The sequence below is a fragment of the Schistocerca cancellata genome, chromosome 9 (assembly GCF_023864275.1).
Source record: "Schistocerca cancellata isolate TAMUIC-IGC-003103 chromosome 9, iqSchCanc2.1, whole genome shotgun sequence".
NCBI lineage: Eukaryota > Metazoa > Arthropoda > Insecta > Orthoptera > Acrididae > Schistocerca > Schistocerca cancellata.
Genome location: NC_064634.1, coordinates 34,647,613 through 34,791,791, shown reverse-complemented (window position 1 = coordinate 34,791,791; position 144,179 = coordinate 34,647,613).

The following is a 144,179-nucleotide window of genomic DNA, read 5'->3' as shown; positions in this document are numbered from 1 at the left end:
TTCCTTCAGTTTAGAAATCAAGTTGAAATCACGAGGACTTAAGTCAGTGGAGTGCAGTAGGTGGTACAACACTTAGCAGCCCCATCACTCAAACAAATCAGTAACAGGAAACTTCCTGGCAGATTAAAACTGTGTGCCGTACCGAAACTCGAACTCGGGACCATTGCCTTTCGCAGGCAAGTGCTCTATCAACTGAGCTACCCAAGCACGTCTCACGCCTCGTCCTCACAGCTTTACTTCTGCCAGTACCTCGTCTCCTACCTTCCAAACTTTACAGAAGCTCTCCTACGAACCTTGCAGAACTAGCACTCCAGAATGAAAGGATATTGCGGAGACATGGGTTAGCCACAGCCTCGGGGATGTTTTCAGAATGAGATTTTCACTCTGCAGCGAAGTGTGCGCTGATATGAAACTTCTTTTTAATCTTCCAGGAAGTTTCATATCAGCGCACACTCCGCTGCAGAGTGAAAATCTCATTCTGGAAATCAGTAGCAGCTTGCACTGTACGTACTTGAGCACTGTCCTGCAAAATGATGGTCAGGTCCTGCAGAAAGTGTCATCACTTCTGTCTCTATGCTGTTAATTTTTGGAACACAATCTACGACCAGCTTAGAGACAGAAGTGGTGACACTTTCTGCAGTACCTGACCATCAGTTTGCAGGACAATGCTCAAGCAAATACAATGCAAGCTGTTACTGATTTGTTTGAGTGATGGGGCTGCTAAGTGCTATACCACCTACTGCACTCCACTGACTTAAGCCCTCGTGAGTTCAGTTCGATTTGTAAACTGAAGGAAACAATTCGTGGCATTCGCTTCAGAACCGCTACAAATTCGTCGGGCAATAGACCTCGTCGCTCGAACTGTCAACACAACTGGCACTGCTAGGAGTATCTTACGACTTTCACATCGCTGGGAATGGGTTACACGCAATGTTGGTGACTACTTTGAAGCTCAGTAAAACTCTGAAATACGTATCTATTTTGTTCTCGTAAGACCTGTTTTCTCCAGTTCCAGTCAGGAATCCATCGCTGGTGATTGTCGATTGTATTAATGTTCACCCCGTATAAGAATGTCCATTTTAATTTCACCTTTAAAAAGTTTTAAAGTTGTTATAATTATCTCATCTTTCTATTTATTATTCTTTCATCTCACATGAAATTTCTTGTCAGTTGGCTGAAGAACGGGTTGATTGTACCACTGAGAGCTCCCACTCCCCTGCCTCCAATGCGGGTCAAGACAGTATGAAATAATTATTAAAAAGGAAGACGCTAGTATCCCACTTCCAGATGGGGTTCCAGATCGAGTACAGTGCAGTGCAATCGCCGAGACAAGCCAGGATACTTCGCTTTGCTTCGCACCGTCGTCTTGCCTACGCTACTCCATTCTGTGAGGTGCCTCATACTGGATGACACTTTGCTCGGATCCCTTCTCAACCCAGTAAATTTTGTCTTCGTTATTTCTAGGGATCACGAACGATCTTTCAGTTGTTGTTATCAAGATACGGAATGGCCCAAATGGCTCTGAGCACTATGGGACTTAACTTGTGTGGTCATCAGTCCCCTAGAACTTAGAACTACTTAAACCTAACTAACCTAAGGACATCACGCACACCCATGCCCGAGGCCGGATTTGAACCTGCGACCGTAGCGGCCGCGCGGTTCCAGACTGTAGCGCCAAGAACATCTCGGCCACCGCGGCTGGCTCAAGATACGACATTGTGAACTTGTGCATTTCATGAAGTGTTCAGGATTGCAAGTCGAGAATCGTGTTTGATCGTCTTGTCTCCCAGTGGGATAAATGTCCTAACGCGTGTTGTGATTACTTTTGAATCGAAGCATTCCATGCTTGCCTTGTGGCGAATGTTCGGTTTCCATTTGACTGACCCATATACGTGCATACTGAGGAGTTGTGTGAGCGATTCACTTGTCAGAGTCTTCACCGATAAGACGCACTCAGCAGGCCTGCTGTGAGTCCTGTGTTTTGAGTTTACAGACGGAAATAACGCTGCGTTTCGAGAGGAACAGTGTTTGTCAACATTTATTCTACGATTCAGTCATGCCCCGCCGACGAATACGTACTCCTGTTGAACAACTTCAGCCATATGGTCGGAGTCGCATTGTTAGCCTGCACCGTGCGTAAGGGTAATGCTGTTGACTTTGTGGCCTAGTTTACATCAAGCTGATTTTTGTGCCTATTTTTTGACCATGACATTTTGGCGTAATTGTATTAGTTGGTCATCGCTGACTGAAAACGTTGGTATCGGGACCAAAATACTTTGTGATCTTACGACATTGCATTGCATGTGCGAAGGAACATGGCATCGCATTTCTTATAAACACAGGTAATGTAATATTGTATTTATCCTCCGGTACCTGTCTAGCAACTTCCAATTAAATATCATCCCTCTTTGGGAATTACAGTAAGCGTACGAGTACAGATTAATGACATGGTTTTCTTTGGAAATTTGTACTAACTTACTGTGTGACCAAACTGCTGAGATCATAGGTCCTTAGGCTTGCACACTACTTAATATACGTTTCACTTACGCTAATAACAACACACACACTCATGGCCCAGGGAGGAATCGAACCCCCGACGGATGGAGCCGCGCAAACATGGCAAGGCGCCTCAGACCGCGTGGCCAGCCCCGCGCGGCTAATGACATGGTGACAGCATATAGAAGTTTGGTTCTGGCAGTGAAGCATGCACCGATAGCCGAAATGGTTAAGGCGGCCGTCGTGACCAGCGAGAAATCTATGTTCTATTTCCCGTCTGGCACAAACTTTCGATATCGTCATTCAATTCTACAGTTGGAAGTTTCCCGTATTCGCAGCTGCGAACACATTTCCTGTATTTGTGATCATAGACGGAAATAACATTTCTTATACTTCATTATCTGCTATAACACTCATTACTCATTACGTTCCGCAGAATATTTTATGCAGGAAAGGCACCTACTGCCTTGCCTGCAACTCCGCTTAATATCAAGGTGATCCAATTCCCTTCTGAAGAACTAGAATAATACGATACAACACTTGTGTGGAATCCATTAATTAACAAACTTTTGCTAGGCTTTACTGAACTTTTCCACAAATTACGATTTCAGTTCTAGGGTTTCTGCCGTACTTGAAGTGAAAGACGCAGATGAAACAAAATTGAGTACGACTGACATAGAACTGAAAGCAATTAGTTTTTTAATACAGCGATGAGCAACTTTTTCTGGTTTCGTCTCGAATTAAATGCTGTTAAACTAAACCACCATCGCAAAGTTTTAAGAATGGCTGCACGTTCAGAGACTGTTTCTAGGTTACAATTGCAAGAATGAGTCCGTTGCATTCCGTGGCCGTACATGTATGAGCAGCCCATAGTGGCTCGCCTTCACTTATTCCATCTTAAATATTTTGTGATTAAAGCCCTTTTGGCGTGTTAATTATTTTATATGTGACATGTAAGTACTGCCTCTGTCTTTTACTGTTATTCAGTACTTACACTCTTTATATAAAAATATCTTACCCTATAACCCTGTGACTATGTTATAGGCCACTTTAATTGTTTTTAATTCTGATGAAGGCACTCCTAGTAGTGTCGAAACCAGGTTAATTAAGTCTGAAAATAGTGACCGATGGCTTATTTCTTGCAGTTGTAAACCACCATCGTTATACCATTACGTGACGCTTTCATGCAAGCAACTTCCGCACAGCATAAGGGTTTACATTTGACTAGAGAACAGTTCCTCGTTCCTCCTGGATGCCCCAGTACGTTGGCACGCCACCTGCGGTATTTGGGGAGGAGCATGAGATATTCTCAGTGTGGCAACAATGCAATCTCCTATGGAGCATTTCCTTCACTAATTCTTCTGGGCAATCATATCTTACGTGACTTGGATGCAAAATTAAAGTTCGTTGCCTTATTTCTAAGGACTGCGCATAATTACATATATTATGTGATCAAAAGTATTCGGACACACCAAAAAACATACGTTTTTCATGCAGGTGCACTGTGCTGCCACCTACTGCCAGGTAATCCATCTCAGCGATATCAGTAGTCATTAGAAATCGTGATACAGCAGAATGGGGCACTCAGAGGATCTCATGGACCTTGTGGTCGGGTGATTGGATGTCACTTGTGTCATACGTCTGTAAGCGAGATTTCCACATCGTAAACATGCCCAAGTCCACTGTTTCCGATGCGGTAGTGAAGTGGAAACGTGAAGGGACACCTACAGCACAAAAGCGTACAGGCCGACCACGTCTGTTGACTGACAGAGACCGCATACAGTTGAAGAGCGTCGTAATATGTAATAGGCAGACATCCATGCAGACCATCACACAGGAATTCCAAACTGCATCAGGATCCACTGCAAGTATTGTGACAACTAGGCGGGAGGTGAGAGAACTTGGATTTCATGGTCGAGCGACTGCTCATAATCCACACATCACGCCGGTAAATGCCAAAAGACGCCTCGCTTTGTGTATGGAGCGTAAACATTGGACGATTGAGCAGTGGAAAAACGTTGTGTGAAGTGACGAATGACGGTACACAATGTGGCGATCCGACGGCAGGATGTGGGTATCGCGAATGCCCGGTGAACGTCACCTGCCAGTGTGTGTAGTGCGAACAGTAAAATTCTGAGGCGGTTGTGTTATGATGTGGTCGCGTTTTTCACTGCGGGAGTGCTTTTACCCCTTGTTTTGCATGGCACTATCACAGCATAGGGATACATCGATGTTCTAAGCACGTTTTTCCTTCCCACTACTGAAGAGCAATTCGGGAATGGTGATTCCATCTTTCAACAAGATCGAGCACCTGTTCATAATGCACAGCCTGTGTGGGAGTGGTTACACGACGATTTCGTCCCTGTAATAGACTGGCTTGCACGGAGTCTTTACCTGAATCCTGTAGTAGTTGTTGTGGTCTTCAGTCCTGAGACTGGTTTGATGCAGCTCTCCATGCTACTCCATCATTGTGCAAGCTTCTTCATCTCCAAGTTTCTACTGCAACCTAATTCCTTCTGAATCTGCTTATTGAATTCATCCCTTGGTGTCCCACTACGATTTTTACCCTCCACGCTGCCCTCCAATACTAAATTGGTGATCCCTTGTTGCCTCAGAACATGTCATACGAACCGATCGCTTCTTCTGGTCACGTTGTTCTACAAATTTCTCTTCTCCCCAATTCTATTCAATTCCTCCTCATTGATTATGTGATCTACACATCTTATCTTCAACATTCTTCTGTAGCTTCGCATTTCGAAAATTTCTATTCTCTTCATGTTCTTCTATTTATCGTCCAAGTTTCACTTCCATAAATGGTTACACTCCATACAAGTACTTTCAGATACGGTTTGCTAATATTTGAATCTATAATCGATGTTAACAAATTTCTCTTCTTCAGAAACGCTTTCCTTGTCATTGCCAGTCTATATTTTATATCCACTCTACTTCGATCATTATCAGTTATTTTGCTCCGCAAATAGCAAAACTCATCTACTACTTTACGTGTCTCATTTCCTAATGTAATTCCCTCAGCATCACCCGACTTAATTCGACTACATTGCATTATCCTTGTTTTGCTTTTGTTCATGTTCATCTTATATCAGCTTTTAAGACACTGTCCACTAAGTTCAACTGCTCTTCCATGTCCTTTCCTGTCTCTGACAGAATACAATATCATCGGCGAATCTTAAAGTTCTTATTTCTTCTCCATGGATTTTAATACCTACTCCGAATTTTTCATTTGTTTCCTTTACTGCTTGCTGAATGTACAGATTAAATAACATTGGGGATAGGCTACAACACTGTCTCACTCCCTTCCCAACCACTGCTTCCCTTTCATGCCCCTCGACTCTTATAACTGCCATCTGGTTACTGTAAAAATTGTAAATAACCTTTCGCTCCTTGAATTGTACCCCTGTCACCTTCAGAATTTGAAACAGAGTATTCCAGTCAACATTGTCAAACGCTCTCTCTAAGTCTACAAATGCTAGAAACGTAGGTTTGCCTTTATTTAATCTATCTTCTAAGGCAAGTCGTAGGTACAGTATTGCCTCATGTGTTCCAACATTTCTACGGAATCCTAACTGATCTTCCCCGAGGTCGGTTTCTACCAGTTTTTCCATTCGTCTGTCTAGAATTCGCGTTAGTATTTTGCAGCCGTGGGTTATCATACTGATAGTTCGGTAATTTTCACATCTGTCAGCATGTGCATTCTTTGGGATTGGAATTATTATATTCTTTTTGAAGTATCATGGTATTTCTCCTGTCTCATACATCTAGCTCTCCAGATACCAGAGTTTTGTTAGGGCTGGCTCTAATGGAATGGTGTCTACTCCCGGGGCTTTGTTTCGACTTAGGTCTTTGTGTGCTCTGTCAAAATCTTCACGCAGTATCATATCTCCCATTTCATCTTCATCTACATCCTTTTCCATTTCCATAATATTGTCCTCAAGTACACCGCCCTTGTATAGACCCTCTATGTACTCCTTCCACCTTTCTGCTTTCCCTTCTTTGTTTAGGACTGGATTTCCATCTGAGCTCTTTATATTCATACAAGTGGTTCTCATTTCTGCAAAGGTCTCTTTGAATTTCCTGTAGTCAGTATCTATCTTACGCCTAGTGAGATAAGCTTCTATACCCGTACATTTGTCCCATAGCCATGCCTGCTTAGAAATTTTGCACTTCCTGTCGATCTCATTTTTGAGACGTTTGTATTCCTTTCTGGCTGATTCATTTACTGCATTTTTATATTTTCTCGTTTCATCAATTAAATTCAATATTTCTTCTGTTACCCAAGGATTTCTACTAGTCCTCGTCTTTTTACCTATTAGATCCTCTGCTGCCTTCGCTATTTCATCCCTCAAAGCTACCCATCCTTCTTCTACTATGTTTCTTTCCCCCATTCCTGTCAATTGTTCCCTTACGCTATCCCTGAAACTCTGTACAACCTCTGGTTTAGTCAGTTTATCCAGGTCCCATCTCCTTAAATTCCCACCTCTTTGCAGTTTCTTCAGTTTGAATATACAGGTCATAACCAATAGATAGTGGTCAGAGTCCACATCTACCCCTGGAAATGTCTTACAATTTAAAACCTGGTTCCTGAATCTCTGTCTTACCACTATATAATCTATCTGAAACATTCCAGTATCTCCAGGCCTCCTCCACATATACAGCCATCTTTCATAATTCTTGAACCAAGTGTTAGCCATGATTAAGTTAGCTCTGTGCAAAATTCTGCCAGGCGGCTTCCTCTTGCATTTCTTACCTCCATTCCATATTCACCTACTACGTATCATTCTCTTTCTTTTCCTACTGTCGAATTGCAGTCATCCATGACTATTAAATATTCGTCTCCCTTCACTATCTGAATAATTTCTTTTATCTCATCATACATTTCATCAATCTCTTCGTCATGTGCGGAGGTAGTTGGCATGTAAACTTGTGCTACTGTGGTAGGCGTGGGCTTCGTGTTTATCTTGGCCACAGTACTGCGTTCGCTATTCTGTTTGTTGTAGTTTACCCGCAGTCCTATTTTTTATTCATTATTAAACCCACTTTGCATTTTTTTTATTTTGTGTTTATAACCCTATAATCACCTGACCAGAAGTCTTGTTCCTCCTGCCAGTGAACTTCAGTAATTCCCCTGTATCTAACTTTAACACACCCATTTCCCTTTTTAAATTTTCTAACCTACTTGCCCGATCAAGGGGTCTGACATTCGACGCTCCGATCCGTAAAACGCCAGTTTTCTTTCTCCTGATAACGACGTCCCCCACCCGGAGATACGAATAGGGGACTATTTTGCCTCCGGAATATTTTACTCAAGAGGACGCCATCGTCATTTAACCATACCGTAAAGCTGCATGTCCTCGGGAAAAATTACAGCTACAGTTTCCTCTTGCTTTCAACCGTTCGCAATACCAGCGCAGCTGTCATCAAGGCTAAGGGTGGGCCAACACCGTTGAATTCCAGCATTACCAATAGAGGGCATCACGAACTTGTAAGTCATTTCCAGACAGGTGTCGGCATCGTTTTGATCACATAGCGTATATAAATTGGAAGATTGGTAATATCATTATAAAACAAGCTATTTTCTGCTCTAGAAGTCGAATTGTGTGCACTGAATTATCTTTAAAATATAATTATGTGTGCTGTATCAGGTTTCCTGTATCAGTTTATTTCGATTACTGTCGCCGACTAAGAAATACTCTTAACACAATCGACCTAAAAACAAGGTTGTTTTGAAGCCAGAGTTCGCAATGTTACATGTTCTAGAACACTGTCAGACTGTTGTTTACACGGAGTTTACGATTACTTTTTGTTCGTAATTTCTGGCGTATGGACGCTACAGTTGTAGTAAGTATGAGGGCTATTAGGAAAGCCAGTTCCGATCGGTTGCGAAATTGAAACCACCGTGAAATTCAAAAATGTTTTATCTGCAACAGTTAGCTACTTCTCTGCAGTCACCGCTCCGACTTGGACACTTGTCGCAGTGTTGTGCCAACTTTCCAATACTCTCGGCGTAGAAGGCCGCCGCCTGTGCCTTCCTCCAATAATCTATGCTGGTCTACAGCTCGTTAACTGTGCCAGAATTTTGTCTTCAAAGCCAAGGGTTCATATGAGCAGAGATCAAACACAGGCACAGCCAGTTATAGGCTGTGTTGTCGGTGATCGAACAGTCCCATCATAACGCTGCTTCATTGCCCCTTCAGAGTGCGGCAAAGAATTGTCATAGAGATGGGATCACATGACGGTTGTGTTATGTGGGCTGCACATAGGGCGAAATCTCTCACCAGACCCTCATACTTGGAGAGAGACGCTATTCTCTTGGCATCCTTACGTGCTCACTATGCCCTCAGAACCGAATAGAGCGACGTGACGCGGTCGATGGGCATACTAGAGACACTGCCAAAAACATGTGTGCAAAGCTTCATCGGATTTTCACAATAGTTCCCATTTCGTTACCGATCGGAACTTAGTTTTCGAATAGCTCTAGTATTACAGTGCTTAGGCTAATAGCTTTTCTCAGGTAGACATTTTCAAACATTTTTCTAGTCTTTAATGTGTATTACATATAGCAACACGAAGCATTATCCCCCATGAATGTAATTTTCTCTTTGTTTATACATTTCAAATAACCGAGAACAGCAAAACGCGATGTGAAACGGATGCTTTCGTAACCCATTAAAATCCTCTTTTGCGTCGATTCTTGATGATGCTAGAATTCCGGAAATAATGCTTTTTTCTAGCTGATACTGATTCTTACTCGTTATATTTTTAACTTAAAATCGTAAGTAACACATGTTTAATTTTCATGTTCGCAAAAAAATTATCTATATTTTCATTGTTAGCCCATAAAAGTATGGAATGATGGAAGAAGTAAGCAAGACATGACGACTTGTGGATGTCAACAAACTGGAAGATTCTTGAAATAACGAAGGACTGGAACTACGGAGAAGTACAGCTGCATGCAAAACTTAATTCTTGTTTTATTAGACTGCCACTACGTCATTGTCATTATGGTTTAACGTCTTCTCACTTCGAAAGCTTACCTATGAAATGTCATTCAGTGTGTGGTCAACAGTAGCGAAAAACGATAAATTCACTTCAGAAAGCATGTTCCAGCTATTTGCGATTCAATAGATGTCAGATGGAGGCAGTTCTGGTGGTATTAATGAGCATTTAAATTTGAACCTCCTATATTAGTTGGTGCAAAAGACCGCACTGTGTACGAAGGAATGATCTCAATAGCCTGGATCCTGTAAAATGTACATTTTTGTTCAACAAATATGTAACTAATTTTTCTACTAATTATAGCCTAATATCTTTAACACACACTTGATTCTGAGACAGGTGTTTCATATATACACTCCTGGAAATGGAAAAAAGAACACATTGACACCGGTGTGTCAGACCCACCATACTTGCTCCGGACACTGCGAGAGGGCTGTACAAGCAATGATCACACGCACGGCACAGGGGACACACCAGAAACCGCGGTGTTGGCCGTCGAGTGGCGCTAGCTGCGCAGCATTTGTGCACCGCCGCCGTCAGTATCAGCCAGTTTGCCGTGGCATACGGGGCTCCATCGCAGTCTTTAACACTGGTAGCATGCCGCGACAGCGTGGACGTGAACCGTATGTGCAGTTGACGGACTTTGAGCGAGGGCGTATAGTGGGCATGCGAGAGGCCGGGTGGACGTACCGCCGAATTGCTCAACACGTGGGGCGTGAGGTCTCCACAGTACATCGATGTTGTCGCCAGTGGTCGGCGGAAGGTGCACGTGCCCGTCGACCTGGGACCGGACCGCAGCGACGCACGGATGCACGCCAAGACCGTAGGATCCTACGCAGTGCCGTAGGGGACCGCACCGCCACTTCCCAGCAAATTAGGGACACTGTTGCTCCTGGGGTATCGGCGAGGACCATTCGCAACCGTCTCCATGAAGCTGGGCTACGGTCCCGCACACCGTTAGGCCGTCTTCCGCTCACGCCCAACATCGTGCAGCCCGCCTCCAGTGGTGTCGCGACAGGCGTGAATGGAGGGACGAATGGAGACGTGTCGTCTTCAGCGATGAGAGTCGTTTCTGCCTTGGTGCCAATGATGGTCGTATGCGTGTTTGGCGCCGTGCAGGTGAGCGCCACAATCAGGACTGCATACGACCGAGGCACACAGGGCCAACACCCGGCATCATGGTGTGGGGAGCGATCTCCTACACTGGCCGTACGCCACTGGTGATCGTCGAGGGGACACTGAATAGTGCACGGTACATCCAAACCGTCATCGAACCCATCGTTCTACCATTCCTAGACCGGCAAGGGAACTTGCTGTTCCAACAAGACAATGCACGTCCGCATGTATCCTGTGCCACCCGACGTGCTCTAGAAGGTGTAAGTCAACTACCCTGGCCAGCAAGATCTCCGGATCTGTCCCCCATTGAGCATGTTTGGGACTGGATGAAGCGTCGTCTCACGCGGTCTGCACGTCCAGCACGAACGCTGGTCCAACTGAGGCGCCAGGTGGAAATGGCATGGCAAGCCGTTCCACAGGACTACATCCAGCATCTCTATGATCGTCTCCATGGGAGAATAGCAGCCTGCATTGCTGCGAAAGGTGGATATACACTGTACTAGTGCCGACATTGTGCATGCTCTGTTGCCTGAGTCTATGTGCCTGTGGTTCTGTCAGTGTGATCATGTGATGTATCTGACCCCAGGAATGTGTCAATAAAGTTTCCCCTTCCTGGGACAATGAATTCACGGTGTTCTTATTTCAATTTCCAGGAGTGTATTTTAATATACATCTAATTAATATCATGTAGATCCACAGTTTGTTTTCACAGTAAATTATTGTATCTTTTCGGCAGCAGCCTATTTTCTTCCCTTCCCAAAATATTTCTTGTCAGGACTTCTCATTATTAGTTTTCTTAGGAATAACGTGCTTGATTTTACTTCTTAATTTGATTTTGAGGTTCTCAAAGTACGTAAGTCTAAACCAAGCTTTGTGATAAGCCACTAATAACAAACAGGGTTCCATGCAGCTACCTCTTTTAATGATTCATTCATCCATGATACAGGAGATCACGTCTGGTTCAATGTACTTGTTAAATACGATCATCATTAATGTAAGTGTGCATAATAAGTAACTTACCAATGGTACACAGGGATAATGTTCAAGGTCCTTAAATTTTAAAGTTTGGTTTATCATGCCATTTTATAGAGGAGTAAAGGTACTGTAATGCGACAAGGTTTTTTTTCATAAAAAGGTGAAAGTGCTCGAAAATTTGTGCTTAAGTTATTATGTACTTGAAAACCAGCCAAGATTCACTGGGTGCTGAGGAGGATAGACCAATATCCAAATTCTACTTAGAGGTTGTTTCCTCTCCTTCTCCGTTTCACCTTCTAATGGCATAGCTCCAAGTTGCTGGCTCTCCAGCAGTAGTTGCTATACACTCACACATTGTTCAGTAATGTAGCAAGTACCAATATACAATTGCGGCACGTTGCTCACCATGAATAGTCTGAACAGGAGATTTCTCGGTAAGTTGAGATTAACAGCGATGAGTTGCTGTTAAAGGTATTGTGCGTAAACATTTTTCTATGTGAAATGAAAGCTTCAGAAACGTCAAAGACTGAGTCTTCAAGAAGATGACACGTCATAAGTCATAGGCAGTAGGGAAAAGCTGGCGTAACCCCATGCGGAATTGTTACCAGATTTATTCAATATGGCGGATCCAAGATGGCAGCCATAGATGCGGCAGAGTCACACTGACGTCATGGTGGGAAGCTCAAATTCTGGCAGGAAACAAGGCCAATTGACCTACCTCCACTAATCTAACTCCCCCCCCCCCCCCCCCGGTTCCACCACCATCTGGACGAAGGACTCAGTCTGTGGTGGGCTGCTGGACAGAACTGACATAGGTCGTAATGCATTGCAGTATATGTTTATTTAAATAATTTGTCATTGAGCGAGCACTAGACAGCAGCTCCATGAAGTGTGTTCACCTTGAGGTCCGGAGTCTAACTAGCCAAGTTCACAACATTACTACCAGAGAGAATTGGTTCTAAATCGTTCAAATGGCTTTGAGCACTATGGGACTTAACATCTGAGGTCATCAGTCCCCTAGAACTTAGAACTACTTAAACCTAACTAACCTATCGACATCACACACATCCATGCCCGAGGAAGGATTCGAACCTGCGACCGTAGCGGTCTAGAAGCGCCTAGAACCGCTCGGCCACACTGACCGTCCAGAGATAATTGTTGGCCTCCTCCCCTCCCCCTCCAATGACGTAATCCAAGACGGCGGTCCAAGGGAAGAATGACATGAAACTCACTCAGTGTCTATCTGCAGGACTGAGAGGATCTCACAACGGTAGGTTAATATAACGAGCACAAAGTATTGTTTAAACAATTTGTTTTAGAATATTTTTTATTTACTTCAGAAACCACAACACACCTCGAAACTGATGTTAGTGTTTTAACAATACAGACAATGTTAAACAACTGCAACGATTTTTCATGCTGATCACATGAGAAACTACATGGATATACTGTCACACATCGCTGAAACGTATCTGGAAAACTTACTCTTGTCTCGCCACCCACACAGGCTGCCCAGGGTACACCGCAGGGACTTGCAATCGCCGGTTCCCATGCCAGCCACAGGAAGAACCCATGTGCCGGGCTTACAACGCTGGCTTGTTGCATCTGAAGGGCGGACACATGAAAAGCACTTCCTGCCGTGCTCGAAATACCCACAGCCTGAAACCTCACCCATAGCACACGGATGCCCTTTCTCATTGAACACGAACTGCCTCCAGAGTTATTAAACCTGGTGTCTAACTGTTGTGCAGAATATTGTCACAGACATATCTTCAAGATATCACAGGAACTGCACAAAGAGATAGATAGAGAGAGAGAGAAGAGGGAGGGAGACAGAGTGAGAGGGAGAGAAAGAGAAATAGAGAGACAGCTTTGCAGATGATGCAAGAATATTTGCACAATTTACGATTTAATTACACATTTTATTCTGAGGAATAACACCACCACACTTGAACACGGACTCTAAAAAATGAGCGAGGCACACTTGTGAAACCTCCGTGAGACAGTCAGTGCACTTTTCTGGGAAATATCACACTCTTCTATTGCCCCTGAGGACGTGCTGATTCAGAAGTTACGAAATCCAATAGGATATGTCGTTAAATACACTTTCGAAAAAGGTCACTGCACAGTAGTTTGCTTCGGTTTTGAGATGTATCCAGCCACACTTGGACACAGACTCTGAAAATATGACGGTGGGTTCTGGGACACACTTCTTAAACCTCTCAGTCTTCCTCGCTGAGACACCTCGAACGCTTTTGTGGCAAATGGAGCCTGAAACCGATATCTGATACTACACCCGATTTTACACGCCAAAACGACGGTATTTGGAGGTCGAAATAAACATCTCTGTAACTCCAAACAGGACGCTCCCACTTTTTGAGTTTTAGCTGAATTTGAAGACAGTGCCAGAGAGATAAAATTTCTGAGTCCTATAGCTGCTGTGGTGTTCATCACTTTTCGGAAACGCTGAGTGGCTTAGTTCGTATTTGCTGCTGGAGTCAGTGGAGTTAAGGCTCTTACATTTTATTTTCCTCACTTCTCGAAGCAGACTGCCGTCTAAACTCAGACGCGAAAGTGAGAACAATTACAGATCTAAAAGTTCAGGACAAATTTCGAATCACACAACAGATCGTGAAAGAAAACCCCAAACAGAATTCGAAGCACTGTCCAACAGGCGAGGAAAACTGGTGGAACTCCCTATGAATTTTCGATGTGCTGCAACTGCTGGTCTGGAGATGTTCTAAAGCCACAATGGCAGGTAGGCGACAGAACTTTCCTGTCCGAAACAGAGTAAGCCAATTTTCTTGGTATTGCCCCTTTAATACCCGAACAAAGATGACATCATGTGGCTCTCACACGTCACAGAACATTACGCACATACCTTGCGCGTGTGTTGTTTGAACCAGTCTGTAGAGGCTCCTACTCCCTGGACAAGGGATATCTAGCGACTTTCTAACGTCATGGAACTTTCTGTGAATGGAGCATTCTGATTGGCTGTCACTCAGTATACATGCCAAACAATTGTCACCGGTGTGGGAGCACTGTCCAGCACTATTTGCAGATGGACGAATTACTAGAATTGCATCGTCAAACCATTTTGTACAGATCGAAAAACGTACAGCAGTCAACTGCAATAACACTATATTCCTGCCAAAGTGATCTATAGCTCGGGAAATATGGAAACTACTGCCAAAGACACGTCATCAATTAAAGCGCTTTGCTACTGTCGAGGAAAGCTTGAATTTTTCGTCGTGAAAACGATATTCAACCAGGCTGTATGATCACATCGATGTAGCGAAACACAGTTCGTATCCTGCACCATACAAAATCATCATCTCTACATCCTGCGTATAGCTATCGACCGCAAGACATACATACAGATACCACGAAGACAGACGGAGCCGAAAACAACTAAGCACGTGCTCTGTATATAGTGGCAGCAGTAGATATTTCCTGCGATGTTGATTGGTTGTCCACTGCGGCCCTCGAACGGTGGCCTCACGCGCGGTCACAGGCTCTACGCAGGAGAGCGGCCACTCTCCGAACACGTGTAATGAAGCTGGGCTCACTCCCCGGCACAAAGGCGACCACTGATGGCACTGTTTCCTATCTGACGCGCTTGCTGCCGTGGTTCCTGTGACGAGTCGCGGCTATCTCCAAACACTGGGATTACAACTACATATGTATTATTAAAAATGCAGTAAATGAAGCAGGCAAAAAGCAATACAAACGTCTCCAAAATGAGATCGACAGGAAGTGCAAAATGGCTAAGCAGGGATGGCTAGAGGACAAGTGTAAGGATGTAAAGGCTTATCTCACTAGGGGTAAGATAGATACTGCCTACAGGAAAATTAAAGAGACCTTTGGAGATAAGAGAGCCACTTGTATGAACATCAAGAGCTCAGATGGGAACCCAGTTCTAAGGAACGAAGGGAAAGCAGAAAGGTGGAAGGAGTATACAAGGGTCTATACAAGGGCGATGTACTTGAGGGCAATATTATGGAAATGGAAGAGGATGTAGATGAAGATGAAATGGGATATACGATACTGCGTGAAGAGTTTTACAGAGCGCTGAAAGACCTGAGTCGATACAAGGCCGCGGGAGTACACAGCATTCCATTGGAACTACTGACGGCCTTGGGAGAGCCAGTCCTGACAATACTCAACCATCTGGTGAGCAAGATTTATGAAACAGGCGAAATACCCTCAGACTTCAAGAAGAATATAATAATTCCAATCCCAAAGAAAGCAGGTGTTGACAGATGTGAAAATTACCGAACAATCAGTGTAATAAGCCACAGCTGCAAAATACTAACACGAATTCTTTACAGATTAATGGGAAAACTAGTAGAAGCCGACCTCGTGGAAGATCAGTTTGGATTCCGTAGAAATACTGGAACACGTGAGACAATACTGACATTACGACTTATCTTAGAAGAAAGATTAAGGAGAGGCAAACCTACGTTTCTAGCATTTGTAGACTTAGAGAAAGCTTTTGACAATGTTGACTGGAATACTCTCTTTCAAATTCTAAAGGTGGCAGGGGTAAAATACAGGGAGCGAAAGGCTATTTACAATTCGTACAGAAACCAGATGGCAGTTATAAGAGTCGAGGGACATGAAAGGGAAGCAGTGATTGGGAAGGGAGTGAGACAGTGTTGTAGCCTCTCCCCGATGTTATTCAATCTGTATACTGAGCAAGCAGTAAAGGAAACAAAAGAAAAATTCGGGGTAGGTATTAAAATCCTTGGAGAAAAAATAAAAACTTTGAGGTTCGCCGATGACATTGTAATTCTGTCAGAGACAGCAAAGGACTTGGAAGAGCAGTTGAACGGAATGGATGGTGTCTCGAAGGGAGGGTATAAGATGAACATCAACAAAAGCAAAACGAGGATAATGGAATGTAGTCGAATTAAGTCGGGTGATGTTGAGGGTATTAGATTAGGATTGGTTGGTTGTTCTGGGGAAGCAGACCAGACAGCGAGGTCATCGGTCTAATCGGATTATGGAAGGACAGGGAAGGAAGTCGGCCGTGCCCTTTGAAAGGAACCATCCCGGCATTTGCCTGGAGCGATTTAGGGAAATCACGGATAAACTAAATCAGGATGGCCTGACGCGGGATTGAACCGTCGTCCTCCCGAATACGAGTCCAGTTATTAGATTAGGAAAATGAGGCACTTAAAGTAGTAAAGGAGTTTTGCTATTTGGGGAGCAAAATAACTGATGATGGTCGAAGTAGAGAGGATATAAAATGTAGACTGGCAATGGCAAGGAAAGCGTTTCTGAAGAAGAGGAATTTGTTAATATCGAGTATAGATTTAAGTGTCAGGAAGTCATTTGTGAAAGTATTTGTATGGAGTGTAGCCATGTATGGAAGTGAAACATTGACGGTAAATAGTTTGGACAAGAAGAGAATAGAAGCTTTTGAAATGTGGTGCTACAGAAGAATGCTGAAGATTGGATGGGTAGATCACATAACTAATGAGGAAGTATTGAATAGGATTGGGGAGAAGAGAAGTTTGTGGCACAACTTGACCAGAAGAAGGGATCGGTTGGTAGGACTTGTTCTGAGGCATCAAGAGATCACCAATTTAGTATTGGAGGGCAGAGTGGAGGGTAAAAATCGTAGGGGGAGACCAAGAGATGAATATACTAAGCAGATTCAGAAGGATGTAGGTTGCAGTAGGTACTGGGAGATGAAGAAGCTTGCACAGGATAGAGTAGCATGGAGAGCTGCATCAAACCAGTCTCAGGACTGAAGACCACAACAACAACAACAAGTATTTTCACATGGTTTTGCCAGAATATCTTATCATTTACGAGGTAGTTCTCGATATCCCAAGTGAAGTTTTAATACCTATAATTGTATGGGTTTCCTAACTCCAGAGAATCAGCAAAGGTCTCTTCCCCCTAACTCCTGAGGCTTTCCCAGTGATATGCCGCGGAGGATTAGCCGAGCGGTCTGAGGCGCTGCAGTCATGGACTGGGCGGTTGGTCCCGGCGGAGGTTCGAGTCCTCCCTCGGGCATGGGTGTGTGTGTTTGTCCTTAGGATAATTTAGCTTAAGTGGTGTGTAAGCTTAGGGACCGATGACCTTAGCAGTTAAGTCCCATAAGATTTCACACACATTTGAACATTTTTTTCCCCAGTGATGTAATGACATCTTGTGCTGTTGGGTGTTCTGCCGGATATCAGCGTCGTACTTGCACGATATTTCGATAACGTTCCTCGTAACCGTCAACACGTGCGACCAGAGACTGCTCGTCGAGTGTATCTGGTCCAGTATTTACAGGGCTATTACAAATGATTGAAGCGATTTCATAAATTCACTGTAGCTCCTTTCATTGACATATGGTCACGACACACTACAGATACGTAGAAATACTCATAAAGTTTTGTTCGGCTGAAGCCGCACTTCAGGTTTCTGCCGCCGGAGCGCTCGAGAGCGCAGTGAGACAAAATGGCGACAGGAGCCGAGAAAGCGTATGTCGTGCTTGAAATGCACTCACATCAGTCAGTCATAACAGTGCAACGACACTTTAGGACGATGTTCAACAAAGATCCACCAACTGCTAACTCCATTCGGCGATGGTATGCGCAGTTTAAAGCTTCTGGATGCCTCTGTAAGGGGAAATCAACGGGTCGGCCTGCAGTGAGCGAAGAAACGGTTGAACGCGTGCGGGCAAGTTTCACGCGTAGCCCGCGGAAGTCGACGAATAAAGCAAGCAGGGAGCTAAACGTACCACAGCCGACGGTTTGGAAAATCTTACGGAAAAGGCTAAGGCAGAAGCCTTACCGTTTACAATTGCTACAAGCCCTGACAACCGATGACAAGGTCAAACGCTTCGAATTTTCGGCGCGGTTGCAACAGCTCATGGAAGAGGATGCGTTCAGTGCGAAACTTGTTTTCAGTGATGAAGCAACATTTTTACTTAACGGTGAAGTGAACAGATACAATGTGCGAATCTGGGCGGTAGAGAATCCTCACGCATTCGTGCAGCAAACTCGCAATTCACCAAAAGTTAACGTGTTTTGTGCAATCTCACGGTTCAAAGTTTACGGCCCCTTTTTCTTCTGCGAAAAAAACGTTACAGGACACGTGTATCTGGACATGCTGGAAAATTGGCTCATGCCACAACTGGAGACCGGCAGCGCCGACTTCATCTTTCAACAGGATGGTGCTCCACCGCACTTCCATCATGATGTTCGTCATTTCTTAAACAGGAGATTGGAAAACCGATGGATCGGTCGTGGTGGAGATCACGATCAGCAATTCATGTCATGGCCTCCACGCTCTCCCGACTTAACCCCATGCGATTTCTTTCTGTGGGGTTATGTGAAAGATTCAGTGTTTAAATCTCCTCTACCAAGAAACGTGCCAGAACTGCGAGCTCGCATCACCGATGCTTTCGAACTCATTGATGGGGACATGCTGCGCCGAGTGTGGGAGGAACTTGTTTATCGGCTTGATGTCTGCCAAATCAGTAAAGGGGCACATATCGAACATTTATGAATGCCTAAAAAAACTTTTCGAGGTTTTGTATGTGTGTGCAAAGCATTGTGAAAATATCTCAAATAATAAAGTTATTGTAGAGCTGTGAAATCGCTTCAGTCATTTGTAATAACCCTGTATATCTGTCGCCTTCCCCCTCCTCTTGCGGTTGCAGACATTCCCTCTGCGGTCCTCGCGCTATCACTGCGTTCCGTTTTAAGTCCGCTGAGGTTCTGACTGTTCCCTCTGCGGTCCGCACCCGTCGTTTTCCATCCGCAGCGGTTCTGGGTGTACAGTCAGCGAACATCGGATCCGCTCCTGGACGTTCCATCTTCGGTTCTCTGCGCCTGATACTCGGTCTAGTGTTCGTTTTACACATCCATGCCTTCCGTTCTTCTATTCGTGGAGCGCTGCAGCCGTTCCCATTGCTCCTCTAACAATTCCAGAACAGGATTCCTGGCTATACTTAACTGGTACCCCATGTCGCGGTTCATGAGACTGTCAGTCACTCTCAACTAAACTGATTCCGTTGTAACACTCTCCCAAAATCTGGGTGTCTGTGATAGAGACTTGCTCGTAATTCATGGTATGATCTAGTTCTAGACAGTGCTCAGCAATGACTGATTTCGTCACCTGCCTTAAGCGGATGTACCTCTGATGTTCTTTGCACTCAGTATCCCCTGTTCTTGTCGTCTGGCCTATGTAGGACCCGACACGTTGGCAATCCCTGGTTTCTGTAACCACAGGTCGTCTTTAACGCTCCCCACCTGTCCCCCTATCTTGCTGGATGGGCAGAGAACACACTTGATATTGTGTTTACAGAGGATCCTACTGATTCAGACAGAAATATATCCAGCATAGGGCAGGTACGCCACGTTCTTTACTTCATCTTGCTCTGCTTCTGGTACCTGTGGTGATCTATTTCAGTCAGTAGACTTTCTTGGCCGGACAGGGCATTTGCTCTGTGGACCAATGTCGTAAGTACCCCATTCTTCTGCACAGGGTGGTGACAGCTACTGGCCTGCAGATATAAATCAGTGTGTGTGGGTTTTCAATACACACTGTGGCCAACGGATCGATCTGCTTTCCTTTTGACCAGTACATTCTGAAATGACAACTGGCCGTTCTTCTGCAGTTCTATGGTGAACTTGATATTTTTGTGGCATGCGTGAAGACGTTCAAGAAACTCATTGAGTCTGTCCTTCCGATGAGGCCAGATCATGAAGGTGTCATCCACATACCTGAAGATGCATGTGGGTTTGTAGCTGGCTGTCCCTAATGCTCACTCCTCAAATCTCTCCACAAATATGTTTGCAACCAAAAGAGATAATGGGCTGCCCTTAGCTACATGTTCAGTTTGCTTGTAGTATTGGCTCCTGTTCAGAAAATACGTGTATGTCAGTGTATGCCTGAACAGGTCCAACAGAGCACTGTCACAATTTCTCCACGATCAGTTGTAGTGGGTCTTTCTAGTGAACAGCGATAGCACATCAAAACTGGCCATGAAATCTGAATCTGTGATGCTTAGTTGCTCGTGATGTTGCTGGAAATCTTCTGAGTTTTAGATGTGGTGAACACATTTCTCTATATACAGATACAGCAGTTTTTTTCAGGTACTTGTCTGTTGCATACCTAGGTGCCCCAATATTACTGACAATTGATGTAGGGGCACGTGTTTCTTGTATCTTTTAGGCAGACCTTGTAGTCCAGGTGGCACTGGTGCACTTGCTCATAGTTGTATGACGATCTTATCAGGCATCGCTGTTTCCTTCAGCACAGCCCTGGTCTTCCTGTCCACCTTGTCACTGGGGTCACTCTCTAAAGTTCTATATGCTGGCTCCTTCAGAAGTTGGCATACTTTCTCCTCATAATCCACCCACTGCTAAATGACTGTAGAATTTCCTTTGCTGTTAGTGGTATTACAATACTGTTGTCTTGCTGGAGCTTCTTGAGTGCAAGCCTCTCCTCAGTTGTGGTGTTCGATTTTGGAGGCCTGGCGTTGGTTACAGCCCTGCAAGGCTCTAGAAGTATGTCCTCTGCCACATTATGTGGTATTGTGTCTGCAACTTGCTGTACTACACTGATGAAACCTGAAATGGGCACATTTCTAGGGGTTGTTGTGAAGTTGAGACCCTTTCTCACAAGGGAACCTCCCGATCGCACCCCCCTCAGATTTAGTTATAAGTTGGCTCAGTGGATAGCCGTTGAAAAACTGGACACAGATCAATCGAGAAAACAGGAAGAAGTTGTGTGGAACAATGAAAAAAATTAGTAAAATATACGAACTGAGTAGTCCATGCACAACATATACCACATCAACGAGATTGTAGCATAAGGAGCGCCGTGGTCCCGTGGTTAGCGTGAGTAGCTGCGGAACGAGAGGTCCTTGGTTCGAGTCTTTCCTCGACTGAAAATTTTACTTTCTTTATTTTCGCAAAGTTATGATCTGTCCGTTCGTTCATTGACGTCTCTCTTCACTGTAAGAAGTTTAGTGTGTGTTTTGCGACCGCACCGCAAAACCGTGCGATTAGTAGACGAAAGGACGTGCCTCTCCAATGGGAACCGAAAACATTTGATCGCAAGGTCATAGTTCAACCGATTCCTCCACAGGAAAACATCTGATATATTCTATACGACACTGGTGACGGCATGTGCGTCACATGACAGGAATATGTTGTCGACCCACCTAACTTGTACACTTAGCGAATGGGTAAAAAGATTCTTCTACCTTGCCCGAATTAGGTTTTCTTGTGGATGTGACAATCACTACCATAAAAGTGATGAAAATATAAGAGTTTGTCACGTAAGTTGAAAATAAAATATTAAACTTTTCACTCGAGGGAAGATTTGAACCTAGGACCTCTCGTTTGGTAGCTGCTCTCGCTAACCACGGGACCACGGCGCTCCGTGACACCCATTGTCCTTTATGTTGCCTATCTTCGCATGGACTACTCAGTTTGTATATTTTACTAATTTTTTTCATAGTTCCACACAACTTTTTCCGGTTTTCTCGATTGATCTGTGTTGAGTTTTTCAAGGCCTATCCACTGTGCCAACTTGTAACTAAATCTGAGGGGGGTGCGATGGGGAGGTTCCCTTGTCAGTACTCTTATGCTTGTGTCATCAACGTGTGTGCCACTTAGACTCATAACAGTGCGAGTCTGCTCCACCTGCTGTGGTTTCTCCTCATGCAGTCAAACTATGCAGATTGGAAAGATGAGGCATTCCTTCAGGCACATTCCACTAAAGACCAGGAGGCATCCTCGAATACCTCAGGCTGAGCCAAGTTAATTCAACAGGACTGTGTTTTGAGCACTCAGTGGAAATGAGAACATGTTGTAATAGCTTGATGAACGATGTACGATGCATGAGGCCAGCTGCACAGGAAGATGTCTCCTGCAACACGAGGTAGGAAAAAGACAGGACAAGCACTTACAAGAACTGCAAGCTGGACGCAGGCTTTGCTACTGCGTGTGGATGCGTGTCCAATCTGAAGGAGGTCTGCATCCCTCAGAGTACATTCACGTCTGTTACACAAACATTCCATCTGTCATTGTTACTTTGTACAATCCGACAGAGAAAATGTACAAACTATAAAAACTCCAATAACATCATCCGATAATGAACTCGATAAGATTTTGCTGCATCCCTCTCACACCATAGGTTGGGAAACAAATACTGCCTGCTTGTAGATATTGCCTGTATGTGGCGATGCTATTAAATATACATTTACTGAACCATAAGTGCAGGTCACCTGTGATCCAAGTTGCTTGCACAGACCGGTGTAAGGCTTCATTGCCTGTACTGTAAGAGGGCCATATCCCACAGCTGCAAGTGTGGGTCCCTGTGTTGTTGTTTGATACCTTGTTTTTCCTGGCGTTACACATCCACACAGTGTATGACTGCATCTTTGTAAACTGACATAAATTTTGTTTTTCCACCACGACTTCGAAGTCTGCGTCAGGTTCTACACTGACATTAACACGTCTTGGTCTGTTGGCTGCTTGAATACTGCTCAGCAGTGTGGGATCCGTACCAGATAGGGTTGATAGAAGATATAGAGAAGATCCAACGGAGAGCAGCGCGCTTCGTTACAGGATCATTTAGTAATTGCGAAAGCGTTACGGAGATGATAGAAAAACTCCAGTGGAAGACTCTGCAGGAGAGACGCTCAGTAGCTCGGTACGGGCTTTTGTCAAAGTTTCGAGAACATACCTTCACCGAAGAGTCAAGCAGTATATTGCTCCCTCCTACGTATATCTCGCGAAGAGACCATGAGGATAAAATGAGAGAGATTAGAGCCCACACAGAGGCATACCGACAATCCTTCTTTCCACGAACAATACGAGACTGGAATAGAAGGGAGAACTGATAGAGGTACTGAAGCTACCCTCCGCCACACACCGTCAGGTGGCTTGCGGAGTATGGATGTAGATGTAGATGTAGATAGATGTTCAGAGTCTAATGCGCTGATGCAACTATAACTGTTCAAATTAACTGTTTAAGTGAATGCTCGCCATAATTTGATGATAATGATCATCAAACGCCACGCTAAATAATGGTAGAATGTCTGTCCTGCGGTGGCACGTGAAAATATGACATACGCAAACTGAAGATAGATCATTAAAGTCATCCCAGAATTAACACTTCACTCGAAAATGATTTAATGGTTACGCGTATCCCGAGTAACTTATTACGGCATCCGAGGCTGTTTATAGCAATGATACCGATGCGACGCGACTCCCGGCACAGGTGGTGTGCTATTCAGCGTCTGGAGAGAACTGGGGCCTTCTTCTCTCGCGCTGCGTTCTTATATATAAAGCCGCTGTACGGACGGCTAAGGGAACGCCTGATCAATTCCGCTCTCCCGACTAGCCGCTGGGCTAGTAATGCACCACTTTAAGTTATTGAATAAATCATCGCTTCCTTTGCTGATGGCCGATGAAGCTCTCAATTTAAATGCGCAATAAGCACACAGGTAAGTAATCATAATAAAAATCTCACGTGGCTAAGTAAAATATTTTGGGCGAGAGAATTAATTTAATTACACTACACGCAGTAGACGAGCTCTGAACTTGCCCTTTGGAGATACTCTATCGCTATAGTTGTATTGTTATTCACTTTAAACTTCTCACATCTTTATGATTATAGCGGATCTCCTTTCTACTTAAATTTAAACATCCTACCTTTATTTATTCGCCTACTTAATCTATCTTGATTCCTTAATTTCTAAGACAAAAACCAGAAAATCATGAATTTCAACAAAAATTTTAATTTGTGTGATCCAGAATACTGTTTCTACTAAATTATTATGAAAAAGGAATCTAAATATAAATTTTTAAGTTTCTAGCTCTTTTCTGTTGAGCCAATAATTTTTACAGAAAAACATCCAAATTTCGAAAATGGTTAAAGTTATTGAACTGATATTCAACACATATTGATTTAGTATTACTCCTGACATCCTAGAAACGTTTCAGGTTATTTACTTGATTTTTAAAGTATTGGGCAACATTTATGACGTCAGAGCTAGTTACAGCGGACTAGGCTGGCACACAATGGAAAGACTGATGAGAATTTTATAAGGCGTGAGTAAGCTGCTTTCCTACACCACGACGTACAGGATAATAGAAATAAAAGACAGAGGCAGAGTGTCTTATTGACAAAAATGCGGAAGACATCACAAAAAACAGAAAATGAAAGAGTTTTGCAATACTGAGGAAACTTTCTAAACAGCTGTCTGAAGGTGATTAATTACCTCTACATTTAAACTCATCTTTCACAGTGAGGGGGTAGCAGATGTGTTGGCAGGCCATTTCAATTGATTTCTCATATTGTGGTCACATATGCGATCACTGTTTCGGTGCTAGCCATACCCAGAAGGTATTCTGCACCGAGACTCTCTCTCCATCTCAAACAAGTAATGTTCATCAATAATTATGTGGTAATCAACAGTGAACCAGTCAATACACTGTAATAAATATGACAGGTGATAGTGTGATCAGTTTGAGCAATTTCACTACTTTTTTCGATATTTCAATGCCGACAAATGATATGGCAGCATGCTTACAAATTTCTGCATCATCGCTAAACCACCACTCAACAACGTTGCGAGAACCTCATAGTAGTTTGAAAATGTAGACAGTTGACCATACAGTACGCCCATTCATTGTTAATTCTCGAACATATACAGTATACATCAAAGTATACCTGAAAGTGTCTTAAACCAATCTACATATTTGTACCATTTCGATCATAGTGCGTAATTTACCATTACGTATGCCCATCTTTCCCTATGCGGATGAGAGTCGCAGAGTTTTTTCACATTTTTAGGACGAAGTTAGAGACTGAAAGATCTCGTCGGATCGTTTTGAAGAACCCATCCTACAACACAGTCACTGATTTAATTTTGCGGCTGAAGAAGTAGGACGCTACTATATGCGCTACATCCACGTCTAGTCAAGGTACAAAGCGAGATGAATCTGTGACTGTTGTTAAGCGAAGACTGTTCTGCACAAATCTTACTCATAGCACTCATTCAAGTGCACACGATCCCTCCAGATACGGTGACGTCGAGGAGGTTAGCACCCCTTATAGGTGTATAGTAAACATGAGGGTATTGTGATGATATAACAGATGGTTAAGAAGGAAATGGGTGGTTTTATGCATGATGGAGCGGCAGGCAGACGGAGATTGAAGCATTTTATATAAATTAGCTGCTCTATAATTTCTGAAGTCTTGTTCCAGTGTCTGGGGTCAGTAACAAGAAGGTATTGGTAAGAGAGAGATGATTGAAGACCATAAACACATGCACCCTAATGCAGGATGTGAACGTCCAATGTCTGACGTACATTCACCCAGCAAGTTTTCTTTCCCACTCATTACAGTGCCAAACTTTAAGAAGATAAAACTACCTCTCTCCACACCAAAGAAAGAAAAGCGTAGAATCCTTGTCATACATGCACAATATAGCTTTCATACGTGTGTCGCACCCACTTTTTATATCCGATCACAAATCAGAAATTAGACTGTGTTCGCACGAGACCTATAAAATGATCGACAGCACTGAAGAATGCATCTCACATGAAAACGGACAAACACACAGCAGAGGTGTTTGACATGTGAAATTATGCGCCATGTACCACCAACTCTTCGAATAGGACATCTATTAAGCAGATGTGTGTAAAGGAATTGCAGTACCTCTTAAACACCTGCCACTAACTTAGAATCACCGTAGTTACGAAACTGAAGACTCGATCTGATGCACCAAGATGAGGCAGAGAAATGGAGTAAGTCATGTAGATCTTCGTTCATCTAGAGTATGGTGCCAAAACAAGGTTTCCCATCGGTGGACTTGTATCATCACGCATGCGTTGGAAGTCCTCTGATGACTATGGTATGGAGAGGTTTGCTATTAACGATCACAGGTATATAGTGCTCTAAGTCGCACACAGAGCATGCTGTTGTATATGAGTCGAATGCAGGTTATACCACATGACTCATAAACCCCAAGAGAACTATGGGAAAAATGCCCTGTAGCAACATATTTCTCTCTCTAGAATGCATCATCAGTCTACCATTAAATCATACCTATTTTCTACTCCATCTCAACCCATCACACCACCCATTTTCTGCCATTCTTATATGGAGATGCAATTTAGTTTAGAGGCAAATACCTCCCATTTCCAGGTATGCATCATTGACAGCAGTCAGCTTGCGTGCATCACTGTTATGACGTGACGTCTAATGGGAAGTGACTCCCAGTTGGACCCCAGCGTTTAGGTGTTGTTTTGGATAGCTGGTCTGCTATTTCCGGCACGTTACGTCACCTTTGGCCCAGGGCAGCCTGGCATCACTGCCCGTTTTGTAAACATTTAACATGTTACATGAACATCTAAAAAGTAATTTTTTTATTTGCTTGGGAATGAACTGAACTAATTTGCAACTTGTTCCGCTGCTTGTGTTATTTGGGTTCTTAACGAACTGGTGTGCGTTTCTTACATCACTTTCATATTGCAAATTATTGCCCTTTAACAAAAATTATCTGTGCCACACTGCTTTAAATTACCTACTGATTGTAATTTATTGTTCTTTTAAGTATTGAAATCAATGTGGCTGACTTCCTTAAGTCAGTTTTTGTAATTGTAATTTGCTTCCTTGCTTAAGAAACAAGCTATTTGTGATACTTTGGTATTGTCTTAAAGGTGGCCACGTGTTGACTGTCTCTTAGCTGTTTTATACCTACTGTCTTTGAATAAGTTGTTAATTTATTTATTTGGTGGTTGTTGGTTTAGGGAGTGATATTATAGGGGCCTTGACCTTCCATGCTAAGTGTACCCCTCATCCCGACTTCTTTGGTCACAACTGTTACTGCAATAGAAATACAGTAGAAAGTTGTTAAAAAACTATGCAGCAACGGTTTTTAACGTACTTTTAATTGACACCGAAGGTTGTGTCTGGCTGAAACTACAGATAATAACATTGTAAGTACTTTTGCTAAGTTCTAAAACACTTAATCAGTCCTGCACAGGCTCAAACTCACTATCCATTCTGTAGTTGTGCCTTGCAGTCCCACAGAAATATTATCCTTACTAGAGGATGTGTGTATATTCACTGCGATCAGCAGGCTTATAATACATGTATATGTGTCGGTATGTAAAGCACTGTGGTCAGTGTTCTGGCATATGTAAAATAATGACTTTGTCCTGCCATAAGGAGACTAAGGATTTGATGTGGAGAATTGTGATTTCAGCACATTGATAGTGGTAAGGGAGGAGGGAATTATGAAAGTTTTTTTTTACGTGGAAAATTATGCGCAGTCATAATAATGATACAGATTTGGAAATATCCAGGGCCACAGTCGTCCGGGGGGAGGGGAGGGGGGGGAGGGAAGATATTTCCAATACTTCACTCATTGACCAATGTAACCGTATTGGCGCTATGATCGTAATATTTAATTCTAATTACACTGCTAATATGTGGCTGGTCTCCTCGGACGATTCTGCCTGGCCTGCAGGGCGCATGGCGGAGGTAACTCATGGCTGGAACCTCTTGATGCTGGTCCCTTTAATCCCACAAACCAACCAACCAACCTCTTGATGCTGAGCCACCCAAACTGGACAGCCTGAGATACAACATACATCTGACCTAAACGTTTCACCCTCTTGGAGGGTGATTAGCGAACTAATATTCAGTATCTATTGGGCTGCCTTCGTGATCGCATGTGTTCGGAGTATTCTCCATGGAAATTTGAGAAGATCCAATATGGGTGAGTCTTGCACTGAACAATTATTAACCCCCTCCCCCCCCCTCCCCCCGCCCATTTAAATTGACCAGTTGACTGCTTGTGCTGCCATTCTGCGCATTCCCTGTCTTTATTTGGGTGAGAGAACATAGACTGTAGTGTGTGTTGTGTGGATCTAGCTGGGGAAACACAAGTGGAAGAGGCATTTGCTGGTTATCTAGATATGAGACACACATACAGTTATAAGTTCAAACGGTTCCCATGGTTCTGAGCACTATGGGACCTACCTAACCTAAGGATATCACACACACCCATGCCTGAGGCAGGATTCGAACCTGCTACCGTTCCAAGCTGAAGCGCCTAGAACCACTCGGCCAAACCGGCCGGCACAGTTATAAGTATTAACAACTTAGTTGCCTTTATAAAGTACAAGGAAGCGTTAGAATCTGTTATATCACTGGCATCGGCATCCATTAATAAATACGAGTGGAACTAGGGTTTCCTCTACTTTCGAGTTGTCACTTAAAGAAAGATCTTCACGATCGAAATAAGCTTCTGGATACTCACTGCTTTGTAGCATATCCTACATAATGGTGTGGTGAAATTTGGGGCTCTACAGATATAATTTCCACTCCGTATCTTCAGAATTATGCTGTGTAAGCAGTTGGTAGCCAACTGCTATGTGCTTGATATCGAGTACCATCGCGTAACCGGTATGATATTCTGACAGACCATGCGAAGATATGTCCACTGTTTCACCCCATACTTTGGAGATGTTAGCAGATCATTGCAGGAATCACGGTAGTAGACACGCCAAATTCGAAACAGTTCTACTGGCGGACGCTTTTGAGCCAGGGGAATCAACTCAGCCCGTTGTAGCCCACTCAGAGAGCGGCCGCTGTCTGTGGAGTAACTTGTGATTGCGCATCAAGACAGCGTGAGGGGGAGGGAGGGGGGGGTTTGAGGCGTTGACTCATGACCGTTGTCCGTGGTTGGTAACTGACCGACGGCTGTTACTGCGATTATACACTCCTGGAAATGGAAAAAAGAACACATTGACAACGGTGTGTCAGACCCACCATACTTGCTCCGGACACTGCGAGAGGGCTGTACAAGCAATGATCACACGCACGGCACAGCGGACACACCAGGAACCGCGGTGTTGGCCGTCGAATGGCGCTAGCTGCGCAGCATTTGTGCACCGCCGCCGTCAGTGTCAGCCAGTTTGCCGTGGCATACGGAGCTCCATCGCGGTCTTTAACACTGGTAGCATGCCGCGACAGCGTGGACGTGAACCGTATGTGCAGTTGACGGACTTTGAGCGAGGGCGTATAGTGGGCATGCGGGAGGCCGGGTGGACGTACCGCCGAATTGCTCAACACGTGGGGCGTGAGGTCTCCACAGTACATCGATGTTGTCGCCAGTGGTCGGCGGAAGGTGCACGTGCCCGTCGACCTGGGACCGGAGCACAGCGACGCACGGATGCACGCCAAGACCGTAGGATCCTACGCAGTGCCGTAGGGGACCGCACCGCCACTTCCCAGCAAATTAGGGACACTGTTGCTCCTGGGGTATCGGCGAGGACCATTCGCAACCGTCTCCATGAAGCTGGGCTACGGTCCCGCACACCGTTAGGCCGTCTTCCGCTCACGCCCCAACATCGTGCAGCCCGCCTCCAGTGGTGTCGCGACAGGCGTGAATGGAGGGACGAATGGAGACGTGTCGTCTTCAGCGATGAGAGTCGCTTCTGCCTTGGTGCCAATGATGGTCGTATGCGTGTTTGGCGCCGTGCACGTGAGCGCCACAATCAGGACTGCATACGACCGAGGCACACAGGGCCAACACCCGGCATCATGGTGTGGGGAGCGATCTCCTACACTGGCCGTACACCACTGGTGATCGTCGAGGGGACACTGAATAGTGCACGGTACATCCAAACCGTCATCGAACCCATCGTTCTACCATTCCTAGACCGGCAAGGGAACTTGCTGTTCCAACAGGACAATGCAAGTCCGCATGTATCCCGTGCCACCCAACGTGCTCTAGAAGGTGTACGTCAACTACCCTGGCCAGCAAGATCTCCGGATCTGTCCCCCATTGAGCATGTTTGGGACTGGATGAAGCGTCGTCTCACGCGGTCTGCACGTCCAGCACGAACGCTGGTCCAACTGAGGCGCCAGGTGGAAATGGCATGGCAAGCCGTTCCACAGGACTACATCCAGCATCTCTACGATCGTCTCCATGGGAGAATAGCAGCCTGAATTGCTGCGAAAGGTGGATATACACTGTACTAGTGCCGACATTGTGCATGCTCTGTTGCCTGTGTCTATGTGCCTGTGGTTCTGTCAGTGTGATCATGTGATGTATCTGACCCCAGGAATGTGTCAATAAAGTTTCCCCTTCCTGGGACAATGAATTCACGGAGTTCTTATTTCAATTTCCAGGAGTGTATATGGTAACTGTTCTTATGAATTTTTGGACATGTATGCCATCACAGTGTATGTATGAGTGCTTGGTGGTCGATACCTAAATGCTCAATGTGGAAGTGGTGAGTTCGTATGGTGCAGGACACGAACTGTATTTTAGTCCATCGATATTGTAAGGTGGTACAATCGTTTGTGGTCATACAGCCTGGTCTGAGATCGTTTTGAAGCCGAAAAATTCAAGCTTTAATCGACTGTAGCAGAGCTGTGTAATTGATGAAGTGTCTTTGGTTGTAGTTCCCGTATTTTTTTATATGTAGACCACTCTTGCAGGGTTTAAATGTCACTGCAATGTGACTACTGTATGTTTTGTGATCTGTACTAAATTGTTTGCCGCAGATATTCTAGTAATTTATCCATCTGTGGAAAGTGGTGGACAGCGCTCCCACACTGGCAGCAGTCGTTTGGCAGATAAATTCAGTGAGAACGATTTAGAATTCTCCATTCACAGGAAGTTCTATGACGTTATAGAGTCACAAGACATCCCTTGTCCAGGGACTAGGAGCCTCTACACACTGGTTCAAACAAGACAGGCGCAATGTATCTACTTAAAGTTCTGTGACGTATGAGAGTCACATGAGGTCTTCTTCGTTCGACGGGTTCCGGGACATGTCCAAGCAGACGAGCCTACTTTGTTTCAGACAGGAGGGATGCTGGCGCCCACCTGCCATTGTGGCTTTAGAACATCTCCAGAGCAGTAGTTGCAGGACATGGATAATTCACCGAAAATTTTATCAGTTTTTGTCGTCTGTAGGACCGTGCTTCGAATACTCTTCGCGTTTTTTTTTTTTTTTTTCACGATCTGTTGTGGGATTAGAAAAACACTACTGGACATTAAAATTGATACACCACGAAGACGACGTGCTACAGACGCGAAATTTAACTGAAAGGAAGAAGATGCTATGATACGGGAATGATTAGCTTTTCAGAGCATTCACACAAGGCTGGCGCCGGTGGCGACGCCTACAACGTGCTGACATGAGGAAAGTTTCCAACCGATTTCTCATACACAAACAGCAATTGACCGGCGTTGCCTGGTGAAACGTTGTTGTGATGCCTCTTGTAAGGAGGAGAAATGCGTACCATCACGTTTCCGACTTTGATAAAGGTCGGATTGTAGCCTATCGCGATTGCGGTTTATCGTACCGCGACATTGCTGCTAGCGTTGGTCGACATCTAATGACTGTTAGCAGAATATGGAATCGGTGGCTTCAGGAGGGTAATACGGAACGCCGTGCTGGATCCCAACGGCCTCGTATCACTAGCAGTCGAGATGACAGGCATCTTACGCGCATGGCTGTAACGGATCGTGCAGCCACGTCCCGATCCCAGAGTCAACAGATGGGGACGTTTGCAAGACAACAACCGTCTGCACGAACAGTTCGACAACATTTGCAGCAGCGTGGACTATCAGCTCGGAGACCATGGCTGTGGTTACCCCTGAAGCTGCATCACATACAGGAGCGCCTACGATGATATACTCAACGACGAACCTGGGTGCACGAATGGCGAAACGTCATTTTCTCGGATGAAACCAGGTTCTGTTTACAGCATCATGATGGTCGCATCCGTGTTTGGCGACATCGCGGTGAACGCACATTGGAAGCGTGTATTCGTCATCGCCATACTGGCGGATCACCCGGCGTAATGGTATGCCGTGCCATTGGTTACACGTCTCGGTCACCTCTTGTTTGCAGTGACGTCACTTTGAACAGAGGACGTTACATTTCCGATGTGTTACGACCCGTTGCTCTACCCCTCATTCGATCCCTGCGAAACCCTACATTTCAGCAGGATAATGCACGACCACATTTTGCAGGTCCTGTACGGGCCTTTCAAGATACAGAAATTGTTCGACTGCTGCACTGTCCAGCATATTCTCCAAATCTCTCACCAATTGAAAACGTCTGGTCAATGGTGGCCGAGCAACTGGCTTGTCACAATACTCCAGTCGCTACTCTTGATGAACTGTGGTATTCTGTTGAAGCTGCATCGGCATCTGTACCTGTACACGCCACCCAAGCTCTGTTTGACTCAATGCCCAGGCGTATCAAGGCTGTTATTACGGACAGAGGGGGTTGTTCTTGGTAGTGATTTCTCAGAATCTACGCACCCAAATTCCGTAAAATGCAATCACATGTCAGTTGTAGTATAATATATTAGTCCAATGAATAACCGTTTATCATCTGCATTTCCTTTTGGTGTAGCAAATTTTAATGCCAGTAGTGTATGTTATGAACTTTTAAGATGTAGTTGTTCTGATTTTCACGTCTGTGCTTAGACACCGGTCTTCTTCGCGAAGTGAGGAAAATAAAATACAAGAACCTTAACATCGCTGACTTCAGCACAAAATATGAACTAAGCCTAATCAACCTTTCAGAAAAGTGATGAACACCATAGCAGCTATAGCACTCAGAAATTTTTCTCTCGCAGACGGTGCCTTCAAACAAGCAGCTAAAACACGAAATTTGGTAAGCGTTCTGTTTAGATGTACAGAGATAATTATTTCCTAGTATCATCGTTTTGTCATGTAATATCGTATATTTCAACTAATATCGGTTTTGGGATCCATTTTCCACAAAAGCTGACGAAGTTTCTCAGGGATGAGGGCTAATAGGTTCCACAAATTTGTGCCAGAACCCCCCCACCATTTTGTTAAGAGTATGTGTTAAAATGTGGCCAGATATATTGCAAAATTGAAGGATATTACTGTGCAGCGATCTTTTTTGAAAGTGTATTTAGAGACGTGTTCAACTGGATTTCATAACTCCTGAAGCACCACATCCTCAGGGATAAGAGAAAAATGTGGCATTTCCCACAAAAGCGTGTGAAGTGTCTAAGTTAGGAAGGCTGGGAGTTTCCACGAGTGTGCTGTGATCTTATTAGAGTCAGTGTGCAAGTGTGGTGGTGGTATTTCTCACAATAAGACGTGTAAGTATTTAACAAATTGTTTATTTATTCTTGCATCATCTGCAAAGCTCTATCACTCTCTCTCTCTCTCTCTCTTTGTGTAGTGGTACATTTAGTTTCTGTGACATCTTGAAGACATGTATGTTACAATGTTCTGGACATTGCTTGAACGCCAGATGTAATAACTGCTGAGGCAGCTCACACTCAAGGACAAGGGATATCCATGCCATTTGTGTGAGGCTGGAGGCTGTTGACAATCTCAAAATGACATTAAGTGCTTATAACATTGCCACCCTATGGCTACCAAGTCCTGGCGCTGCAAACGTGGCGTGTGGATTTTTCTTGTGCACGGCACAGACACTTGCAGTTCCATGTCCCTCCGAAACACTCCAACTCCAGGCAGCTTGTGCAGGTGGCGAGATGTCAGAATGTTTCCCAGATATATCGAAGCGATTTGCGACAGTGTAAATATATGGTTCCTGATATGATTGGAGTGAAAAAGCGCTGCAGTCGTTTAACGTCATTAAATTGTTGAAAACACCAGCATCAACTTCAATGTATATTACAATTTCTGAAATAAATGAACAATAATATGAAACAAATTGTTTAAACATTTCTTTGTACACGCTACATTAAACTACGATCGTGGGATCGTCCCAGTTTATCAGGGCCGCCATCTTGGATTACATCACAGGAGGGGGAGGATGGGAGGGCAAACAGTGCTCTCTAGTGGCGTTGCTGTGAACTAGGTCAGTTGGACTTTGGACTTCACAGGTTAACACACTGGATGGAGCTATTGTCTAGTGCTCAATCAATGACAACTCAACTCGTTTAAATGAACATAGAGCACAATGCATGCAGAATGAAGACTTATTTCAGCCCTATCCAGGAGCCCAGCACAGAGTGAATCCTTTCCCCACCAGTTTCCAGTGGGAGAGGAGATGGGGGGGGGAGAGGGTAGGTGGGAGGAGTGAAAGAGGGTTGGACTTAGGTTAGTGGAGGTGGCCCAATTGACCGATTTTCCTGTCAAAATTTGAATTTCCCGCCGTGATTTCAGTGTGACATTGCCACATCTATGGCCTCCATCTTGGATCGGCCATCTAAAATAGATTTGGCATCAGTGAAGGGTAGGGTGATGCCAGCTATGCCCTACTACTGCAAACTACAGGTGATGCCTGTTTTCTTAAACGAACAGGTTAATGAAGTTACTCGATCAAAAGGCTTCCTACAATACACGAAATTCACATGAATCGACTTACCAGTATAAAACCTGTGATGTGAAAGGAAAGTCCAGATGAAGCTGCATGTGAGGGTTTTTCTTTTCTCTATAAGGCGCCTATTGGTAGAGATGAACAAATACGAGGTGCATTCAAGTTGTAAGGCCTCCGATTTTTTTTCTCTGGACTGGAAAGAGATAGAAACATGTGCATTGTTTTAAAATGAGGCCGCATTCATTGTCAATACGTCCCAGATATGGCAGCACTGTACGGCAGATGAAATTTTACCGCCAGCGGCGAGAATGAGAACTGTTTTAAATACTTAAAATGGCGACGTTTTCCTTACTTGAACAGCTTGCAATCATTCGTTTTCTGAATTTGCGTGGTGTGAAACCAATTGAAATTCATCGACATTTGAAGGGGACATGTGGTGATGGAGTTATGAATGCGTCGAAAGTGCGTTCGTGGGTGAGACAGTTTAATGAAGGCAGAACATCGTGTGACAACAAACCGAAACGACCTCGGGCTCGCACAAGCCGGTCTGACGACATGATTGAGAAAGTGGAGAGAATTGTTTTGGGGGATCGCCGAATGACTGTTGAACAGATCGCCTCCAGAGTTGGCATTTCTGTGGGTTCTGTGCACACAATCCTGCATGACGATCTGAAAATGCGAAAAGTGTCATCCAGGTGGGTGCCACAAATGGTGACGGACGACCACATGGCTGCCCGTGTGGCATGTAGCCAAGCAATGTTGACGAGCAACAACAGCATGAATGGGACTTTCTTTTCGTCGGTTGTGACAATGGATGAGACGTGGATGCCATTTTTCAATCCAGAAACAAAGCGCCAATCAGCTCAACGGAAGCACACAGATTCACCGCCACCAAAAAAATTGCGGGTAACCGCCAGTGCTGAAAAAATGATGGTGTCCATGTTCTGGGACAGCGAGGGCGTAATCCTTACCCATTGCGTTCCAAAGGGCACTACGGTAACAGGTGCATCCTATGAAAATGTTTTGAAGAACATATTCCTTCCTGCACTGCAACAAAAACGTCCGGGAAGGGCTGCGCGTGTGCTGTTTCACCAAGAAAACGCACCCGCACATCGAGCTAACGTTACGCAACAGTTTCTTCGTGATAACAACTTTGAAGTGATTCCTCATGCTCCCTACTCACCTGACCTGGCTCCTAGTGACTTTTGGCTTTTTCCAACAATGAAAGATACTCTCCGTGGCCGCACATTCACCTGCCGTGCTGCTATTGCCTCAGCGATTTTCCAGTGGTCAAAACAGACTCCTAAAGAAGCCTTCGCCGCTGCCATGGAATCATGGCGTCAGCGTTGTGAAAAATGTGTACGTCTGCAGGGCGTTTACGTCGAGAAGTAACGCCAGTTTCATCGATTTCGGGTGAATAGTTAATTAGAAAAAAAATCGGAGGCCTTAGAACTTGAATGCACCTCGTACACGGTGTTCCGGTAAGTCAACTAGCGTTTTTGACATTCCATGGCGAACGCAACAGATGTTTTATTATTCTTAAAAAGGTGTTGACTACTACAGGGCAAGCGCTTGTGGTGACCAGAGGAAAAAGTAACACTTGACCAAACAAACTTAAAGGAGAAACCGCTTCCAAAGTACGTAAAGTATATAGACATTTAGAGGCCGCAAATCACGTCGTACTATTCTTGATAGCAAACAGTTATTTTATCACAAGAACTTAATATTCGAAAGTTGCACGTGTTATATTCGAGAAAAATCCTCCAAACTCTGTTTATTACGAACAGTGTCGACCGACTACAACATAAGATTTGAGGTCCCCAGAAGTGACACATTCTCATTACGTGGCATATTTGGAGCCGACTGCTCTAAACTTGATTTACAGGTAAACAATGAGAAAGGTGGATCTCAGATACAAAATGTGAATAAGGAGAAACAACATATAATGAATTGCACTACTGGCCATTAAAATTGCTACACCAAGAAGAAATACAGATGATAAACGGGTATTCATTGGACAAATATATTATACTAGAATTTACATGTGATTACATTTTCACGCAATTTGGGTGCATAGATCCTAAGAAATCAGTACCCAGAACCACCACCTCTGGCCGTAATAACGGCCTTGATACGCCTGGGCATTGAGTCAAACAGAGCTTGGATGGCGTGTAGAGGTAAAGCTGCCCATGAAGCTTCAATACGATACCACAGTTCATCAAGAGTAGTGATTGGCTTATTGTGACGAGCCAGTTGCTCGACCACCATTGACCAGACGATTTCAATTGGTGAGAGATCTGGAGAATGTGCTGGCCAGGGCAGCAGTCGAACATTTTCTGTATCCAGAAAGGCCCGTACAGGACCTGCAACATGCGGTCGTCCATTATCCTGCTGAAATGTAGTATCCCAGGGATCGAATCCGCCTTTTGTCAAAGTCGGAAACGTGATGGTACGCATTTCTCCTCCTTACACGAGGCATCATAACAACGTCTCACCAGGCAACGCCGGTCATCTGCTGTTTGTATATGAGAAATCGGTTGGAATCTTTTTTCATGTCAGCATGTTGTAGCTGTTGCCACCGGCGCCAACATTGTGTGAATGCTCTAAAAAGCTAATCATTTGCATATCATAGTATCTTCTTCCTGCCGGTCAAATTTCACGTCTGTAGCACGTCATCCTCGTGGTGTAGCAATTTTAATGGCCAGTAGTGTAAAATGAACTACACAAGAGAAGAGCACACAAGTGTTAAAATGTTAAACACGTTTGAAGCCCAGAAAGTCTGTAATTAATAAAACAATCTTTATGGACTACCAGAAAATTTTTCCGCTTCCGATATTTCAGCGAATGAAGGATGTTACCGCAGGCAGCTAACATTTTATTGATTCAATATTCATTTGCATTCTTCTGGGAAACCTGTAGCTTAAGTATATGACGAAACACTTCGCAACAGAGGAACTGTAGTGGTATTTCTGTTCTGCAATTTTGCCTGCCTCCACCTGTGAACTCAGTGTATTCTGCTATTACCGTTCTGCACAGAATAAAAACTCTGAGGTAATAGTTTGTGACAACTAAGATGGCAGACATCGTCTTCAAGTGTGTGACGTCCCCTTGTTTTCACCTCCATGGCTAACACCAAGATCAGCGAGTGCAGTTGTCTCTGGCTATCGAGTGCCTATCCCGTGAAGATATGGGACAAAACACATTTGAGGTCAATGTGCTTACATTTCCTGCTTGAGAGCCAAGTGACAGCAAGTAACATAAATATTTATTCCAAAACATTCACACACAACGCGTGGACCAGCAAGCAGGACATTACTAACACTTCACATGAATTAAAACACCACGACACACTAATGCTGCAGATAAGTGATCTCTACCTACGCTCAGTCTTTTCGCGTTATTGGTTATTTACTACTTTAGAATTATCTGTAAACATTTAGATACAGAAGGAAAAATACAGCCTTGTTTGCACAAGGTAGGTTTATTTAATTTTCGCATGTGATGCGTTACGACTATTCTAGACATCATCAGACAATTTGGGGAAATTACAAACTGGTGTAAGTATAAATTCCTATAAAACAATAATAAATTAAAAGTAACGGAAGGCAGACGAACATGATTGGAATATGGAGCACAGAGACGCATTATTGTTTCGGGGGGTGGTGAGGGGTATAAATTTCAACTCATAAAATATTGCACTATGACTGAGCTTACCGATAAAAATTCTTGCCAATGTGTCCGAGGCGTCGAACGTAATTAGAAGTCCCAAAGGACTGGGAGGTAACAACCAGGTAGCCACTGTTAATGCTTCTTTATATCATTTTGGGGTTGAAGCTCTTTTCTTCCGTGTTTGCTTTAACAGTAGGTATATTTGTGGATAAGGTCAGCCTTTAGCAGAACACTATTTTGTTTTTCAACCCAAACATGTTTCACTGTAGTTCCAGCATCTTCAGTGGGCTTTTATATTTCATCTGTTAAAGAGTGTTCTTTGCTTTTTGTATACATTTAGCTAATAGTTTTTAAATCGTAATTACAGATATTTTAAAAAACACATAAATAAATAAGGTATATAATAACAAAGCAAATAAAAAGTAATAAAAATAATGATAAGGTAAATAGTAATAAAAATGAAGGTATGAATTTCGTAATTCAGGTGTTTTTTCAAATATCTGTAATTACGATTTAAAAACTAATAGCTACATGTATACAAACAGCTAAAAACACTCTTTATCTTTAACAGATGAAAAATAGAAGCCCACTGAAGGTGCTGCAACTACAGTGAAACACGTTTGGGTTAAAAAACAAAATTGTGCTCTGCTAAAGGTGGACCCTATACAAAAACATACCTCTTTATATCCCCTAGAAGCAACACGAAAAAGCGTAATGTCAGGGAAAAAAGCTACTGAAGTGTCAAAGGGCACCTAAACTAGGCAAATAGGCTAATTCACTGAGCAGAAAGTTCACGAGTGAAAAGTACACACATTCAATAGCTAGGCTTATACAGCTTTGGAAAACGAATGGGACTCTAATAACAGAAAAACCGTTTAAAAAACTTTAATATAATATGAAGCCCCAAAGCCACAAGCAACGTTAAACCGGAAAACTGACTGTAACGAAGATAACTTGCCCATCAATAAATCGCCCCATGGAGAGAAATATGGTTTGTTTACAACACTGTGAGCACGAGCTGTCACGCCGGAAAATAGACTGACAAGCAAGCGTCAAGGCCCCGTGTAACCTTAGTGAGAAAAAGCTCACAAGGTGGCGAGCAAGACCTTACCTAGCTAATTTCTGAGGCTTAAATAAAATATTCGATAAGTAATATAGGCGGCCAGCTTTGTTTAAAGAAATGCATCACTATATCAAATAATATTTGATATTTCGAACTAACTTGTTCGTTTAGTAGATTCGAAGATTTGAGGAAGATATACTTAGAAATTGCAAACTCTTCCAATAAATTCAGTTGCTTGCCTTTGTTGGCCACGTGAATTATTTTAATATTTTCTACATCTGGAGGCCGATGGCCAAAAGATTTGAGGCGCTGACGAAAGGGGAAAATTTTTTCGTCTTACCTTTCTTTGTCAGTAGTTGCTCATTAAACCTAACAGCGAAAGATATCTATGTTTGACCGATTTCTCTGTGGAACATCCTGTACACCTAATTTTGTAGACACCTGACATAGAGAATAAATTCCTGGTAGGCTGCTCGTTATTGGGATCGTGTATTGCATGGGAGAGCCCTTAGAGAAAACCAGACGGACATTGGTATACCGAAGTAGCTTAGCCAGGCTGTAAGAAAAAGATCCTAGAAATGGGATAGTAAAACTTGTGATTTCCCACACCACGGACATAGGCGAAAAGTTATAAGTGGAGACTATAGATATTGCCACTCTGGTTGCTAGGCCGATGCTTTTGTCAATCACTTTGAACCTGAATATTTTAAACAAAAATTCCCCATTAGTGAGAAAATAATCCTGCACAGAAGATATGGGGATGTTATTCTGATTATTATCAAAGGCACACGCGGAGAGATTGAGCCAAGGATTGAGGAGTTTAATCAGTAAGTTAATCTTCAGCCATGAAATAATGGACAAAGATGGAATCTTTAATTATCTGCACCTTTCTCTACGGCTGAGTGACGGTGAAATTACCTTAGATATTTTCAGAAAGCCTTCCTCTAGTGTTTTAGTTGTGCACCCTCTTCCAGTAATCCGAGGAGCTATAAACTCTGCTACAATACGGATGTCTGAATTCCCTCTGTCTGCCAGCGATATCAGTAAAGAATTAGACAATCTGCGCTTTTTGCACATAAAAAGGTTTACAGCCCTGCAATGGTGAACCGCTTGTATAATGTACGAAAACGCTGTAGTCTCCACTATTAATTCTTCACTTACATCCGCGATGTGCGAAAGCATATGTGTCGCTATCCCACTTCTTTGGTCTTTTTCAGGCAACTTGGCTAAACTACTTCGATATACCAATGGTCAGGTTGTTTTTCCGAAGGGCTCTCCCATGCAACACATGCTCCCCCGTGACATTCTAAGTCAGGTGGCTGGAAAACTAGGTGTACACAATATTCCACAGAGAACATCGGTCAAACAGGGAGATCCTGCGCTGTTAGGCTTGACGATCTTCAACTGACAAAAAAAAAAAAAAAAAAAAAAAAGGTCAGGTGCAAAAATTTTCCCCCTTTCTCCAGCACCACAAATCTTCTGGCTATCGTTCTCCAGATTCAGGAAACCTTAAAATCCTTCGCGTGGCCAACAAAGACCAGAAACAGTGTTTATTGGAAGAGTTTGAAATTTCTAAGCATACTTTTTCAAATCTTCGAATCTACTAAAGGAACATGTCTGTTCGAAACATCAAACAATTTTGGATATAATGATGCATAGCTTTAAATGATGCTTGCCGCCTACATTACTAACTGAATAATTTATTTACGCCTCAGAAATGAGCTAGTTAAGGTTTAGCTCGTCACTTTGTGAGCCTTTTCTCAAAAAAGATTCCACGGGGTCTTGACACTTGCTTGGTGGCCTAGTCGCCGCCATGACAGCACATTCTCACAGTGTTGTAAAAAAGACATGTTTGTGTTCATACGGTGGCGTCTTAATAGGTAAGCTATCATTGTTACAGTCAGTTTTTCCGTTTAGTGTTGCTTATAACTGCGTTGTTTGGTATTTTTTTGCTGTTTCTTTTCTCTTATTAGTGCACATTTATTATATGGGTGTATTATGCACTCGTGAGATTTTTTTTTTTTCTGCTCACTGAATTTGCCTGTTTGCCTAAGTCAGGTACCCCTTGCACGCCTTGCAGTTTTCTTTTGCCTACTGCCATTACTTTCTTTCGTGTTGCTTCTAGCGGATGTAAAGAAGTATTTGTAACACCATAGCTCTAATACTCTACTGATTTATTTTGCTTTTGTTTTATTTAATGTTACATCGTTGAACGTCTGTAAATGTGTTTGATTGAATCGATAACACAAAATTGTATACTCCTTTCTTTGTACAAACTTTGATGTCATGGTTTGATTCTATACGAAGTAGTGTATCTGTCATTTAAATTCTTTGTCCTATTTGGAGGGAACAAAACTTACTGTATGTAATTGTAATTTCTGTGTGAATAATTTTTTTAGAAATGTCAATATGTGCAAATGTTCTGTTTTATTTAATGTACACTCCTGGAAATTGAAATAAGAACACCGTGAATTCATTGTCCCAGGAAGGGGAAACTTTATTGACACATTCCTCGGGTCAGATACATCACATGATCACACTGACAGAACCACAGGCACATAGACACAGGCAACAGAGCATGCACAATGTCGGCACTAATACAGTGTATATCCACCTTTCGCAGCAATGCAGGCTGCTATTCTCCCATGGAGACGATCGTAGAGATGCTGGATGTAGTCCTGTGGAACGGCTTGCCATGCCATTTCCACCTGGCGCCACAGTTGGACCAGCGTTCGTGCTGGACGTGCAGACCGCATGAGACGACGCTTCATCCAGTCCCAAACATGCTCAATGGGGGACAGATCCGGAGATCTTGCTGGCCAGGGTAGTTGACTTACACCTTCTAGAGCACGTTGGGTGGCACGGGATACATGCGGACGTGCATTGTCCTGTTGGAACAGCAAGTTCCCTTGCCGGTCTAGGAATGGTAGAACGATGGGTTCGATGACGGTTTGGATGTACCGTGCACTATTCAGTGTCCCCTCGACGATCACCAGTGGTGTACGGCCAGTGTAGGAGATCGTTCCCCACACCATGATGCCGAGTGTTGGCCCTGTGTGCCTCGGTCGTATGCAGTCCTGATTGTGGCGCTCACCTGCACGGCACCAAACACGCATACGACGATCATTGGCACCAAGGCAGAAGCGACTCTCATCGCTGAAGACGACACGTCTCCATTCGTCCCTCCATTCACGCCTGTCGCGAAACCACTGGAGGCGGGCTGCACGATTTTGGGGCGTGAGCGGAAGACGGCCTAACGGTGTGCGGGACCGTAGCCCAGCTTCATGGAGACGGTTGCGAATGGTCCTCGCCGTTACACCAGGAGCAACAGTGTCCCTAATTTGCTGGGAAGTGGCGGTGCGGTCCCCTACGGCACTGCGTAGGATCCTACGGTCTTGGCGTGCATCCGTGCGTCGCTGCGGTCCGGTCCCAGGTCGACGGGCACGTGCACCTTCCGCCGACCACTGGCGACAACATCGATGTACTGTGGAGACCTCACGCCCCACGTGTTGAGCAATTCGGCGGTACGTCCACCCGGCCTCCCGCATGCCCACTATACGCCCTCGCTCAAAGTCCGTCAACTGCACATACGGTTCACGTCCACGCAGTCGCGGCATGCTACCAGTGTTAAAGACTGCGATGGAGCTCCGTATGCCACGGCAAACTGGCTGACACTGACGGCGGCGGTGGACAAATGCTGCGCAGCTAGCGCCATTCGACGGCCAACACCGCGGTTCCTGGTGTGTCCGCTGTGCCGTGCGTGTGATCATTGCTTGTACAGCCCTCTCGCAGTGTCCGGAGCAAGTATGGTGGGTCTGACACACCGGTGTCAATGTGTTCTTTTTTCCATTTCCAGGAGTGTATTTGGTTGCTGTTATGTAAACTGCTGATCCTCACTTAGGGTTCTTAGTTATTGTGTATGTAAATGGTGTAGTGGTTCCCCTCGGGAACGGAAGTGTGTATCGCGCGCAAATTGTGGTTGGCCTACATAGAAAAGGTGGAACTGATAGTCAGTTGCCACCACATTGCGCAATCATTACATCGGAATACTACAATGATGTACAGTGAAGGATCAGCTTAATGGATGTGTTAGTGTGCTCAAATATAAGGTAATTTATATCTGGGGACGAGACGAGCTACGAGTCGGGGACGAGCTACGAGTCCGTGCACTGCCATGTAAAAGATGCATATTGTGCTGGTTCCGAGAGAGGCTTTTCCTGCCGCTTTCCAATGCCTCGGAAGAATGGATAAACAGCTGGAAATATTCTGGGATTGGTATCAATCATCGCCACCAAGAAATACAGAGTCCAGCAATTCTACCTGCAATTCCACCTAACAACATGCAGTTGCCACCACATTGCGCAATCATTGCATCGGAATACTGCAATGATGTACAGTGAAGGATCAGCTTAATGGATGTGTTAGTGTGCTCAAATATAAGGTAATTTATATCTGAATTTAAGTGTCTATCTTGATTTTTTTCCTTATCATAACACCTCTCAGGGTCCTCTCCGTTTGAACTAAAGTGATTACCGAGTGTCCCTACTGAAAGAACATTAAAAACCAGTGTTTTTTCTAATTAATGCCTTTTGAACATAGTAAAGAGAAAGTTAAAGTTAATGTGGCAAGAGAGTGAGTTAAAGTCAATGATGCTTGCTGAATATAATTTTCCTAGTTAAACTGCTTATTAATGTGTTGTTGCCAACTTCAAATTAAAAGTTCTTAAGACTGAGACTTATAAAGTTTTGCTTAGTAAATGATCACATTACTGCCTGTTGTAAATCGCAGAAGGTGAGTCAGTATCTCACATATATGTTAATTTTCTCTCTCAATGTAGTGAAAGTGGAAAACTGCAGTGTGAAACGTTATATACTCATGTCTGCTAAGTGTGTCTCTCTTGTGTATTGGAAGTGCATATTAATAATATAACAGGATCCACAGTTTGTCTATTGTGTTAATGCTAGGTAACAAGTAATGGGAAGACCATTAATTATGAAAACCATAATTTCTTTATTCAAATGATAGTGAGAAGCAACCTGTTAGTGGATTCCAATTAATTTTCATTTTAAATAGTAAAGTATTTAACTGAGAGAGACTTAATTTATATCCAATTAATGATTCTGCAGTGAATAGTAATAATAACGTTATAAAGACCATTCAGTTTGTATAAGCCCTGAAAGTAATAGTGTGTTTCGGTATATGTGATAATTTTGCAAATAGTTTGTGCTACTCTAACTGTTAGTTTCAATCTTACCGTAAACATATGTATGTGTCAGAGTTCACTGCACTCGCGTGTGACAAAGTATAGGTTGTGTTTATCCATTAAAGTTACTAATAACTATTTTCTTGAACGAGAATGTTAATCATTCTCTTGCCTAGTTAGGCTGGCGACCGTTATCTTTATCAGTTAAACAGTGCAGATAGGCAAAATTTTGTTTGTTACTGTTCAAATATTTACGTAATTCTGACTTTCACTTCCGATAAGCCACCTCCGTTAGGTACAACACGGTCAACATAACAAAATTCCTCTCAGAGGGTAGCACTGCTCTGTTGTTTTATACCATTATTACTCTAACAAATTAATTCTGTTTGCAAACTGCCTCCAGTTTCGAGGCTATGGTATAGCAGTAGCAGGTAAGGAGTGTTATTTATTGACAGAGGCTGTCTGCCTGTTTCTCCCAGTTCATTTGAATCCTCGGTTAGCAGAAGGAAGAATTTTATCAGTGATGTCATGAAGCATTGACTGTGGCTGTCTGGCTGTTACCTCCCGGTTCTATGAGACTTTTAACTACATTCGACACCTTCGTCACGATTACCAAGAGTTTTTGTCAGTAAGCTCAGTCATGGTGCAATATTATATGAGTTGAAATTTATAACCCTCACCACCACCGGAAACGGAAATGTGACGACCGAGCCAGGTGACGCAGCGGTTAGCACACCGGACACGCATTCTGGAGGACAATGGTTCAAACCCGCGTCTGGCCATTCTGATTTAGGTTTCCTTTGATTTCCCTAAATCGCTTCAGTCAAATGCCGGGAGGGTTCCTTGGAAAGGGCACGAACGACTTCCTTCCCCATCCATCCCTAATCCCCTGGGACCGATGACCTCGCTGTGTGGTCCCCTCAGCCGGCCGGAGTGGCCGAGCGATTCTAGGCGCTACAGTCTGGAGCCGCGCGACCGCTACGGTCGCAGGTTCGAATCCTGCCTCGGGCATGGATGTGTGTGATGTCGTTAGGTCAGTTAGGTTAAGTAGTTCTAAGTTCTAGGGGACTGATGACCTCAGATGTTAAGTCCCATAGTGCTCAGTGCCACTTGAACCATTCTGTGGTCCCCTCACCAAAATCAACCAACACATGCGGCTCTGTGCTCCATGGTCCTATCATGTTTGTCTTCCTTCTGTTATTTTTAATTTATTCATTTATTATTGTCTTTATAGCGGTTTATACTTATACCAGTTTGTAATTTCCCCAGATTATCGTCTGATGCCTAGAATAGGCGAAACGCTTCGCATGCGAAGATTAAATAAACATTTTAGTGTAACCAAGACAGTTTTTTTCTGTTTCTAAACATCTAGTACTGTTGATTTACCGGTACCACAGCAGTACTTACATGGTGGCGTGATCTTAATCTCTGTAATAATTTTCTTCTACAGTTGTTCGATTTATGGAATAAAATTATATGAGAGATGTTTAGGGCCCTAGATCACACACGAGTAATTATTGGAACTATAAAGTTTAAACGATACGATAGCTTAAGACTGCTTCCTGACGCAATTTTTCCTCTTCTCAATGAAGTGAACAGTATTTAGAACCAGAATGCAAAAGTCTCATATCACAGCAGAAAAAAAGGCAAATATGTCCCGGGCAGAGTTAGGGATACCAAGAAAGGAAAATAAATTTTCGACTTGTACAGGGTGTTACAAAAAGGTACTGCCAAACTTTCAGGAAACATTCCTCACACACAAATAAAGAAAAGATGTTATGTGGACATGTGTCCGGAAATGCTTAATTTTCATGTTAGAGTTCATTTTAGTTTCGTCAGTCACCTACGCTCATGGAGCACATTATCATGATTTCATACTGGATACTCTGCCTGTGCTGCTAGAACATGTGCCTTTACAAGTACGACACAACATGTAGTTCATGTACGATGGAGCTCCTGCACATTTCAGTCGAAGTGTTCGTACGCTTCTCAACAACAGATTCGGTGACCGATGGATTGGTAGAGGCGGACCAATTCCATGGCCTCCACAATTTCCTGACCTCAATCCTCTTGACTTTCATTTATGGGGGCATCTGAAAGCTCTTGTCTACGCAACCCCGGTACCAAATGTAGAGACTCTTCGTGCTCCTATTGTGGACGGCTGTGATACAATACGCCATTCTCCAGGGCTGCATCAGCGCATCAGAGATTCCATGAGACGGAGGGTGGATGCATGTATCCACGCTAACGGAGGACATTTTGAACATTTCCTGTAACAAAATGTTTGTAGTCACGCTGGTACGTTCTGTTGCTATGTGTTTCCATTCCGTGATTAATCAGATTTGAAGAGAAGTAATAAAATGAGCTCTAACATGGAAAGTGAGCGTTTCCGGACACATATCTACTTAACATATTTTCTTTCTTTGTGTGTGAGGAATGTTTCCTGAAAGTTTAGCCGTACGTTTTTGTAACACTCTGTATAGCAACCTGGTTGACATTTCAGTGGTAACATCTCTACATATTTTGTGCCAAATGTAACTAACAAACCTAGTCAAGTATAAGTATGATTGGATGAAGTAAGCGGAAGAACTGCGAAACAATTTTTGCAGAAAAATATACTATGAACTTTTCAACCCTGTATTGAAACTGACGAAATTATACTTGTTCTGTCCGAAAATAAATATTCTACGAGGTAACGTAATAGTTTTTGAAGTAAACGCAGAAAAACATTTTCTGTTGATTGAAAATAAAGGGAAGTTTTTGTGACAACTATTTACATAGCAATCTTCGTCTTAGTTAAATTTTCAACGTGGTCATCGGTAAAGATTTAAATGCTCAGCCAAACAGTATATCATTTTGTACAGGGCTGGTTATAATTGTAGTTTAGTACATGCATTGTTCTGCACGTCCAAAGATTTTTCGATAGATAGGGAATAAAATATTTAACGTGTATGTAATGAAATGGTAATCAACTGTAATTGCCAGTTTTTTTAATTATATTCAAATGCTGCCCCTAAAATGCATCTTCCTACGAAACACTGTTTCATGAGCAAATGCGTGATTTTTCGTACGAATACCCGCACGATGCATTTCTATAGTTATGTGTTACTTCACCAACAACTTTAACCTTGTCAAAATTCTGTGCACCTTTAACCCATACGGACACAGACTCTGTTTCATTTACTACATTACGATTCCTTGTCCTAAGAACCAACGGCATTGTAGACAGTTTGATTACCATAAAATGCTACCGTCTAATATCATCCATATCACTTTAAACCGTCTCAGAACCTGCGACTGGCGTTAAACCGGATTTTATGTTCAACTTCAGACCACTACATCGTGATAACAGATAGATCTTTCACAAAATAAGAGGGCCGCCACTAGGCCATAAATTACATGTCTTTGTCTACCTTATTAAGAAATTTGAACCGGTTCGCACTCGTTTGAAACACAGAAGTTACGCATGTGGAAATAAAGCAGCTCACGGAAGACCTATTTTTTTAAAGTAAATTCCTAATGAAGGTAGATTTTTGAAATCGAGTATTCAGTCTTATCGTAAGAATGCTTGTTCTTTTTATTTAATTTACTTTAAACTCTTTCCGCGCATTTGGTTCACGTAAGAAAGAGTTTTACGTGCTACATTTAGGTATCTCGAAAACGGATGAAGATTATTCGGTAAAAAATTTAGCTTCGACTGTTTCCATTTATCTGCCTTCTTGCAAAATTTGAATCAGTTTTTACAAGTTTATAGTATTGAAGGGGCAAGCTGCAAAAACCTGTCAGAAAATCGTGTTTTTGCACGTAAAATCCACACGACCGAAGACTTTTTCAGACGGGTGGAACTTATCTTAGACCTAACTCCCATGCACCGGTGGACGAAATCTGAACTACCAGTCTCACTCTAGTCCCGATTTATTTAAGGTGGGCTGTTTTTGCATGCAAAATCTAATCGAAGGTGCCTGCTTTTGCATGTAAAATCGGAACGGTGCACAATGAAATGGTGTCGTTAGCTGAGAATTAATTTCAACCCAACTAAAATCTTTTACAAAATGAATCAATCGATTCGCACAATTTGTCTGGGCGCCAGGTATAGTTCGTGAATGAAGTCTTGTTTAATGTACTGTAACGTAAGTATAGTAGACAGAAGTTCGAATGGCTATACAAAAGACCTCTGGTCTGGGCGAAACCAAAAACTTTTCACCCCGTATTGACAGCTCAAATAGGAACACAGCAACAAGCCACCCCGCCCCCAAACGCGATTGTGCCGGCCTCCTCAAATATATGTTACAACGATTACCGTACGCGCTAGAGTACTGAAAAGTTATGTCATTGTTCGTAACCAAACATTTCTCCCATTGTAGAGGCAAGTGCATTGTCTCAGTAGCTCCATATTACTATTACGAAAGTTTGATTAACTAACTTATGTTACAATCAGCAAAACTTATTCACCACAATTTAGTAGTAAATTTGAAGTTCCTGCCAGTAATGAAAATTGCTTTACGTTTTTTATATAAACTTGTGTGGTACCAACAGCAGTAAAATTTTACCATAAATTTGCCCACCTTTAGTAAGAGAAACATACTACTAACTGCTAATTTTTTTTAAAAACGACTGTAAGAAAGATTATCTTACTATTTTCAAACAAACGAGCAAAAACTTGTTGCAGCACTATTCAGATCGAAACCTCGTGTTCACTTGAGAATGGCAAAAATATCAGCAACTATTTGCTAATTTTGAGTACAGAAGATACGAGCAGAATTAAATTTAACATCCAGAAATTCCTTGCTGTTATCCCAGATAAGGCTTTTCTATAACAAGGGTAACAGAGCGGACTCTCTCGATACGTACAGTGGCATTTTCTCGTTTCCCCACAGCAGAAACTAAATGCGCAGAATTTCTATGTAGCAGAGTCTGCGACACCACATTTCTCTCCCTTTATGGAGCGTGTGCTCTGTCACTCTCTGCTGCAGCCTCTCTCTCTCTCCCTCCCTCCATCTCTCTCTGTCTCTCTCTCTCTTTCTCTCTCGCCCGCAACACGCTGTAAGAGAAACAAAGTGACGCGCGAGGTTTGAACCGTTCACGACATTCCAACTAAAATTTCATTAAACGCGCTCGCAGACCTATCTTTTCGTAAAGTGAGGTCACAACGACGGACTCCAGCTTTTGTGCTGGATTGCGGCAGCCTACATCCGTGTCGCGCTGACAGCATTTGCTGGACAGTAAACCGCAACAGCCTTTGATGTGACGTCGAGTGTATGGAGGACCAGAGGCGTGTAGTACATAACTTGCGAGCACTCGGCTGTGGGAGGGACGACGGATGAAATGCCGAAACATTTGTGGCCTTAGCAGAAGCACCTCGAGTGGAGCAACGTTATGGAGCTCCACAAACTGGCACAGAACGGTCGCGGCAGGCGCCTCAGAGTAAGCTGCTGACGGTATTTACTTCTGATGAACGATCATTGATGACACTCTAGTAACACGTTTCTCAACCTATTTTCCTTTGGGCCACATGAAACTGTTTCATACTTTCGCGACAGTGCTGCATATGATATTTTTGCCCTGTTACAAACAAAGAAAAAATACAAAGTACATACCATATTTTTATTACGGAACGATTATGACATACAAAGTTTACAAATTTATTACTCCAAGCAAATATTAGCTGCTAAATTTTACACGAACGAGTTTGTTTAGCTGTGGAAGTTTAGAAAACATTATAAGTCTCATGACGCACCTTACACGTATTTATGACACGCCAATGTGTCACAACTTGACAGCTGAGAAACACTGATTTAGTAGGCCAGAAGCTGGTTAACAAAATAAATTAATGTTGCAGATCATTCAAATAGTTCAGTATTCTACTTATAAATATGAAAGCGTTCTTTTTCAGAAGTATTGCGGCTGGGCTGGTTCCATCCCAAAGTACCGTTTTCCAAAATGGCGACGATGACGTCATCCAAGATGGCAGCGATGACGTCAGTCAAGATGGCGGATATCGGCGGGAGGTCTGAAGTTTGGTGGGAAGTTTCTATTTTGGCGGGAAAGTGCCACGCACCCTTCGCCCCGAAAAATGGCGAGAAGTTCAAATTCAAACACCCCACTTATCTCTACTAAGCAAAGAAAATGGCGGAAAAAAGTACTTTTCTTTATTATGTAACCAATTTCAAGCAGTTGTGTTCTCCACTGGGTCTGGATTCAAACCGACTTAGTTCATATCTCTGCCAGCAGAGGGCGCCACCGTGACATCAGATCATGATGCAAGTACCGTCATTCAACGTGGCTGCACCAAGTATATCCACGACGAGCTCCAAAGCCCAAATGGCTTAGTTCATATCGGTGTCACCAGAGGGCGCTCTCCTCACGTCAGATCATGACGCAAGTGCCGGTATTCAAGATGACAGCACCCACTGTGTTCACCACGAATTCCCGAGCCCAACTTTCCTAGTTCAGATCGCGGCCACCATAGGGCGCTACTGTGAAGTCGCATGATGACACAAGATGATATCTCGTACACGCGTTATAACCGGACACGCGCTGCGTTAGCGGCACACGAGCGATCGCTTTCATCACAACCTCGCCGCCACGTCCATGCAGGTGTCGGACATATCCTCGTGTAAATATTCCAACTAAAGTAACACCCAAATCACTCACCCAACCTATCAATTACCTAAGTACTTAATTACATTTCCATTTTAATGATATTCAGTAAGTCAATTTACAATTCCAAAATTCAATGATCTAATGAGAAGTTCCACATTTTCCCACTATCAGCGCGGTGTTCATTCATGACCTAGCACACCCCACACCTAGATTTCTGCACCCCTATTGCCTGTTGCATTAGTCACATGATTTGACTTCATAGAACCTAGGACTTGGAATCAGTTTTCACCAGTGCCCCCCACACCTGGACTTGGAATCAAATAGTTAAAGTCTCCACCACGATCATCAACTCAGCACCACACCCACTTATCGACCCATGTTGGTGGGCTAATGTGCACTAACGGACACTAACCTATACTAACCTGCACTAATATGCACTAACCTGAACTAACATGTACTAAGCCGGCCGCGGTGGTCTAGCGGTTGTAGGCGCTCAGTCCGGAGCCGCGCGACTGCTACGGTCGCGGTTCGAAACCTGCCTTCGGCATGGATGTGTCTGATGTCCTTAGGCTAGTTAGGTTTAAGTAGTTCTAAGTTCTCGGGGACTGATGACCACAGATGTTAAGTCCCATAGTGCTCAGAGCCATTTGAACCATTTTTTTTTTAACATGTAATAATGTGCACAGCACATCACGTCATCCAAGACGGTGGGGCAAAATCACGGGAAACAGATCTGATGAAAAGTCATCCCTGCTATAACCTAATCCCAGATGGTGGTCTGCAGGGGCGAGAATTGTGCTAAAATTACTCAGGCTGCTGGGGAGAGAAAGGAAGGAGACCACTCTATTTACTTTGTAAGTAGGCTGTTTATATTTTCTTATTGGCAACGTTACGTAGCGTTCTGTATGAAATCACTGGGTGTGCTTTGTGCAGTCTGTGGCTAGTTTGCATTGTTGTCTGCCATTGTAGTGTTTGGCAGCGGCAGCTAGATGTGAACAGCGCGTAGCGTTGCGCAGTTGGAGGTGAGCCGTCAGCAGTGGTGGATGTGGGGAGAGAAATGGCGCAGTTTTGATATTTGTAAGAATGGATGTTATGAACTGCGATATATATTATGACTATTAAGGTAAATACAATGTTTGTTCTCTATTAAAATCTTTCATTTGCTAACTATGCCTACTAGTAGTTAGTGCCTTCTGTAGTTTGAATCTTTTATTTAGCTGGCAGTAGTGGCGCTCGCTGTATTGCAGTAGTTCGAGTAACGGAGATTTTTGGTGAGGTAAGTGATTTGTGAAAGGTAGTCAGGACCGTTCTTTTGTAGGGATCTTTGAAAGTCAGATTGCGTAGCGCTAAAAAAATATTGTGTGTCAGTTTAAGCACAGTCGTGTATAAATTTTTCTAAGGGGACGTTTCATATGACGACCCTTAGCCGAGGACACTTCACTGGAATCTTCTGATATTTTCTTCTAGTTTGTGTAATTAGTGTAGCTTTTGTTTATTGCTAGCACGTAATTGTAGAGAGAATTTCCTTTGTAGTTTTAGTTTTTCATTCTTGTACAGTAAAACAGTTGTGGCATGCATGTAGATTTGCACCAAGTATTTCGCAGCTGCGCTTGCAATTATCTAGATATTATTTTCAGTGCTATGTTAATGTGTTCCCCTATTTTGGCTCTTCAAATTGTGTTTTTCTGTGTTGTCTCGTGAAATATTGTGACAATAATGGCGTGTGAAAAACGTAATACTAGGCTCCAAAGTAAACTGAGAAATGACAGTGAAGACGAAAGTAGTGTGTTAGCGCCACCGTGTAATGAATTAACTAATGTTTAACATAGTAATTTGGTAATTGTGCATAGGGAAATGGAGCGGGCGGCAAACAGTGGCGTAGGCAGTGAAACAATTACTGAACAGGGAAGCATTATCGATCGATCGCACGGTAACAGCTCGCCTCAGGAATCCGAAATGACAGGACACAATTTTACAAATACTGTAGATTCAGGTTTTGCGTCCTCACCGTTTTCTCAAAGAGGTCAAGACACATTTTCTGCTTGTCAAAATGTGAATGTTGCTGGTGCAAATGCACTGCCGAAAAGCGTAGAGGAACATATTCCAGACACTAATGCATTGTTATTACAATTAATGCAACAAATGGGACAAAATCTTCAAACGTTAGACACAATGGAACAAAATCAGAGACAAACACAGCAAAATCTTCAAAAGTTAGACATAATGGAACAAAATCAGAGGCAAACACAGCAAAAGCTTCAAAAGTTAGACACAATGGAACAAAATCTTCAAAAGTTAGACACAATGGAACAAAATCTTCGGAAGTTAGACACCACACTTGAACAAACACGTGAAGATTTAACTACTAAGTTACATAACATTAAATCGAAATGTCAAAAAGTCTGTAATGACGTAAAAACACAAATTTTTGAGCATTTTCAACCTATTTTTTCGCGGCATGAAAATGCATTACAGAATCACGAAGCAGCCATAAAAGAACTTCAAACCATTGTTCATGGAAATCATGAGACCTTGTGGGCTAAAATTGACTCAGTTGCATCTACCGATTCGGTTACGCAACATGCAAAAACTCAGGAAAACTTAAAGGACACAGTAGATTCGATTTCAACACAAATGGACACTCTGAAACTTGGTTCAGAAAAACACACTGAGGAAATGTGTTCACTATCGGAGAAAGTAGCCGAACTTTCGGATCGGGTCACTAACTTATCTACAAAGGTAGATGATGATCTGAATGACACAAGACCTGTAGCCATCACTGACACAGAAGAGTGCGAACAAATTAGGAAATTCAAACAAAATCAGAATCAAATTAATACGCAACACCAAAGAGAAATCCGGGAAGTACAAGATCAGCTGACAAAGGTAATACTAGAATTACGTATTTCAGAGGGCACTCGCGCTCCAATATGGGATGAGGGACAGAGAAATACAGAACAGCCACAAAATAATAACTCAGGACACTTCGGAAATTATGAAAGAAATTGGCAAGGTACACCGAATTTTGAGATGGAACCGCCGACACGACGTAACAATGACCAATATGCTACTCGCCGACACGATGATTTTGACTATAAGCTGTTCATTACTACACGTAAATTCAAAACGTTTAAGAATTCTGCCAACGACATTCATCCACATGCGTGGCTCCATCAATTCTCTCATTGTTTCCCTCCCAACTGGTCATTGGAGCACAGGTTAGAATTTATGTGTGGCTACTTGGAGAATGAACCAGCTGTAAGAATGCCATCGGTCATTCACGATTGTCACAGTGAAGGAGAATTTTACCATGCGTTCCTCTCGGCATATTGGTCTCAAGCTACACAAGACCGAGTAAAACATAGCATCATAATGATGAAACATTTCGAACAATCTGAATTTTCCAGTCTTGTGAAATATTTTGAAGATATGTTGCACAAGAATCAGTACCTGTCAAACGCATACAGCCCCTCAGAACTCATCCGCATTTGCTTAATCAAACTACCTGAACATTTGAGACATATTATTTTAGCAGGACGTTGCAAAGACGACATTGAAGCTTTTCAGGGACTGTTACAAGAACTGGAAATTGACACTGACAATAGCGGAACGCAAAAACAGGATCAAAACAAATACAGATCACATCCGTCACAATTCCACGATGACAGAAATAATATACGACAAGGTTATTCTTTCAATGTAAATTGTGACCGAAGCAGACACCACCCGTATGACAGCTATTGGCAGAGTCGTAATAATTACAGGGAAAGATCACCTCTCCACGGTAATGACCATCACAGAGACAATCAGAGAAACAGACAATATGGGAACCAAAATAATTATTATCAAGGGAGACAGAATAACTTTAGACCCAATGGTCCAGCGCGCATTTACGATTCAGGGAGAAATTCTCCACTACGTGACCGACAAGAAAGAAACTATGGAATCCACCGACATGACGACAAACGATATGATCGCAACGATAGACCTGAACTGCATCAGAACTGGCGGAATTTAAACAGGGCAGGGCCCTCTCGTCACGGTGAATTTGTAGAAGTTAGGTCTCCAAATCCCAATAACGGCGCGCCAACAAAGAGACAATAGGCGATGACTCACACCGCTGGCAGCCACAAAACGTACTTAAGAAACTGACGACGCAGCTGCCGTAGCTAGTAATTACGTAAAAATGGAAGACATTAGGGACATCTTACTGCAGGAACACGACGTAAAACGTAACAACATTGTATATCCTGTGATTCACATTACTGTAAATGACGTAAAATTTACGGCAGTACTTGACTCTGGCAGTCCCATTTCAGTAATTAGTGAAACAGCTTTTAGCAAGTGCAACAAATCGAACGATTGCCCCACACTTCCGTTACGTAAGATTAAATTACAAGGTGCAATCTTTGGAAAAAGTGTAGATGTACGCCAGCAAACCAATTTAGAATTCTTTTGTCAAAGCCACAGCTTCTCTATGAACTTTCTTATTGTTCCATTATTGTCGACGGAAATTATATTGGGAGTAGACTTTTTGAATGAATACAAAGCAATCTTAAACTTTCACGATGCTGAAATAAGTTTAGAGAAGGAAGGTAAGTCAATAGCTTTGAAAATTGAAGATTGACTCTCAAACCATGACAAGGAAATTAATTGGCTTTACCTTCTGTTAGACAACAGTTCGGAATTTTCTACGGAACTAGACACTAACAATCACTCTGCAAGTACTGACAGGGATGATATCGACGGCGTATTTGAAATTAATGAGTTAATTCAGAATAAAATTCAAACAATTGAGAATTGTAATGACACTGATAGGCAGGACCTTTTTGAGATTTTACAAGCACATTCCACAGTTTTTACACACAAAACAGGAACAATCAAGGGATTTCAATACCAATTTCGTGTTCGTGAGCATACTAAATTTTGGGTTAGACCATACGTAATTCCAGCACATTATAGGGACTGTGTTAGAATAGAAATACAATCTATGCTTGACGAGGGCATTATTGAGCCTGCAGTAAGCTCATACAACAATCTGTTACATGTTGCTGAGAAGAAAAATGGATCGATCAGGCTTGTTTTAGATTCGAGACAAATCAATACTATCATCATTCCTGAAACAGACAGGCCGCAGACGATGGAAGAACTTCTTCAAAATTTTAATGGTGTAAAAGTGTTGTCTTCCATTGATCTCAGATCCAGCTTCTATCAGATCGAAGTTCATCCAGAATGTAGAAAATACACAGCTTTCCTTTGTTTCGGCGTTTGTTATCAGTTTCGGAAACTTCCTTTTGGTTTGAACATTTCTTCGGCAGCATTCATTCGCGGGCTAAATTCCATATTACCTGAGTTCTTAAAACGTCACATCACCTTATATGTGGACGATATTCTAATAGCAGAAGCTTCATGGGAACAACATAATCGCATCCTCAATTGTTTGTTAAGTATTTTTGCAGAATCTGGAATTACAGTTAACTTGGAAAAGTCTGAATTCGGTAGGACAAAGGTGAGGTTTTTGGGACATATTATTTCTTCTGAAGGCATTCAGCTAGATCCTAAAAAGTTAGAAGCAATCAGAGCCATTCCAGTTCCATCCACAAAAAGACAAGTCCGCAGTTTTCTAGGTCTCGTAAATTTTTACCGTCGTTTTCTGAATATGGAAATTCTAGTTACACCAAAACTTTGTTCTCTCACTGGAAAAAATACTATTTGGAACTGGGACGAACAAGCACAGTTGGAATTCAATTCTTTGAAAGAAGCGTTACTTCACGCGCCAATACTAGCTCATCCAGATCTGTCACAAGATTTCTGCCTTAGCACGGATTCTTCTAAAGTCGGTCTTGGTGCTCACTTATTTCAAGAAGCCATAGAAAACGACAGTACTGTTCAGAAAACCATTGCTTTTGCTAGCCGAGTGCTAACAAAATCTGAAAAAAATTATTCCGTTACAGAATTAGAAGCTTTAGCTATCGTTTGGGCATTTAACAAATTCCGTTTCTTTCTTTCTGGTAAGCACGTAAAAGTATACAGTGATCATCGTGCATTACAATTTCTTATGTCTTCAAAATTAAATCATGACAGGTTAAAACGTTGGGCATTGTTTCTGCAAGAATTCCGCTTCACAATAGTCTACATTCCCGGCAAGGAGAACATTGTTGCGGACGCGCTGTCACGCGCACCGGCTGGGCTTGAGAAAAGTAACACAGAAGGCAACCTCGAGAAAAATTTCAGTATTGCTTACATTCAGAAAGTCGCCTTTGAAAACTTCATCACCACATCTTTAAAGGACATTTCTCATGAACAAGATAAAGATCCGATTTCGAAAGACAAAAGAGCAAATGGCATGAAAAGACACACACACAGATTCGGCATTATTATCTGGTTAGAAACAACATACTTTTCAAACGCTGCTTTGTTGATGACAAGCTATGGGTACTTTGCATTCCTGACGATTTTGTTAATAAGCTCATTTGGTACATTCATTTCATCTATGCACATTTTGGCCCACGAAAATGTTATCGCATTCTTCGAACGACTTGTTATTTTAACAATATGGAAAAGCGAATTCGAAGAGTCTTGTCTATTCGTAAACTTTGTCAAAAGGCGAAACCATCTGCTATCTCACATCGTGCTCCGTTGTTTCCTATTATTCCTTCTACATTAAAAGAATTTGATGCTGTTGATTTCTTGGGACCCCTTGTCAGAACATCGAATGGATTTTCGTACGTTCTAGTCGCTGTTGAACTTACTTCAAAATTTGTTTCTTTCACTCCGTTACGTAAACCCACTGGACGGTCTGTATCCAACGCCTTTGTTAAAAATTTCTTACGTGAAGTTGGACACGTTAGTAAAGTCATTTCACATAACGGACCGCAATTCAGATCTGCTGTTTGGTCACGCATGCTTCGGAATCATAAAATAAAACCAGTTTTTATTTCATTGTACTCACCACATTGTAACCCGTCTGAACGGATTATGAAAGAAATCAATAAGCTTTGCAGACTTTATTGTCACAGAAATCATCAGCATTGGGACAGATATTTACACTTATTTCAAAATGTGCTGAATGAAATGTCTCATGATTCCACTGCTTTACCACCTACTCTTGTACTAAAGAATGAAGAACCACCGAACAGAATCAGAGAGCTTGTACCTTTCCCGAATACATGTAAACTTCGACACAAAGACATAATTGATTTGGCTCTTAAAAATATAAAATCTGCAGCTGACAAAAGGAGAAAACTACACGGTAAAGCAAATGCAAAGAAATTATATATTGGTCAGAAAGTTCTCATTAAAGCTCATTCATTGTCACATAAGAAGGAACACTTGAGTCACAAATTCTTTCTAGTTTACAATGGACCTTACAGAATCCGATGCATACCACATGATAATTGCATTGAAGTTGAAACTCTGCGTACTAGGAAGAGTAAAGGTTTACACCACATTTCACATGTAAAACCACATATTGACAGATAATCTGCTTTTTAACTTAGTCTTTGCAATTTTCACTTCATGCTACTTGTACAATTTGTCACACTGAGAAACTGTTAACATGCAACAATGTTTTGAAGTTCAATATCCACTCAAGAACCAAGAGAACTTATTTAAACAGAAATTACGAATGCATTGTTATTGTGAACAGACGACACAGTGTTATTGTGTGTGTACATTCTTGCTTGTTAGTTGCACGATTACATAACGACTATAAGGTTCACATACTTAGAACATATACTGGTACTGCTAATGAGATTCTAATGCAACATTTTGGTTTACTTGAAAATACATTCTGGATCTAAAGTACTTTCTGTGAGATACCAGATGAGACAGTGGTTAGTTTATGTGACAGCTACACGATTTTATCACGACGCTGCTAATGAGTGACAATTTACAATTTTGCTTTTGCGGTGTATCTGTTTTATATCTGCACAGTTTTTCTGAATTATTCTGGAAAGTAAAACATGTTTAATAGTAACTTTTGTGGTATAGCTACAATGAGACAGCATTTTCTGTAGCACAACAATACGTTACAGCACAGTAATTTCTTCATCACAACAATAAGCGTAATAACTAAGATATCTATACGCAAAGCATTTCACTTTTGTTTATCATGAGGTAAGTACATGGACTTCTGCAGAACTTAGCTTTCGGAGGACAATAACTACAACACTTCCACAGAGATTATCTTACAGCAAGACGCACATTTAGCGCTACAGGACACGTATTTGAGTGATTAATTTTGTACTTAAAATATTTATTTTTAAAGATTTTTGAATTACAAAGAAAGTTTTCTGTGATACATTTCATTCCATTGCTGTAATCTGTAACACCTGAGGGTATAATTACATTAATCCTCAGGGGGGTACACGCCTACTTTGTGTACCATGTGTTTGGCAAGCACAAGGAGCCCTAGCTAATATGGTATTTGCTTATACAACTTTACACATCGGTACCATATTTCTCTAACACACAAATTACACAGCTATCTGATCATGTAACTGAGAGATAAACATTTTTTTTACTACATCAGTGACACATGTTTACGCAATTACACAGTTGGATATCTTCACACTTATGAAATTGTATTTTGTCTGTACTTTGTGAACTGTTCATATTTTTTCAGACCCATTGTGATATTATGAGAGCTTTGAATGATGTATTTAGTATGGGATCAGGATTTTTAAAGTATATTTGAGGCCGATGACACTTTTGACATGAGCAGAGAATTTTTTTTAATTATTGGAGGAAGCTACGACGATTGTGAGAGTTGACTGAGGTCTTATGATGTTATTATTACGATGACTATGTGTATTATGCTGTTGCGGTATGTTTATGATCAATAAGCTGATGCTATATGAGTTATTTGATTATGCTACGTATCTGTTATGATGAAATATTGAAGAAGTGTCAACGAATAAGGTAAGGAATAATGAGTAGTGGTAAGGGACGCTGATTTGTGAAAAAGGATGTTGGAAACCAAGAATTGTACTTGAAGAGTTATGAAATGTGTGTGTATATGCGTGAATGTATCACAATGCCGGCGAAACTTTTTGGACACTGTTATATTCATAAGATTTTGTTTCTACAAATTCGCAACGAAAATTCTCGACCCGTGAAATTTTGTAAATGAGACTGTCACTGTAGTGGAAACTGCTGTCGTAAATATTTCCATAAGAAAGATAAGTGACTACCTGCACGTAATGCGTCGTGGGCACCCAGCTGTGTCAGACGCTTGGAGAACAAGCCATTAGGGTGTGCCTTTCCAGAGGCACAGGTAGAAAAAAAAAGGGAGGCCATTATCCTCGCTGTTGACATTCCTTTGTAGAAAGCATTGTAAATACGACACCCTCAAACTTGGAAACATGATAACACTGTGGAGCTCTTAATTTATGATATTTACTGCAACGCCTAATGAAATGACGAGAAATATTTTTATGTCTATACACCTGATTATGACGTAATTTGCTCATTTTCTTTAATATCTAGTTTCTAGCTGCACTGCAGCATTGTTTAAAATAAGATTTTATGAATGTGCTAATATAGATATTTTACGCCTACCGATCCAGTAAACAATAACTTAAAAAAAAAACGAAGGAGCACAAAAAGACATTTCCCTTCACAGGACCTGCATACATTATTTTCTTTTCAAGTACTTGGTAATTTCTTTTGTAGAATAAGTTGTGGTGCACCACTTTAATTACATAGTCATTAAGATGTGAATATACATTTCTCTGATCTGCATTGTTGTTTTTACTGCAATATTTTTTCTGCTTGAGCTATCTCATGTTTAGGTATAAGTTACTGCTGTTTGCCAGGCATAGTGTTACTGAATTTGACTTTGTGTTACTCTGCTAAGCCAGTTTATTACTGATTTATTTTTCTTGTTTGCTGCTCATTGCATATTAGTTGTAATATTGTTTCTTAATTTGCCAATTTGAATTTTTTGTCATTGCTGTTCATGTTTATTGTTTTGTGCTGCTGCATTGCCTCGCTCCTTGGTATATATATCTGAGCTCAGTAGATTTAAGTTAGCTTAAGAGGGGGTAGACTATATAAGAAACTAACTATGATGAATTGGAAGAAATGCATTGAGAAGCTATAAGAAAATGGTGTGGGCAAAAAAAGAATTTTGAAAGAGGATATGAACAAAAAAAGTAGGGTTTAGGGACAACAGGTTTAGGTAGGATTTTCTTGGAAATAAATGTTGAGGTAAGATAATGGTAAATAAATAATGAGGTAAGAAATGTGTGAACAGAATACAGAAAACGTGCTTGGATAGAATTTTTTGGTGGAAGCAAAGGTTGAAATAAGAGGAACGATCTATGGAATGAAGTCTTGGGTTGGACTGCAGTACCAAATGTTACACTGAAAACAAACCCTGTACTTTCCTTATGTGTTATCCCACTATGTGTTTGTGTACCCTTGTGTATTTGTTTTCTTCCTATCTCTGTGTAGTTTCATAGAAGTTTTTCTCTTTTAATATTAAGCTACATCCACTATGATGAGGAATACTGTTCTCCTCAAATATAATTGGCATTAATAAAATGTTATTTACCATGTAAATATGCTTAGATATTATTTATTCTGTTTTATTTTAATGCTCATGTGTAAAGTTGATGTTTCAATAATTATTCTGATCTTTTATGTATTTACTTATGTCATAATTCCTGTAACACTGATGTATATGTTTATTTCTATTCTGTTGTGAAGCCTGTACTACAAATGTTATCTGTATTGTTATGTTCTTTAATGATGTATTTTGTACCTTTGTAATTGTAATCTTATATTATAAAATTGTAATTGATACCAGTTCATCATATTATTAACTTGTTAGTTACATTTCACTGCACATTTTTCTTTTGGTCAATGTATATGGACAATATGTGAGAAGTAGGGACTGTTAGTGTTTGCACGTGTGTTGATAATTCAGCAAAGGACTGGATAACAGCATTGCTGGTTCTAAGGACAATTCCAAAAACTTTGTGAGTGCACAAGTGGTGGTTATGGACTTGCTATATTAACTGCAAGACTCTTCAATGGTGATTTTGCACCCACACAGTCACAACAGATGGCTGCTGGCCATCTCTACAAGGACTACAGTGGGTCTGCATCTCTGATGGCCCACCAATACCATTATTTCTACAAGGACTACAGTGGGTCTGCACCTCTGGTGGCCCACCAATACCACAATCTCTACCAGGACTACATTGGGCCTGTCCGCAATTTCTACAAGGACTGCAGTGGGTCTGCACCTCTGTGGCCCCACCAACACCATACTCTCTACCAAGACTATAGTGAGTCTACTCTGTGATTACCTTCCTACCAATATTCTTCAAAACGTCGAATGACTCTGTTGTGGGTTTGCTCTGTTGTGGCCCATTACCTGTCAGCATGTCAAGAGTCAGCACTGTCTTTCCGATGGAAGGACAACACTACTTCTTCAGGACTGCATGGATATCCACTACTTCTGTGTGCATTGTCTTTCACTGCTCAGATTTTGAGAAAAGAAACGGCAGTTTTACTGTGATGAAAGATCAGAACTGTCTTTATGGACTGTGAGAAAATTTTAGCTTTTGACCAACATTGTATCAATAAGTGTGTGCATTTGATTTCTTTGTTATTGCATTTATGAAAAATTTTATCAAATCATTATTGGCCACTGCCCAAAACAATTTGTAAAATTGGGGGCTATTTAAGTAGGCTGTTTATATTTTCTTATTGGCAACGTTACGCAGCGTTCTGTATGAAAATCACTGGCTGTGCTGTGTGCAGTCTGTGGCTAGTTTGCATTGTTGTCTGCCATTGTAGTGTTTGGCAGCGGCAGCTCGATGTGAACAGTGCGTAGCATTGCGCAGTTGGAGGTGAGCCGCCAGCAGTGGTGGATGTGGGGAGAGAAACGGCGGAGTTTTGATATTTGTAAGAATGGATGTTATGAACTGCGATATATATTATGACTATTAAGGTAAATACAATGTTTGTTCTCTATTAAAATCTTTCATTTTCTAACTATGCCTACTAGTAGTTAGTGCCTTCCGTAGTTTGAATCTGTTATTTAGCTGGCAGTAGTGGCGCTCGCTGTATTGCAGTAGTTCGAGCAACGGAGATTTTTGGTGAAGTAAGTGATTTGTGAAAGGTATAGATTAATGTTAGTGTGGGCCGTTCTTTTGTAGGGATTTTTGAAAGACAGATTGCGTTGCGCTAAAAAAATATTGTGTGTCAGTTTAAGCACAGTCGTGTATAATTGTTCAAAGGGGACGTTTCAACTTTGGTACATTTTATTTAGGGATAGAATATCTTTATCACACTGAAGCAAAACCCTCTCCATATAGTGCTTGTGCTGACATTACATAGTCTGCAGGCAAGCTATCAACTCCTACATTACACAAATAATTAAATTACAGACATTCATACTCCTCCTAAATAATTGAGCACAGGTATGTCAAGACACGCTCAGTACTCGTACACTCTCTAGCTAACTCATAGCACAGCCTACACACCTCCTCGCAAAATAATTCAATCAACGCCCGAAAGCACCCTCCGCCAACCCCTGTCCAGTAGAGCGCATAGACAAGCATAACGACGTGGCGCGACCGTCAGCTATCAAACCACTTACAGGCACCCGCCTGGGTCCCACAAGCGGCGACATCTAATTCATACTTCATTTCTGAGAAATTACTATCCAAATACGTGCTCACCTAGACGCTTATGATGAAGCTATCGGGCGGGAGCGAAGACATATTTATAGAGCGCAAACGCTAGAATGTCGTTTGCATGCATTTGCAGTCGACGCGGCCGTCAGCTGTCAAAGCACACACAGACGTCCATTTAGGGACGCACGAAGTGAAGCAGGAGCAGCTTGCGTCCTGCTCGCTCCGTCACAGACCCCGAACTGGCGTCGTCCACCATTGGTGACAGTTGCATGCCTCTATACAATCACAGTTATAGTGACATCATAGCATTGCAAAGCGCGTTCAGACCAGTCTCATATACGAGGCATCTCCAGGCGCCACTTGTGTTTACTATTGAAGGCAGAATAGCATACAATGTGTTGACACACGCGTTCAGCCGCGCATACCAGCACACAGCTTGACTGCAACCTCGCCATCCAAAATATTCTCAATCTTTTTCGTACGTCACATGGTTTTTTTGAAACAAAATATATCATCCAAGTCCAGCTCTTCGTAATTTTATAGTGCCTTAGAAATAGTTAACGCCCGCTTTCTTGTTGTCTCAGCTAGTAGGCGCGAAAATTCCTACCCTAACAGAACATGTTACGAAAATATCGCCGAATCCAGTCTTCCTCTTGGACATAACATGGTAGCCTTCCTGTTCTCAACATACATAAATGTTCTCACCGCTCCTATATCCCACCACAATCGATATAGCATTCTGATTCGCTCTTATCGAATTTACCAGTCGAATTACTAACGCCGCCGGTAACAAAGCACCATCCACTTTTTCTTTCTGAGGCTTTCTATGGTTATTTTGTACACATTGCTAAATTGCAGAGCAAGTTCCCTCAACCCATACGCCCCCCAACCGGTTCTTTCTTTCTACAGACGCTACACTTCGCGGTAATAAACTATTTTACACTGATCACCATATTGCACCTACAACTAAACCTCGCAAAGTTGTCTACAGATCATCAAATACATGCGAGACTCGCAAGGATATTGGACCGTCAAACCGATCTCTATCCCGGCAGTATATCACCGAGTACCGTCTCGATCTAGTAAACATGCAATTCATTTCCCTCACCATACAAAATCATCCCTTTTACATCACCGAAGCGAAGGCACTCTCAGAACTGATGTGCAAAGACAGGTACCTTTTCCCATAGATACAAAACCCTACTATTTCTAGTCCGGACCTGTCTGCTTGCTTGCCTTTCTACACCTATCTCCAGACTCGTCGATTACAGGAACACACTTATTTTCACGATAATATTATTTCATCATCGCCGTACTTCTCAATATGAAGCACACAGCAGTAGCCTCCAGATCACTACGCAACATAATTCCCAAGATATAGACACGAAATCATTTGTCTACAAAGCTGAAACTTTAGCTATGTGGAGCGTCCTCTAGACCACCGAGTAACTTGAAACAAATAGAGTAAACTGATATTTGTACTCTCTAATACCGAAGTCGGTGATGTAACAGATTCCAGATGATCAATATCGTTTACAAGTCAACTAAGGTCGTTCCCATGTCTAGAGAACAGGCAAAAATGTGTCCAACACACAACAATCCATTTCCCTCAACTAAATAAAGGCGCAATATGTCGACCGAACAATTTACATGGGAGGGAATAACGCTTCACTGCAAATGGGCCATCTTCTCAAAATTACACTTGATCACGAAAGCCGTTCAATAGTTCGCAAGTATTAGTTCGCAATTCGGTCGTCTAGAGGATGGCGAAGTTAACTCTGCTGATACATTCCTACACTCCAACAGGTCTCTGCATTCTGAAGACTGCTACCGTTAATATGGGAACGCGAATCAATACCACCAAGACTTTGCATGCACGGACACATTCCATAAATCCCCCCACATATATCTTCTACCATTATACTTACAATTTAATGTTACTATCGCGGTCTCAACTGAACGATAATCGGCAATGAAAGAAGTATCGGAAATACACTATGTTGACAGCTGAAGCTCAGGAAATACCTGTACCATCTTCACGACTAGACATACTCTTTCATTTTCTATAACAGTACTCCAAATCAAATCATAACCCTCCCAACAACAGCACATAGACATTTCCTTTACACAAACACACATACCTTATTAACCTGATTCCCATATGCGAACGTATCACGTACCCAGCACTAATACTAAGTATAATATTACCTCATCAATAACTGGATCCATACGATACCAAATAATACTGATCGAAAATCAACTATGGGTGTGCATGTCCCTTACGTTCTTCCTGCGATCCATACCATCGTGTAATAGACGTAATCGAGCAGATGATAAAGAAAAAATCCCGACCCCAACAACTACTGCATGTTACTCTCACAAGCGCTCCTGGTTCTACAGGTGCACCCAAGAATCCACGTTAAAAGCTATAACCGCTTTGCAAATCGAGGTACGACATTACCTCTGAATGAGGTGGTATTTTCTGGAGAAATACCCTGACGGTGTTCGTAGAAATATGTGTATTAACAGCCAACGATGCAACCTCGGGATAAACTCAATGAAATTTGAAAGTGATTTGGTTAAGGAGCCAGCGCTAATTGCGACTCCATCTCACCGCACCCACCTACAACGCTTTCTGTCTCGAGACCAGGTCGGATGTCCCGCAATATAATCGCTGAGTTAGAGCCGATGACGGATCTCTAGCGTTGCGCTACATGTTAGAAATTACATCCATTCAAACACATAGTTGCGTAGGCTCACACCCACAAGTCAATAATATTTCACGCACTCTCGTATCTGTAAACGAGTCACCTTCGTCGAACCTGTCTGCTACAGTAAAGTTACAATCTGGTTTTAATCACACCCTACGGACTTTGCAGTCACACCAATTTCTACAGCTTTCCACAAGTGCTAGTTCCAATTTAAGTCGGAGAAAGGCATATCCAACATTTTCAGCAACCCGTGTAGAAACAGACCGAGCTGAGATTCTGCAACAGGACCGTGGTTTGAGCTTTCAGTGGAAATGCAAACAATGTGGTTCGTCCCCAAACTAGGTACAGTTACTACAGATCCCCGAGATGCTACCTTTGTTATTCTATATCATCCCAACATAGAAAATTTGAACTATAATAGCTCATCCTATTGACAAGTCACCTAGGCGTCGATGCAGACGCAATGATGTATAGCTAAGGTGGGCCTCCAGCGCGATGAAAGAGATTTTACAATACTTCCCCAGAATAGCACAGCGAGCAGCCGTCCAGGCATTCCTAACGGTTCACCAAGTCAGATACCTCAAACTGCAGCTGCCCATGTGGACACAATCATATTCAATATACAGACAACGTAGAGACCGCTTTAATGTTTCATCACCTATACTGTAAGCGAATTATCGTATGACGTGCTCAATCAGGTCCAGATACAAATACTGTTTTCTAACACAATTTTGTACAATGATAAACATTCCATTTTCTGCCACGACTTCGAGGTATGTGTCAGATTGTAAATTGATATTAAGACGCTCTGTTCGACGACCTCTACAGAAAACTGGACATCACACGGTGTAAATCATACTCTTATGGCAGATAAATAAAACACAGTTACAAGATAATGAAACTAGAGGAGTTCGGCAGCGTTGTGGAGAGTTTCCAGACTACCGTCCAAAGGTGATTGACGACCTCTAGATTTAAGCTCATATGTTATAGTGACGGAATAGATGATTGTTCCGCATTCCATTTCGAGTTATTCCTTTCACCTGCCTCGAGATGACTGGGTGTTTGTGTTGTCCTCATCATTTCATCATCATCCAGGAAAGTGGCGAAATTGGACTGAGCAAAGATTGGGTAATTGTACGGGCGCTGATAACCACGCAGTTGAGCGCCCCACAAACCAAACATCATCATCATCATCATCGAGTTATTCCTAATTCTGCACTCTTGTGCGCGATCGCTGTTTAGCTGCTAGCAACCCCCAGATATTGTCACTCACCCGCAAAGCTTTTTCTCCAACTCAAACAAACGCTGACAATCATTATGTGGTAAACACTGCAGGGATGTGATGGAAAAGACACCGCCCATGTACCTTAATACTGAGCAACAGACTTGATAGCACGAAGAATTTTACACTAACTTCAGCACTGGCCAATCCTGTGACAGCTTGTTTCCCCATTTCAGTATCATTGCTAAACCATGCCCTCTCCACGTTTCGGGTATCGTTGCGATCTTTGGTAGATGACTGAGCAATACATGCATTAAGTCTTAATTATCGAACACATAAATCATCAAAGTATACAAGACAGTGCTTTACACATTTCTATCACGTGGAACATAGTGTTTGATTTATGGTCTATCTCCCTGTGTATGGGAGTCACAGAGCATTCTCGCTGTCTTATCGTAAAAGATCATCTTCACACTGTCATTCACCAACCAACCCTGCAGCACAGTTACCGTATAAATCTGCAACCGAACAGAACAAGACCTCTACACTCCATGGCTCGTGAATGAATTAAGCTTCCCGAGTCCTAACCCGTCCAAGTGCACGAGATTACTCGAGATGCGATCATGTCAAGGAACTTAGCACCACTTATCGATGTATAGTAACAAATTACAAAGTGCGGTCATATAATAGCAGACAGTTAAGAAGAACAACAAAAGATTGATTTTTATACGTGATGGATACCCAGATGGATTGAGCACGACGCATTTTTACGTAAATCAGCCAAGCTATCAACTCTTAAGTATTGTTCTAGAGTCTAGAAACCGCACCTGGAGAGTAATCCTAAGAGAGAGAACATAAACACACGCATTCCTAAGACTACAACGTTCTGCACTTAAAAACTGGCTATAATGTCAGATCGCATACGTTTCCGACCTATCAGACTCACATCCTTCTTCCTGGTTTCTCAACGCTAAAATATCTCATCGAATCATAAAACTTTTGCTTTCCACGGCACGAGCACAATATAGCTTCGCGGAGACATATATGGTCTACTGTTCCCATCCTATCATGGTTTAGAAATTATACGATGCCTGTATCAGGCCTATATACACTCCTGGAAATGGAAACAAGGAACACATTGACACCGGTGTGTCAGACCCACCATACTTGCTCCGGACACTGCGAGAGGGCTGTACAAGCAATGATCACACGCACGGCACAGCGGACACACCAGGAACCGCGGTGTTGGCCGTCGAATGGCGCTAGCTGCGCAGCATTTGTGCACCGCCGCCGTCAGTGTCAGCCAGTTTGCCGTGGCATACGGAGCTCCATCGCAGTCTTTAACACTGGTAGCATGCCGCGACAGCGTGGACGTGAACCGTATGTGCAGTTGACGGACTTTGAGTGAGGGCGTATAGTGGGCATGCGGGAGGCCGGGTGGACGTACCGCCGAATTGCTCAACACGTGGTGCGTGAGGTCTCCACAGTACATCGATGTTGTCGCTAGTGGTCGGCGGAAGGTGCACGTGCCCGGCGACCTGGGACCGGACCGCAGCGACGCACGGATGCACGCCAAGACCGTAGGATCCTACGCAGTGCCGTAGGGGACCGCACCGCCACTTCCCAGCAAATTAGGGACACTGTTGCTCCTGGGGTATCGGCGAGCACCATTCGCAACCGTCTCCATGAAGCTGGTCTACGGTCCCGCACACCGTTAGGCCGTCTTCCGCTCACGCCCCAACATCGTGCAGCCCGCCTCCAGTGGTGTCGCGACAGGCGTGAATGGAGGGACGAATGGAGACGTGTCGTCTTCAGCGATGAGAGTCGCTTCTTCCTTGGTGCCAATGATGGTCGTATGCGTGTTTGGCGCCGTGCAGGTGAGCGCCACAATCAGGACTGCATACGACCGAGGCACACAGGGCCAACACCCGGCATCATGGTGTGGGGAGCGATCTCCTACACTGGCCGTACACCACTGGTGATCGTCGAGGGGACACTGAATAGTGCACGGTACATCCAAACCGTCATCGAACCCATCGTTCTACCATTCCTAGACCGGCAAGGGAACTTGCTGTTCCAACAGGACAATGCACGTCCGCATGTATCCCGTGCCACCCAACGTGCTCTAGAAGGTGTAAGTCAACTACCCTGGCCAGCAAGATCTCCGGATCTGTCCCCCATTGAGCATGTTTGGGACTGGATGAAGCGTCGTCTCACGCGGTCTGCACGTCCAGCACGAACGCTGGTCCAACTGAGGCGCCAGGTGGAAATGGCATGGCAAGCCGTTCCACAGGACTACATCCAGCATCTCTACGATCGTCTCCATGGGAGAATAGCAGCCTGCATTGCTGCGAAAGGTGGATATACACTGTACTAGTGCCGACATTGTGCATGCTCTGTTGCCTGTGTCTATGTGCCTGTGGTTCTGTCGGTGTGATCATGTGATGTATCTGACCCCAGGAATGTGTCAATAAAGTTTCCCCTTCCTGGGACAATGAATTCACGGTGTTCTTATTTCAATTTCCAGGAGTGTATAAAATAATAGTTAGTAGCGCGGGATACATCCTACAAGGAAATAGATAAATCCATAGCAGCAGCATCCGACATGTGAAAATTACAATTCATTCTGTCACTAGCTCTGTAAATAGCACATCAGTCAGACGAATGTGTAAACAGGGATTGCAATGCATCACAAGATCGTACTGATAAGTTGGTTATGACCCTGAAATCTCGATCTTACACCCAAGATTTTACAGGGGGATCGCATAAAATCAAAATTCGTTTAGAGGAATGTCTCAGGTTTCATCACACATGAGATGGAAGTCCTCTGACGACTGAGAGTTTTACCATTAACGATGGCAAGTAGACACTGCATTAAACCACATACGGAACACGTGGCTATATACGAGTAGAATGTAATATATGTCACGTGACTCATGCAACCGAATAGAACACTGGAAAAAAATTGACCTGCACTAACTTCTCCTTTTCTAGAATGAATTAGTCACCCTTTAAATCATACCTCATTACAGTTGTTTCTCAATCGACCAAACCCTACACTCTCTGTTATCCAATAATGCAGACGAAAGTAAGTTTAGAGGTGAATCGGTCTCTGTTCTTCTCAAAAGCACCAAACACAGTAGTCAACTCGCGTGTATCACTCGTACCTCAATAGACATACAGTATAATACTGACTCAACGGAAAAAAAATTGACTACCTCCATGATTCCCCTTCGTTTCGCTGTCAACGTTTTCAAGCATTCCTCTTGCTGGCGCATACTTGATCCCATGTACAATCTGTTCAGCGTGAACCAGAACATACACAATTACTTCCTCGATTTCCCCATATTTTGGTGTACATTCGATCAATTTATACCTACTCCCTAGACATTTTTCGCAATTCTATTGATTTTATGTCAGATCTGTCAATGCGATCATGACGTAACCGCTCGTTCAGGATTCTAAAATAGCCTGTAAGTGTAACACAGCTGCCAACACCTAGCCCATATCCACCAAACGGGAAGCGTCATGCAGCTCTATACTTGACAGCATCCAATCACGTCCACATTCGGGGGACGTTTGCTCTGTTTTCGGTATGTCGGTGTATACGCAGGCCTTGCGGACGGTTCCTAGGACCCAGTCCCCTCTGATGGTGGACCAAACGTCGAACATAGAATACGTGTCCGGACGTAACGCGTCATTCGTCCACCCGCGAATCCTATCGCAGATGTGGCGCGTGGTGGATCCATCACCAAACATAGCTCCGTATATATAGCCCGCGGCAGATCCACACCCAAACAGTAACTAAGATGTGGTATATTGTGGTTCTGCATCCCAACACCGCTTCGTATATTGCGCGTGACGGATCCACCTCCCAACTCTATCCCATGCTGGTAAATGGGTGTAAAATCGAGACTTCTGGTTCATAACTAAAACAGCGGTAAGAGCTTGTGATGTGCTGCAGTCCCTGTGTACACATTTGCCCACCTGATGTGCTGTTTACAGAGTCAGTGACGGATTGACTTGTAATTTTCACCTGTCGGATGCTGCTGCTATGCGTTTATCCGTTTCCTTGTAGAATGTCTACCCCGCTACTAACTATCATTTTATATATAGGAATGATGCAGGAATCATACAATTACTAAACCATGATAGGATGTGAACAGTAGACCATATATGTCTCCGCAAAGCTATCTTGTGCACGTACCATGAAACGCAAATGTTTTATGATTCGACAAGATAGTTCAGCGTAGAGAAACCAGGAAGATGGATGTGTGTCTGATAGGTCGGAAACGTATGCGATCTAACATTATAGCCAGTTTGTAAGTGCAGAACGTTGTAGTCTTAGGAATGCATATGTTTATGTTCTCTCTCTCGGGATTACTTTCCGGATGCGGATCCTAGACTCTATAACAATACTTAAGGGTGGATAGCTTGGTTGATTTACGTAAAAATCCCTCGTGCTCAATCTATCTAGGGCTCCATTACGTATAAAAATCAATCTTTTGTTGTTATTCTTAACTGTCTGCTATTACATGACCACACTTTGTAATCTGTTACTATACATCAATAAGTGGTGCTAAGTTCCTTGACATGGTCGCATCTCGAGTAATCTCGTGCACTTGGACGGGTTAGGACTCGGGAAGCTCAATTCATTCATGAGCCATGGAGTGTAGAGGTCTTGTTCTCTTCGGTTGCAGATTAATACGCTAACTGTGCTGCAGGGCTGGTTGGTGAATGACAGTGTGAAGATGGTCTTTTACGATAAGACAGCGAGAATGCTCTGTGACTCCTATACACAGAGAGATAGACCATAAATTAAACTCTATGTTCGATGTGATAGAAATGTGTAGAGCACTGTCTTGTATACTTTGATGATTTATGTGTTCGATAATTAAGACTCAATGCATGTATTGCCCAGTCATCTACCCAAGTTCCCAACGATACTCGAAACGTGGAGAGGGCATGGTTTAGCTATGATACTGAATTGGGGAAACATGCTGTCACATCATTGGCTGGTGCTGAACTTAGTGTAAAATTCTTCGTGCTATCAAGTCTGTTGCTCAGTATTAAGGTACATGGGCGGTGTCTTTTCCATCACATCCGTGCAATGGTTACCACATAATCATTGAGTGTCATCGCTTGTTTGAGTTGGAGAAAAAGCTTTGCGGGTGAGTGACAATATCTGGGGGTTGCTAGCAGCTAAACAGCGATCGCGCACAAGAGTGCAAAATTAGGAATAACTCGAAATGGAATGCGGAGCCATCATCTATTTCGCCACTGTAACATATAAGCTTAAATGTAGAGGTCATGAATCACTTTCGGACGGTAGTTTGGAAACTCAACGCAACCCTGTCATACTCTTCTAGTTTCCTTGTGTTGTAAGTGTGTTTTATTTAAAAATCATCCAGCGTTATGCTATCCACCATAAGAGTATGATTTACACCGCGTGATGTCTAGTTTTCTGTGAGAGGTCGTCGATCAGAGCTAGTTAATGTCAGTTTAGAATCTGACACAAACTTTGAAGTCGTATCAGAAAACGAAATTTTTGGCAATGTACAAAAGCATATTAGAAAATTAGAATCAGGACCCGACTGAGCAACTTATACGACTATTTACTTACAGTATAGGTGATGAAACTTTAAAGCGGTCTCTGTGCTGTCTGTATATTTAATAAGATGGTGTCCACATAGGCAGCTGCAGTTTGAGGTGTCGGACTTGGTGAACCGTTAGGAATGCCTGGATGGCTGAACGCTACGCTGTTCTGGGGAAGTAACGTGAAATCTCTTTCTTCGCACTGGAGGCCCACCGTAGCTATACGTCATTGCGCCTGCATCGACGCCTAGGTGACTTGTAAATAGGATCAGCTTTTATAGTTCATAATTTTTATGTGTTGGGGTGGGTATAGAATAACCAAGATAGCATGCTGGCGATCTGTAGTACTTGTATCTAGTATGAGGATGTACCACATTGATTGCATTTCCATCGAGCACTCAAAATCCTGTTCTGTTGCAGTAACTCTGCTTGATCTGTTTCTACACGGGTTGCAGAAGGTGTTGCATATGTCTTTCTCCAAATTGAATTGGAACTTGCATTTGTGGAAAGCTTTAGAAATGGGTGCGTCTGCAAGATGTGTAGGGTGTGATTAAGACCAGGTTGTAATTATATTGTAGCAGACAGGTTCGAAGAAGGTGACTCGTTTAGAGATACGAGAGTGCGTGAAATATGATTGACTTGTGGGTGTCAGCCTAGGCAAGTATGTGTTTGAATGGATGTAATTTATAACATATAGCGTAACACTAGAGGTGTGAGAAGTTAGTATATATTTTTCTTATCACGACCTCAATCAGCACATCATCTGCTACTAGTGTTTGTCATCGCCTATAACTTAGAGGATATATCGCAGAACCTCTGATATGGTCTTGAGAAAGAATGCGTTGCAAAAACTAATGATTTATGTAGTTAAGTATCGGTGTGATGGAGTCGCAGATAGTGATTGTACACCACTCTCCTTACCCGAAACATTATCAAAGTTCATTGAGTGTATCCCGAAGTTGCATCATTGGCTGTTAATACACACATTTCTACAATCACCCTCACGGTATTTGCCAGAAAACACCACCTCATTCAAAGGTAACGTCGTACCTCGATTTGTTAAGCGGTTATAGGTTTTAACATGGATACTTGGGTGCACCTGTAGAACCAAGAACGCTTGTGAGAGTAACATACAGTAGTTGTTGGGATCGGAATTTTTTCTTTAAAGTCTGCTCGATTACGTCTATGACACGGTGGTATCAATCGCAGGAACTACATAAGAGACATGCACACCCATAGTTGATTTTCAATCAGTATTATCTCGTATTGTACGCATCGAGTTACTGACGAGCTAATATTATACTTAGTATTAGTGCTGGGTGTGTGATATGTTCGCATTTGAGAATCAGGTTTATAAACTATATGTGTTTGTGTAAAGGAAATGTCTATGTGCTGTTGTAGGGAGAGTATGGAGTTGACTTGGAATACTGTGATAGAAAAGGCAAGAGTATGTCTAGTTGTAAGGAAGGTACAGGTATTTCCAGAGTTACAGCGGTCAACAGAGTGTATTTCCGATACTTCGCTCATTTCCGTATATCGTTCAGTTGAGGCGGTGATCGTAACATTTAATCGTAAGTATAATGGTGGAAGATATATGTGGGGGGTTTTATGGAATGTGTCAGTGCATGCAAAGTCTGTGGTGGTACTAATTCGCGTTCCATGTTAACGGTAGCAGTCTTCAGAATGCAAAGGCCTGTTGGAGTGTAGGAATGTATCAGAGCTAACTTCACCATCCTCTAGACGTCCGAATAGCGAATTAACGCTTAGTATGTGTTGTGCAGCTTTTGCGATCAAGTGTAACTTTGAGAAGATGATGCGTTTGCGGTGAAGCGTTAGCCCCTCCCATCTAAATTATTCGGTCGAATGCTTCTGCACATTTTGCGCCTTTATTTAGTTGAGTTAAGATCAATTATGGAGTGTTGGACACAATTTTGCCTGTTCTCTAGACATGGGAAAGACCTTATTTGACTTGTAAACAATATTGATCATCGGGAATCTGTGACATCACCGACTTCGGTATTCGGGAGTGCAAATATCAGTTTAGTCTGTTGCTAGTAACTCAGTGGATTAGAGGACTCTCCACCTAGTAAAAGTTTCGGATTTGTAGAGAAATGGGCTCGAGTCTATATCTTGGGAATTATGTTGCGTAGTGATCGTGAAACTACTGCTGTGTGCTTGGTATTGAGAAGTACGGCCATAATGAAATAATATTATCGTGAAAATAAGTGTGTTCTTGTAATCGACGAGTCTGTTGATTGGTGTAGAATGGCAAGCAAGCAGACAGATACTGATTAGAAACAGTAGGGCGTATGTATCGATGGGAAAAGGAGGCTGTCTTTGCACATCAGTTCTGAGAGTGACTTCGGTTCGCCGATGTAAAAGGGATGATTTTGTATGGTGAGGGATATGAATTGCATGTTTACTAGATCGAGACTGTACTCGGTGATATATTGCCGGGATGGGGATCAGTTTTACAGTCCAATATCCTTGCGAGTCTGGTATGTATTTGATGATCTGTAGATAATTTTGCGAGGTTTGGTCCTCGGTGCAAAATCGTGATTACTGTAAAATAGTCTATTACCGCTGAATGCTGTGTCTGTAGCATGACGGAAAAGGCTGACGGTCATTACCTATCGGTGTCAGACTGTAGAAGCAATTTTAATACTTAATTGTAGTTATACTGGTAAATTTCTTCCTGGCTTCGAGTATCCTTATGAGTCTAGTATGTATTTTATGATCTGTAGACAACACTGCGGGTGCAACTGTAGGTGTAAAATAGTGATCAGTGTAAAATAGTTTATTACCGCTGGGTGTAGCGTCTGTAGAGTGAATGAACGGGTTGGGGGGCGTATAGATTGAGAGAACTGTCTCTGCAATATAGCAATCTGTGCAAACTATCCATAGAAAGCCCCAGAAAGGAAAGGTGGCTGGTGCTTTGATACCGGTGGCGTTAGTAATTAGACTGACAAATTTGAAAAGAGGGAATCAGAATGCTAGATTGAATGTGGTAGGATATAGGCGCGGTGAGAACATTTGCGTATGTTGAGAGCAGGAAGCCTATCACTGAATTCGGCAGTATTTTCGTAAACGTGTTCTGTTAGGGTAGGAATTTACGCGCATACAAACTGAGACAACAAGAAAGCGAGCATTAGCTATTTCTGGGGCGCTATAAAATTACGAAGAGCTGGACTTGGCTGATTTTTTTTTTCAAAAAACCGTGCGATGTAAGAATAAGATTGAGAATGTTATAGATGGCGAGGTTTCAGTCAAGCTGGGAGCTGGTACCCGCGGCTGAACGCGTGTGTCAACACACTCTGTGCTATTCTGTCTTCAGTGTGAAGACAAGTGTCACCTGGAGGTGCCTCGAATACGAGACTGGCGTGAACGCACTTTGGAATGCTATGGCGTCAGTACAGCCGTGACGGTATAGAGGCATGCAGCTTTCACCGGTGTTCGACAACGCTGTCTCGGGGACTGTGACAGAGCGTGCGGGACTGAGCTGCGGCCGCCTCACTTCGAGCGGCCCTAAATGGACGTTGGTGTGTGCTTTGACAGCTGACGGCCCCGTCGACTGCAAATACACGCAAACGAGACACTAGCGTTTGCGCTCTGTAAGTATGTCTTTGCTCCCGCCCGATCGCTTCATCATAGGTGTCTAGGTGAACACGTATTTGGATACGAATTCCTCAGAAATGAAGTATGAAAGAGATGTCGATGCATGTGGGACCCAGGCGGGTGCCTATGCTTGGTTTGACAGCTGACGGCCGCGCCACAGCGTTGGGCTTGTCAATGCGCTCCGCTGGACAGTGGTTGGCGGAGGGTGCTGGCCGCCATTGCTTAAATTATTTTGGAAGGTGGTGTGTACTCTGTGCTATGAGGTATTTGGACAGTTTACGAGCACTAAGTGTCTCTAGACATACTTGTGCTCAATTATTTAGGAGGAGTATGAATGCCTGTAATTAAATTACTTGCGTAAATTAGGAGTTGTTTGCGTGCCTGCAGACTGTGTATTGTGAGCGCAAGCATAAGATGGAGAGTGTTTTGCATCTGTGCGATAAAGATATTCGATCTCTAAATAAAATTTTCGAAAGTAAATACAGCGGTCGCTTGCCTTACTCTCCGCAGCAGCCTAGTGCAGCCTGAGTAATTTTAGCATAATTCTCCCCCCTACAGACTACCATATAGGATTAGGTCATAGGAGGAATGACAGTACGATCTGATGGCAGTAAAGTGTACTGTGTCAAGAGGACAGTAAACCTCATGATGGAGACACCGCCTGAAAAATAAAGACTTGTGTTCAGACCGATATGAACTAAGCCAGTTAAGCTCTGGAGCTCGTGGTGGATACGCTGCGTGTAGCCATCTTGAATGACAGTTCTTGCGTCATGATCTGACGTCACGGTGGTGCCCTCTGCTGGCATGGATATGAACTAAACCAGTTGGAATCCATACCCAGTGAAGAACACAACTGGTTGAAATTGGTTAAATAATAAAGACAAGTACTCTTTTCCCTCTATTTTCTTTGCTTAGTAGAGCTAAGTGGGTGTGGTGCATTATCCGGTTTGAATTTTAACTTTGCCTAGTTCATATCGGTGCCACCAGAGGGCACTCTCCTCACTTCAGATGATGATGCAAGTACCGGTACTCAATGTGACAGCACCCACTGTGTTCACCGCGAGCTCCAGAGCGCAACTTTCTTAGTTCATATCGTGGCCACCAGAGGGCACTACCATGAAGTCGAATGATGACACAAGTGGGAGTTCTATGTTGCGCCGAACATACAGGGTGACAGTTGTTGAGTTATATGGAATTCAGTCGTCATAACTTCTGGACGGTTTGAGTTAGGACGTTCAAACTACACAATTGACCGCGGGGTATGATGAGAATTAGCATGTGCTATGTGGTTTGGTTTAGCGACGAAGCCCACTTTCATTTAGATGGGTCCGTCAATAAGCAAAACTGCTGCATTTCGGGGACTGAAATCCGTATTTTGCGATCGAGAAGTCTCTTCATCCTCGGTAGGTGCAGTGTCCAGTCACGGAATTATCAGTGCGTTATTCCTTGATGGCAAGGTGATTACCGAACGGTACGTGATGGTTTTGGAAGATGATTTCATATTCATTATCCAAAGTGACCCTGGTTTCGACAAGATGTGGTTCATGCAAGACAGAGCTCCACACCATTGCAGCAGGGGAATGTTTGATGCCCTGGAGGAACACTTTGGGCACCGTATTCTGCCTCTAGGGCACCCAGTGCCACTGGAATGGGCCTCGATTGGCCACCATATCCTCTATATCCGAACACATGCGACTACGTTTTGTGGGGCTGTACTAAAAAGACAAGGTGTACAGCAGTAACGTCAAAACCATTGCTGAGATGAAACAGGCCGTTCAGGAGGTCATCGACAGCATCGATGTTCCGACACTTCACCGGGTCAAGCACAGTTTCACTATTCGTCTGCACCACATCATCGGCCAGTGATGGCAGGGATATCAGACATGTCATGTAAGTAGGCTGTTTAGGTTCTCTTATTGGTACCGCCACGTAGCGCTCTGTATGAAAAATCACTGGCTGTGCTGTGTGCAGTCTGTGGCGAGTTTGCATTGTTGTCTGCCATTGTAGTGTTGCGCAGATGGATGTGAACAGCGCGTAGCGTTGAGCAGTTGGAGGTGAGCCGCCAGCAGTGGTGGATGTGGGGAGAGAGATGGCGGAGTTTTGAAATTTGTAAGACTGGATGTCATGAACTGCTATATACATTATGACTTTTGAACACTATTGAGGTAAATACATTGTTTGTTCTCTATCAAAATCTTTCATTTTCTAACTATGCCTATTAGTAGTTAGTGCCTTCAGAAGTTTGAATCTTTTATTTAGCTTGCAGTAGTGGCGCTCGCTGTATTGTAGTAGTTCGAGTAACGAAGATTTTTGGTGAGGTAAGTGATTTGTGAAAGGTATAGGTTAATGTTAGTCAGGGCCAGTCTTTTGTAGGGATTTTTGAAAGTCAGATTTCGTTGCGCTAAAAATATTGTGTGTCAGTTTAAACACAGTCATGTATAATTGTTCTAAGGGGACGTTTCATATGTCGACCCTTAGCCGAGGATACCTCACTGGAATCTTCTGATTTTTTCTTGTAGTTTGTGTAATTAGTGTAGCTATTGTTTATTGCTAGTGCGTAATTGTAGAGAGAATCTCCTTTGTAGTTGCAGTCTTTCATTGTTGTACAGTAAAACAGTTGTGGCATGCATGTAGATTTGCACCAAGTATTTCGCAGCTGCGCTTTCAATTAACTAGTTATTATTTTCAGGGCTATATTAATGTGTTTTCTTATTTTGCTCTTCAAATTGTGCTTTTCTGTGTTGTCGTGTGAAATATTGTGACAATAATGGCGTGTGAAAAACGTAATACTAGGCTCCAAAGTAAACTGAGAAATGACAGTGAAGACGAAAGCAGTGTGTTAGCGCCACCGTGTAATGAATTAGCTAATGTCCAAACTAGTAATTTGGTAATTGTTCATAGTGAAATGGAATGGGCGGCAAATAATGGCGTAGACAGTGAAACAATTAGTGAACAGGGAAGCATTATCGATCAATCTGTCGGCAACAGCTCGCCTCAGGATTCCGAAATGACAGGACACAATCTTGCAAATACTGTAGATTCAGGTTTTGCGTCCTCACCGTTTTCTCAAATAAATCAAGACACATTTTCTGCTTTTCAAAATGCGAATATTGCCGGTTCAAATGCACTGCCGAATAGCACTGAGGAACATGTTTCAGACACCAGTGCACTGTTATTACAGTTAATGCAACAAATGGGACAAACGCTACAAAAGTTAGACATAACGCTTGAACAAAATCAGAAACAAATGGAACAAAATCTTCAAAAGTTAGACACAATGGAACAAAATCTTCGGAAGTTAGACACCACACTTGAACAAACACGTGAAGATTTAACTACTGAGTTACATAACATTGAATCGAAATGTCAAAAAGTCTGTAATGCGTAAAAACACAAATTTGTGAGCATTTCCCACCTATTTTTACGCGTCATGAAAATGCATTACAGAATCACGAAGCAGCCATAAAAGAACTGCAAACTATTGTTCATGAAAATCACGACACCTTGCAAGCTAAAATTGAGTCAGTTGCATCTACCGATTCGATTACGCAACTTGCCAAATCTCAGGAAAACTGTAAGGACACAGTAGATACGATTTCAACACAAATGGACACTCTGAAACTTGGTTCAGAAAAACACACTGAGGAAATAATTACACTATCGGATAAAGTAGCAGAACTTTCAGATCAGTTCACTAACTTATCTACAAAGTTAGATGATGATCTGAATGACACAAGACCTGTAGCCTTCACGGACACTGAAGAGTATGAACAAATTAGAAAATTCAAACAAAATCAAAATCAAATCAATACACAGTACAAAAGAGAAATCCGGGAAGTACAAGATCAGTTGGCACAAGTAATACAAGAATTACATATTTCAGAGGACACTCGCGCTCCAGTATGGGGAGAGGGACATAGAAACATGGAACAACGACAAAGTAATAACACCGGACACTTCGGAAATTATAAAAGAAATTGGCAAGGCTCATTGGATTTTGAGATGGAACCGCCGAAACGAAGTAACATTGAGCGATGTGCGACTCGCCGACATGATGATTTTGACTATAAGCTTTTCATTACTACACATAAATTCAAAACATTTAAGAATTCTGACAACGACATTCATCCACAAGCATGGCTTCATCAATTCTCTCATTGTTTTCCTCCCAAATGGTAATTGGAGCACAGGTTAGAATTTATGTGTGGCTACTTGGAGAATGAACCAGCTGTAAGAATGTGATCGGTCATTCACGATTTTCACAGTGAAGGAGAATTTTATCATGCCTTCCTCTCAGCGTATTGGTCTCAAGCTACACAAGACCGAGTAAAACATAGCATCATAATGATGAAACGTTTCGAACAATCTGAATTTTCCAGTCTTGTGAGATATTTTGAAGACATGTTGCACAAAAATCAGTACCTGTCAAACCCATACACCCCCTCAGAACTCATCCGCATTTGCTTAATCAAATTACCTGAATATTTAAGACATATTATTTTGGCAGGACGTTGCAAAGACGACATTGAAGCTTTTCTGGGACTCTTACAAGAATTGGAAATTAACACTGACAATCGTGGAACGCGAAAACAGGAACACAACAATTACAGGTCACATCCGTCACAATTCCGCGATGAAAGAAGTAATAACTGAACACGACAAGGCTATTCTTACAACGTACATCGTGACCAAAACAGACAGCACCCGTATGACAACCGTTGGCAGAGCAGTAATAATTACAGAGAAAGATCGCATTTCCGTAGTAATGAATATGACAGAGACAATCATAGAAACAGACAATATGGCAACCACAACTATTATTATCATGGGAGACAGAATAACTTCAGACGCAACAGTCCACCGTGCAGTGATAATTCGGGGAGAAATTCTCCACCACTTAACCGACAAGAAAGAAACTACAGGAACTACCGACATGACGACAGACGATATAATCATAACGACAGACCTGAATTTCATCAGAACTGGCGGGATTTAAACAGGGCTGGGCCCTCTGGGCAAGTTGAATTTGTAGAAGTTAGGTCTCCTAATCCCTATAACGACGCACGCCAACAAAGAGACAGACAATGATTCGCACCGCAGGCAGCCACGTGCGCCGACTGGCTCAGAGAAAAATAACATAGACGCTAACCTTGACAAAAATTTTGGCATTCCTTTCCGACGTATACAACATGATAATTGCTGTGAAGTTGAATCTGTGCGTACTAGGAAGAGTAAAGGATTGCACCATGTTTCACATGTAAAACCGTGTATTGAAAGATAATCTGCTTTTTAACTTAGTCTTTGCCATAACATTTTTCACTTCACGCTACTAGTACAATTTGTCACACTGAGAAACTGTTAACATGCAACAATGTTTGAAGTTAAATATCCTGTCAAGAACCAAGAGAACTTATTTAAACAGAAGTTACGAATGCATTGTTGCAGTGAACAGACGTCACAGTGTTATTGTGTGTGTACATTCTTGCTTGTTAATTGCACGATTACGTAACGACTATAAGCCTTACATACTTAGAACATAGACTGCTAATGAGATTTTAATGCAACATTTTGGTTTACTTGAAAATACATTCTGGATTTAAAGTACTTTCTGGGAGATACCAGATGACACAGTGGTTAGTTTATATGACAGCTACACGATTTTATCATGACGCTACTAATGAGTGACAATTTACAATGTTGCTTTTGCAGTGTTTCTGTTTTATATCTGCACAGTTTTTATGTATTATTCTGGAAAGTAAAACATGTTTTAGTAGTAACTTTTGTGGTATAGCTACAATGAGGCAGCATTTTCGGTAGCACAACAACACATTACAGCACAGTACTTTCTTCATCACGGCAATAAGCGTAATAACTAAGATATCTGTACGCAAAGCATTTCACTTTTGTTTATCAGGAGGTGAGTACATTGACTTCAGCAGAACATTGCTTACAGAGGACGATAACTACGACAGTTCCACAGAATTATCTTACAGCAAGACACACATTTAGCGCTACATGACACGCATTTGTGTGATTAATTTTGTACTTAAAACATTTATTTTTAAAGATTTTTTAATTACATTGATACAAAGGTTTTCCGTGATACATAATTGCTGTAATCTGTAACATCTGAGGGTATAATTACATTAATCCTCAAGGGGGTACACGCCTACTTTGTGTACCATGTGTTTGGCAAACACAAGGAGCCCTAGCTAATATGGTATTGGCTTATACAACTTTACACATCAGTACCATATTTCTCTAACACATAAATTACACAGCTATCTGATCATTTAACTGGAAGAGACAAACATTTATTTTACTACATCAGTGACAGATGTTTACGTAATTACACAGTTGAATAACTTCACACTTATGAAACTGTATTTTGTCTGTACTTTGTGAACTGTTCATATTTTTTCTGGAACCATTGTGATACTACGAGAGCTTTGATTGATGTATTTGGATGGGATCATGATTTTTAAAGTACGTTTGAGGTAGATGATACTATTGAAATGAGCAGAGAAATTTTTTAGGTTTTGAAATTATTGGAGGAAGCTACGACGATTTTGAATATTAACTGAGATGTTATGATATTATTACAACGACAATGTGTATTATGCTGTTGAGATATGTTTATGATCAATAAGATGATGCTACCATATATGAGGAATTTGATTAGGCTACGTATTTATTATGATGAAATACTGAAGAAGTGCCGACGAATATGTATATGTATAATAAGCTAAGGAATAATGAATAGTGGTTAGGAACTCTGATTTGTGGAAAAGGGTGTTGGAAACAGAGAATCGTACTTTAAGAGTTATGAAATGTGTGTAATGCGTGAATGTATCACAATGCCGACGAAAACTTTTTGAACGCTGTTATATTCATAGGATTTTGTTTCTACACATTTGCAACACAAATTCTCGACCTGTGAAATTTTTTATATGAGACTGTCACTGTAATGCAAACTGGTGTCGTAAATATTTCAGTAAGAAAGTTAACTGACCACCTTCACGTAATGAGTCGTGGGCACCCAGCTGCGTGACAGTCGCCTGGAAAAAAGCCATTAGTGTGTGCCTTTCAGAGGCACAGGTGAAAAGAAAAGGGCAATTATCCTCGCTATTGACATTCCTTTGTAGAAAGCATCGCAAATACGACACACTCAAACTTGAAAACATATGATTACACTGTGGACCTCTTAATTTGTGATATTTACTGAAATGCCTAATGAAATGATGAGAAATATTTTTATGTCTATACACCTGATTATGACTACTGTCTTTCTAGTTGAGATATTTTTTTACTACCTTATGAAATGCCATATCGCTAATGAATGATGTTTCATGCCTTCCTTTGTACATATCATTTTCTTTAATATCTAGTTTCTAGCTGCGCTGCAGCATTGGTTAGTATAAAATTTAATAGATGTACTAATATCACTATTTTCTGTCTATAGACACAGTAAAGAATACGTTTATGATGTACTTTCTTAGAAAAGAGAGCACAAATAGACATTTCCCTTCACAGGAATTGCATAAATATTTTTTTTAATGACTTGGTAACTATCTTGCAGAGTAAGTTTTTGTGATGCATCACTCTAGTGTTAAGATGTGACATAGGTATTAAACATGGCCATTTTTACTGTAATATTTTTTCTGCTTGAGCTATGTCATGTTTAGATATAAGTTATTACATTTACTGCTGCTATCTTTGCCAATTTGCATTTTTTAATTGCTGTTTGTATTAATTGTTTTGTGCTGCTGCATTGCCTCGTCCCTTAGTTTAGCATCTGAGCTCAGTAGATTTAAGTTAGCTTAAGAGGGGGTAGACTAAATAAGAGAATGAGTTGCGATGAATTGGGAGAAATGCATTGAGAAGTTACACGAAAAAAGTAAAGAAAGCAGGTATAGATAAGACTTTTTGGGAATAATGATGAACGAAGGGAGATCTCCAAAAAAAAAAAAAGTTTTGTTTGCAAAATACTGCAGTACCAAATGTTACACTGAAAACAAACCCTGTCCTTTCCCCCTGTGTTATTCTGCTATGTGTTTGTGTACTCTTGTATATTTGTGTTTTTCCTGTCTTTATGTGTTTGGCTAATAAGATTTATGTTGTAGAATTTTTCAAATACTATGTTATTTTCTTTGTAAAGATGTTTAGACATTATTAATTCTGTTCTGTTTCAATACTCATATGTGAAATTAATGTTTCGAAAACTATTCTCATATTTTAATGTATGTTCTTATGTCATAATTCCTGTAACACTGATGTGTAAGTTATTTCGATACCTTTGTAAAGCCTGTATTACTACGAATGTTATCTGTGTTGTTATGTTCTTTAATGATGTATTTAGTACCTTTGTTATTGTATTCTCATGTTATAATATTGTAATTGACACCAGTTCATCATATTATTAACTTGTAAGTTCCATTTCACTGCACATGTCTCTGTTGGTCATAGTATATGGACAATATGTGAGAAGTAGGGACTGTTAGTGTTTGCACGTGTGTTAATAATTCAGCAAGGGACTGGATAACAGCACTGATGGTTCTAAGGACAATTCCAAAAACTTTGTGAGTGCACATGTGGTGGTTATGGACTTGCTATATTATCCGCAAGACTCTTCAATGGTGATTGTGCACCTGCACAGTCACAACAGATGGCTGCTGGCCATCTCTACAAGGACTACAGTGGGTCTGCATCTTTGATGATCCACCAGTACCATTATTTCTACAAGGACTGCCGTGGGTCTGCACCTCTGGTGGCCCACCAATACCGTAATCTCTAACAGGACTACAGTGGTCTGCTCTGTGATGACCTACCTACCAATATTCTTCAAAACTTCGAATGACTGTGCTGTGGGTTTACTCTGTTGTGGCCCATTACCTGTCTGCATGTCGAGAGTCAGCACTGTCTTTCCGTTGGAAGAACAACACTACTTCTTCAAGCCTGCATGGAAATCCATTACTTCTGTGTGAACTTTCTTTTACAGCTAAGACTTTGAGAAAAACACTGCAATTTTACTGTGATGAATGATCAGAACTGTCTTTATGGACTGTGAGAAAATTTAAACTTTTGACCAACATTGTATCAGTAAGTGAGTGCATTTGATATCTTTGTTATTGTAATTATGAAAAATTTTTCAAATCTGTATTGGCCAGTGCCCAAAACTATTTGTAAATTTTTTTGTGGGCAGCATGGGGGCTATGTAAGTAGGCGGTTTAGGTTTTCTTATTGGTAACGCCACGTAGCGCTCTGTATGAAAAATCACTGGCTGTGCTGTGTGCAGTCTGTGGCTAGTTTGCATTGTTGTCTGCCATTGTAGTGTTGCGCAGATGGATGTGAACAGCGCGTAGCGTTGAGCAGTTGGAGGTGAGCCGCCAGCAGTGGTGGATGTGGGGAGAGAGATGGCGGAGTTTTGAAATTTGTAAGACTGGATGTCATGAACTGCTATATACATTATGACTTTTAAACACTATTGAGGTAAATACATTGTTTGTTCTCTATCAAGATGTTTTATTTGCTAACTATGCCTATTAGTAGTTAGTGCCTTCAGTAGTTCGAATCTTTTATTTAGCTGGCAGTAGTGGCGCTCGCTGTATTGTAGTAGTTCGAGTAACGAAGATTTTTGGTGAGGTATGTGATTTGTGAAAGGTATAGGTTAATGTTAGTCAGGGCCATCCTTTTGTAGGGATTTTTGAAAGTCAGATTGCGTTGCGCTAAAAATATTGTGTGTCACCTTAGTGAATGTTTCAGTGCGTTCAAATAATGTAAGGGGTTACCAGCACAGTAATTCATAAATTTTTCTAAGGGGACGTTACAGTCATATCCTAAATCTGAACACCTGTAATGATGGTGACATGTTGAATAAAATTTATGCATGCCGTAGCTTGTGACTAAATAACGTTTTTTTTTTTCTTTAGCCAGTTTTTCATTAACATTTGTGATTCGGTTATATTACAATTTTATTAAAAGAAAAACAGGAAGGGAGTTATCCTTTTGCCTATAGTAACGCCTCTGGTGAAGGAAAGTATTTCAGGGTGAGGAAATCATTCATTTGCCTGAAATGGCGTTTTCTCTCTAATCATAGAACAAAATTCGGCACCACGTCCAGTTTTTGTCCTCTTCTAAAAGTGGATTCAATCGCCGGGGACAGAGGCAACGCCGCGCGGGAATAGCCGAGCGGTCTAAGGCGCTGCATTCATGGACTGTGCGGCTGGTGCCGGCGGAGTTTGAGTCCTCCCTTGGGCATGGGTGTGTGTGTTTGTCCTTAGGTTAATTTAGGTTAAGTAGTGAGTAAGCTTAGGGACTGATGACCTTAGGTTCACACACACACACACACACACACACACACACACACACAACAGAGGCAACATGTTACAGTTTGAATCGATTATCTGTAACATTTCGTACTACTCACAATCATATGCTTCCGACAGTGCTGCCTTGGATGTCGGTATAGGTTTTCTGCTACAAATAATTTTCTCGACCACGACCCACAAGCGTTCTATGACATGTAGGAATGTGTCTTTGGAAGGCCAAAATAAAAGTCAATGGTCGAAGATTATTTTGATTCCCTAAAATCTATGACGAAGTTCAAGGAAGCTTTATGTTCTCTAGTATTTGGCAGTGTTAATCAGCAAACGTAGCCATTCAAGATTCCACAAAACGTCGCAACAATTTGCTAATATCAAGTCCTAAATTGTGACAGGTGGCTGGTCACACTTTTACCTCTGCAGGTCATACTTACTGTCAATTCAGGTTCCACTTAGCTGGTTTGGACAGTGGAAAGCACTTTCCCATTCGTAGATATACACTGGCGCAGTATTACAGCGGCTTCCTTCTTTACACCCAAGCGAAGGTTAGTTTAGTAGCCTCACGTTGGTCTTTCAGCGTTATTTAAACACCGACTTACACCCATATCATCCGTTCTCGTTGAGCCAACGACGTACAATAAGAATGCGCACGCCTAGCCGAAGGATGTTCTTAATTTTTTTGTTTGTCCTGACAAGTGGCTTCATCGCCTCAACGGAGCATTTTCTTCTCTTCATCCTCCCTGGTAGCTGTGGCGTCCAGACCGACGACGGCGCCGGCCCGGATGACCGAGCGGTTCTAGGCGCTACAGTCTGGAACCGCGCGACCGCTACGATCGCAGGTTCGAATCCTGCCTCGGGCATGAATGTGTGTGATGTCCTTAGGTTAGCTAGGTTTAAGTAGTTCTAGGTTTTAGGGGACTGATGACCTCATAACTTAAGACCCATAGTGCTCAGAGACATTTGAACCATTTTTTGCGACGAGGGCGGCTGACGTGAGTTGCTCCGCCAAGCTCTTCACTGGACGACGAATAGTAGGTATGCCTTGTCCAGGAGCACAGGAAATGACGCTGATACAGCATCCACCTTCACACAGTGCCAGAGCTCTATGAAACACACTCAACTTTGACGTATTGCCTTGAAGCAAGTAAGGGTTTATTCGAAAGATAGCAGGAAACGAAGTGTCATGCAAAAGGGTGAGCGCTTCATTTTCCGCAGAAGTTAAATTCATTCTCTACTATATGCTTGAAAAATGAGATACGGATTTTAGTCACGGTATCACTGTAAGGTTTACTACAAAATCAGAATTAATGCTGTTTTCAACAAAACACTTACAAAAAGCAACTGAGTTAAATTTATTGTTACTTCGGCCACATTCATCCGTACGGTAAACGCTCTGCTAATTTTACCGCATATAGGTTAAACCTCCAGAGTTCTGACTGTGATATAACCAATCTGTTTTTCAGGGAAATACTTCAGACGATAATTTACATCGGCTTAACAGAGACCCATCTGGGCTGGAAGGTATCGTACACAAATCACTCGAAAGTATACTTTTGAATATCGTCGACGTGTATCTTCCCTCGAAACAGCATGCTTAATACTAATGGCAGCGCCTTCGATTAAAAGTACGATTTAGATTCATAGCCTGATTCAGGTCACGTTGTTCCCACAGTCCTATGATTTTGACCAAACGTATTACCTCGTACATCACATCACATATTTCTCCAACAGTGGCATACGGAAATGCCACGATTGTGTAGTGGTGAAACCTGTACATTTATAATCGGTGGGTACCTAATTCGAATCTTACCAATTCTACAAAACTTACATTCGTAGAAAAAAAAAGGAAGTAAAAAACTAAAGGAAATCTGTTTACGAGCGCAATATCAACTGCAGCGTTAAAAGCATTCGTAGTATTGTACACATTATTTGTGTATACTGATTCAAATGCTCACTGCAAGAAGTGAAGAACAAATTCTTTCTTAGCCTCCCTATTGTATATACACCTCCGTATGAGAACCAAATCAACATGCATGTGATAATCGTTTTGCATTTTTTAGAAGTACCGAAACCTTAGGTGTCAGATACTTTTAACTAATAACTTCCACAGCTATAGACCACAAGTTTTTGTTGTGGTCTTCAGTCCTGTGACTAGTTTGATGCAGCTCTCCATGCTACCCTATCCTGTGCAAGTTTCATCTCCCAGTACCTACTGCAACCTACATCCTTCTGTATCTGCTTAGAACACAAGTAGTGGTCACTATTATGCAAAATACTTACATAGTGCTATCGGACAGAAGTACTTTTATAAAAAATAGCTTATAACGCCCAGTAAGCCAGTGGCTTTTTTACCAGCCGGAACTACAAAGGAAACTACCGTCTCCGCTAAAACGGTTTACTGTAACTGGTGTTAGACACTTTGTTAAGCGGCTAAATACACACCTGGAAATTGAAATAAGAACACCGTGAATTCATTGTCCCAGGAAGAGGAAAATTTATTGACACATTCCTGGGGTCAGATACATCACATGATCACACTGACAGAACCACAGGCACATAGACACAGGCAACAGAGCATGCACAATGTCGGCACTAGTACAGTGTATATCCACCTTTCGCAGCAATGCAGGCTGCTATTCTCCCATGGAGACGATCGTAGAGATGCTGGATGTAGTCCTGTGGAACGGCTTGCCATGCCATTTCCACCTGGCGCCTCAGTTGGACCAGCGTTCGTGCTGGACGTGCAGACCGCGTGAGACGACGCTTCATCCAGTCCCAAACATGCTCAATGGGGGACAGATCCGGAGATCTTGCTGGCCAGGGTAGTTGACTTACACCTTCTAGAGCACGTTGGGTGGCACGGGATACATGCGGACGTGCATTGTCCTGTTGGAACAGTAAGTTCCCTTGCCGGTCTAGGAATGGTAGAGCGATGGGTTCGATGACGGTTTGGATGTACCGTGCACTATTCAGTGTCCCCTCGACGATCACCAGTGGTGTACGGCCAGTGTATGAGATCGCTCCCCACACCATGATGCCGGGTGTTGGCCCTGTGTGCCTCGGTCGTATGCATTCCTGATTGTGTCGCTCACCTGCACGGCGCCAAACACGCATACGACCATCATTGGCACCAAGGCAGAAGCGACTCTCATCGCTGAAGACGACACGTCGCCATTCGTCCCTCCATTCACGCCTGTCGCGACACCACTGGAGGCGGGCTGCACGATGTTGGGGCGTGAGCGGAAGACGGCCTAACGGTGTGCGGGACCGTAGCCCAGCTTCATGGAGACGGTTGCGAATGGTCCTCGCCGATACCCCAGGAGCAACAGTGTCCCTAATTTGCTGGGAAGTGGCGGTGCGGTCCCCTACAGCACTGCGTAGGATCCTACGGTCTTGGCGTGCATCCGTGCGTCGCTGCGGTCCGGTCCCAGGTCGACGCGCACGTGCACCTTCCGCCGACCACTGGTGACAACATCGATGTACTGTGGAGACCTCACGCCCCACGTGTTGAGCAATTCGGCGGTACGTCCACCCGGCCTCCCGCATGCCCACTATACGCCCTCGCTCAAAGTCCGTCAACTGCACATACGGTTCACGTCCACGCTGTCGCGGCATGCTACCAGTGTTAAAGACTGCGATGGAGCTCCGTATGCCACGACAAACTGGCTGACACTGACGGCGGCGGTGCACAAATGCTGCGCAGCTAGCGCCATTCGACGGCCAACACCGCGGTTCCTGGTGTGTCCGCTGTGCCGTGCGTGTGATCATTGCTTGTACAGCCCTCTCGCAGTGTCCGGAGCAAGTATGGTGGGTCTGACACACTGGTGTCAATGTGTTCTTTTTTCCATTTCCAGGAGTTTATAATGCTGCTAAGTCTGATGTGCGGTATACAACTGTGCCAAATGTATGTACATTGTTGAAGTGGAGAGTCAGTTTAAACTAATTCCTCTAAATTGTGGACTTGGACCAAGTGTAGTGCAAGAATTCGAGTTTATTGCAACGAAAAACTGACATTTTGAAACTTCCTGGCAGATTAAAACTGTTTGCCGGACCGAGACTCGAGCTCGGGACATTTGCTTTTCGCGTGCAAGTGCTCTACCGACTGAGCTACCCAAGCATGACTCACGCCCCGTCCTCACAGCTTTACTTCTGCCAGTACCGGCACACAGTTTTAATCTGCCAGGAAGTTTCATATCAGCGCATACTACGCTGCAGAGTGAAAATCTCATTCTGGAACTGAAATTTTTTCTATATTTTCCTATTGTACTACTTGAAACAGCAATGTGGATCAAGTCGAATAAGTTATCTGTAAAGAATAACCACGACTTTTAACGATAGAATTTATATCGTTTTGTTCATGAATAGTCACTTGCAGTCAGTTTCAGATTTTTCGAAGCATAGTTTCCAAGCACAAACAAATGAAGTAATGCGATGTGTTTCTGTTATCAAATAATTCCTTGAACAGTGTATTTATTTTCAATGCAATCGATAAATTTGTTGTTGTCTGGTATTACCTTTAGCGGTATTCTCTAGATTTCCAAAGGACTAAACAGCTACTTTTCTACACTACTGCCCATTAAAATTACTACACAACGAAGATGACGTGCTACAGACGCGACATTTAACCGACAGGAAGCAGATGCTGTGATATGCGAATGATTAGCATTTCAGACCATTCAAACAAGGTTAGCGCCGGTGGCGACACCTACAACGTGCTGACATGAGGAAAGTTTCCAACCGTTTTCTCGTAGACATGCAGCAGTTGACTGGCGTTGCCTGGTGAAGCGTTGTTCTGATGCCTCGTGTAAGGAGAAGAAATGCGTACCATCACGTTTACGGCTCTGATAAAGGTTGGATTGTAGCCTAACAGGATTGCGGTTTATCGTATCGCGACATTGCTGCTCGTGTCGGTCAAGAACCAATGACTGGAATCGGTGGCTTCAGGAGGGTAATACGGAACGCCGTGCTGGATCACAACGGCCTAGTATCACTAGCAGTCGAGATGACAGCCATCTTATCCGCATGGCTGTAACGAATGCTGCAGCCACGTCTCGATCCCTCAGTAAAGAGATGGGGACGTTTGCAAGACAACAACCATCGGCACGAAAAGTCTGACGACGTTTGCAGCAGCACGGACTATCAGCTCGGAGACCATGGCTGCGGTTACCCTTGACGCTGCATCACAGACAGGAGCGCCTGCGATGGTGTACTCAACGACGAACGTGGGTGCACGAATGGCATAACGTCATTTTTTCGGATGAATCCAGGTTCAGTTTACAGCAGCATTATGGTCGCATCTATATTTGGCGACATTGCGGTGAACGCACATTGGAAGCGTGCATTCGTCATCGCCGTACTAGCGTTTCACCCGGCGTGATGGTATAGGGTGCCATTAGTTACACGTTTCGGTGATCTTATGTTCGCATTGACGGCACTTTGAACAGTGGACGTTACATTTCAGATGTGTTACGACCCGTGGCTCTATCCTTCGTTCGATCCCTGCGAAACCCTACTTTTCATCAGAATAATGCACGACCGCATGTTGCAGGTCCTGTACGGGCCTTTCTGGATACAGAAAATTTTCGACTGCTGCCATGGCCAGCACATTCTCCAGATCTCTCACCAATTGAAAACGTCCCGTCAATGGTGGCCGAGCAACTGGCTCGTCACAATACGCCAGTCACTACTCCTGATGAACTGTGGTATTGTGTTGAAGCTGCATGGGCAGCTGTACCTGTACGCGCCATCCAAGCTCTGTTTGACTCGATGCCCAGGCGTATCAAGGCCGATATTATGGCCAGAGGTGCTTGTTCCGGTTGCTGATTTCTAAGGATCTATGCACCCAAATTGCGTGAAAATGTAATCACATGTCAGTCCTAGTATAATATATTTGTCCAATGAATACCCGTTTATCATCTGCATTTCTTCTTGGTGTAGCAATTTTAAATGCCAGTAGTGTAAAAGTGAGCAAACATCATTAAATGCTTGTTGCAAGCACAGCTGCTGCCTAATGAAGAAAATAATAGCAGTAATGATGGTAGTAATCGAATTCTGTGCTTACTGCTAATAGTCAAAATTTCCAAACAGCTTAACTCCGGAGCTATGATGAAAAGAGCCGCCTATACAACCTGCTGACAAGCGACAAGCGTAATTTCCCTGTCGGAGCTAACTGATAATTAACCGCTTAACAGAAGGCCAGTTATCCTTCACCGTGTGTAATTTGTAAGCTCTTCTTAATGTTAGTATCAGGAATTAACTGTGACTAGTCAGTGGTTAAAACTAGAAGTAAACAGTTTCTACTATTTTTTCAGTATTATACAAAAATCATTGAATAGTAGGACTTGTGGAGATGTTGGGCTGTTTGACATGAGGCAATTAATAAGTGAGGGAGCTGGTAAATGGTGATGAGGCAGAACAAGAGTAAAACAGTGAGGAAACAGATATACTGAATAGGCTGAAACTCACTACCACGCAGTAAGGGAGTCAGTTTTCTCACGCAGTATGCTACTTCTTACGTTACAGCTCAATAACAGTCCTGCCATTGTCAGATTCAGTGCTCTGGTGTACTGATAAGAGTTTGATATGCGCCAGTTGTGGGTTCGATTCCCACTTCAAATATCCGTTTGTAAGACCAAATCTGTCATTTATGGTAAAGCCAAATGAAGGACTTCCGGTGACAATGTTTTTAAGAATACACGTTAAACATTAAGTCCATCGCTAGTGACTGGGGTAGAACTTATTTAGGTTGCGTCGTAAGGAGACAGAAGTTGCGGCAAACAGAAACTCTGTCACCAGTAAGCTGCCTGACACTAGAAATTGTAGAATGAGATGTACACTCTGCAGCGCAGTGTGCGCTGATATGATGAAACTTCCTGGCTGATTAAAACTGTCTGCCGGACCGAGACTCAAACTCGGGACCTTTGCCTTCGCTGGCAAGTGCTCTACCATCTACTTTTTTTCGGTATTGTTCTCTGTGATTGGGCTGCGCGGAGGTCGCAAGACATCCGTTCAAGTTGATCATTGATTCTTTTCTCAGTTTTTTTTTTTTTTTTTTTTACAAATTGCGAGCAGCCCACTGACCGAACACGTTGAGCTACGCAAGGACGAATCACGTCCCGTCCCCACGGCTTCAGTTCTGCCAGTACCTCGTCTCCTATCTTCCAAACTTCACAGAAGCTCTTCTGCGAACTTTGCACAGCCTGGGGTATGTCTCCAGAATGAGTTTTTCACTCGGCAGCATCTGTGGCTAAGCCATGTCTCCGCAATATCCTTTCTTCCAGGAGTGTTAGTTCTGCAAAGTTCGCAGGTGAGCTTCTGTGAAGTTTGGAAGATAGGAGACGAGGTACTGGCAGAACTGAAGCTGTGGTTACGGGTCGTGAGTCGCGCTTGGGTGGCTCAGATGGTAGAGCATTTGCCCGCGAAAGGCAGAGATCCCGAGCTCGAGTCTCAGTCCGGAACACTGCCAGGAAGTTTCAGTAGAAATTATGATTTTTTCAACAATCCATTGTTATACTCGTACATGGTGGCAGGGCCCTTATTTCTTATTTTATTTTTTAGAGTCCTGTACAGCAAGGAAGCAAGAGAGATGATGTTGTTGCGGGTGGGCGGCATCCTCTTCCTACGACACAAATGCACACGTGGATGAATACGATTCTTTATTTACGAGGTACATTCAAGTTCTAAGGCCTCCGATTTTTTTTCTCTGGACTGGAAAGAGATAGAAACATGCGCATTGTTTTAAAAAGAGGCCGCGTTCACTGTCAATACGTCCCAGAGATGGCAGCACCGTAAGACAGATGGAATTTTACCGCCAGCGGCGAGAATGAGAACTGTTTTAAATACTTAAAATGGCGACGTTTTCCTTACTTGAACAGCGTGCAATCATTCGTTTTCTGAATTTGCGTGGTGTGAAACCAATTGAAATTCATCGAAACTTGGAGGAGACATGTGGTGATGGAGTTATGGATGTGTCGAAAGTGCGTTCGTGGGTGCGACAGTTTAATGAAGGCAGAACATCGTGTGACAACAAACCGAAACAACCTCGGGCTCGCACAAGCCGGTCTGACGACACGATCGAGAAAGTGGAGAGAATTGTTTTGGGGGATCGCCGAATGACTGTTGAACAGATCGCCTCCAGAGTTGGCATTTCTGTGGGTTCTGTGCACACAATCGTGCATGACGACCTGAAAATGCGAAAAGTGTCATCCAGGTGGGTGCCACGAATGCTGACGGACGACCACATGGCTGCCCGTGTGGCATGTTCCCAAGCAATGTTGACGCGCAACGATAGCATGAATGGGACTTTCTTTTCGTCGGTTGTGACAATGGATGAGACGTGGATGCCATTTTTCATTCCAGAAATAAAGCGCCATTCAGCTCAATGGAAGCACACAGATTCACCGACACCAAAAATATTTCGGGTAACCGCCAGTGCTGAAAAAATGATGCAGTCCATGTTCTGGGACAGCGAGGGCGTAATCCTTACCGATTGCGTTCCAAAGGGCACTACGGTAACAGGTGCATTCTACGAAAATGTTTTGAAGAACAAATTCCTTCCTGCCTGCAACAAAAACGTCCGGGAAGGGCTGCGCGTGTGCTGTTTCACCAAGACAATGCACCCGCACATCGAGCTAACGTTACGCAACAGTTTCTTCGTGATAACCACTTTTAAGTGATTCCTCATGCTCCCTACTCACCTGACCTGGCTCCTAGTGACTTTTGGCTTTTTCAAACGATGAAAGACACTCTCCGTGGCCGCACATTCACCAGCCGTGCTGCTATTGCCTCAGCGATTTTCCAGTGGTCAAAACAGACTCCTAAAGAAGCCTTCGCCGCTGCCATGGAATCATGGCGTCAGCGTTGTGAAAAATGTGTACGTCTGCAGGGCGATTACGTCGAGAAGTAACGCCAGTTTCATCGATTTCGGGTGATTAGTTAATTAGAAAAAAAAAAAATCGGTAGCCTTAGAACTTGAATGCACCTCGTACATGAACCGAAACATCTTACTTAACTTGAATAGTGTCCATGTGTTGTGGTACGAGCCCATCAGCTCTTGCAGTCTGATGAAAAGTACAATTCTGGTTGAAGTAGACTAGTCCCGCTTTATCCACTATTCTGGTCGATATGTACTGTCGACGCCTTTGGCGAACTAAACCTGCGAGTAAACTGACAGACGCCAAACTGGATGACTGAGAGAGTCTGAGCGATTGAGTGACTGAGTGAGGCATTCCAGTCACCGATGGCGACCTAAGTACACGGTGTCGAGAGGCCACTGGCGGCCTTTTGGTTTTTGGTGCCTCTCTGACCTAATCGATCTTCTCATTTCATCTTTTCCGACCAGTGTGCTGGCGACAGCTTACGCCAGCACATATTTGAATATAAGATGTCCAAAATTTTGACACAGGATGGGATTCGGAACTGGATGCCCCTTTTCGAGGGCGTTGGCCGTCTAGATACAATAACGTTTCATAATTGCGTTGCTTTCCTAAAGATTACAGACACATATAGGGCTTCAAGAAAGTTGCTTATTTGGATTAGAATTCTGGGCTGCCACAAAAACATTCAGCGTATCGTTTCAAGCTTTCTCTTTACTGAAGAAAAACAGCTGATGCATAAAGTATAATCGTGGCTAGAAAGCAACTTCCAGTCCACCCAGAAAAATAAGAACTAAAAGGAAATAAAAAGTAAAGGAAAGGGCTCAAAAAAAAGGTTCAAATGGCTCTGAGCACTATGGGACTTAACATCTGAGGTCATCAGTGCCTTAGAACTTAGAACTACTTGAACCTATCTAACCTATGGACATCACACACATCCATGCCCGAGGCAGGATTCGAAACTGCGACCGTAGCGGTCGCGCGGTTCCAGACTGAAGCGCATAGACCCGCTCGGCCACAACGGCCGGCAGGGCTCAAACATCTTGCTATTAGTGAAAACAACGAGTAGCTAATATCTGACTGCACTTAACTAAGAATCTGATTATGTGGTGGGTCAGAGTCCCGTCCATAAGAAGGCTTCAGAAAATGGCTTTAGAAAATGGCATTTCAACTTTAAACATATGCACTTTTCATTGCTTATGAATGAAACTAAATTAAAGATTCTTTGTCGTTAGTCTACAGTGACAATAGGTGCTTGATAAGAGTCCCGGTGCACTACGAAAATTATCATAATTTATTTTCATACTCTGGCTTGATAGTTTAAAACATTGATAGGTTACATCTCTTTGCGCCTAGCACAAATGGTCTAGGGGCAGCGATTTTTATTAGTATTCAAAACGTCCTCAGTCCCGGGATAGAGTCACGCCACTTCTTCAACTCTGATTAATAAGCAGCACTGGCGGCCGAAGACTTCCGTCATATGAAGTGCCTACTTTCTGCCAACGGCTTTGTCAATTGGGCGGAGGAGTGGTCAGAGGTTCAGGGCACTCTCTTGTCCTAGGGATGGGAAACTGCCCCTAAAGGCGGAAGACCAAGCAATAATCATCGGCATGTGGAGGCAGAAGCCAATGGAAACCACTGCGTTAAAGACACGTACCATGCATCCACAGGACATGTGGTCCGTAACTGAAAAAGTGTGATGATGATCTCTCCATTAGTAACACAATCCGGAACAGTCCCCCTTCGAAACTCCGGGAAGGGACTGCAAGTGGGAGGTGACCATGTGAAAAAGACAATAATCAACGAAAGACGTGGAGTATCAGAAGCTTGCACTTGGTAGGGAAATTAGAAAATCCGAAAGGGGAAATTCAAAGGATCAATCTAGATATAGTAGGGATCAGTGAAGTGAAATGGAAACAAGGCAAGGACTTCTGGTCTGATGAGTGTAGGGTGATGTCAACAACAGCAGAAAATGGTATATAACGGCAGTAGGATTCGTTATGAACTCGAAGGTGGGGCAGAGAGTGCGGTGCTGTGAACGGTTCAGTCATACGGTTGTTCTCATTTGAATCGACAGCAAACCAACACCGACAACGATAGTTCAGGTATAAGGGCCGACGTCGCAAGCAGAAGATGAAGAGATAGAGAAAGTATGAGGATACTGAAAGGGTAACACACAACGCAAAGGGAGATGAAAATATAATAGTCATGGGGGACTGGAATGGAGTTGTAGGGGAAAGAGTAGAAGAAAAGGTTACATGAGAATATGGGCTTGGGACAAGGAATGTGAGAGGAAATAGACTAGTAATAGCGAATACTCTGTTCAAGAATCACAAGAGGCAAAGGTACACTTGGAAAAGGTCGGGTGATACTGGAAGATTTAAGTTAGATTATATCATGGTCAGATAGAAATGCCGATATCAGAAACTGGAATACAAGGCCTACCCAGGAGCAAATATAGACACAGATGACTGTATAGTAGTGATGACGAGTAGGCTGTAGTTTAAGAGGTTAGTCAGGAAGAATCAGTACGCACAGAACTGAGATACGGAATTAGTAAGGGATGACGAGATACGCTTGATGTTATATATGCAGCAGTAAGGAATAGCTCAGTAGGCAGTATAGTTGAAGAGGAATGGACATCTAAAAATAGGGCCAGCACACAAGTTGGAAAGAAAAACATATGTACAAAGAAGGTAGCTGCGAAGAAACCACGGGAAACAGAAGAAATACATCGGCTGATCGATGAAAGATGGAAGTAAAAAATGGTCGAGAAACTCAGCAATACAGAAATACAAGTCGCTGAGGAATGAAATAAATAGGAAGCACAGACGAAATGGCTGTCTGGAAAATATGAAGAAGTCGAAAAAGGAATGTTGTCGAAAGGACAGACTCAGCATACAGGAAAGTCAAAACAACCTTCGGTTACATTAAAAGCAAGGATGCTAACAATAAGAGTGCAGTGGGAATTTTCCACTGTTAAAAGGAGAGGAGAGAGCGGATAGGTAGAAAGAACACATTGAAAGCCTCTACGAAGATTTGTCTGATGTGATAGAAAAACAGGAGTCGATATGCAAGAGACACAGGAGATCCAGTATTCAATCACAATTTAAATGACATTTGGGGGACTTAAGATCAAATAAGGCAGAAGGGATCGACAACATTTCATCACAATTTCTAAAATCATTGGCGGAAGTAGCACGAAAACGACTACTCACGTCAGTGTGTAGAATATACACTCCTGGAAATGGAAAAAAGAACACATTGACACCGGTGTGTCAGACCCACCATACTTGCTCCGGACACTGCGAGAGGGCTGTACAAGCAATGATCACACGCACGGCACAGCGGACACACCAGGAACCGCGGTGTTGGCCGTCGAATGGCGCTAGCTGCGCAGCATTTGTGCACCGCCGCCATCAGTGTCAGCCAGTTTGCCGTGGCATACGGAGCTCCATCGCAGTCTTTAACACTGGTAGCATGCCGCGACAGCGTGGACGTGAACCGTATGTGCAGTTGACGGACTTTGAGCGAGGGCGAATAGTGGGCATGCGGGAGGCCGGGTGGACGTACCGCCGAATTGCTCAACACGTGGGGCGTGAGGTCTCCACAGTACATCGATGTTGTCGCCAGTGGTCGGCGGAAGGTGCACGTGCCCGTCGACCTGGGACCGGACCGCAGCGACGCACGGATGCACGCCAACACCGTAGGATCCTACGCAGTGCCGTAGGGGACCGCACCGCCACTTCCCAGCAAATTAGGGACACTGTTGCTCCTGGGGTATCGGCGAGGACCATTCGCAACCGTCTCCATGAAGCTGGGCTACGGTCCCGCACACCGTTAGGCCGTCTTCCGCTCACGCCCCAACATCGTGCAGCCCGCCTCCAGTGGTGTCGCGACAGGCGTGAATGGTGGGACGAATGGAGACGTGTCGTCTTCAGCGATGAGAGTCGCTTCTGCCTTGGTGCCAATGATGGTCGTATGCGTGTTTGGCGCCGTGCAGGTGAGCGCCACAATCAGGACTGCATACGACCGAGGCACACAGGGCCAACACCCGGCATCATGGTGTGGGGAGCGATCTCCTGCACTGGCCGTACACCACTGGTGATCGTCGAGGGGACACTGAATAGTGCACGGTACATCCAAACCGTCATCGAACCCATCGTTCTACCATTCCTAGACCGGCAAGGGAACTTACTGTTCCAACAGGACAATGCACGTCCGCATGTATCCCGTGCCACCCAACGTGCTCTAGAAGGTGTAAATCAACTACCCTGGCCAGCAAGATCTCCGGATCTGTCCCCCATTGAGCATGTTTGGGACTGGAGGAAGCGTCGTCTCACGCGGTCTGTACGTCCAGCACGAACGCTGGTCCAACTGAGGCGCCAGGTGGAAATGGCATGGCAAGCCGTTCCACAGGACTACATCCAGCATCTCTACGATCGTCTCCATGGGAGAATAGCAGCCTGCATTGCTGCGAAAGGTGGATATACACTGTACTAGTGCCGACATTGTGCATGCTCTGTTGCCTGTGTCTATGTGCCTGTGGTTCTGTCAGTGTGATCATGTGATGTATCTGACCCCAGGAATGTGTCAATAAAGTTTCCCCTTCCTGGGACAATGAATTCACGGTGTTCTTATTTCAATTTCCAGGAGTTTATGAGTGTGGTGACGTATCATGTGACTTTCGGAAAAATATCATCCATACAGTTCCGAAGCAAGAGTTGACAAGTGCGAGAATTATAGCAAAATCAGCTTAGCAGCTCATGCATTCAAGTTGCTGTCAAGAATAATATAGAAAAGAATGGGAAAGAAATCTTAGGATGTGCTAGATGACGATCAATTTCACTTTAGAAAAGGTAGAGGCACGGGGCAGGCAATTCTGACGTTGCCGCTAATAATAGAAGCGAGACTAAAGAAAAATCAAGAAACGTGCATAGAAATTTGTCGACCTGAAAAAAGCTTTCGACAATGTAAAATGGTGCAATGTTATCGACATTCTGAGAAAACCAGGTGTAACCTGTAAGGAGAGTCGGGTAATATGCAATATGTACAAGAATCAAGAGGAAATATAAGAGTGGACGACCATGAACGAAGTGCTCGGATTAAAAAGGGTGTAAGACACGGACGTAGCCTTTCACCTCTACTGTTCAATCTGTACATCGAGGAAGCAATGATGGAAATAAAAGAAAGGTTCGGGAGTGGAATTAAAATTCAAGATGAAAGATATCAATGATTAAATTCGATGATGACATTGCTATCCTGAGGGAAAGTGAAGAACAGTTAAATGATATGCTGAATGAGATGAACAGTGTAATGAGTATATAATATGGACTGAGAGTAAATCGAAGAAAGACGAAAGTAATGAGAAGTAGCAGAAATGAGAACAGTGAGGAACTTAATGTCAGGATTGAAGGTCAAGGTAGATAAAGTTAAGGAATTATGCTACCTAGGCAGTAAAATAACCAATGACGGACGAAGTATGGAGGACATCAAAAGCAGACTAGCATTGACAAAAAGGACGTTTCTGGCTGAAAGAAGTCCACTAGTATTAAACATAGGAGTTAATTTGAGGAAGAAATTTCTGAGGATGTACCTCTGGAGCACAGTACTGTATGGTAATGAAACATGGACTGTGGGAAAACCAGAACAGAAGAGAATCGAAGCATTTGAGATGTGGTGCTACAGACGAGTGTTGAAAATCAAGTGGACTGATAAGTAAGGAATGAGGAGGTTCTTCGCAGAATCTGAGAGAAAAGTAATATGTGGAAAACACTGATAAGGAGAAGGGACAGGATGATAGGACATCTGTTAAAACATGAGGGAATGACTTCCATGGTAGTCGAGGGAGCTGTAGAGGGCAAAAACTGTAGAGGAAGACGAGATTGAAATACATACATCAAATGATTGAGGACGTAGGTTGGAAGGGAAACTTTGAGATGAAGAGGATGGCACAGAAGAGGAATTCGTGGTGGGCCGCATCAAACTAGTCAGAAGACGTGATCCAAAAAAGAAAATGCCTATGATCAATGACGATCGGTGCTGCATTTGAGTCTCGACCAGACTCTCAAGCCGTGCATAGTCAGCAGTGGCTATATTTGCTGGATTTGAATCCAGCTCCAGAACAAACAGTTTGTGATATTAATGAAATTCGAAGTTGTTAATAAGTATTTTCTCATCAATATCGTAAGCATTTCGTGCATTTGTGCTAGATAACAAGGGCGATAAGTAACTGCCGAACTGCACCTCGACCCACGTGCCGTAATGAGTACAGTGACGCTGTTAGCGATACGCGATTGATGTCGTGGTTTCCACAGAGCGGTTAGAGATGTTTATCGCTGTGTTTCAGAACTCCTTACTTCATTAACCAGTTGATGCAAAATCAATCGCAACATGGACGACGGTTTGTAGGTGACAGCAAAACCTTTCAGGGAGCTAAAATACTTGGAATTGACATAGAACTTTGTGAGTCCGGATAGTAATTCAGATTCCTTAATCATAAAAATATTTAGTTTGACTAACGAATACCGAATGACTTATATAAAAGAATAGGGGTATTAGTTGATCCACAGAACAATGAGTGTGGTATTGCTTTTGAAACATCACCCCCTGAAATAAAGTTGATTTTACAAGTATTACGCAGTGCATCATCTTTAAAAACGTGTTTCCTAAAATTTGCAGCATCGTGATATCAATTTACATGCGGACTGATTGCCACAAAGAACATCGTTGTCTAGCTGCCACTTGTGGCTACCATTTTATCCAGTCAAACGACTAGGCCGTAAGGGGGCTAGAGTACCTACAAGAAAGGTATGTTAATCAGACGCAACAGAGTTCACGTCATTCCAATACGTCTGAGCAAGATAGTACCTGCCAAAAAAAAAAAAAAAAAAAAAAAAAATATATATATATATATATTATCCTCATATACAGGGTGGCCCATTGACCGTGACCGGGCCAAATATCTCACGAAATAAGCGTCAAACGAAAAAACTACAAGGAACGGAACTTGTCTAGCTCGAAGGGGGAAACCAAATGAAGGTATGGCTGGCCCGCTAGATGGCGCTGCCATAGGTCAAACGCATATCAACTGCGATTTTTTTCAATAGGAACCCCCATTTTATAACATATTCGTGTAGTACGTAAATAAATATGAATGTTTTAGTTGGACCACTTTTTTCGCTTTGTGATAGAAGGCGCAGTAATAGTCACAAACATATGGCTCACAATTTTAGACGAACAGTTGGTAACAGGTAGGTTTTTTAAATTAAAATACATAACGTAGGTACGTTTGAACATTTTATTTCGGTTGTTCCAATGTGATACATGTACTTTTGTGAACTTATCATTTCTAAGAACGCATGCTGTTACAGCGTGATTACCTGTAAAAGCCACATTAATGTAATAAATGCTCAAAATAAAGTCCGTCAACATCAATCCATTTCGCAAAACGTGTAATGACATTCCTCTCAACAACGAGTAGTTCGCCACCCGTAATGTTCGCACATGCATTAAAATGCGCTGACGCATATTGTCAGGCGTTGTCGGTGGATCACGATAGCAAATACCCTTCAAATGTCGCCACAGAAAGAAATCTGGGAACGTCAGATCCGGTGAACGTACGAGCCATGGTATGGTACTTCGACGACCAATCCACCTGTCATGCATTATGCTACTCAATGCCGCTTCAACCGCACGCGAGCTACGTGCCGGGCATCCATCATGTTGGAAGTACATAGCCATTCTGTAATGCACTGAAAAATCTTGTAGTAACATCGGTAGAACATTAAGTAGGAAATCAGCATACATCGCACCATTTAGATTGCCATCGATAAAATGGGGGCCAGTTATCCTTCCTCCCATAATACTGCACCATACATTAACCAGCCAAGGTCGCTGATGTTCCACTTGTCGCAGCCATCGTGGATTTTCCGTTGCCCAATAGTGCATATTACGCCGAATTACTTTACCGCTGTTTGTGAATGACGCTTCGTCGCTAAATAGAACGCGGGCAAAAAATCCGTGATCGTCCCGTAATTTCTCTTGTGCCCACTGGCAGAACTGTACACTACGTTCAAAGTCGCCGCCATACAATTCCTGGTGCATAGAAATATGGTACGGGAGCAGTCCATGTTGATGTAGCAATCTCAACACTGACTTTTTTGAGATTCCCGATTCTCGCGCAATTTGTCTGCTACTGATGTGCGGATTAGCCGCGACAGCAGCTAAAACGTCTACTTGGGCATCATCATTTGTTGCAGGTCGTGGTTGACGTTTCACATGTGGCTGAACACTTCCTGTTTCCTTAAATAACGTAACTATCCGGCGAACGGTCCGGACACTTGGATGATGTCGTCCAGGATACCGAGCAGCATACATAGCACACGCCCGTTGGGCATTTTGATCGCAATATCCATACATCAACACAATATCGACCTTTTCCGCAATTGGTAAACGGTCCATTTTAACACGGGTAAAGTATCTGAAAGCAAATACCGTCCGCACTGGCGGAATGTTACGTTGTACCACGTACATATACGTTTCTGACTATTACAGCACTATCTATCACAAAGCGAAAAAAGTGGTCCAACTAAAGCATTCATATTTCTTTACGTACTACACGAATATGTGATTAAAAATGTCGGTTCCTATTTAGAAAACACAGTTGATATCCGTTTGACATATGGCAGTGCCATTTAGCGGGCCAGCGATAGCGCCATCTGGTCTGCCCCTTCAAGCTAGACGATTTTCGTTCTTTGTAGTTTTTTCGTTTGATGCTTATTTCGTGAGATATTTGGCCCAGTCACTATCAATGGACCACCCTGTATATTAATGAAGGTTGACCATACAGGGTGTTACAAAAAGGTACGGCCAAACTTTCAGGAAACATTCCTCACACACAAATAAAGAAAAGATGGTATGTGGACATGTGTCCGGAAACGCTTACTTTCCATGTTAGAGCTCATTTTATTACTTCTCTTCAAATCACATTAATCATGGAATGGAAACACACAGTAACAGAACGTACCAGCGTGACTTCAAACACTTTGTTACAGGTAATGTTCAAAATGTCATCCGTTAGCGAGGATATATGCATCCACCCTCCGTCGCATGGAATCCCTGATGCGCTGATGCAGCCCTGGGGAATGGCGTATTGTATCACAGCCGTCCACAATACGAGCACGAAGTGTCTCTACACTCGGTACCGGCGTTGCGTAGACAAGAGCTTTCAAATGCCCCCATAAATGAAAGTCAAGAGGATTGAGGTGAGGAGAGCGTGGAGTCCATGGAATTGGTCCGCCTCTACCAATCCATCGGTCACCGAATCTGTTGTTGGGAAGCGTACGAACACTTCTACTAAAATGTGCAGGAGCTCCATCGTGCATGAACCACATGTTGTGTCGTACTTGTAAAGGCACATGTTCTAGCAGCAAAGGTAGAGTATCCCGTATGAAATCATGATAACGTACTCCATTGAGCGTAGGTGGAAGAACATGGGGCCCAGTCAAGACATCACCAACAATGCCTGCCCAAACGTTCACAGAAAATCTGTGTTGATGACGTGATTGCACAATTGCGTGCGGATTCTCGTCAGCCCACACATGTTGATCGTGAAAATTTACAATTTGATCACGTTGGAATGAAGCCTCATCCGTAAAGAGAACATTTGGACTGAAATGAGGATTGACACATTGTTGGATGAACCATTCGCAGAAGTGTACCCGTGGAGGCCAATCAGCTGCTGATAGTGTCTGCACACGCTGTACATGGTACGGAAACAACTGGTTCTCCCGTAGCACTCTCCATACAGTGACGTGGTCAACGTTACCTTGTACAGCAGCAACTTCTCTGACGCTGACATTAGGGTTATCGTCAACTGCACGAAGAATTGCCTCGTCCGTTGCAGGTGTCCTCGTCGTCCTAGGTCTTCCCCAGTCGCGAGTCTTAGGCTGGAATGTTCCGTGCTCCCTAAGACGCCGATCAATTGCTTCGAACGTCGTCCTGTCGGGACACCTTCGTCCTGGAAACCTGGCTCGATACAAACGTACCGCGCCACGGCTATTGCCCCGTGCTAATCCATACATCAAATGGGCCTCTGCCAACTCCGCATTTGTAAACATTGCACTGACTGCAAAACCACGTTCGTGATGAACACTAACCTGTTGATGCTACGTACTGATGTGCTTGATGCTAGTACTGTAGAGCAATGAGTCGCATGTCAACACAAGCACCGAAGTCAGCATTAACATCCTTCAATTGGGGCAACTGGCGGTGAATCGAGGAAGTACAGTACATACTGACGAAACTAAAATGAGCTCTAACATTGAAATTAAGCGTTTCCGGACACATGTCTACGTAACATCTTTTCTTTCTTTGTGTGTGAGGAAAGTTTCCTGAGAGTTTGGCCGTACCTTTTTGTAACACCCTGTATATTTTATTTCGTTATTTCTATTAATATGCGAATCCATGCCGATATTTACAATTGATCTCGATTATCCTTTTTCTTAGAGATGTTCGTCTAATAAAACAAAATGTGAATGTATTTGTATTGCTCCTTACGCCTACTCTTCTTTTTATTTTTGAAGCATCCTCAGTGACTTGTAGCGCATTTTTCTGTTTTTATATAATAATTGCGTTGTATAATGATTCAGGTTTGTTATTACATTAACAATTTCTTTTTATTCTCTTGCTGGCAGCTGAGAAATAACTTTTTGTAGCACACGTTTCTGAGAACGGCAGGCAGAAATACTAGAACTCAGTATAAAGAATATAGAAGAGGCTGAAAATATGAAATTAGTGTTTCTATCTTTTCTGAACACCTAATACAGCACGGGCATGCACTATCTAATATAGGACAGGATATGAAAACTGTTAGGATGAACAATCACAACAGAAAACTCGTGACATTACAAAAAACATTTCACTTACGAAGAGCCCTTACAGTGAACACGAAAGTAACAAATCATCAAATTAATAGAAATAAGAACTCATTGCTCATTTAATCGACTAAATCAACAATCAACAAAGACACAGAAATAATCAGAAGAAATAATTAAATGAAGAATGGTACCATGACAGACACAGACACACACACACACACACACACACACACACACACACACACACACACACTCACACACAGCAAATGTCTACTTATAAGATCATAGAGCATAAGTAGAAACAAACAGTAATTTAACATCACACCTAACAACAGAATAACAAGAAAGTGTAATATAGTAAGAGAACTGTAGTTAGTATATAAAGCAGTTATTACAAGCAAAATCACGTATCTAATACTCGCCACGTAAGAAGCATCGCGGATGAAGGGAAGCGAAATGCGTACAGCACAATATAAACTGCCTTCCAGTTGGCTGCATTAGACGAACTACATCCCCAAAAATATAAAAATAACTAAGGGGCGAGGAAAAGATATAAAGTAAAAGATTACGACTACCTCTTTTCTCATACGAACGAGTCATGATGGTACCTACGATCTTTCCTATGTGTTTTGTTAATTATCACATCAGTCAGAAAATTTTGGATATAATTTTTCTCTTCTTGACAGAGATCTGGAGAACTGAAGGCAGTCTTCGGTAACTGGATTTGGAATAACCGCGCTTTCCCTCAAAGGATTAAGTGATGCGTGAGGATGTTCATTTGAAAAAAACCACCTTATCCCGCTCCCCTTCCCCCCACTTAGTTTCTGAGTGTTTGCTCCCTATCTAATAACCTCATCGTCAATTAGATCTTAATTCATGAAGCTGACAATTCAGATTCCTAACTAAGCGTACCGTTGCATTAGCAACGAGAACGCCCTGCAGGATTTTTAATTTCAACTACCTTGCACTTGATTTCTTGTTTCAGGAACACTGATAATATAACTTTGTATTTAACTTTTTTGGCAGGCTTCTGGCTTTAGGTATTCCCTTCCCTCCTCCTTCTGCTGTGAAGATCACTGTTCACCGCTAACGGCTGCGAACTCAAACAAAAGAAAACCGGTCTGTTGGGCAGAGACAAAGTCACCTCGTACGCTGTCTACGTCGCATAAATTATTACACGCCCTAGCTGCTGCGTTTTTAATGCAAAGTACGGCTGGGCCTTTTTACAGCTTATGCGCTTCGTTTAACATTGTTTAAAAACTGCATTGCCCGGAAGAGATCGTCCGTTGCCAGTACAACCGAGAGAATATTTTATGTATGACACTGCATTAATTTTTGCTCTCAGATCGAGTACATAATAGGACATAAATTTATGATGCAATCAGTAGCTCTGCATTACTAGTAAAAATTACTCTTCATGTTACAAAGGAGTTCACTAGGTCACAATCTCATTAAAAAGTGGAAATACATCATGTGATAACTATCAACCGTCTGAGGAAATATTTCATTGCTATTAATATAAAGTTGTGCTACTATAGCTGTAAGGTTACTTGTTGGTTTTAGTTGAGTTTTGATTGTACCAGCTTTAGATGCTTTAGTGGTATCAAAAAGGCCTCAAACCGATCAGATGCTTACCATTAATGACACTATTTCTGTAAAGAATCAAATGCCCACTATGAAGTATCACTCGAAAACAAATAGTTATTGTGAAAGATAATGACTGGAATCCAATCCTCAGAAAGCTATTTCTTCGTATTCGTGATACGTAACAGTATATTAGGATAAATGGCGGCATCGATCGTAAATACTGAAATCCTTTATTTTACAGATCGATTTCGATCATTGTGTGACCATCTTCAGAAGAACATACACCACACTACTTGAGGCTTATTTTGTTATACTGAGATTAGCTAGTTGGCTATGTAAGCTACAAACTCACTGTATGTTGGCCTGTGACCCTAGCAACTGCTAAGGTCGTAGGATAAGCTCTTCTGCAATTTCAAAATTGTTGTATGCAGTAATAGGGAAGGTATCTGTTGGAAATAATCGTCACAGCACATGTTACACGTTATAGAAAATGTCGTGCTATTATGATATGAACCTACAAGGCTCGAATTATTTGATATGTACGAGAACCTATATATTAGTATATGTTTTCCCGTTTCTATATTTTTTTATAATGGTTTTAAACCGGGCCACGTATACGTTAAGATCCTCATTTCCGATAATCCCTATGTATTTTAAGCACTGAAGATGGTCACACAGGAACCGAAATAGATCTGTAAGATAAAGGACTTCAATCTTTTCAGTCTGGAAGCGCGAGACCGCTACGGTCGCAGGTTCGAATCCTGCCTCGGGCATGGATGTGTGTGATGTCTTAGGTTGGTTAGGTTTAAGTAGTTCTAAGTTCTAGGGGACTGATGACCACCGATGTTAAGTCCCATAGTGCTCAGAGCCATTTGAACCATTTTTAATCTTTTCAACCAATGCTGCCATTTATCGATAATATATTGACAATAATACGATCGTGGAGCACACGGTTCCCACAGGAATTAGACATCAAGACACATCACAGTGACCACAGCAGGAGTACAATAACAAATATCCGTGTTCATTAACATCGAACCTTCTTCTTCGTCGCAACGCCTCTTTTATCTGCAGGGCCGTTATTTGGGAGCAGATAGATTTGGTGAGAACGGATCGTGGAAAAAAATATGATATACAATACAACACAATGTTTTGCGTTACGTAAAGAAGCAGTAATCCGACTTCATGACAAGAAATTTCGATTGTATGGTTCGATTTATCGAAAGTGAAAAAGTGCAGACAACGACGAGCGAATGACACGTAATCGGCACTCCACCAAACCAGTCGCTTACTAACGTCATGGAAAGCTAAAAGGTGAGTAAATGCTTTACAGTTCATTAGTTATGTTAGTACCATTTCCCAGCAACATAACATATCTCATCTTAATTAATCTTATTTCTACAGGAACACTACAGAGAGGAAGAAAAATAGCGTTCTTACATGATGCAAGACGCAAGAGAAAGGGCGAACAGCACCACATGATTCGCGCCTCGCAAAACAATCGCTCCCTCATTCTAAATGGTGGAGCAGACCGTGCATACGACCCACCGGAAATGCACACAGTGTCAATGGAAGAAACCAAACCATGACTACATTCCAAGATGAATTCTGAGAAGAATTGTGTGTCTAAGACTTTTGCAACTATTTCTGAACGAAAAAATGCAATTTTCACGTTGTTCCAACCCATAACTTTGCTGTGGTGTGACAAGCTACTAATACAACAGTGTTCAATTGTTGAGACAACCAGTTTTATCATTTACTCAAGAGGTTTAAGCCGAAAAATCAGCACGTTCCTATCCACGAAATAAATTTCTATCTGTGAAACGTGAGAGGATACCAGTACGTATCAAGTTTTCGGTAAATTATCTAAATGCAAATGTTGGATAGAAAACTACAAATGCCAAATTCGTTGATCAGATGCCACAGGAGAAGATCTTACCCGATAATTATAATAATGAATCATGCTAAAAGTGTAAATGCATATAATTAAAGAACAATACAATAAGTGACTACATAAATCAGTTGGAAACAAATGATTCTTAACACTAACTTAATTGTTTAACAAGGCCGCAGCGGCCGACTGTCGGTTCCTTAACGGTCTTTAGCTGAGGTTTCTGTTTGAGAGGATAGGTGGTCTGATTTCTACTATGTCATTCTGGTGACCATGTTGCTGACTTCTCCTACCAATTCCTCCGGTATTCCTTGTTCGCCCTGAGTTCCAGACCGATCGCATTAACTGGTTAAAATTTTCTACACTACTGGCCATTATAATTGCTACACCACGAAGATGACGTGCTACAGCTAGGGATACAAAAATAAGAATTTAAAAAAAAAACATGTACACACACACAAACATATTTTGAATCTTCTACTGCTCCGTTCTCAAGGGTCTTTGGGGAGTTCAGATATTAATTTTACATTACTCACACAACTAAACACAGCACTACACTCATGAGATGGGTAACATGCTAGACATGGCAGCTGTAGGGGGTGGGTTGGTGCCGAAGGCAGGGGTGTCTGTGGCAGGGCTGTCTGTGGCAGCAAATGTTTGACTGCTGCCATGACTAGCACATTCTCCTGATCTCTCACCAATTGAAAACGTCTGCTCAATGGTGGCCTAGCAACTGGCTCGTCACACAATACGCCAGTCGCTACTCTTGATGAACTGTGGTATCGTGTTGAAGCTGCATAGGCAGCTGTATCAATACACGCCATTCAAGCTCTGTTTGATTCAATGCCCAGGCGTATCAAGGCCGTTATTACGACCAGAGGTGGTTGTTCTGGATACTGATTTCTCAGGATCTAAGCACCCAAATTGCGTGAAAATGTAATCGCATGTCAGTTATAGTATAATATATTTGTCCAATGAATACCCGTTTATCATATGCATTTCTTCTTGGTGTAGCAATTTTGATGGCCAGTAGTGTATTTCTCTCCAATAGTTATGTCCGTTTCCTTGAAAATTACCGCTATACGTGCCCCGTCTGCTTCTATCATGCCCCCGTGGGTCATTATTAAATCTTTGGCCTCGATAGTGATTTCTTGCTGCCGCCGGCTGGAGTAGCCGAGCGGTTCTAGGCACTACAGTCTGGAGTCGTGCGACCGCTACGATCGCAGGTTCGAACACTTCCTCTGGCATGGGTGTGTGTGATGTCCTTAGGTTAGTTAGGTTTAAGTAGTTCTAACTTCTAGGGGACTGATGACCTCAGAAGTTAAGTCCCATAGTGCTCAGAGCCATTTTTCTTGCAGCCCTGTTTCTGTTTGTATTGTGTCCGTCGTTATTCCCTCTGATGCACCTTATGAATCTCATTCATTATGTCTCATTCGATCCGTCGCGTTAAGTGCTTCCTAAACAAAATCTAGCTCTCGTGCGGAGCTTCTGACTGAATCTATTGTGTCATTAAATTTGCCAATAAGCACTTCTTGATACCTCAATGGCAGTTTCATGTAGCAGGGTCGCATTATCTCCTTATCACTATACAGGGTGCTCCATTGATAGTGACTGGGACAAATATTTCAGGAAATAGGCATCAAACTAAAAAAACTACAAAGAACGAAACTCGTCCAGCTTGAAGGGGGAAACAAGATGGCGCTATGGTTGGCCCGCTAGATGGCGGTGCCATATGTCAAACGGATATCCACTGCGTTTGTTAAAAATAGGAACCCCATTATAATTACATATTCACGTAGTACGTAAAGAAATATGAATGTTTTAGTTGGACCACATTTTTCGCTTTGTAATAGATGGCGCTGTAATAGTCACAAATGTGTAAGTACGTGGAAACATTCCGCCAGTGCCGACGGAATTTGCTTCGGGATACATTACCCGTGTTAAAATGGACCGTTTACCAATTGCGGAAAAGGTCGATATCGTGTTGTTGTGTGGCTATTGTGATCAAAATCCCCAACGGGCGTGTGCTATGTATGCTGCCCGGTATCCTGGACGACATCATCCAAGTGTCCGGACCGTTCGCCGGATAGTTACGTTATTTAAGGAAACAGGAAGTGTTCAGCCACATGTGAAACGTCAACCACGACCTGCAACAAATGATGATGCCCAAGTAGGTGTTTTAGCTGCTGTTGCGGCTAATGCACAAATCAGTACCAGACAAACTGCGCGAGAATCGGGAATCCCAAAAACGTCACTGTTGAGAATGCTACATCAGCATCGATTGCACCCGTACCATATTTCTATGCACCAGGAATTGCATGTTGACGACTTCGAACGTTGTGTACTGTTCTGCCACTGGGCACAAGAGAAATTACGAGACAATGACAGATTTTTTGCGCACATTCTATTTAGCGACGAAGCGTCATTCACAGCCGCGGTAACATAAACCGGCATAATATGCACTATTGGGCAACGGAAAATTCACAATGGCGGCGACAAGTGGAACATCAGCGACCTTGGCGGGTTAATGTATAGCGCGGCATTGTGAGAGGAATGATAATTGGCCCCCATTTAATCGATGGCGATCTAAACGGTGCAATGTATGCAGATTTCCTACGTAATGTTCTACCGATGTTAGTACAAGATGTTTCAGCGCATTGTCAACGCATGTGCGACCAATACGGAAGGCGAACTACTCACTGTTGGGAGGAATGTCGTTACACGTACTGCCAAATGCATTGAGGTTGACGGACATCATTTTGAGCATTTATTGCATTAATGTGTTATCTACAACTACATCTACATCCATACTCCGCAAGCCACCTGACGGTGTGTGGCGGAGGGTACCTTCAGTACCTCTATCGGTTTTCCCTTCTATTCCAGTCTCGTATTGTTCGTGGAAAGGATTGTCGGTATACCTCTGTGTGGGCCCTAATCTCTCTGATTTTATCCTCATGGTCTCTTCGCGAGATATAGTAGGAGGGAGCAATATACTGCTTGACTCTTCGGTGAAGGTATGTTCTCGAAACTTTGACAAAAGCCCGTACCGAGCTACTGAGCGTCTCTCCTGCAGAGAGAGAGCTTATCTATCATCTCCGTAACGCTTTCGCGATTACTAAATGATTCTGTAACGAAGCGCGCTGCTCTCCGTTGGATCTTCTCTATGTCTTGTATCAACCCTATCTGGTACGGATCCCACACTGCTGAGCAGTAGTCAAGCAGTGGGCGAACAAGCGTAATGTAACCTACTTCCTTTGTTTTCGGATTGCATTTCCTTAGGATTCTTCCAATGAATCTCAGTCTGGCATCTGCTTTACCGACGATCAACATTATATGATCATTCCATTTTAAATCACTCCTAATGCGTACTCCCAGATAATTTATGGTATTAACTGCTTCCAGTTGCCGACCTGCTATTTTGTAGCTAAATGATCTATCTTTCTGTGTATTCGCAGCACATTACACTTGTCTACATTGAGATTCAATTGCCATTCCCGGCACCATGCGTCAATTCGCTGCAGATCCTCCTGCATTTCAGTACAATTTTCCATTGTTACAGCCTCTCGATACGCCACAGCATCATCTGCAAAAAGCTTCAGTGAACTTCCGATGTCATCCACCAGGTCATTTATGTATATTGTGAATAGCAACGGTCCTATGACACTCCCCTGCGGCACACCTGAAATCACTCTTACTTCGGTTATTTACAGGTAATCACGCTGTAACAGCATGCCTTCTCAGAAATGGTAAGTTCACAATGGTACATGTATCACATTGGAACAACCGAAATAAAATGTTCAAACGTACCTACGTTCTGTATTTTAATTTTGAAAACCTACCTGTTACCAACTGTTCGTCTAAAATTGCGAGCCATGTGTTGGAGACAATTACAGCGCCATCTATCAAAAAGCGAAAAAAGTGGTCCAACCAAAACATTCATATTTCTTTACGTACTACACGAATATGTAATACAAAAAATGGGGGTTCCTGTTTAAAAAACTCAGTTGATATCCGTTTGACATAGGGCAGCGCCATCTAGCGGGCCAACCATAGCGCCATCTGGTTTCCCCCTTCAAGCTAGACAAATTTCGATCTTCGTAGTTTTTTCGTTTGACGCTTATTTCTTGAGATATTTGGCCCGGTCACGATCAATGGACTACCCTGTATAGCTGGTCCATGTAACGATTCTTGTTGAGAAGTGTCTCGAAAATCTTTACCGAACTGCATCACCCGGATGCTTAGTAATCCTTCACTAACAGAATTTCCTGTTTAATCCTTTCTTGAGTGTCTTGTGGTAAGTAGGTCTTGAGGAAAGCGTATCTGACTTCGCCTGGACTGCGGCAGTTTACTGCAATACTAAGCATGTTCTCTGGTGTTGAATCTTCCGGTTATCCATAGGCACACTCCAATTTGTATAATAGTGGCCATGGTTCGGTTAATATTCTATCATACAGACGAGGGAACCTCCCCATCGCACCCCCCTCAGATTTAGTTATAAGCTGGCACAGTGGATAGGCCTTGAAAAACTGAACACAGGTCAATCGAGAAAACAGGAAGAAGTTGTGTGGAACTATGAAAAAATAAGCAAAATATACAAACTGAGTAGTCCATGTGTAAGATAACCAACATCAAGGGAAGTGTCAGCTCAGCAGTTGGCCGTGGTCCCGTGGTTATCGCGAGCAGCTGCGGAGCGAGAGGTCCTTAGTTCAAGTCTTCCCTTAAGTGAATATTTTTTTTAATTTTCAGTTTATGTCACAAACTCTTTTATTTTCATCACTTTTTTGGGAGTTATTATCACATCCACAAGAAAACCTAAATAGGGCAAGGTAGAAGAATCTTTTTACCCATTCGCCAAGTGTACAAGTTAGGTGGGTCGACAACATATTCCTGTCATCTGACGCACATGCCGTCACTAGTGTCGTATAAAATATATCAGACGTGTTTTCCTGTGGAGGAATCGGTTGACCTATGACCTTGCGATCAAATGTTTTCGGCTCCCATTGAAGAGGCACGTCCTTTCGTCTACTAATCGCACGGTTTTGCGGTGCGGTCGCAAAACACAGACACTGAACTTATTACAGTGAACAGATACGTCAATGAACGAACGGACAGATCATAACTATGCGAAAATAAAGAAAATAAATTTTTTATTCGAGGGAAGACTTGACCCAAGGACCTCTCGCACCGCAGCTGCTCCCGCTAACCACGAGACTACAGCACTGCTGAGCTCAAACTATCCTTGATGTTGCCTATGCTGCGCATGGTCTACTCAGTTTGTATATTTTGTTTATTTTTCCAAAGTTCCACACAACTTCTTCCTTTTTTCTCGATTGATCTGTGTTCAGTTTTTCAAGCCCTATCCACTGTGCCAACTTATAACTAAATCTCAGGGAGGTGCGTTGGGGAGTTTCCCTTGTGAGAAATCCGTATCTTGGGATGAAATGAATAGTGGTTCTCTTTGTAAACCTGAAAATTTTGTATTGAGAGAAAATGTTTTAAATCGAAATATTCATAAGTTTGCGCCCCTTGGACCTTCTCTAACTTTTGGTGTGCATACGCGCATGATTTCCTCGCCGATCGGGCCCTGGATGTTGTTGTACCGTTGCCTCGTGTCATCAGTCATGTAGTAATGTTTCTGTATGTTTGAGTCCCGCGCAACTCAGATCCGGCTCGGTACGCACCACTGACTATGCGCGCTCGGCCGAGCTTCGTACCGCGTGAAGCGGGCGCTACTGCCGTATATCGGCCTGTGCGGGGGATGTGGCTCCAGCTTGGGTTGCAAATTTTGCTCTTTGACATCCCTGCTTAACAACGAACTCACGACCACGTGCTGTTGTTTCAGGCTGAATTTCTACACGAGCGACCGGTTCGCACATTTGTCTCGTATCATCCGCCAGCTCATTCTGGCGGGTAGTGGGACGTATTTGCTCGTCTTTAATTTCCTGCATTTCTTCCTATGTCTTCAGCTACCCTCTATTCCTGTTTTTTGAGGGTAGAAATAGACTTCTTGGTTGGGCTCACTTCTACCTTTGCCAGCGCTGCCAGACCTAGCGTAATTTGAGCATTTTTCTGCGCATCTCGTACTACTAAGCTAGTTGTCCCAATCTCAAGTCTGGTCTCTGCCGCTAATTCTAGCATCTCATCTGACCTTTTCCTAATGTCTTCAAACTCTGCTTTTTGACCCTTAGCTTCATTCCTGACCTGATTTACGTTTCCGAAAAACTCATGAGACCTCGTTTGGATTTTCTTAATTTCTTTCATGACTTCGTCCTCTCTCCTTTCCTCCTTGTACTATGGCTTCTGAATTTCCCTAATTTCATGAATGAAGATCTCTTGTGTTTGGACTTTATCCTGTCGCCGTTTCTCCTCTGCACTTGCAGGTAAAGAATGATCGATTCTAAATGCGAATTTCCAGTAAAGTATCGTGACTAGATGCACGAGGCTCAGCTGATCTATGGTGCATCGCCCGCAAAATGTGCCTGTTACTTTTTATGACTGTACCTCCTGCCGTATCTACAGAATCTACGTGACCTTCCACTTCGGCATCGTCTTCACTTTCATTTCCAGAGTGAACTGAACCCCCATTATTCAAGTATTCTGTATCTGACGTTTGTGCCTATTTGCAGACTGATTTAAATGAACTTCTTCCGGCGTTGTACCTCGTTCTGAATCAATGGCTGACTCCCACTTTGGACGACATTAGTGCACAGCCTATCTCACTGTTCACACGAGCTTAGCTTCTCGTAAACACTCAAATCGATTGTTACTTCTATAAGTTTCCGAACCTTAATGCATCACCAGCAACAACTCTACTATGACCTGCTTCTAATTACGCCCAGATTATATACCTAAAGCCACGAAACAAAACCTTCTCTAAAGTACAGGGCTATTACAAATGATTGAAGCGATTTCATAAATTCACTGTAGCTCCATTCATTGACATATGGTCACGACACACTACAGATACGTAGAAAAACTCATAAAGTTTTGTTCGGCTGAAGCCGCACTTCAGGTTTCTGCCGCCAGAGGGCTCGAGAGCGCAGTGAGACAAAATGGCGACAGGAGTCGAGAAAGCGTTGTCGTGCTTGAAATGCACTCACATCAGTCAGTCATAACAGTGCAACGACACTTCAGGACGAAGTTCAACAAAGATCCACCAACTGCTAAATCCATTCGGCGATGGTATGCGCAGTTTAAAGCTTCTGGATGCCTCTGTAAGGGGAAAGCAACGGGTCGTCGGCCTGCAGTGAGCGAAGAAACGGTTGAACGCGTGCGGGCAACTTTCACGCGTAGCCCGTGGGAGTCGACGAATAAAGCAAGCAGGGAGTTAAACGTACCACAGCCGACGGTTTGGAAAATCATACGGAAAAGGCTAAAGCAGAAGCCTTACCGTTTACAATTGCTACAAGCCCTGACACCCGATGACAAAGTCAAACGCTTTGAATTTTCGGCGCGGTTGCAACAGCTCATGCAAGAGGATGCGTTGAGTGCGAAACTAGTTTTCAGTGATGAAGCAACATTTTTTCTTAATGGTGAAGTGAACAGACACAATGTGCGAATCTGGGCGGTAGAGAATCCTCACGCATTCGTGCAGCAAATTCGCAATTCACCGAAAGTTAACGTGTTTTGTGCAATCTCACGGTTTAAACTTTACGGCCCCTTTTTCTTCTGCTAGAAAAACGTTACAGGACACGTGTATCTGGACATGCTGGAAAATTGGCTCATGCCACAACTGGAGACCGACAGCGCCGACTTCATCTTTCAACAGGATGGTGCTCCACCGCACTTCCATCATGATGTTCGGCTTTTCTTAAACAGGAGATTGGAAAACCGATGGATCGGTCGTGGTGGAGATCATGATCAGCAATTCATGTCATGGCCTCCACGCTCTCCCGACTTAACCCCATGCGATTTCTTTCTGTGGGGTTATGTGAAAGATTCAGTGTTTAAACCTCCTCTACCAAGAAGCGTGCCAGAACTGCGAGCTCGCATCAACGATGCTTTCGAACTCATTGATGGGGACATGCTGCGCCGAGTGTGGAAGGAACTTGATTATCGGCTTGATGTCTGCCGAATCACTAAAGGGGCACATATCGAACATTTGTGAATGCCTAAAAAAAACTTTTTGAGTATTTGTATGTGTGTGCAAAGCATTGTGAAAATATCTCAAATAATAAAGTTATTGTAGAGCTGTGAAATCGCTTCAATCATTTGTAATAACCCTGTATCGTACTCTTCCCCATAAACGAATCTGTTCCACAAAGGCTTACACAACGCTGTTAGCAACGTCGATCACATAAGTAGTGACTAACAAGACACGATAAGAAACAAAAAATTCAGTGACACAAACAATACATACATTGAAGTAAAATGTTGCTGAGATTCATCACATAGCACTAAACCCGCGTCTAAACGTTCTAAGTGCATTATGGTCTCAATCTGAAAAAAAAACTCGCTCACATTTCCTCAAGATAACCCACTAACTATCTCAAAAACGTGACACGATTCGAGATCCTGGCCAAGGGACGCCAATTTTAATCCGTCGGTTGCTTTAATCATAAATATGTGTCTGAGTGACGATGAATTTTATTATCTTTACTTGAAGGAAAGTGTTATCTTCACAACTCCCTTCAGATCGCGAGCTACACGCCTAACTTTTACATATAAAATTAGTGAATTTACTTATGGCACTTCTGTTGACTACGCCTGAGGTCACTTTCAGAACTAAAATTAATAATCAAATTAATTATCTTAATAAGTTAACCATGAACATTGCCGTTGTTGGGGAGGCTTGCGTGCCTCAGTGATACACATAACCGCACCGTAGGTCCAACCACAACGGGGGCTTATCTGTTAAGAGGCCAAACGTGAGGCTCCCAAAAGCCTGGATGATTGACTTATCTGGTCTTGTAACATCAACCAAAATGGTCTTGCTGTGCTCGTATTTCGAACTGCTGAAAGCAAGGGGAAATTGCAGCCTTAACTTTTCCCGAGGGCATGTGTGACGCTACAACGCAGTCCTTGCTATGAATTGTTTCGCTTACTTAACACATGAAACTGTTTGTAAACGATGTATTGTCTAGTGTAAATATGTATTGTAAATACTATGTTTAAATTATGTAACATTTAACACTGGCAAGTCAGGGCATATTTAGTTAAGTTTGAAGTCAGAGAGATTGTTTTGTCGCGCCTCTGGGTAACGCCGTGCTCGGAGTAAGAAGTACAGTCGAGTGCTACTAGTCCTAGCTGTATTACATCTAACGGCTAGTGTGTGGATCTAAGTACGCCGGGAAAGTAATGGTCGGCATATCTGAAAAGCATGGCCGGGCAAGTAATTATGGATTAATGGGCATAGTGCTGAAGAAACGAGGACTTAAATGTGAAGCACACTGTGGGCCCAAGTCGCAACAGTAAAAGCCCGCTGCCACACTGTGTCGCTGCCGTGGGCTTCCGTCGATCCACCGACAACGAGGGAAGTAAGTTCTACGTAATTTTCGTAGGATAAAATTGTAGAAGGTTTGCCAGTGACTGTGCTTTTCTCTGAAGTTGAACAATTAATAACAACCACTTTATAATCGAAGTGTAGCAGTTACATTCCACCCGACAACAACACCAAGTAGGTTCCTTCCAATCCTTACCTTATTGAACCAAGTGTGTTACGCCATTATCAAGAGAAAATATGTTAATTATCAAATTATTTGCATAGACGGTGAAGAGTAAATTTCAGACTGGTTATCGTACTTAATTGTTGCACTTAATAAGCTTACGCCAACCGTAGTAACTTAATAATAGACTGAAGTAATAAATTTGATTATTAAGATTTATTTCAATGTGTATTCAGCTGAAGTTAATTCAAGGATATTTCATGAAACTATAAAGCATATTCCACCTGACAATCCCGCAATTAATGAATTATTATCAGTCAAAATATAGTTAATCAATTATTGGCAATATATTTCATCATCAGTAGATTAAACTGTGCAAAGTACCTAATTTTAAAGACAGAATGACAGACCATTATTCAGAATCTCGACAGATAATTATTTATGTTGCCAGCATTGCACTTAGCTGACAAATTATGTACAAAATAAGTGTAGTTAGATTGTTATGACATTGTTTTATATGACTACTGAGCCTGACTCAGCACTTACGTAAAAGTTCCCGTTCCACCTACTGCGCTACAAACAGGTAAACTTTATTTTTGACACAATTATTCACGTACTTAACAGTACTGTCGCTCATCCGTTGAGCTGCCGACCGAATTTTTAATTGCTTTTACAATTTAATCATTTCTTTCGGAAAAATTTCCACTGGCAAAATTTGGTTCCAAATTATTTCCATTATTTCATTTACCGATCGTTATTGAATGAAATTACTCATTCAATAACGATCAAGTTATAACGTCTGCTGTTTCCCGCGGAATAATCATTATTTGGAATAATCATTATTTACTTCGGATTCGGATGCCTTATCCCGACGCGGGTCAAAATACGTAATTCACCGTCATTGCCAACTTGTAATTTCGCAAATCCCGGGAACCAGGGGGGGGGGGGGGGGGCGGGGGGTGTTACACATGCAGGTCTACTATATGGTTAAATGACGATGGAGTCCTTTTGGAAAAAATATTCCGGAGTTAATGTAGTCCCTCACTGGGATCTCCGGGCTGGGTATACTCAGGAGAACGTCGTTAGCATGAGAAACAAAACTGGCGTTGTACGGATCGGAGCGTGGAAGATCAGACGTCTTAATCGGGTAGGTAGGTTAGAAAATTTAAAATGGGAAATGGATACATTAACGTAAGATATATTGGGAATTAGTGAACTTCGGTGGTGGGAGAAACAGGACTTTTGGTCAGCTGAATACAGGTTTATAAATTCAAAATCAAATAGGGGTAACTCAGGAGTAGGTTTAATAATGAATGAAAAAATAGGAATGCGGATAAGCTACTGTGAACAACGCAGAGAACGCATTATTGTAGCCAAGATACACACGAAGCCCGCACACATAACAGTAGCATGAGTTTTTTGTGCCAGCTAGCTCCGCAGATGAGGAGGAGATTTAGGAAATTTATGATGAGGTAAAAGAAATTATTCAGATAGTTAAGGAGACGAAAATTTAATAATCATGGATGAATGAAATTCGATAGTAGGAAGAGGAAGGCAAGGAAAACTAGTAGGTGAATATGGAATAGGGGAAGGGAATGGAAAAAGAAGGCGCCTGGTAGACTTTTGAACAGAGCATAATTTAATCATAGCCAACATTTGGTTTAACTATCATGAAAGAAGGCTGTATATGTGGAAGAGATCTGGAGACACCGGAAGGTTTCAGATTGATTATATAATGATAAGGCGCAGATTTAGGAACTACTTTTTAAATTGTAAGCCATTTCCAGGAGCAGATGTGGACTCTGACCTCCATTTATTGGATATGAACTGCAGATTAAAACTGAAGAAATGGCAAGAAGGAAGGAATTTAAGAAGATGGGACCTGGATAAACTGAAAGAATTAGAGTTTGTAGAGAGTTTCAGAGGGAACATTTGGTAACGATTGACAAGAACAGGGGAAAGGAATACAGTGGAAGAAGAACGGATAGCTTCTAGACATGAAATAGTGAAGGCAGCAGAAGATCAAGTAGGTAAAAAACGAGAGCTAGTGAAATTCTTGGGCAACGGAAGATATACTGAATTTAATCGATGAAAGGAGAAAATACAAAAATGCAATAACTGAAACAGGCGGAAGGGAATACAAATTTCTCAAAAATGATATCGTCAGGAAGTGCAAAGCGGGTAAGCAGGAATGGGTAGAAGTTGTAGATGCACAGATGAATTTGGGTAAGGTAGATCCTGTCTACAAGAAAATTAAAAGAAACCTTTGGAAAGAAGAACCGCCTGTATGAATATCAAGAACTCAGACGGAAAACCAGTCCTAAGCAAAGAAGGGAAAGAAGAATGGTGGAAGGAGTATATAGAGAACCTATGCAACGGAGATGTACTCGAGGGAAATATTGTGGAAACGGAAGAGGACGTAGATGAAGATGAGAAGGGAAGTATGATACCGCGGGAAGAATTTGACGAAGCACTGAAAGAATTAAGTCCAAACAAGGCCCCGGGAGTAGAATACATTCCGTTAGACTTACAGCCTTGGGATAGCCAGCCACGACAAAACTCTTCCATCTGGTGAGCAAGCTGTATGAGACAGGCGACGTAACCTCAGACTTCAAGAAGAATATAATAACTCCAATTCGAAAGAAAGCAGGTGCTGGTAAGTGCAAAAATGCAAAATACTAGCACCAATCCCTTACCGAAGAACAGAAAAACTATTACATGCTGACCTTGGAGAAAATCAGTTTGGATTCCGGAGAAATGCAGGAACATGTGCTTTAATAATGACCCTACGATTTCTCATGGAAAATAGATTAAGGAAAGGCAAACCTACGTTTATAGCATCTGCAGACTTAGTGAAAGCTTTTGACAATGTTGACTGGAACCTTCTCTTCCAGATATTAAAGGTTGCAGTGGTGAAATACAGGGAGCGAAAGAATATTTAAGAATTGTACAGAAACCAGATGCCAGTTATAAGAATCGAGGGGCACGGAGGGGAAGCAGTGGTTGAGAAGGGTGTGAGACAGGTTTGTAGCCTATCACCTATGTTATTCACTTTGTATATTGAACAAGTATTAAGGGAAACAAAATAAAAATTTGAGGTAGGAATCCACGTTTCGGGAGAAGAAAGAGAAACTTCGAGGTTGGCTGTTGACACTGTAATTCTGTCAGAGGACGCAAAGAACTTGGAAAAACAGTTGAACGGAATGAACAATGTCTTGAAAGTAGGATATAAGATGTGAACCTACAAAAGCAAGCGAAGATAAGGGCATATAGCAGAGTTACATCAGGTGATGCTTAAGTAAATAGATTATGAAATGAGACACTTAAAGTAGTAGATGAGGTTTGCTACTTGGACAGCAAAATAACTGATGATAGTCGAAGCGGGGAGGATATAAAATGTAGACAACCAATGACAAAGAAAATCGTTTCTGAAAAAGAGAAATTTGTTAACATTGAGTATAGATTTCAGGGTCAGGAAGTCCTTTCTGAAAGTATTTGTATGACGTGTAGCCATGTAAAGAGGTGAAACATGGATGATAAGTGGCTTAGACAAGAAGAGTATAGAAGATTTTGAAATATGGTGCTACAGAAGTGCGCTATAGTTGTGTTGATCACATAACTAATGTGCAGGTACCGAATAGAACTGGGGAGCAGAGAATATTGGGGTACAACCTGACTAAGAGAAGGGATCGGTTGGTGGGGAACAATCAGAGGCATCAAGGGATCACCAATTTAGTACTGGAGGGAAGTGTTTGTGTGGGAGGTGGGAGAGGGGTGAATCGTAGAGGTAGACCAAGAGATGAATACAGTAAGCAGATTCAGAAAGATATAGTTTGCAGTAGTTACTCGGAATGAAGAGTCTTGCACGGGAGTAGCAAACCAGTCTTTGAACTGAAGACCACAACAACAACAACAACAACAAGACTGAACCATAAATTGCTAGTGTACTCATGTACCACAACAGTATAAAACAGTGAGTTGACGAGGGAGCGTGAATGAGAGCAGCGGTGTATTTGAGCTTAAAAAATTGTTTTATTAATCCTTTTGTAAGTACAGCTAGCTGATAAATCTTACAAAAAATCATAAACTAAAATCAGAGAACGAATTGTGTTTGATTTGCGAATCATCGATGGGTGTGGAAGCTATACAAACTCTCCCCTGAACTAATACGTTCTGCAACGCAATCTGACTTTATAAGCGATCTATAGTTTTCCCGGCGTATTTCCATTTGGAACCGTTTTCGGGTATCCGACCGGGTAGCGTCGTAATTTCTCCACAATATTTCGGCAGATGTGCACGCTGCCATCTTCAGGTGGTTCCTGACGAATGCTGTGCTGTTCCTCTCGGCGCCCTATATATACTATCCGATACCCCCTCCACCGTTCCTCTCCTGGTGTCTTTGGTGCGGCCGGCGCGGTGGCTACTGGAAGTGATGGGGGAAAGCGGCGCCTGGGTCTGAACTGGGGTCTGCAGTCTCCCTGCTGCCGCCGCCGGGGGCGGTCCTCGATCTCTGGGACCGCATCTTTCTCTCCAGGCTGAGTGCAAGGTTCCAAGCCTCACTAAGTTGAAGGCCGCTGTCTTTATTAATTAGATCGTCCTGTAGTCGGATTTCGATGGCCTCTTTACTAACGCAGCCCCAAAAGTAGGAGTATTGACAGAGTATTCTTGTTTTTTCATAGTCCATAGTGTGGCCAGTCTTTATACAATGGTCAGCCACGGCTGATTTAGTGTCCTGGCGTAATTCAGTATGGCGCTTGTGTTCGCCGCACCTCTCTTCTACAGTGCGGACTGTCTCCCCAATGTATGATTTTTCCGCACTGACAGGGAATTTGATAAACACCTGGTTTTCGAAGGCCTAGGTCATCTTTCACTGAACCCAGTAGAGTCAAGGTTTTTGCAGGGGGTCGGAATACACATTTCACATTGTGTTTCCGCACGATTCGCCGGTTTTCCTTGAGGTGTTTCCGACAAACGGAATGCACGCCAACGACTTGTGTTCTTCTGTTTCTTCTTCTAGTTCTCTTGGCGCAGTCTGTCTGAGTGCGTGTCTTATTTGATTCTGGTTGCACCCATTTTTCCGAAATGTTGTCTCTAGGTGCCGCAGTTCTGCTGGAAGGCTCTCCTGATTGCAGATCGATCACGCCCTGTGAACAGGTGTGCGCAGAACGCCTTCACGCTGGGAGCTGTGGTGGCAACTGAAGGCATTTAGGTACAAACCGGTGTGTGTAGGTTCTCTGTATACACTGTGTCCCCGCTTGCCGTCAGGTTTCCGTTTCACCAGGACGTCAAGAAACGGTAGGGCACCATCCTGCTCCACCTCCATCTTGAACTGTATGTTGGGGTGCAGCGAGTTGAGGTGTTCGAGAAATTCATTTAAGCTGTCCCGTCCATGTAGCCAAACAACGAACGTGTCATCCATGTAGCGGAAGAAACAAGTTGGTTTTTGTTTGGCTTGTTCTGGTGCCTTCTACTCGAAATTTTCCATAAAAAAGTTGGCTACAACCGGTGAAAGCGGGCATCCCATGGCGACGCCATCTGTCTGTTGATAATAATTTCCGTCGAACAGGAAGTATGTTGAGGTTAGCACGAACTCGAAGAGCCTTGTTAGGTTGTTGTCGAATTTCTTACTTATCAGATCGACGGAGTCTATCAGTGGTGCCCTAGTGAAGAGGGACACAACGTCGAAGCTCACAAACAAGTCGCTATCGTGTAGCCGAAGTTCTTGTACATGTTGCACAAAGTGGATGGGATTGCGGATGTGGTGTTCGCATTTTCCCAGAAATGGACTAAGGAGAGCCGTCAGGTGTTGGGCCAGTTCATAGGTTGCTGGTCCTATGTTGCCGACTATTGAACGCATAGGCGTCCCATCATTGTGGACCTTTAGTAACCCATACAGTCGTAGCGGTGTAGCCGCTCGTGGTCGAAGTTTCTTGTAACGGCTAGTATATATAGGGTGCCGAGAAGAACAGCACAGCATTCGTCAGGAACCACCTGAAGATGGCAGCATGCACGTCTGCCGAAATATTGTGGAGAGATTACGACGCTACCTGGTCGGATACCCGAGAACTGTTCAAATTCAATCTGACTTTGTTTACATGAATCCACTGTGAGGTCAACTGTGTCCAAATGGAGTAAACTTAGACCAAGTGTAGCTCAGACTATGGTTCACCAGAGAACAGCGAGCTGTGAATATCCTACGTCTTTGCAACTCACTCTTTCATCTTGATTTAGGCGGCAGTGGAAAACGGGACAGTGTGAGCGAAGAGCGGCGCGGTGTGGCCGCTGTAATGTTCTGGCGCGTTCATGAAGGTTTGCAAACTATGGAGTGTGGCGTTTTGATTATCAGAATGAGGGAAACTTCCATGTCAGAGCCCTGAAATCCCGGCAGATTTCATTGCGATGTACACCCATTCGCTGCTCTCACCAAACCAATTTGACTCGCAGGCATGACGATGAGTGCTGGAATTTTCTAACCTCAGACAGGCGACTCAGAACGAGTAAGTTGAGCATCGTTACTGGTGACGTCCAAGGCGATATGCACTTCCACTGTCGGTACAACTGGAAACTGCCACTGCCTCTTTGTCCACTACGAGATACAGGCCATAAGAGTCATTCACTAGAAAACACCTAAAGTTTTCCACTCTGGGCAGGACCAGAAGACGAAGAAAGCAAACAATCACCAACAGTTTCCACCACTCCTAGGTAAGGGAGCAAATAATGAAGAATGAAACCATCTTCACAGTGCACAAAACCAACCGAACTATCCTGTAATCATTGAATCTCCCATACCAGGGACGTTCTGTGGGCCTGGTAGCCAATCCAGGCACAGCACCGGGCTTCCCCTACTGGAGGAGGAAGCCTCCACTTTGCATATGCTGAGAGAAGTCATTCAGTGACTCCCAAACTCTATTTTATGAAACTGGAAGATTTTAGACTAAGGAGGCGTCGTTTGGCACAGTAAGCATGCCATGTCTGAGCAAAAAAGAGCATCTACCTCGATGAGACCACAGTCCGTCATTTACAGAGAGATGTAATCTTAGCAGCTCAATCATTTACCATTTCTGAAAGAACGTTGTTAAGCTTCCCAAAGAATCACACCCATGAAATATACAGTATAAGTTTTTTGCTGCTCGCTGAAGTAACATAGCGACTTCCTGGTCTCAGGGGTACTGGTATCTTGCGTCTGTACTAAGCATGTGCACCAGCCTCTTTGTCCGTATCGTTCTAGCTTCTAACATGAGAATGCACAGAGTCATACGATCTTCCCACCATTTGCACAAAGCCTCAATTTACAGCAGTCTCTCTTAAATCACTTCCTCGACCCACTTTCTGCCAGCTGGACAACTCCGCGATGGACTACCGCCTGGCCCAAGTAAACTGATTTGCAAACCAGCGCACTCGCCGGCCAAAGTGGCCGAGTGGTTCTAGGCTCTACAGTCTGGAACCGCGCGACCGCTACGGTCGCAGGTTCGAATACTGCCTCGGGCATAGATGTGTGTGACGTCCTTAGGTTAGTTAGGTTTAATTAGTTCAAAGTTCTAGGGGACTGATGGCCTTGGAAGTTAAGTTGCTTAATGCTCAGAGCCATTTTGAACCAACACCCTCTTGGCTGACTCTAAGCAGAAGGAGAAGATTGCTATGGCTAGAAGTCCGTCTGCAGGTACTATCCACTGAGTGCTACTTCCCAGAATCCTTGAAAAAGCATGGTCGCTGCACTCTGAATTTATCGCCCCCCGCCCATCTCTCAACCTGTTCTCCGTCGCCTCCACGACAGCCCCGCGGGTGCAAGTTCTCTACAGGTTACACACTCAGTTATGAAAACATTTTGCCCACAATTTCATTATATAAAAAAGTCATAAACCACACATACCAAATGTAGTACTGGGGAAAACCCACATCATGTCCTAAAATATGATGGTTAATATGACTGACAATGTTGTTCATATGAGAGAGTTGTGCACCATCTGTCAGATTGATGACCAGATTTGTGGTTAAATACATGGATAATATGAGAAACGTCTCCATGACTGATGACAAGCATTCGGTAGAAGAAAGGTAATGGTGGAAATAATGGTGCCGATGGTGGGCCATGAGTTCTGGCATGTTTGCTGGATTCTCTTGAGGTGCTATAGTGTGGAGACTGTCCTCAGCTCTCAGGGTCGATATTTATTGTTCACATATTATGCTTTCTTTTTGTATTTGTGCGAATACAAGGGAATAGGAGAAGAGGGTAGATGAGAGGAAAGGGGGGGGAAGGAAAGGGGGGGATGGGAAGTGGTGGGGATGGGCAGGGAGGGGTAGGGAAATGGAAGGGAAGGGTTGAGGAGAGGTCATTGAAGAAGAGGGTAGGGGGGTAGGAAAAAAAAGAGGGGAGGGGGATGGGAGATGACAAATTGGATAGAATTAAAGTTCCACGAATGTCATTCTGCAACAGCTCATGGCAGCTGAATATGCCAATACTGGCTTAAACAGCAATAATGTAATGGTTAAAGCAGTTTAAACCTATGCAAAAACTTTTAAATACCATACATTGACTTATTCTGTCACTGATATTACTTCTAGTGTAACGATGTGGATGATATTATGCAAGAAATTATTGTAAAATATTAAAGGAGAATGTATTGCATGAGACATTTGTTCTCCATATAATACATACATAAAAGGTTGTGTGGCTGGGCAAGGATTGCACGAAGGCAAAGCGGGATAACAGGACCGGTGGATGCGCTGTATTCGCAGTAAAGAGAAGCTTCCCCCGACATAAGCTTCGAGCATCTCCAAGAGGGGTAAAAAAGGACAGAGAGAGAAAGAGAGAAAGAGAGAGAGATATGGGCAAACGCACACACGAGAAGCGCAGAGCGATTCTTTATCCATTTATCGAAAGCGGAGCTGTGCTTCGAATTCCGCCAGCGCCCACAATTCCTTCAGCGGAATGCATCTCGCCGGCGCCCACAAACACCTGGGCTTAATCCCTGTATCGCCTACGCCTTAACGCTCTCTCCCTCTCTGCATCCACTTCGTCTGTCCTTTCCTCACCCTTGCAGATCGTTCTCTAACATTTCCCCCTCTCCCCTCCACGCACCCCCGTCAACCCCCCTTCCCCCCTCCCCCCCCCCCCCTCCCCCGTGAGGACAACGCCGCCTCCCTTACAGCTGCACCTGGAGAGATTTTGCTCGGATCCCAAGTTGGGAAGTTGGCGACGAGACCCGTTTTCTTGCGGTCGTCAGCTTCCTGCGGGCGCTCGCACCTCCTCGGGCTTCGGGATTACTCGCTCTGTTTAGGGCGGACCGAGACGACTCAAAATGAAGGCGGTGCGGGAAAGCCGACTGCTTACACCCACCGAGTTGTGCGTCCTCAGACTTCGTGTCAGTTGTACTCTAGACGGAAGGCACTGCACAGTTCTGGATATGTAGTTTGTCTATGGAGCGTAGGAGACATTCCGGTTCATAATATGATGACGAAATTAAGTATGATGACTTGTATGATCCACAGCTTGGAGCGTCAAAATATTGATCGAAAGACACCATCCCTCTACTGCAATATGCAGTGCCGAAAAGGAGATTAGAACACCTGGAAAAGGGACGTCGGTTTTGATCCAGTGACGGCGTATGCTACCTGGGGGATACGAGATGTACTGATAATAGTTTCAACGTCGTCCAACAGATAGCGTAGTGACACAGCTACCAGAGTGCCATCTCTGTCTATCTGCCTTGTAATAGGAGATGCACACAGCCCGAAGGGTCAGTGTGGTGGAAACGTGTGAAGCAAGAAGGAACCAAGCTACGGAGCCCCACTCATGCTTCCTGCAGCCAAATTAGTGAGTTTGAAAGGGTCAAATTGTGGCCCTCCGAATGACAGGATGCTGCTTTCGGAGAATTGCCACACAAGTGCTACGTCAGTTGCGGAACGATGCTGGTATCACGTGAACATTATCACACCCGCAGGTGGGTTTCTGGACTTCCACGCAGCGCAACACCCGCCAGGATCGTCGTATTGTCAGAACACCAGCGGCAGATCGTGCAGCTACCAAAACATACGTAAGAGGACTTGTAAGCTGAGACGAGTCAACTCGAAATGTTGCTGACCGGTTATTATCAATGAGACTACGAGCACGCTCACCTCTAGCTAGGGTTTTACCACAGCATAGACGGGCGCGGCCCAACTGGTGCCGTCAGACGATCACTTGGAAGACGGAATGGTGCGCCGTGGTTTTCAGCAGCGAAAGCAGATTCTGCCTGCACGCAAGTGAAGGGCATTTGCGCGTACAACGTAGACCTGGTGAGCACTGTTTCCTACAGTTCATTCATCCGAAACACGCTGGCTCCAACCCAGGCCTCATGGTCTCGCTTGCTATAAGCTACAACTCTCGTTCACCTTTGGTGTTACAGGAGGTGAGCTAACCAGGTCCCAGTAAGAGAAGAATGTTGTTGCACCTGTTCCTTTCCCGTTATATCAGCAGGAAGGTGATATCTTGTTCCAACTCGATAAAACTTGTCCACACACCGCGCCTGAAACTCACCATGCTCTGCAAGACGTGCATCGAAATCCCTGGCCAGCACTATGACCAGTCTCCAATACAGCACTTGTGGGCCATGAAAGGACTAGAACTGAGTCTTGCGACTCATCAACCAACAACTCTTGCAGATCGAACAGGTCGAACAGGCGCAGCTTGACATATTCCAGGACAAGCAGTCGCCATCTGTATAATCGACTGGATGCCAGAGTCAGCGTCTACATTGGTGTTCTTGAAGGCTGCACCACGTACTGGTACGGGCGTACCAACAGGTGTCCATACGTGATATCTGAGAACCGTTAGTGTTTCTCACCTGTAATTGTAATTATTTCATTTACTCCCTACACGCCAACGGCCTTGCCGCAGTGGTCACACCGGATCCCGTCATATCACCGAAGTTAAGCGAAGTCGGGCTGGGCTAGCACTTGGATGGGTGACCATCCGGTCTGCCTAGCGCTGTTGGCAACCGGGGTGCACTCAGCCCTTGTGAGGCAAACTGAGGAGCTACTTGATCGATAAGTAGCGGCTCCGGTCTAGGAAACTGACGTACGGCCGGAAGAGCGGTGTGCTGACCACATGCCCCTCCATATCCGCATCCAGTGACGCCTGTGGTCTGAGGATGACACGGCGGCCGGTCGGTACCTTTGGGCCTTCATGGTCTGTTCTGGAGGAGTTTAGTTATTTTTAGTTTACCCCCTATACACTATGCAACGATAGATCTTGAATTACTTGGAAACCTCTACAAGGGTGGACTAAATTTTTCCGATACTGTATTTATTTTTATTTAAAAGTAATACGTGAATTACACCTTATATAAAGCAAAAGACATAATACAGAGGTTCATAATTTCGATGATTCTGTGCTTCCAAAAGAGAGTTTTGTAAATGTTAACAAGAGCCACCACAGCTGTATTTCGGGTACGTTTGTTATTGCACAAGTTTCCGTTCTAAATACTCGTCTTCAGGTAACAATGAAAGTTCACAGACAGTGTGCGTAACTAATTCTCACTAAGTGGCCGAAACGTGCCGGTGTCATAATTGAAATATGTCTAATCGCCATGTTCCAGAATGTGTCTTTCATTGTTAGCCGTGGTGATTAGATTTGTGTGAGTGATGACGACAGCGTATTTCAGCCACTTTGTTACAGTCAGTTACGAAGACTGGCGGAGAACTTTTGGTAGCCTACATTATCTAAGACTAGCCTAAACACGGTTTGTGAGAATTAATAATGTGTATTTCGCTTTATAGTCCAGTCCGCCAACGATAACTAGTGGAGAAAGTTCGTGTAGTAGCAAATTTTAGTCGACCGGTGTGGCGTGAGCATGAATATGTTTGTGTGTTCGGAGGGGGGGGGGGAAGGGGGGGAAGGGGCGAAGGGGGGGAAGGGGGATGCAGCACACATTTACAGGTAAGTTTTTGTTAGTACCTCGAAAAAGCATGCTTCTGAAGAAATATGTTTTCCAGTACATTGCATTTCCTACAAAAACTGTATGTGCATGACTAAAATCCGGCAAGCTGTATTTCCTCACGCGCTTACCCTCCACCTCTTCCCCTCCTCCAGCCCGTCACACCGCCAGGAAACCATTTGTCCCTTCATACTGTTGCAGTGCACTTGGATGTGACACACGCATTTGGATTTCTTCATTTATCAGTAAACATTAATTTTACATTTTTTCCATACACATCAACGCGGAAACTATTAACTCTAAAGATAAAAACGGATAGTCCTGTTGTGATAGGAAATGTAATTGTATTACATGTGTTGTGCTGTCCGTACTTCTCCAAATTCACACAGTATTGGTCCTTATATGTATGCATCCGCATTTCTTGAGTTTGTCTTTATATTTTCCAACACCCGATCGTAGCTTATTCTTTGCTCTCCGTGTGTTCCAGTCTGTAGCCGGTTGGTAAGCGTTCTGTTTGCTTTAGCCTTGCATAGAGATGATATTTGGTTGCCCACAGAATATCTCTGTATTCCTTGGTGACAATTTAGTGCAGGTGTTGACTGTAAAAAGCTCGCTGCATTATGTCCACACAGTCAGTCTAGCCGCTGTTACTAGCGTATGTCACGAGGAGCAATGCCTTTCATTATGTACGATTTATCAACAGGGCTTTAATTCAGGCGTTCAGTAGGTAGCCTTTCAGGTTTATGGAGGGCTGTGTCCACCTTTTTCAGTTTCTGTTTCTTTTAGTCATCAGTCTTGTGTCTGCTTCGATGCTGGCCGCCATTAATTCCTGAGTAGCACTTACACCCTGTGTCTTCAATTATTTGTTGGATGTATTTCAATCTCTGTCTTCTTCTATAGTTTTGAGGCGCTGCAGCTGCCCCCAGTACCATGGAAGTCATTCCCCGATGCCTTAACAGACATTCTATTACGTTATCCCTTCCTCTTGGCAGTGTTTTCCATGTATAACTTCCCTTGCCGATTCTGTGGATAACTTTCTCACTCCTTACTTTTTTTGTTTAGCTAATTTTCAACGTTCTTCTGTAGCACCACGTCATTAAGGCTTCGATTTCCTATGTTCCAGTTTCCCACAGTTCATGGCTCACTACCGTAGAATGCTATGCTCCAAACCTACTTTCTCAGATATGTCTTCGTCTGATTAAGGCCTTTGTTCAGTACTAGTAGACCTCTCCTGGCCAGGAATCCCACTTTTTCCAGTGATAGTCTGCTTTCTTTTGTCCTCCTTGCAACTTCCGTCATGGGTCATTTGTCTGTCTAGGTAGTAGAATTTCATAATTTCATCTACTGCGTGATCACCAATTCTGACGCATTCTGGCTGTTCTCATGTCTGATGATTCTGATTACTTTTTTTAGTACGGAAAATCGCTAAACAACCTTGTATAGACGTTCGATTTTCTACAAATGAAGTGCATATGGCGCCTGAAGACGGCATATTGAGATGCCGAAATTGGCTGTCTAACTAAAGCAACTTCTCAAAACTTACTGCTGTTAGGCAATTTTTCTTGATAAACATTTGACCAGCCGCTGTCCTGTATCCACAATCGATCTACAAAGATCTCATTACTTTAGTCTTACGCGATTAGTATTGTGTACTCATTAGGCTGTTCATTTCATTCCATACATCTTGTAATTCTTCTTCACTCCACTCGGGATAGCAATGTTGTCAACGAATCTTATTATTGAATTTTGATCCCACTCGTGAAACTTCCTCTTTCATATAGCTTCTGTAGGGACGCACACCAGGCGCGAAAGACTAAATCCCTGCCTTATACCCATTTTAATCCGAGTACTTCGTTCCTCGTCTTCCACCTTGAATGTTCGCTCTTGTTTCTTGTACATACTGTGTATTTGTGTTACCCGTCTTTCCATATAGCTTACTTTTATTATTCCCAAAATTTCGAACAAATTGCACCATTTTACACTATAACACTTTTTACAACTCGACAAATGCTTACATTTTCAAGCGCAACGTCAGAAATGCCTCTGGTGCCTTTACCTTTCCTAAAGCTAATCTGATCGTCATCTGACAGATCCTTAATTTTCTTTTCCATTCTACTGTACACTATTTTTGTCATCAGTTTGTATGAATGAGCTCTTAAGCTGATTGTGCAGTAGTTTCCGCACCTTTCTGCCGTTGCTGTCTTTATAATTGTATGGATGACATTATTCTGAAAGTCTGATGGTACTTCACCTGTCTCATAGATTCTACCAATTTGAACAGTCGTTTTGTTGCCACTTCCCCTAATGATTTGAGAAATTCCAATGGAATTTAACTATTCCTTTCGCCTTATTTGATCTAGAGTCCTCGAGGGCTCTTTCATATGAGCTGATTTACACCGATTTGAGAAATTCCAAAGGAATTTAACTATTCCTTTTGTCTTATTTGATCTAGAGTTCTCCAGGGCTCTTTCATAAGAGCGGATTTAACCACACTGGGCAGGCATATTCACCAACCGAGAAAGGGAGTGTCATAGCAGAAGTGCGGACCATCTCGTGCAGGGCGGCCCAATTACTACCAGCAAGTTCCAGATGATTTTGTTTCCTGCTGACACCTTACATTTGGTATTAAGGCAAGGCCGCCGGTGACTGAGTGATCTCTCCAAGGTAGTTCCAAAGAACTGATGTGTAAAATAATCAGCTCTATGCGTTCGAAATATATGAAGATAGTAACTTTTCTCGAAAGAACAGATACCATTGATGGTCGTGCAGCTTTTCTAGAATAAATGGTAATTGATTGAAACCCTCAGATGCTGACAGGTGTTGTTGATATACCTCGATGGGGACAGCTGAAAATGTGTGCCCCAACAGGGACTTTAACCCAGGATCTCCTGCTTACATGGTAGACGCTCTATCCATCTGAGCCACCGAGGACACAGATGAATAGCGCGACTGAAGGGACGTATCCCTTGCTCGCTTCCCGTAAGACCCACATTCCCAACTGTCCACAATCACATACGTGATGTTCCTAATAGATAGTTGCCCATCTACTCATTACTCGCGCCCACTAAGGTGACGATTCCTGTAAGAGTTCGAGCAACCTGTGCACATTCGCACAGACGAAGGTCAATGGCCGGGTAGCCATTTAACTACAAAAGGAGAGAGCGTCTGCCATGTAAGCAGGAAATCCTGTGGTCGAGTCCCGGTTGGGGCACACACTTTCAGCCGTCCCCATCGAGGTGTATCAACAACACCTGCCGGCAGCTGAGGGATTCAATCAATTATCATTTATTCTAGAGAAGCTGCACGGTCATCAAATGTATCTGTTCTTTCTAGAACAGTTAATATCTTCATATATAGTTAAATGCGAGGTCACTACATTATACATCGTTTTCGGCGTGTTATTTACCAGTTGTTGTGAAATGACGTATTGTCTATGTTGCATCATACGTGTTACGAAAATTATTTTATGCACTACTGCTGGTTTAAAGTATATTACCCGCGTTCCAGGGTTTTATTTTTATTTAACGCGAGAAGTAAAGTTTCTGTCCCATCTCGTGCGCTACTGTAATACCCGTACGTTGTTCAATTACTACCTACCAGGTTATTTTCAAACGTTAATGATGTTTAGAATGTTTATCCTCTGTGTGCGTGCGTGTTTGCGTGTGTGTGTGTGTGTGTGTGTGTGTGTGTGTGTTTGTGTGTGTGTGTGTGTGTGCGTGCGTGTAGTTTAGACAGCGAGAGAGGGACAGAGAGAGAGAGAGAGAGACAGACAAAGAGAGGGGGGAGAGAGATAGAAGGGGAGAGAGAGAGAGAGAGATAGAAAGAGAGAAGAAAGAGCAGTCCAAAGCTTAGTGTTGTAAAAATGTAGAGCGTAGAACTGAAATTGTGATCTCAGAGCGTTGTCAGTATTCTAGAGTCCAAACGCCGACTAGTCGAATATGACATCCGAAAATAATCCCGTCTATTTTAAGTTTCTGAGATGGGCAGCACCCCGACCAGCTGTTGACAGTTCTGGTATTATATTCGTCTCAATTTGTCTCCATCTGCTTCTTACTGTGGTAATACAGGCAACCAATTCAGTTCTGTTGTACAAAATGAACGTTGTCTTCAAGGACGTTTTAAAGAGAAACAACACTGCATCATGAGTAGTCTCCTAATTCGTCTTAACAATAACACCACATACTTTCACCAAGAACTGTTCCACTTTCAGAAACTGATATGGAAACACAATACTATAAAATATTTTGAGAACAAATTCTGACGAAAAAGTCGATGTCGCTTAATTTCCAGTGTAACTGTAGAGTTCTCAAAACTTATCTGTCTGTTACATCAGATAAAAATATAGGACCAGTTCCTACAAAAGTAACGTGTTTTACGTTGTGGACACAAGTAAGCGAACACGCGCAAACGAGGTCTGTGAACTTGGGGAGTGCGGCGGGCCGCGAAGCTATTCCTGAAGGTGCTCGTTGCAACACTGCTGTACTCGGAAAATCTCTCCGTCTGCGCGCTGTGCATTCGATTCTATTAACTGCTGGACGGGAAACTTACATTTTAGATCATAGCAATCCTCCTAGAACTAAGGTACGTCAAGATGATTGTGACGATGATAATGGTGATGAAAATGAAGAAAAATCCCTTGGTCAACAGTCAGAGATGCGTGAACTGTCCGAGGATAATTTGTTAAACATCAGTTCACAAGGCACTGGTTCATAAAGCGGTGTGGAACGTTCCACATTAGCAGTACCTAGTTCATTGCCTTCTCAGGGGAGTGCATGCGCAGCGAACATTTTGCTGCCTACCTCTCTCCGGGAGCGGCAAGTTCCTCTCACGTCTCTCATTAGGCAGCGCGTGTAGTCTGCAAGTTTCACTGCAAATTGTCAGCCGTTGGGACCTTTGATGGAAGTTAGTGGGCCCGCATCTGCCGAGGAGGTGAACCCATTTCGTTGGCAGTTCATCTGCATGTATATGACTACTCTGTAAATCACACTTAAGTGCTTGGAAGAGGGTTCATAGAAACACTTTTAGAATATTTCTCGATAATTCCACTCCAGAATATCGCATACGACAAACGAACACCTAAATCTTGTCGTGCGGGATGTGATTCTGCTTGTTTTTTGTGGTGGTAATTTCTCCCTACGTGTCTGGTGGGCAACAAATAATTTTTGTATTCGGAGCAGAAAGATGGTGATAGAAATTTTGTGAAAAAAGCTTGGTGTAACAACAACACCTACGGTTTAATAATTGTCACCTCATTTCGCGTATCATATTCGTGACACTCTCTCCACTAGTTTGCGATAATGCTCTATTTCCTATGTCCTCTTTCAACCCTAACTGGTAACGACAACTTACCGCTCAGCAACACGCCATAATAGGGCGGACAAGCATACAGTAGGCACATTCAGGTAGATTTGTTTCATATTCTAAGTATCCTACCAATAATGCACAGTCCGTCATTCGTCTTCCACGTAACATTTTCTATCTGAGTGTTCCAATTTAAGGTCTTCGTGTGATACGTAGATATTTAGTTGAACCGTCAACATATAAGCTTCTGAGATTGTTGTGCAGCGTAATTTTAACGAATTTATTACTAGTCATGTGGAGGACTTCACACGTTTTATTCTTTGGGGTCAATTGCCACTTTCACACCCCACGTATAGCCAGATTAAATCATTTTGCATTTGGTTTGCTCTTTTGATGACTTTCCCAGGAACTAAACAACTGCATGATCTGTAAACAATATAAGAGGATTGATTAGATTGTCTCCCAAATCATTTATATCAACCAGGACCAGTGAAGGGTGTATACCATTTCCTTGGCGAAGGCCAAATTTCACTTTTGTTTCACTTGATGACTTATGGTCAGACACTGAGAACTATAGCCACCTGACTCAAAATCCGAATCCAGTCGTACAACTGGGACGATACTTCACAACCATGCGATGTCTTTACAACAGTCTGCGAACGATGGGGGAAGCTTTCTGACTCCGCGACTGTAGAAATCGCGTGGTTTTGAGACGAAGGGTTGTTCGAGTCGAATTCTAAGTGCATTTCCATCCGAAAAGGAAGTTCCTTAAAGTTTGTTTGGTATAGAGCGGGAAAGGTGAACATCTGAGGGCACAACATCAGGTGAAAAAGGAGGGTATGGATTGATTTCCCAACCCTATATAATTTTTTTTTTTGTCAGTCTAGGAGAATGCGAACGGGCGTGATCATGCAGTAGCATCACTCCATACAGTTTTCCTGTTGTTTTCTTTGGACAGGGTCTTCAAGACGCAGTTTTTTTGGACAGGGTCTGCAAGACGTCTAGGTTGTTACAATAAAGGTCAGCAGTGATGGTTAGATCTCGGGGAAGCAATTCGTAGTACACCACACCGCCGCTGTTCCACCAGATGCTTAACGTTATCTTTTGTGGATGCACACGGGATTTTGCTGCTTTTGTTTGGACTCAACCATTTTTTTCTTTTCCTTATGTGAGCATAAAGACACCACTTCTCGTCACCAGTAACAATGATGGAGGATAGCAGTGGTCGGTGTTGTTCACGAGCTAATTGATGACGAACAAGCAGAGATGTAAATATGACCACCTTCTGATTTTTGTGATTTTGGCTTGCGACACTTATACGATAGATTTTTTAACCTCACCAATTTCATGCAAATGTCGCCCGATGGTGGAATGATCGAAGTTGATCACATCTGCCAGTTCTCGAGTACGTGATGTGGATCATTGTAGGTTAATGGATTTAAACGATCTTCAGCAAACCTCGAAAATTTTCCTGAACATGGAGAGTAATTAATGTCAAAACGGTCCTCTTTAAAACGAGAAAACCGTTTTCTTGCCGTGCTCTGTTCACTGGCATTATCCCCATAGACGGCGCAAATGTCTCTAGCTGTCTTTACTGTTGTCATACCTCTACTGAACACAGACAGAAGAAAATGTTCAGATTTCTCCGACTGGCACTCAGTTTTCTAGGGTCCACTTACTATTTCCAAATGACAAAATGACATTATGGAAACTCTAATACCAACAGTGAAGTGCAATAAAAAATGACAATCGATAAATAAACCCAAAGCAACCGGAATACTAAAAGGCAAAACAAAAACCATATGAACTTGTGTTTCATTTTTGTATTGTGTACTGGTGCAACCTGTGCAACTTTCCAGACTTTAGGTACGTATTTTTCAAGTGATCAATTATATATGACTGCATAAAATGGAGTCATTCCATCGCCATACTCCGAAAGGGGCATACCGTGTGGACCAAATGGTTCAAATGGCTCTGAGCACTATGGGACTTAGCCGGCCGCGGTGGCCACGCGGTTCTGGCGCTGCAGTCCAGAACCGCGGGACTACTACGGTCGCAGGTTCCAATCCTGCCTCGGGCATGGGTGTGTGTGATGTCCTTAGGTTAGTTAGGTTTAAGTAGTTCTAAGTTCTAGGGGACTTATGACCTAAGATGTTGAGCCCCATAGTGCTCAGAGCCACTTTTGAACTATGGGACTTAACATCTGTGGTCATCAGTGCCCTAGAACTTAGAACTACTTAAACCTAACTAACCTAAGGACATTACAAACATCCATGCCCAAGGCAGGATTCGAACCTGCGACCGTAGCAGTCGCGCGGTTCCGGACTGAGCGCCTAGAACCGCTAGACCACCGCGGCCGGCTGTATGTACCAGAAGACTCGTCTTTGTTAAGTGACTGAAGTTGCTTCGATACACAAAGTGTATATGCTTCGTAATTACTCGTATTGACAGCTGTTCTTAATCCGAATTCAGGACTATTTACTACTCCTTTTTTGATGAAGGAGATTCGGAATAGTGCGTTTAGTAACTTTGCTTCCGTAGCACGGTCATTGGTTACTTTGGGAGAGCTGTTGCGCAGCGAAGCATTGATTGTGTCTTTCCACTTGTATGTTTCACATATGGCCAGAATCTCTTCGGATTTTCTGCCGGATTTCAAAACAGTGTCGTTGTTGAGGCTATTACATCCATCTCAGAAGTCCCCGAGAAAATTCGAGTCTGTTTAAAACATTGCAAGTCTTGTAAATCGTGAGTTCTTTTAAATATGGCATTCTTTTTTCGTTGCCTCTGAAACAATATCGTGACATGTTATAATGGAGACTCTGTTCCCTCTATTATTAATTAACTTGGTATGAATCTATCAGTTTTTCAATTTTCGAAGTATCTTGCTCTCAGCGCAAACTGAGAACAGCTGGCTATGTGTTGCAGACACGCATTCACAGTAATAACTCCTGAAATATTGTGTTACGAAAATGTAGTGAACTCCTATTCACAGCAACTTTCCATTCGTTGCAGGTACTGATGCGTTCATAACTTTAAGGGACTCGTAATCCTTCTAGCGTAATGTCTCCCGAAATAATAGAGAATCGTTGCGTCTAAATTCATTTGATAAGTGCTTCAATAAAAATACTACCGGTCCAAATGTAGCTCTGTTGTGAATTCTGTTCTGGCACGGAATGAACGAGCTGTACCTCGTAAGCGGCAGCAAAACTGCAGTGGCTTCTGTTAAGCGACTGGAAGGGGAACGTTGAGTGAACTGTCGAGAGCACCAGCGATACCTTCAAGTATTATTACCCCGGAATGGATGCTGTCTCTCCTGCAGGAACTATTGATTCTGTCACTGCTTGTCCACTTGACTGTGAGTGGTATATCTGTGGTATATCCAAGGTCCTTTCCATGGCAGTTGGAGACCATGACAAACTTAGTGTTACACTCATAACACAAGCCACAAGTCTTGAGTGGCTGCAGTGAAACTGAGCTACAGAGACACACTTCAGCTGTTGGAACGTCGGCTGTTTGCTTGTGCAAATTCTAGATAGAGTAGGGATCGCGGACATCATGCCTTCGCCCCAAATTTTAGTAGGAATGTTTATACTTTTCATGTATAAAATTCCAAATTTCACTACTGTCCTTCGGAGAATAAAGCTACATGAAAGCGACTAATCTCAAAAGCGGCAAGACATTGTAGAACAGAGAAGCTGGATTTAACAGGTGTTTTTTTGGTTTCTCGTGTGAGAGAGAAAAAAAAAGGAAACCTGGCTTTCAGAATACAGCGTTCCTTTTATTTACATCCTCGTATAGCGATTGCTAGCAGATCAATGTCAACAATCGTAGTGCTTAGTGATACACCAATACCTTTGAATACACACTCTGATGTTTTGTTATGTAAATTGTGACATTATCAAAGTTGTGAATGTTTGTTGTTATTATAGATTGTAAATTAACTTCTTCGTATTGTATTTCTCCAATATTCGTACTAAGTACGCTCTTCAAAGGCTATTTTTTCTGCGTTGTAATTTCTTGAATTTTTTGCTACAACACTGTACACTAGCTGATACGAACAAACTGTTATTATTTAATTAAAGTACTTTATAAATTCTATTGTAATTAAACAAATTATTGGGATAGGTTTATTAAAACGTTTTATATATTTCAGTGTAATTATTATTAAACTCGCAGACATCTGCGGCATGTTAAATGTCTCAATGACGAGAAGCTGTATTTAGAGGGTGACCGTGACAACGCCCCCCCCCCTCTCCGCCACCCCTGCAGGGCTGATTCTTGTGTCAGTGGGAATTATGTGCAAAAGGGGAGGGCTTTGTTAATCGGTAGTAGTTCAAATTTACAACGAATGATTACGCTCCTTAAGCAAATGATAGCCGGGAACGGGAAAGATCATCTTGGGTTCTCTGGGGGTACCCCGGTGCGTCATTCAGCGTATTGCAGCAGCTGCTTAGGGAACAAAGTGCAACCAACTGAAGATAGTGAAAATGGTCGGTGTCTGTCGTGTGGGCACCGAGCTTATACTTGGTTGACTACAGTAGCTAGCACAGAAGACTGAGAAGACTTGCCTTAAACAAGGAGTTTCAACGAAGTTCACAACTGCAAAATTGTCTCGAGAACTGACTGGTATCTTCTGGTTCTAAGTCTTCAGCTGGAGACATTGAGGATTCTGAGACTAACTAGACTGTGACATCCTCGACCAGCACCGAGAACTGTCGGCTTCCCCTCAGTGGCTGAAAGATACACTGTACATGAAAGGCTGCGACCGATACAGCTCACTGTGTGAAGGAAGCACAAAAGTTAAATTAGATGACCCTCCTTTCAGTGCAGTTAGCCGTAGGACACAGCGAAGTAGACTGAGGAGGTACAGAAACTGGTACGTATAGGGCCCCCGCTATCACGCAGCAGTGCCGCATCACGACGTGACATGGACTCGACTAATGTCCGAAGTAGTGCTAGAGGGAACTGACACCATGGACCCTGCCGGGCTGTCCATAAATTAGTAAGAGGGTGAGACAGTGGAGACTTTTTCTGAGCACCACGTTGCAAGACATCCCAAATATGCTCAATAATGTTCATGTCTGCGTATCTTGGTGGCCAGCGGAAGTGTTTAAACTCAGAAGAGAGTTCCTGGAGCCACTCTGTAGCAGTTCTGGACGTGTGGGGTGTGCATTGTCCTGCTGGATTTCCCAAGTCTGTCGGAATGCACAATGTACATGAATGGATTCAGGTGATGATTACGTAGCTATCACATGTCAGAGTCGTATCCAGACGGTCAGGGGTCCCATATCACTCCAACTGCACACGCCCCACACCATTACAAAGGCTCTACCAGCTTCAACAGTCCCCTGCTGACATGCAGGATCCGTGAATTCATGAGGTTGTCTCCATAGCCGTAAACGTCCATCTGCTCGATAGAATTTGGAGCGCGATTCGTCCAACCACGCAACATGTTTCCAGTCCTCACCAGTCCAACATCGGTGTTGACGGGCCCAGGCGAGGCGTAATGCTTTCTTTCGTGCAGTCATTAAGTGTACACGAGAGGGCCTTCGGCTCCCAAAGCCAATATGGATGATCATTTGTTGAATGGTTCGCATGCTGACACTTGTTGATGGCCGAACATAGAAATCTGCAGAAATTTGCGGAAGAGTAGCACTTGTTTCACGTTGAACGACTCTTTGCAATCGACGCTTGTCCCTTTCTTCTACGATCGTTTTCATGTCGCAGCGATGTCGGAGATTTGATGTTTTACTGGTTTACAGATATTCACGGTACACTCGTGTAATGGTCGTAAGGGAAAATCCCCACTTCACCGCTACCCTGGGGTTGCTGTGTCCAATCGCTCGGACACCGATATAGTGTGATTAATGTTCAAACTGGTGGCTTTCATCATCAATACATTTCTGAGTGCGAGTCACCACTGATTCCGTATATCGTACCAAAGTGTCCAATGAGATTTCTGCGCACACCGCCTGAATCTCATTCCAAAGTGTGTCCAGGTTATTTGGTTTACGTTTGTACACCTCATCTTTTTCTGTACCCCATAAGAATAAATCCAGCGGCGTGAGGTCTGGAGCGCGTGCAGGAAACTCGATTGGTCCCCTGCATCCTATCCACTGGCCTGGCACATTGTGATCCAGGTATGCTCGTACGTCCCTATGATAGTGCGGCGGGGCGCCATCTTGTTGGAAATAAAACTCATCATTACCGTATAATGGACGAATGGCAGGGAATATGGAGTCAGCAAGCATTGTTAGGTACGTTTCTCCAGTAACAGTACCTTCAAAGCGGGAAGGCCCAATGAGTCCCCTTGCAGACAAACCACACCACACATCTCCACCAGGCAAATTCACAGCCTTTTCAACTGTAATGTGAGGATTATCTTCAGCCCAGTACACACAATTGTGCCTATTGATACCTTCATTGAGTTTGAATTGGGCTTCATCCGACCAAATTATGCTACCCATAAATTCCGGTTCACGTCTCACCATCTCCTGAACCCATTCACAAAATTCTAACCTTCGACCTGGATCG